Source organism: Homalodisca vitripennis, chromosome 3 (assembly GCF_021130785.1).
Source record: "Homalodisca vitripennis isolate AUS2020 chromosome 3, UT_GWSS_2.1, whole genome shotgun sequence".
Lineage (NCBI taxonomy): Eukaryota > Metazoa > Arthropoda > Insecta > Hemiptera > Cicadellidae > Homalodisca > Homalodisca vitripennis.
Window position 1 is genome coordinate 197531134 of NC_060209.1, and position 144179 is coordinate 197675312.

At 33.2% G+C, this 144179-nt stretch overlaps 1 protein-coding gene across 2 annotated transcripts; it reads left to right on the plus strand.

Moving 5' to 3' along the window:
• The first annotated feature begins 832 nt into the window (after positions 1 to 832).
• LOC124358003 (allatostatin-A) lies at positions 833 to 116112 on the plus strand. 2 transcript variants are annotated; one of them, XM_046810212.1, is made up of 5 exons: positions 833 to 905; positions 69265 to 69298; positions 111134 to 111355; positions 112614 to 112996; positions 114419 to 116112. In XM_046810212.1, exons 3-5 carry the CDS (start codon positions 111135 to 111137, stop codon positions 114559 to 114561), a joined length of 747 nt encoding a protein of 248 aa, XP_046666168.1. In that variant the 5' UTR covers positions 833 to 905; positions 69265 to 69298; position 111134; the 3' UTR covers positions 114562 to 116112. The 2 variants fall into 2 exon arrangements, with proteins under 2 accessions (XP_046666168.1, XP_046666169.1); XM_046810213.1 differs by lacking the exon at positions 114419 to 116112 and adding an exon at positions 113942 to 114058.
• The last annotated feature ends 28067 nt before the right edge of the window (positions 116113 to 144179 follow it).

Consider the following 144179-nt stretch of genomic DNA (forward strand, 5'->3'; position numbering starts at 1 on the left):
TCTGGTGGCGTTCTTCTGTACTATGACTGTGAAATGTCCCTAGTAATTATTGCTAAAAGACGCTGGCTACTAGTTGGACAGAACATATAATCACAGCTTTGCCGCCAATGTCCTGTAATTTTCTCGCACAAAGTGGATTTATTTTCTCGGTTCTTGCAATTCATTGATTATATTGATGTACGCTGCTGATTCCTATTGATTATAAGAAAATACTAATTAATCAAAACGCTGCTTTATGTGCTTAAATACAACACGGAGTTAGAGTAAAAGAAAAGAAACTGCTTATGAGTGCACATCGCATGTACCTGTGTTTAAAAATTATCACACTTTGCAAAAAAAAGAAAATAAAACAGAATTTACAGTTTTAAGCCAAGAAGTATTATAAGGCAATACGAATAATAAGATAATAGTTTTTGAGCTTGTATAATGTTTAATTACATTTTGAATAAATGTAAACCTCAAATGTGTTCTTTACTATCTGGAGTCCATTATTGATATTTTTGCTTACTCTAGTAGACCCTAGAAAGGTTGACGGATATATCCGTCTGTACTCCAGAACATGTTAAATATAATTTTTATAGTTTTGGCGGAAAGCACATACATATGAGTAGTACACCTGCCCTATCACCCATATCTAACTCTCTATAATGTCTGGATAGTGTTTGATATCAATAATATATTAGTGTATGAATAGTTTAGTTCAGTTAATCCAGATTAATATAATGCACGTGGGCCGGGGACCGGCGACTCCGCTTAACCGCGACTGAAAGGCGGGAGGCGGGCGGGGGCGGCGAGGTGACGTCACGATGCCTCTATATAGTGACTGGTAGCGCCGCGACGCCGCCTCTAGTGCGCTGTTGGAGTGCGACGCAAACACTGGGACCGCCGCCGCTCTCCGCAGCCAGGTACGCGCTCTCTATGTACAAGCTAAGAACTAAGAACTATGTTACAAACAGTATCTTAGATCTCTAATGCTTTCTTATAATGCCTTAAAATGGTAAAAAATTAAGTTACGAAGTATATGCGAATATAAGATAAGAATACATTTATTTCATGGAAATTAACTTTTATAAGGGCAAAGTAAGAACTCTTCGTTGGTTAATATTACATATTTATTACGATTTATATTTATGTTTTAGTCTTATATGTATAGTCTGTTGATATTTCGACAATCCGTACTTAAATCACAACATCATTATTGTTTTAATTTTTAAAATATGACAAATTTTTACGCTAATATCGGCAGTGAAGGGCCCAGCAAGAAGACAACATTTATGTATAAATGATGTATTATTCATATTTATTTTTGTAAATGAAAACTAAAAATTATAAAATAATTTTGTTCAATTTAGATTTTTCCAGTTACTTGGTTTTTCTAAGTAAGGAATTAAATGAAAACTATGCTTTCATATGACAGAAAAGTATCTGCCTAAGAGTTAACAAGACGATGTTGTTTCCACGTAAAACATCTAGTGTAATACTTGAAAATCTATAAAAAAATAGAGTCGTTTATATAAACTCAAAAACGGTATATTACTTCATAAACTAAAATCTTTTATGTTTATGTCTAAACTAGTACATATTTTTACTAGTAAATTGAAAATAAAAATAAAATAATTTTGTTGAGTTCAGGTTTTTTAGTAAGGGTTTAAATGAAAACTCTGCTTTCAAACGACAGAAAAGCATGTGCCTAAAAGTTAACAAGGTGATGTTGTTTCCACATAAAGCATCTGGTGTAATACTTGAAAATCTATAAAAAAATAAAGTCGTTGATTTGTACGACTCGAAAACGATATATTAATTAATAAACTCAAATCTTATATCAATACTAGTACACATTTGTACTAGTAAATTGAAAATAGAAATTATAAAATAATTTTTTTGAGTTCAGGTTTTTTAGTAAGGGATGAGAAAACTCTGCTTTCAAACGACAGAAAAGCATGTGCCTAAAAGTTAACAAGGTGATGTTGTTTCCACATAAAAAATCTGGTGTAATACTTGAAAATCTATAAAAAAATAAAGTCGTTGATTTGTACGACTCAAAAAACGATGTATTACTTAATAAACTCAAATCTTATATTTATACTAGTGCATATTTGTACTAGTAAATTGAAACTAAAAATTATAACATAATTCTGTTGAATTTAGATTTTTCAGTAACTTGGTCTTTCTTAGTAAGGGATGAAATGAAAACTCTGCTTTCATACGACAGAAAAGTATCCAACCAACAATTTAAACAAGGTGATATTTTTTCCACATGAAACGTTTCCACACAGTAAACTAAACCATTACAGCATTTGGTGTAATTCTTGAAAATCTATTTTAAAAAAATAGAGTACAACTCAAAAACGATACATTACTTAATAAACTCAAATCTTTAAAATTAAAAAGCCCCTTTTAAAATTATCTGAGTACTTCTTCGTAGAAGTTTTATCTTCAGTTGAAAATAAAAATTCTAAAAAATCTTTAAAATGAAGAAATAATAAGAATCTAAAAATGTTTCAACATTATATGTTCATATTTGTGTATTCATATTTAAATATTCAAATTTGATATTCGCCATCACTACTTTGTATATTCTATTGTATATTGTACCATTCTGGGCAATCTTGAGTGCTGGTACAAGATCCTAAGATTGTGGCTGCGGCCCATAAACCTCCCTTCAGAGAGAAATTAAGATTATCTCGACATGAGAGGGTGGAATGGGAATAGAGTGTAGGATTTTAGACATCATGAAGGTAGAGAAGCAGCAGATCAAGGTTCAGGAACGAAGGTCTATTGTTTAAAGCCGGGCAGAACTGCCGTGCAAGCCCCGCGGCCGCTACATTGCAGGTCTGTACGAGATTTGAACGGTGTTCAACAGAACTTTCTTGAATAAAATATTTTATAATTTGTCTTTCTTTGGACCATTCTATACTGAAAGAGACATCATTTTGCTTCCGTTATAATGGTTACTGAATATGAAACTTGAGGAATCTACTCGTATTTTAACTTTTTATACTTTTATTTATAAAGAAAGATCTTCTTTCATATTTTTCAGTATGAATAAACTGGCGCTTACGGATAACCAGTAAATCCAAAAAAGGCGTCTGGAATAACCAGACGATGTTAGAAATTATATTAAAATCCATTATATACATACATTCTTAACTAGTTGTGATAATACTTTAGTTAAATCGATTTATGAATACTTTGGACTGGTAATGTTCCACATATACTAATAAAATTGGGAGGTAATATTAATAATGTGAACACTACTTAAACGGATAAATACTATTATGTAAACGAAGAGTTTTAAACGCATCATAAATCTTAAAACGCTAACGCTTAGGCCGAATTGAGTTACATACAGAATTTACCGAATCAAAGAATATCTGGAAAATTCTTAAACGAACATGTACGACTTTGATGGAGTTATTTTGTATTTATGTAAAATATTTTCTAATGACTCTTACATTATATTTTTTAGAAATTAATGAAATGAAGCAAACACATTTTTTTAAATATTTAATTACGAATAAGAGTATAAACCTGGTATTACCTACTGCACACTAACGATATGGTGAACTTTTATGGTGTCTAAGGTTCATATCATTATCTCTGTTGGTATTGTTGAGGTTTTCTTCTGCTGCAGTTGCAAAACTGGTTTTATAATCTACGCATTAACGATTTGGCGAACTGTCATGGTGTCTGAGGTTCATATCATCATCTCTGTTGGTATTGTTGAGATTTTCTTCTGCTGCAGATGCAAAACTGGTTTTATAATCTACGCATTAACGATGTGGCGAACTGTTATGATGTCTGAGGTTCATATCATCATCTCTGTTGGTATTGTTGAGATTTTCTTCTGCTGCAGATGCAAAACTGGTTTTATAATTTACGTACTAACGATGTGGCGAACTGTTATGGTGTCTGAGGTTCATATCATCATCTCTGTTGGTATTGTTGAGATTTTCTTCTGCTGCAGATGCAAAACTGGTTTTATAATTTATGCATTAACGATATGGCGAATTTGGAATTTATAAAAATGCAGTACAATAGTAAATTTCAATCGCGTTTGGATTATCTAAAAGAATGAATATATAATTTAAAATCTTGTTACTTTCACAGACTAGTGTGGAAAACTAAGGAGGCATATATTTATATTTTAAAGTACCATGTGAGTGTTGTTGATGTACATTAATGTATATTAAGTCAAACATGAGTTTACGTTGACCTTTATAATCCGATTGGGCTCGAGAGGAAATCTTACAATATCAATTCAAACCATGAGGACCTCTCAAGTAATTCTAGTATTTATAACTTGTTATATCTTTGGATACTTATTATTTATTATCAAATTTTTGTATACCTATTTTGTTACTTTATGTAGATTTTTCATCTGATTGTATTAATTTTATTTTCCGCTGTATTCTACCATCTATGTTTGTCTTTGTAAATTGGCTGCTGCCGTTGGAAATAAATAAATAAATAAATATACTAGTTTCCAGTAAAAATTGGAACTTAGCATTTTATATTCAACTCTTGAAGGAAATTTGGTACCGTGCCTAAATATATGAAATCTTCTAGACCAATCTTATTATGTGAGTGTACAGTAACATACAGTACTTAACCGTAACGGTTTATCAATTTCAATTTCTGCTAGTTCGAAACATTATGAAAATAAAAATACGTTATTCCCGAGTTTCTTATATACGACAATTTATTTTTTATCAGAGTATACTCTTTGTTAAAAGTCTGTTATTGACAACGGTAGGTTTTAAAGGATAATAGAATGTACAAGATGATAAATGTCTGAAATTGTATTATCCGGTCAGAGTATAGTTCGATCTAAAATATCTGTAATTTCGAAGATACAAGACTGATTGATAACAATTCAATCTGTGGGGCGAAACACGGGTTATGATGGTCGTTAAGTACATATGGTTCTAATCTTTCTCCATTTCTAATGACGTAGTTCCACATTTCATAAGAAACGTTATAGACGTTGTAAAATTATAACGCCACTTCGGCTCACATGTTTCCAATCATCAGCTGTTAGAGCGTATCAGATATCCTCGTTATAAATATACTGATATCGTGTTATAAGATATTTAGTGTTATAATGATAGTTTAGACTTTATACTACCTTATAGAACTCAAGCAGGCGATCCCCTGGACCTTGTGTCCCTGGTCTTAAAACTCTGCAGTAAAATATGATGGCTTAGTTATGGCTCAATATCAAATTTTATATGAAACAGTTATGGTATATTCCATTATTATCGAGAAGATTAGATATTATTTCAGTATTATCTGTAGTTCGTTGACAATTTGTTTAGTTAGAATTTTGTAGTTAAAGATGGAGGCTCAATCACAACTTACTATAACATTTTATGTGAAACAGTTAAGTGCTATTCCATTATCATTGAGAAGATTATATATATTATTTTATTATTATCTGTAGTTCGTCGATATTGTTTGGTTAGGATTCTGTAGTTAAACATGGAGGCTCAATCACAACTTACTATAACATTTTATGTGAAACAGTTAAGTGCTATTCCATTATCATTGAGAAGATTATATATATTATTTTATTATTATCTGTAGTTCGTCGATATTGTTTGGTTAGGATTCTGTAGTTAAACATGGAGGCTCAATCACAACTTACTATAACATTTTATGTGAAACAGTTAAGTGCTATTCCATTATCATTGAGAAGATTATATATATTATTTTATTATTATCTGTAGTTCGTCGATATTGTTTGGTTAGGATTCTGTAGTTAAACATGGAGGCTCAATCACAACTTACTATAACATTTTATGTGAAACAGTTAAGTGCTATTCCATTATCATTGAGAAGATTATAGATATTATTTTATTATTATCTGTAGTTCGTCGATATTGTTTGGTTAGGATTCTGTAGTTAAACATGGAGGCTCAATCACAACTTACTATAACATTTTATGTGAAACAGTTAAGTTTTATTCCATTATCATTGAGAAGATTATAGATATTATTTTATTATTATCTGTAGTTCGTCGATATTGTTTGGTTAGGATTCTGTAGTTAAAGATGGTGGCTCAATAATAACTTACTGTAACATTTTATATGTAACAGCTATGATTTATTCCATTATCATCGAGAAGGTTAGATATTATTTAATTATTATCTTTAGTTCTTGACACTTCGTTTCCTTAGGATTCTTTAGTTAAAGATGGTGGTGGCTCAATCATAACATACTGTAACATTTTATGTTTAACATAAATGTTTTATTTTATTCCATTATTTATATTATTTAAGAAACTATTAATTAGTTATATTGTTTGCCAATACTCAATATTGTTAGGATTTTACAAGGTCCAAGTCTTCATTTTATAACTTGATATAAAGTTTTATCCGTAACAATAGCAAGATATATTAAATATGTTAATTTAAACTTTAATTCCAGTATTAAACAGTCTATTTTATTTATTTCAGTGTGATCAGAATGTATGTTGTTCACAGTACACTACTTCGTTAAAATGCCGTATTTAAAGTTCATAACTTCATTATACTTGAAAACATTTTATATGTAACGTATATTTAATTAAACACTATCTAGTAAATATCAGTTATGGTCGTTTAATATTTCGTCCTAAATATGGAAAGATAATAAATAGTTTGGTTACATCTGTAGTTATAAGGAACAACTCACTCTTCCTACAATTTTAATGTAATAATAGAGTGTGATCACTACATATAAAAATAAAAAAGTATTACATTGAATACTCAAGAAAACATTGAAATAGAGTTTTAAAACTGTTTTCTCAAATAAAATTAAACACTATTAATAAAACAAACATTTTATTGATATGATTTGTAATTAGTTTTGAATTTTATGTATTCTGGGATGTTGTTATAAAATCTGACTCCTGCTTGAGACGGAAGTTTTCTGAATAAATGTTGTCTGTGTTGATGAGCTCTGGGAGATTTGGTCCTTTCGTGTGTTGCGATTGAGTAATCCCTTTTCTCAAATGAATTTTGAATGCATTATTGCTTCTAAAATATAAAAACAAGGCAAGAAGATCATAAGATCTTTGAAAGCAGATTTAGACGAGTCTCTCAACTGTAATGCTTTTAATGATTCGTGTAGACTTTGTCTGTGAGACGAACAGTCTTTGAAACTCATTTACAATACAACATTCCCAAACAGTAATACCGTATAGTAGGTCAGGATATATAACGCCATAATAATGAGGCACTGGTAAATGGATAAACAATTTTCCAATATTGTTTATTATTGCAAATAGGTTGAAGAGTTTATGTTTGACACTATGGACCGTATTCCATTCCCAAGTTTATGTATTTTTGAAAGGCGATATAATTTCGAAATTGTAGAATTGGGAACTGTAAGTTTTCTGTATAATTGGTGGTTAATAACATTGTTGCAGTTTGTTAAGGTTTCCGAAACAGATTTAGTCAACTTTAGTATAGGATTTTGAAGCATTTGTTGTATTTTCCATTACAGTGTGTTCCACTCTTTTAAAACATTCGTCTGTCCATAATAGCAATAGTATTACTTTTGCCAGCTTTCAAATAAAATACATATTTTTGTTTTAAACTCTACAGTGTAACCGTATCTATCTACCCAATCCAGCGGTTGGGTAGTGACGTTCAACCAATCGTGTACTGAGTTGTTCCAGTGCACCATCTTGCTGCCAAATGAAGTTCTGTGGTTCATCTTGTTCTGTATTGTATTGTAAGAATCGTGTACTGAGTTATTCCAGTGAAGCGGTGAACCATCTTGCTGCCAAATGAAGTTCTGTGGTTCATCTTGTTCACTATTGTATTGGAAGATTTGGCTTCATTTATACTTTTAGCAGTAGAATACATATCAGATCTAATTGCAATTTTCTTACTCTCATCTAAATTTTGAATGTTACTTTCTACATCTACTATCATATTTCATTATCATTCTTCCTTTTTAGATTAAAATTTAACCTTCATACAAAAGATTAATTTCTTTTTTGGAAAAGCTTTCTGATGACAAGTTACATGCAAGTTGTAATAATAATGATTGTACCGGAGTATAGTATATTACAGTATAACGATCTCAACTAAACCAGTAACTGAGTTTTTCCGGTACAAATTTGGTGGTATCAGTCAAACTATTCCGTCTTAGCCACAAGCCAAATTCCCGCGAGCTGTATCCTCAAGTATTAATATTGCGTTATACAGTAGTCATTATGCCGAGAACCTATTGTTAACATTAATATTAACATTTTGTACAATAATAATCGAAGTAACTGAGTTCTTACCTTTTTGTCTCGATTGTGTAAAGTTCAGTAATGAACTTGAAAAATCCTTGGTTTTATTTTATTCATTAGTGTCCCGGCTTAAAGCTAACATTTTTGGGGTTGTTTTAGGCGGGTTCGTGTTGAACATTGATCGCAGCATCATTTCGTGGTCGTCAAAATTCATGGGACTCATCCTTACTTCGCTGAGCCAAGAATCCCGAGCATCCGATTGTATGAAATTATTTTTGTTATGAAAAATATTTGGAACTTCGTTATTGATATAGAGTAAGTGTTCAGGGATATAGGACTTTTTTTAGGGGGTTGTGTAGTCTTTTAGTCATTCAAGTCATTCAGTGTGTAAGTAAGATGTTGAAAGTTACTACAAAAATGTCATTTCAGGCACTAGTATTCAAAGTGTAAAATAATAATGTTTCAAAATTATAATTTTGTTTACACCAATGTTTGTTGATTCTTCTCACAAAATATAAAACATAAAAAGTGCCTTTGTTTGTTTATTGTTCTTTCACGCGTAAAATATTCAACGGGTTTTACTGATATTGTGTATGGACATGCTTAGGGGCCTTGGTATGAATATAGGCATATTCTGATTTCGAAAATCCCACCCGGCTACACCCCTCTAGTCTTTAACATAGCACAAAATCCCATACAATGTATTGTACATTTGGGTACTTATGTATCCAACTCACTGTATATGTATCCCAAAGTCTCTAAGTTGTAAAATATAAATTGAAAGAGCCTATCGTGTTTAATTAACAGTCCTGTAAACATTGTTATAACAGCGCATATGTTTAATTAATTTAATAACTATTTTCAATTTCTTTACATTATAGTGTATCTAAGGAGAGGAATCCAATCATAATAGGAATAACAGCCACAGTAACCAAAAACAAGCCAACATAGCCAAGAGGTGAGGCTTAAAAGAGAGAGAAAAATCATTAGTGTTCGCGTCTTGGATTTTAGCGACTACATAAGTACTTATCTATCTTAGAAAATATCCTAAAACATAAGGTGATCAGAATTTGACACTGAAGACTCCTTTTGAAGTACTAGGCAAGGACTATGCTAGATAAAAGTTCGCTGGACTGTGCTTTTGAATTAATGCAACAATTCCAGCTGTAAATGTTGTAACACATTAAAAATATTGTTCAGTATATAAAATAACAAGCATGTAAATAGTGTCATTGTTAATGTACATTTAACTGTACATTGTTAGCAAGTATTAAGTATTAGTTCCTATATAACTTTTGTTATAAATTTAAAGACTGTTATAAAACCGATCTTAGATGTCTCTTGACAGAAGTAGGCTTCTCTGATCTGTGATATACATTTTCTTGATCGGCCAAGAAGTTAAAATCAACTACAGAACAACAAATATTAGAAATAAGTCAATTACGATAAATTTACACTTTTTGCCGTATTTTCTTGATCGTAGCAAGAAGGCGAACTCAACATTGGCGTCGGAAATATAATTCACTCAAACCAGAACTGATCACATAGGTCCAAAACCTACAAATTTGCCGCGGGTAACTGCTAGTAACATACAAATAAAAGTACTTATGGAAGTTTGAGATAACATCGAACCCTTGCAAGTAAATATGGTGTTCATCATTACTCTATTTGGTTACAATTCTATTGTAAAGTATGAGTTTTAATCGTAAAATAACAAACTGACTGCAAGTTAACATTTTATAGATGTTTGTATAAGGTAAAAACTAGTTATATCTTCAAATATTTCGAGATCATAGTTGTAATAGCTGGGATAACGAGCAGTTTAGATTTGTAATTTACATAATGCTTATTCTGAAAACTTATTTTATAAACTTGGTGGAGGTTATGTTTTAATAACAAGACTCAGCCAGGTTTGTAGCAGAGTGAGTTCACCGTGTCTCAGGTAGAAACAGACGGCTCAGTGACATGTCGTTATAAGCATATCAATCGCTATACGAGATTTGCTTCTTGTTACGTCGGATTGAACTGGTATCATGAGGATTTTAGATTTATTGTTTCGCAAAGTAATTCTACAAACATATCCAGAGGGGATGTCTAGTGACATGATGGTGTCTGCGAGATTTAGAGGAATAATTAACATAATAAACTGTTTCAGTTTTCGTCTCAAAATATGAGTAATGTAGTATAAAATTAGTGCTTTTAAATCATAATATAAATTCTGGTAACGTATTTAGTTATAATAATATATAACTCATTACATATATATAGAATAGAGAATAGAATAGAAAAGTGCTTTATTAAACCATTTGTTGTCTTTGGAACATGGTAAACATATTTACAAATATGAACTTTAATACTTAAATTAAACGCAGAAAATGTCTCTTGTTCCACAATGAGGTACCGCACATAAGCCATGGTCAATGACCGTCTGCTGGTTGGCTTAAGAAACAGTACCACGAATTATATACAGTATTCAACTTAAACTCAAAATCTATATGTATAAAATATTGTATATAACATAATAAACTTAACATAAATAATAACAATAAGCAAATAACATAAATTAGTGCCGTGATGAAAATAACAAATAAAAGTATACTTTACGTCTTATTATTTAAAGCTAATTATGAAAATTAATCAGAGATAGATAAATTCAAGCAACATATAAAATATACAATTTTACACAAACACATAATATTCACTTGCTTATACTTCTCGTAAACATCTATATACTATAATAAATTATGCAATAAAATGCAAATTTTTCCGTTTATTAACTATTTATTTTAGAAATTAAAAGTTAAATTCGTACATTAAACCCCAACGGTTTACATATATATTGAATAAACCAATATGTACATTTAAAAATACAGTCATGTTTGTATACTTTGAAACGACACTTTAAATTAATTCTTTAACCTTCATGAAGAGTATATTATTAAATTTATGACAATTTACTTCATTGAGTGAAAAGAAATCATCATCCTACATCATTTCTAACCCGATTACCTTATTAACAAACAATTACCTCGTTCCAGACACAAGCTTAAAAATTAAGACATTCTCGTAAATAAATGTTATTGCTATAATTTTAATCTCATGTTATATAAGATTAAGTTTGTATTTGAATCAGTCTATTGCGGAAAAGGTTTGATTATACAGTTTAATGTGCAAGAATTGAAGAGTCTGTTTGGGCGAATGTTGAGTTTAGCTCCTCTTATGTGCAGGATCTGAAATCTGATGCTGTCGCAGACTTGACTCCTGATATCTGGAGTCATGTTCGTCTGAAGGGATCCAAAAATAGTCGGCGACGAAGAAGTTTGCATCGTTTCGACATCAGATATACCTGAATTGATCAGACAATGAGAATAACCTCACCTCATAACCTGGATTGCACTACATTTTAGTCTAGCTGTGTCTGATGTCAAAAAGATGCAAGCTTCTTCGTCGTCGACTATTTTTGGATCCCTTCAGACGAACATGACTCCAGATATCAGGAGTCAAGTCTGCGATAGCATCAGATTTTAGATTTTGCACATTAGAGTAAGGTGAACTGGAGCTGAACTTAACATTCGCATTGAATCAAACCTTCCCACTACAGCTGCGTTATGTGCAGTTTATATTTTTTTTAATGCTATAAGAAATTCTATATAGTATATAATAATTTAATAAAGTATTTTGTTCTGGCTTTTATCAAGCATTACCTAATAAAACCTAGCATAAATACTCGTAATTTACCAAATGTAATGGAAAACTTGAATAATCCAGTTTGTCGACGCGACGCGACGGGTGTTTGTAGCTAGCTATTAAAGCTAAACTGATATTTACAATGAAACAATTATATTGTAAGTAATAAAACTAAAACATTACTTTTTAAGTCGAAATTTTCCTGAAAACTATAGAGGTTTTATTATTTATTGATAATTTTCCCGAGAGTTTTTAGTTTACACTGTTTCTCAGGACCAAGAAGTTAGAATGGATAAATACTGAGAATACACGGTTTAGCCACTCAATAGTACCTGTTAAGTAAAAGCTAATACTAAGCAGTGCTGTAGGTTTAGTTGTGCCATCATGAAACTCGCGTTGAAGGAAAGGGTCTCTCAAGTAAATGTCTTCTATAAATCTGGTAAACTACTTTGGTAACCAACAATTGTTATGTACAAGATAATCATTATATTCCTCGATCTTTATAAATCATTCAACTGCGTGGACCTAGCGACAGTGTTGCAGTGGAGAAATGTACCATTCGTGGAAGGACCTCATCATGGCTACAGGAAAGGATCAAAGAGTGCATATCTTTTGTCAGCAAATTAAAAAAAGATTTACGGAGTCCCTCAGGGATCTATCATGGAACCAAAGTTTACTCTATTTTCAAAAATGTGAACTCGTCTATTCAATTTAATTCAACATATGGATTCACTATGTATAACTGTGCGGCTCCGTAAAAGTAGAAATTAACTTCTTTGTTACAGTAGATTCTTACATTCAGTTATTTTCATTAATCAATCTGAACATAAAAAAATCAAAATGAATTAGAATCCTTGGCTAATGTATAATAAGCGGCCACCAACTTAATCGGATGATGATTATCGATTTTAAATATCGTTATTATCGAATACGGCATTTGACCTATAGATGTTCATAATTATCATTCCTAGCTTTATTTAGACTAGTGACGTCATTACCAGCAGGTGTTATTTCGTTTATATTGAAGAAGGCTAGTGACAACGACAAGATGGCTATTAGTATGCAAATATTAGCTCAAACTGTTTTAATTAGTACTAAACAGTGTTTTAAATGGTTGCAAGAAAAGGAGCTCGCTCCTTGAAATCCGCGGTGTCCAGTTTGTTATGACAAGATGAAAACCAAGATTAAAGGTGAGAATCAGATAGTGTTTCGCTGGAAGAAAAGTCAGAACAAACATGATGTGGCTATAATTCGCTAGAGAAAACTTGTTTTGAACATTCAAAGTTTGGTATTGTTAGCATAATACAAATCATTTACTATTTTAGGTGGAAACAAACAACTTATGACTTTTTGGTAAATGAGTATAGTTTTAAACGGTATAACTACATGCAGAAAGACAATTCTAGATTGGCTCTCTTGTTGTAGAGAGGTATTTTTGTTTGATTGGGCGAAAAATTTGAAAAAGAAGAATTATTGGATGGCGAAGGAGTGGTAGTTGAAATTGACGAAGCAAAGATTGGAAAAAGAAAATATAATCGTGGAAGACTGGTAGAAGGTAAATTGGTAATAGGCATGATGGAAATAAACACGGACGTAGACATTTATAAAAGGGAGAGAAGAGGTGTAGATTCCGTTTAGAGATTTTCCCAGAAAATAAACGCCATCCTGAATCACTAATCCCATTAATTGTTAAGCATGTTAAACCTTAAACAACAATCGTTACTGATTTATGGAAGGCTTATTTTGGACTGAAACACAAGGTTATGATCATTTTACTGTTGACCGCAGTGCAAACTTTATAGATCCTTTGACTTCTGCAAACACGCAATCAATTGAATCAAATTGGAGAGCCACTAAGAAATTTTTAAAAACTGGTCCCAGAAGTGAGTGCATTGTTGATCATCGTGCAGAATTTATGTATAGACGTGAAATGATGATTATTGGAGGTGATCCCATTCGAGTATTTTTAAATGCTATAAAACATGCGTTTCCTGTTAAGTAATAATACTACGTGGTTCAAGAGTACTTTTAATACTGTTCAGTTATTTCATACAGAACCCAAATTAATTTCTTTTACTTATACAAATACAGTTTCTTTATATTAACGTTTTTAAAACCTAAAACTTCGTTTAATTTGGCATAATCGTTTCAAATTTTATTCAAAGTAAAATCGTGTATTATAATAAATTCCAAATTAAAATCATGTTTTTCGTAATTGACTAATGGCGGCAAGTGAGGTAAGTGCCTTGTTTATTTCTCAACCAGCGGCGTTTATCCCTAAATGAAATATTTAAGGTAAGTAAATGTAATTGTTCAATTGTAATTATATTCATTGTATATTATATTTTAATTTGTAAAGTATATATATATACAATAATGTAAATTGTAGATTATATTAATTAATATTTATACAGTCATGTCTAATATTGAAAACTAGAAAAACCATATGGTTCTTTGAAACGTCTATTACGTCATTTGGTCGGACATCTTGCTTTCAGTCCTTTAGATGGCCATGTAAATCGATGATTGCAATATGCAGTATTTCATCATCTGATTGTGTTGGTGGCTGCTTATTATACTGCAGTGGAATCCTTTTTTTTATTCGAACGTATTCGAGGACCTGGTGGATTATAGATGACCTCCTGGATGAGAGCGATTCTACCAATTTCGTAGACACGAACCTTGACCTATGTGTTACAAAAGACAATCATGCTAAAAGTGTTTGTGTGAGATTTGCTTCCAGAATGTTTGCCATTCCCAGTCTAGTTGGTCATTGATCGCCCGAAATCCTTACAATAGCTTATTGTGGCCTTGTGTACCCATACAAGGCTTACGGAATAAGTCTTTGTGGTAGTAATAAATCGAAAAAACTGAACAAATCTTTTGTCTTCGAAAAAAAGGTAGCGATCACTATTGCAAAATAAAATAGAGAGGAGCCGTGCAGGGAAGCCTTTGTACAGCTCTTGGCCTGAGGTGGTAGTTTTCTGTTGATCAAAGTGTCATTTGACTCAAAGGACACAAATGTCTGTCAATACGACACTAGAGGCGGGGACAATTACGGTGGCCAATCACTCAGAACGGTAGCATTAAGCATTTGAGCATTGAAGCATATCTCAGATGTTCAGCTACGTTCAATGATAGTGGTAAAAAAGTACCAATATAAATTAACTCTACGCTTCTCTAAAACATTTACTGTTGTCAAACATGTACACTTCTCTCGGGAAGTGTATGGGGAGTGGTTGGGATAGTGAGTAGTTGTCAGACCTATACGAGTTGAAAGAGTTGAAAAATATTCATGGAGAGTTTACGAGAACGAATGAACGAGTATTATTGTAAGTTTAATTGATGATGTACGGCCAATTAGGTTGTCGCTTTTAGTGAGAATTTAGGCTAATATGACGCGACGTTCGCTTTCAAAATTATCGTCGAACGGTTATAAAGCAATAACGCCTGGTTTTATATTACTCGATTTTAATCATATTTTAAGTTTACTCTTCATTCGACTCGACATTTTATGTCCCAGTTTCTGTTCATATCTGAATACAGTTGATATTTACGGTTAAGATCGATTTGGTTGGTATTTAAATAGTTTGAACATACCTTTAGTCAGTAATCCAATACACATAAGTCATCACATAAGTATCTCATATGTTTCTTTTTAACTTACATTAAAAACAAAAAAAACCAATATTTTTATTGTTTTGTGAGGCCTTTCGATAGCGAGGCTATCTTCTTCAGACACATCACAAAAGTTTTTTTATGTTTTTAATGTAAGTTAAAAAAGTAACCAATATAAGTTCCATCTACAGAATCTCATATGTTATTTATTATTCTAAGTTTAGATGTTGCTTTATATTCAATATTCACACGCACAACTGTATTGTTATTTTTAGACTTTATTGTTATTATTGCCATCAGCTTTTGCACAAATTTGTGTAAAATGGTGTTCACCCTGTAATAATTAAACAATAATAATAACACAGTTTGCTTTTGCCTTTTCCGACCTTAAAACATTGTGATTTTGAAAGCAGTACAAAATTATTCAAATAATTTATCTTTGGGTGTTTTCCTAATCTAAATAAAAACAAAAGGGGGAACATATACTACAGACACATACGCGAATAAACGGACACGGACACATTTGAAAAAAAAAAAAACGTTCCGAAGAACCTAGCAGTCTACCGATACAGCTCGATGGAATAAAAGCTAAAAAAAGCCAGTACGTTCGCGCAACATCTTGTAGACTGTGCCCACGCAGTATGAATACGGACTGCAAATGTTACGCGTACGTTTGAAGCGTAAGGAAATTAGACGCACTGGAAACATTTGAAATATGCAGCCTGAGATATAAAAGCGATAAAACAACAAAATATGAGCTGAATGTGAAACTCAGTCTTGGTCTCTGTATACAAGGGAAGAAAGACGAATCTCAATCAACTAACCCTTACTTAGCTGATGATGAGTCACACTGCATAGGCTGACTATCCAGAAGTTAATATTCTAAAGTTTTGTTGGGATTGTGCCAATACTCATCAGTGGCTTTAACGCTCGAGAGCTCTTATAAACTCGGGAAACTTTTATAACTTTCTCACAAAGATTCCTATTTCAACCATGAATCTTGATTATTACATACAAACATGTTCTATTAAGTAGGTTTTAATTAATTCAGTTACAAATTTCGTTTATTAGATACAAACATTTTCTGCTTGATTAATTCAATCACGAATTTCGTTTATTATATACAAACATGTTCATTTTTATTAGGTTTAATTAATTTCATCACGAATCTTGATCATTAGATACAAACATGTTCTGTTTAAGTCGGTTTAATTAATTTCGTCATGAATCTTGATCATTAAATACAAACATGTTCAGTTTAAGTAGGTTGAATTAATTTCGTCACGACTTGATCATTAAATACAAACTTGTTCTGTTTAAGTAGGTTGAATTAATTCAGTTATGAATGTTGATCATTAGATACTAAAATGATTATATAAATATTATTAGAGTGTATAAACATTTGAATAAATAACATTTAGTGAATATTAGTGTTGTTGTAAAACACTAACAATAACACTAGAATCCTTAATTTTCAAGGAGTCTAGGATTATTAAGAGCATTATAGTTTACGGTTAAAGAATTATTAATTGTATTTCCCACATGAAAATGGGATTTTGTAGTACCAGCGACTGAGATTAAATAAAATACAAGATTTTATTTAAATTCATCCACTTAAACAATTAATAGGATACTTTTTCAATGTGTAAATGTAATCCGTATCTCAGGAACTGAAATAAACTGTACAGATGATATATCAGATACCATACTAAACTTGACAATGCAGTGTAATTGTCCTCGTTTAGTTTTGTACGGATAAAAATAACTTACAATTGTAATTTTTAATTTTATTCAACAGATTTGCATGGATCTTATCTTATAAACACGGATAAGATACGTATAGTGAAATGGGTTAATAAGTAAATCTCTATGGCCGGTCCCCAGGCACTGCGCTTGGACCGTACCTGCTGTTAACAGTTTCATCTCAAATATAAATAATACAATATATAATAAATACAATAAAATACAAGATTTTATTTCAATTCATCCACTTAAAAAAGTACTAGGATACTTTTCCAATGTGAGTAAATGTAATCCGTATATCAGGAACTGAAATAAACTGTATAGAGGAAACATCGGAAATCATACTAAACTTGATAATACAGTATAATAAATTGTTCTCCTTTTGTACGGATAAAAATAACTTATAATTGTAAATTTTTAATTTTATTTAAAAGATATGCATGGATTTATCTTGGCAGCAATAGACGTAAAAGATTATTGGCTGAGCGTTAGCGAAGCATATCACTCGAGAATCAGAAAAAATTTAATTTCTGTCTGTCTATCAATATCTCAAAAACGAATTGACCTCTACACTTGAAATTGTGCATGAAGCTTAATTTCCACAAAACCACTTGATGATGGTGCATGTCACTCCATGCGATTTGGCTGAGCGTTAGTGAACATTTTTACATTGAAATTATGGTAACCATGATGGCAACGGGAATATAGTAAATTTCTAAACCAACAAAGTAAATTCAATGAGATTTTAACATGTGAATCGTAGCCTTAATATTTCAACATGTGCACTTCATTTGATGCAGAATGGTTTTGTATAATTTTATTAGATGAACACTAATATGATACCCAATTTAATGAAACAAATGTTAAGGTATCATGTGGCAAGACATCTGGAGCAAATTTTATTTTTAGACTTAAAAGTTTTCTTGAACCTTCATTTCTAGATGAACAATAGTCTTCAGTTGTGATGGATTTCCAACCATGGAATTTAGCTGAGCGTTGTCCGGGGATGTACAAAATGTCAACGATGAAATAAGTTACAGACTTGAAATTTTCCATTCAACTTCACTGAAGCCTGTTACGCAAAATTGAATGTAGAGTACTTCTACCTTGTTTTTAATGCGATTGAATATCGATTTACATCGGATAAGGTTTATTGAATTATTTTTATACGTAAAGACTATAATTAGTATATTGAAATAAGTTAGTAAGTGTTAATCTCCATGGCCGGTCCCCAGGCACTGCGCTAGGACGGTCCCTGCTGTTAACAGTTTCATCTCAAATATAAACTCACTGATTGGTTCTTTTTGGACAAAAATTGCCAATCATTTTTGTAGAGGTTTAATCCTGATGTACGAATTGAAGTTGATGTCGCAAGTGGAAAGCTGTTCCCACTCGACACTGGACAGGATGTTACCATCGTTTATTGCTTATTGACGCACTATAAAAATGTAACCTTTAGTAATACATTGATTATTAGTAAATGTTATAATATTAATGTTAAATAATATTTTTAACTTAAGGAAAGTCATTACCTGAAGTCTTGTTTTTCAACTTATAAAGTTGTAATTTATTTGTGAAAGAAAATAATATTACGATTCCCTTAATAATTTAACCTTTTACTTATTTCAATAATTTTATTAATTATATCTTATAGATGCACTCTATTATATTACATATTTAATTTACAGTTATACATCGAAAATCCATGTAAAAAAACAACATTTTTATCCGCGTCATGTTTATTCAACTTCTAGTTATCATTTTCTTAAATTATATATGCAATATCTTCTGAAATCTTAGCCATACACAGACAGTATCATAACGAACACCAGTCATTCGGTTCACAACTAGTCATTGCTAGTTCGGTTCACAATTAGTTATTATTAATTCGGTTCACAACTAGTCATTTGTTAATCAGGTTCACAACTAGTCATTGTTATACAGGTTCACAACTAGCCATTGTTAATCAGGTTCACAACTAGTCATTGTTATACAGGTTCACAACTAGTCATTATTAATTCGGTTGACAACTAGTCATTATTAATCAGGTTCACAACTAGTCATTATAATTTCGGTTCACAACTAGTCATTGTTAATTCAATTAACTTCTTGTGATATTTCACCCTCGCTGTGGAGAGCAATCTTCAGTCAACAGATGTTAAACATAAATTGCCAATAATAATCATACATCTGTACAGAGGAGTTGAAGGGGAGGAGCTTTGTAGTGATTGGCTGAAGCTTAACCAACAACCGACCAGTTATGATCAATAAGCGTTCCATATTACAGGTTATTAATTTTTAGACAATATCATGCTGCATTCTTTGTTGAAGTTATTTTCGTTCTTGATTATTTCTAGTGCCTCTAATTTAACTTGGATACAAGTGTAGGATTTTCGCAAGTACTTTTGCTTTGTCATAAAACTGTTCTTTCTGGAGTAGCCACGCTCGTTTCGCCTGTGTTTAATTTGTTCACTCACTGGTGTGGATATTAACATTTGGTCTCATCAATGTCTGAACGACAGCTGCATAATATTTCGTTTACTCCCGGCATACACAATGGAATTTTAGCCTTCACTGATCTCAAACATCTCTGAAACTTTTGTGTTGACTTGAATACTGGTTTGATATTGTGTATCTTCAATGTCTAAGCCAAAGCTACATGGGATTTCATTGACTCCCATTGACACATTGGAATCTTGTTCTTCATTGACCTCAAACATGACCTTAAATTTTTTGCTGACTTGAATGTTACTCTGATATTGTGTATATTCAATATCATCCCTACTTTATCGGTCATCGCTTAGATGTAAGAAATAGAAGCTATTTTTGTACGTTCTTCGTTTTGACTTTTTTAATGTGGCAAATGTTTCTATTCTATTATTCTGTCCATCTTATTTGTGAATCGCTTTTATTGAGCAATGTTTTTAATACTCGAACTTCTGTGCTGATTGATGATGGGAAACGGAGTTCAGATATCTCTTAGTTTGTGTTGGGTTTTCTTACAAGGAAAAGAATAAATAGTTTCCTACTTCAGCAAAGATAAACTGACAAGAAAGCATCGGACATCTTCCAATTCATAAAAACAAAGGAATCCTTTCCAAAATGACGTTATAAGAGTATCGGTGAAGAATGTTTATTATTAACTGAACGACAAGGTTTACAAGCTATCTTCATCCACCAATCACAATCATTTTACTCTTTCGATTATAGATTGTTTATTTTATACAGCTGATTTTTCTCATGTAGGGTGATTAAAATGTTTATGTCAATGATGTTAACGTGTTGGAATTCTGACCATCGTATTGAATCTTTACAACACTCCCTTTAAATGACCTTATTAATAATTATAATTATAGTTACACGTTTTAATGTAAAATCAAACTACCTTAGGCAAACATAGCTTTTTCAACTGACATGTGCACCTGCTTACAGCGGTAATACAATGAACTGTATAAGTGTATGCTAAACATTATAGTCCACGAACACAATAAGGTCTTTAAAAGTTAAGTAACAGTCATAAACAATGCTGTAGCCAATTATCTGTAACGTGTGCGACGGCAAAACGACAGTACCACAAGTTAACCTAATCAGGGAAAGTTCATACACTAATAACTCAACATTACATAACAAACTTCAGGCTAGAACCTTTTTGGCATTTTTTTACAAATTGTCAAATATACTGGTAAACTCATTTTACTCTTTATGTGCTTCCTTAACCATATGCCGCATCGAAAATTTCATTAACACTTTTTCAATCTTTTAATTTTATGTAGATTAAGTTTTTATTCTGTAATGTATGCTATAAACCTTATGTAACCTAGCAAGGAGAGTTTATTCAATGTAAATGTTGAGTTTAGCTCCAGTTCACCTTCCTCTTAGTGAATGCACTCGATTGTGCTTCTAATTTCATTTTATTTTGCATTTTGACAACAATAAGTTGTATCGCAACACCAGGTATTAAGAGTTGAAATTATAATTTCATAGTTACAAGCACACATACGATCATTCAGTTAGATACACCAGATCCGTAATTTGGCTGATTTTAGACCAATATCAATTAGTTACCCAGCAACTATCCATAACCTCATCTACCGAGTAAAACGCACTCGCTACCAGATGGCGCTTCAATCGAACTAGATGTGATTTTGAATACATATTACAAATGTATATATCGTTCTCTGATGACTCAATGAGAATACTTATTCACCTGGATTTTGTAGTCTGGGTGTCTCTTATGTCGAAAAGAGTTCGCTTTGAAGTTCTTTGTCACCGACTTTCTCTGGATATCTTCAGACGAACATGGCTCCAGATTATAGGACGCAAGTCTGTGATGGCGTCAGATTCGTCAGAAGCTGATTGAGGGGAACTCAAAATTCACATTAAATCCCATGGAGAAATTTGTAAACAATTGTTTAAACTTACCCTTGTAACCTTCTTACAGTCCCTCTTACAAAAACTGAACACTTTTAATGTAGTGCTAAGTTTATTTCTGCTTTCAAGTTAAGCAATAAAATAATAAGACCTAAAGAAGCGGCCATAACGAGTAATACATTCTCAGAATTCAGAAAGATAACCACCAGTATTTAAAATTAACTAATATATATGACTATTTCATTGTATAACTGTATATATATATATATATTTATATATATATATATATATATATATATATATATATATATATAGAATAAATATATATATATACAGTTATACAATGAAATAGTCATGTACAATACTTTATTCAATGCATCGGAACCACACGTTTCGCTTCACAATCCGTTTTGAACCAGGTTCAGTAGGGATGAGTCTCTATAATCGGTTAGATATAACGTACTATACTATTGTAGAAATATACAGTTATACATTGACTATTGTGTAAGGGGGTTTTAGGCTACTATTGAATTTACAGCACCGCTTGCATGTTGGCATTAAGCATGGCTTTTCCATTGTGTTAAATATAAACTCAACCGACGATTTACCTCTTAACTTTCTCATATTGAAGGATTTACAGGAGAGAGCTCAGGCTCTACAGGGCACAACAAAAACTATTCAAAAGATCCTCAGACTCATCTCAGCCAGTCACCTTTGTTTTTAAGTTTATTCCTTACTTGTTTACTCCTGATTTAGCCATGCATGCTAATGTGTCTCAAGTAACTTAAGTGTCCCATTCTTATTCCTAAATTCAACGACGTACAAGGCCTCGTTGCTAAATTGTAAAAGACAGCAACGAAGCATGAAAGCAACAATATAGTATGTCTCTATTCAATTAAAACTCGGTGGATTACATTGTTTGTAGCACTAAAACTATTAGAGTATGTCTGTATTCAATCAAAACCCAGTGTATTACAAAGTTTTAAACACTAACATTAGAGTATGTGACTGTTAAATCATAACTCGCAAGATTAAACAGTTTGAAGTGTTGGAGCTATCCGATTATTTCTATGTTCAATCAAAACTCGTTGGATTACATCGTTTATAGCACTAAATCTATTAGAGTATGTCTCTGTTCAATCAAAACACGGAAGATTACACTGTTTCAAGTACTGCAGATATCAGATTATGTCTCTGTTCAATCAAAACTCGGACGATTACACTGTGTCAAGTACTGCAGATATCAGATTATGTCTCTGTTCAATCAAAACTCGGACGATTACACTGTGTCAAGTACTGCAGATATCAGATTATGTCTCTGTTCAATCAAAACTCGGACGATTACACTGTGTCAAGTACTGCAGATATCAGATTATGTCTCTGTTCAATCAAAACTCGGACGATTACACTGTGTCAAGTACTGCAGATATCAGATTATGTCTCTGTTCAATCAAAACTCGGACGATTACACAGTTTCAAGTACTGCAGATATCAGATTATGTCTCTGTTCAATCAAAACACGGAGGATTACACTGTTTCAAGTACTGCAGATATCAGATTATGTCTCTGTTCAATCAAAACTCGGAAGATTACACTGTTTCAAGTACTGCAGATATCAGATTATGTCTCTGTTCAATCAAAACACGGAAGATTACACTGTTTCAAGTACTGCAGATATCAGATTATGTCTCTGTTCAATCAAAACTCGGACGATTACACTGTGTCAAGTACTGCAGATATCAGATTATGTCTCTGTTCAATCAAAACTCGGACGATTACACTGTGTCAAGTACTGCAGATATCAGATTATGTCTCTGTTCAATCAAAACTCGGACGATTACACTGTGTCAAGTACTGCAGATATCAGATTATGTCTCTGTTCAATCAAAACTCGGACGATTACACTGTGTCAAGTACTGCAGATATCAGATTATGTCTCTGTTCAATCAAAACTCGGACGATTACACTGTTTCAAGTACTGCAGATATCAGATTATGTCTCTGTTCAATCAAAACACGGACGATTACACTGTTTCAAGTACTGCAGATATCAGATTATGTCTCTGTTCAATCAAAACACGGAGGATTACACCGTTGTCTCTGTTCAATCAAACTCGGAGGATTACACTGTTTCAAGTACTGCAGATATCAGATTATGTCTCTGTTCAATCAAAACACGGAGGATTACACTGTTTCAAGTACTGCAGATATCAGATTATGTCTCTGTTCAATCAAAACTCGGAGGATTACACTGTGTCAAGTACTGCAGATATCAGATTATGTCTCTGTTCAATCAAAACTCGGACGATTACACTGTTTCAAGTACTGCAGATATCAGATTATGTCTCTGTTCAATCAAAACTCGGACGATTACACTGTTTCAAGTACTGCAGAAATCAGATTATGTCTCTGTTCAATCAAAACTCGGAGGATTACACTGTGTCAAGTACTGCAGATATCAGATTATGTCTCTGTTCAATCAAAACACGGAGGATTACACTGTTTCAAGTACTGCAGATATCAGATTATGTCTCTGTTCAATCAAAACTCGGAGGATTACACTGTGTCAAGTACTGCAGATATCAGATTATGTCTCTGTTCAATCAAAACACGGAGGATTACACCGTTGTCTCTGTTCAATCAAACTCGGAGGATTACACTGTGTCAAGTACTGCAGATATCAGATTATGTCTCTGTTCAATCAAAAAAACACGGAGGATTACACCGTTGTCTCTGTTCAATCAAACTCGGAGGATTACACTGTGTCAAGTACTGCAGATATCAGATTATGTCTCTGTTCAATCAAAACTCGGACGATTACACTGTGTCAAGTACTGCAGATATCAGATTATGTCTCTGTTCAATCAAAACACGGACGATTACACTGTTTCAAGTACTGCAGATATCAGATTATGTCTCTGTTCAATCAAAACTCGGACGATTACACTGTGTCAAGTACTGCAGATATCAGATTATGTCTCTGTTCAATCAAAACACGGAGGATTACACCGTTGTCTCTGTTCAATCAAACTCGGACGATTACACTGTTTCAAGTACTGCAGATATCAGATTATGTCTCTGTTCAATCAAAACTCGGACGATTACACTGTTTCAAGTACTGCAGATATCAGATTATGTCTCTATTCAATCAAAACACGGAGGATTACACCGTTGTCTCTGTTCAATCAAACTCGGAGGATTACACTGTGTCAAGTACTGCAGATATCAGATTATGTCTCTGTTCAATCAAAACTCGGAGGATTACATTGTTTCAAGTATTGCAGCTATCAGATTATTTCTACTTTTTCAATCAAAACCCGGGGGATTACACAGTTTCAAGTACTGCAGATATCAGATTATGTCTCTGTTCAATCAAAACTCGGAGGATTACACAGTTTCAAGTACTGCAGATATCAAATTATTTTTCCTTTCAATCAAAACTCGGAGGATTACACCGTTTCAAGTACTGCAGCTATCAGATTATTTCTACTTTTTCAATCAAAACCCGGGGGATTACACAGTTTCAAGTACTGCAGATATCAGATTATATCTATCTTCAATCAAGGAGGATTACACCGTTTCAAGTACTGCAGATATCACATTATTTCTCCGTTCAATCAAAACACGAAGGATTACACAGTTTCAAGTACTGCAGATATCAGATTATTTCTACTATTTCAGCCAAAACCCGGGGGATTACACAATGTTAAGTACTGCAGTTATCAGATTATTTCTCCGTTCAATCAAAACTCGGAGGATTACACAGTTTCAAGTACTGCAGATATCAGATTATATCTATCTTCAATCAAGGAGGATTACACCGTTTCAAGTACTGCAGATATCACATTATTTCTCTGTTCAATCAAAACTCGGTGGATTACACTATTTCAAGTACTACAGCTATATCAATATTTTTCTGTTCAATCATTTCCTATGTGTTGCACATTTAATACTTTCATTAATACTTTATCGCCATGTTAAAAGCTGAGCCTCACATACACGGCTGGCAGAATTACGTGTTCAATCATGGCCAAATCATCTACCGGTATATATATATATATATATATATATATATACTTACTTTTTACGATTCAATTATTTTGTACTTGGCCGTATCTGTCACATATGGGTTTAAATAAGTAAACTAACATATGATCGGAAGTTATTATATATATATATATATATATATATATATATATATATATATATATATTATATATATATAAATGTATATTATAAACATTGTAGTCAGATTATTATCAACCTGATAGACATCACGAAAAAAGTACAAATATCCAATATAAATGAATAAATAAGTACTAGGTTACGTATATAAAATGTATATATTTTCTAGATCGGAGCAACAATGCAAACTCAACTGTAGCACTTAAAACATTCAACCGGAAGTTGATTACAATGGCTTAAAATGGACGCACTTTGACCGAAGTGGCTTGTGAGACCTGTTTATGTGATTGTCGACTTCAGCTCCATTTGTGTAAAATATCAATGCGATAGGTGTAGAATACCCTACCTACGTAATATATTTCCATGGTCGGCATCAAGACCAACTCACCTATAGCGTCGAAATTATAATTCATTTGCACGAGACGTGCTTCTACTCGCTAAAACCAGAAATATGAACTTAATACAGTTTCGCTTGACATGGATATAAGTACTGAGATTAATATGAATGTAAAATATGCTTTCTTTCGTTTCAAATTTACGTAGCCCCATCATATTACATCATAAGTAATTTTTCTAAAAAGCTTTAACTTTGAACTAAGTGTGTTATACACTAACCAATTTTAACAATTTAAATATTAATCAAATTGTTGGAGCTACTTATCAAAATAAAATGAAAATTTGCTGAAAAATTCGAGTTTTTCATGGATTCTTAAAAAACCGTTTTCTTTTTAGCTTCAAGCTTCAAACACTACTCTTTAAATTCATTTACCTAAAACTTATCGGGAGATTTGTATATTTTTCAGTAACCATAACTTATCTCAGGATGCCATTTATATTCTGACGGTATCTCTAATATTTAAGAAGAACCTGCATCCAAAAACGTGGATGGCTGATATTTAAAATAACAATTTCTGTTGTATTTAAATTATTGATAACTTAAATTGTTTGTATTTCCTACAAGTATAAATATTCACCATGTGTCTGTGTAAGCTATTCTTATTTAAAAAGCGTTACTTTATGGAGTTTCGCCTATCTTACTATTCTACGACTAATTTCACTTTGTTTCCAATAGAAATCTCACACAAACGATTAATATGTATGAGCGACGATGTATTCCTTAGCAGTTATGACCGTTAATAGAAATATACATCTCAGCAACTTATTCTGTCTTGTTGCTCCGTGTAATGAATCAAAGGATTCTTAGAGTGACGTCATTTGAAATCCTGAGAGACTTCCTAAAACATCTCTAAGGTATCAAGTTCTGATTAGATAACTTAATATCTCAGCAATCAACTCTCTCCCATTGCTCCAAATGGATTTTACGTTCACTCAAACAGGTACGAGATTCGGACTGTCACTCTGAACAAAGATATGTTACCTAGCAAACACGTACGAGATTCGGACTGTCACTCTGAGCGAAGATAAGTTCCTTAGAAAACAGGTACGAGATTCGGACTGTCCATCTGAGCGAAGATAAGTTCCGTAGCAAACATCTACGAGATTCGGACTGTCACTCTGAGCGAAGATAAGTTCCTTAGAAAACAGGTACGAGATTCGGACTGTCGCTCTGAGCGAAGATAAGTTCCGTAGCAAACATCTACGAGATTCGGACTGTCACTCTGAGCGAATATAGGTTCCCTAGCAAACAGGTACGAGATTCGGACTGTCGCTCTGAGCGAAGATAGGTTCCCTAGCAAACAGGTACGAGATTCGGACTGTCACTCTGAGCGAAAATAGGTTCCCTAACAAACAGGTACGAGATTCGGACTGTCACTATGAGCGAAGATAGGTTCCCTAGCAAACAGATACGAGATTCTGACCGTCACTCTGAACGAAGATAGGTTCCCTAGCAAACAGGTACGAGATTCGGACTGTCACTCTGAGCGAAGATAAGTTCCTTAGAAAACAGGTACGAGATTCGGACTGTCCATCTGAGCGAAGATAAGTTCCGTAGCAAACATCTACGAGATTCGGACTGTCACTCTGAGCGAAGATAAGTTCCTTAGAAAACAGGTACGAGATTCGGACTGTCGCTCTGAGCGAAGATAAGTTCCGTAGCAAACATCTACGAGATTCGGACTGTCACTCTGAGCGAATATAGGTTCCCTAGCAAACAGGTACGAGATTCGGACTGTCGCTCTGAGCGAAGATAGGTTCCCTAGCAAACAGGTACGAGATTCGGACTGTCACTCTGAGCGAAAATAGGTTCCCTAACAAACAGGTACGAGATTCGGACTGTCACTATGAGCGAAGATAGGTTCCCTAGCAAACAGATACGAGATTCTGACCGTCACTCTGAACGAAGATAGGTTCCCTAGCAAACAGGTACGAGATTCGGACTGTCACTCTGAGCGAAGATAAGTTCCTTAGAAAACAGGTACGAGATTCGGACTGTCCATCTGAGCGAAGATAAGTTCCGTAGCAAACATCTACGAGATTCGGACTGTCACTCTGAGCGAAGATAAGTTCCTTAGAAAACAGGTACGAGATTCGGACTGTCGCTCTGAGCGAAGATAAGTTCCGTAGCAAACATCTACGAGATTCGGACTGTCACTCTGAGCGAATATAGGTTCCCTAGCAAACAGGTACGAGATTCGGACTGTCGCTCTGAGCGAAGATAGGTTCCCTAGCAAACAGGTACGAGATTCGGACTGTCACTCTGAGCGAAAATAGGTTCCCTAACAAACAGGTACGAGATTCGGACTGTCACTATGAGCGAAGATAGGTTCCCTAGCAAACAGATACGAGATTCTGACCGTCACTCTGAACGAAGATAGGTTCCCTAGCAAACAGGTACGAGATTCGGACTTTCACTCTGAGCGAAGATAGGTTCACTAGTAAACAGATAAGAGATTTGGACTGTCACTCAGAACGAAGATAGATTCCCTAGCAAACAGATACGAGATACGATATGTTCCTTATCATCTGTGAGGTAAGTTATGGTCATTAGAAGATCACTACATCACGGTATCTCATTGCATAATGATGCTCCAAGTCGTGATTGAAAGGACTCATACAGGAGTTTTTAAACTGTGATGTGGACTAGGAAACTTCCCACAGCAATTCCTAGGTAACTTTTAGTGATGTCAAAAATCCTAACTTCCATATTTAATCCTGCCCCGTTACTCCATGGTGGACTTTTGGTAGTATTGATACCATTCGAACTGTTAACATGAGCAACGATTTGTTTATCAGGATCTGTGACAAAAATTAGGGTCATTCGAAGAAAACCACATCTTGGTATCTTATTCTCTCTCGTGCTTCCATTTCATGCTTTAACGTACTCCTATAGGAGCATTTTCTGGAATCCTGATGTAGACTAGGAAACTTCTTACAGTAACTGTGAGGTAACTTGTAGTGAGTTGGTTAACTTATATCTCCGCAACAAGTCCTATGCAAAATAAGATTCAATGATGATTGGTAGTGATACCTGAAGAAAGGAAGGCCAACGTAATATGTCATTTGAAATTGCAGCGTAAATTTTGCACTACTTTGTTTCGATACGAAGATCGACTATGTATTTAACATAGTCAAGAACGTTGTTGTTTGCATATTTATACTTTAAATAAGTGTAAAACAGATGGAATGACAGACTAAAGGGTGTAAGGCAAAATATTGACTATTTAATAATAATTTTGGCGATTCCGAAACGATAATTAAATACATGAGTGGAATTTGGGCGCATTTAATGGATGCCTAATGGATGTCGGGCGCGCATTAAATATTGAATATACGACAGTAATTTGTGGCAATTCAAAACGATAATTGAATACGTGAGTGCAACTTGGACTTATGTAATGGCGACTTAAATATTAACTACGATATGTAAAGAAGTATAGTTAGCTGAACAGTGAATCGTAAATAGCTGCCAACTGCTGCACTATAGCGAATCAGTTGACCAGACTTCAGAGAATTCCTGTTTCCTTCATGTCAACTCGTTTTTGCTAGTTATCTGATCCATGAAGTAACCAAGAGCAAATTATAATTAATTATTCTTTCCATAAAAAAAATGCTATCACCGGGTGATTCTGATGAAAGTGAACATTTTTTCAGGGTTGATAGAGGATGTGAATAGAAACACTTTTTGTCCAATACACATGCGCTCGCAAAATCTAAGTTTCCAAGAAAACTTAGAATTTCTAAAATGCCTACTTGACGTCCTACGTAATGTTCCTTTTGAGATTCGGCCAGAAAAAACGCAAAGCTGCTGAAACTAAATGTCGGTTTCTTTTTAATTACAAATAAAAGAACCACTTCATGTAAACAAGAATGTAAAAAATATTATTACGCTGCAGAAGTGGGAGAAAACCCCCAATCATTCAAAATGTAAGAAAGTCGATGTTACAAGGAGCTCAGATTTGTATCGACACAAACAGGAAAAATTTTAAACATTTGCTGTAATAATAGTCTTTTACATTCTCGTCCACATTATCCGATTCTTTTATGTGTTATTACGAAGGAAAGAAAGTAGAACTTCAGCAGCTTTGCCTACGTGTTGCCACAGAGAGGCGTTTCACAAATTCTCAATTTTTTCGAAAATGAAACAAATGAAACCCAATGTGTATTGCACAAAAATTTTGTATTCACGTCCTGTAGCAACCCTAAAACAATTCAAACTTGTATCGAAATCTTCCTATATATTTAAAATATTAAATTATTCCGTATTATGTTATTTTTCTCCCCTTTTCAGGTAAATTTGAAATATATTATACCATTAAACTAATTTTATAATTTATATACTGCATTCAATTATATATTGCTTGTGTACTATTATAAGATTTTGTATGCCACTTCAGCGGGCTTGTACCATTTATAGACGTATTCGTTGATAAAAGTTTCATTTAGAAAAACACACGTTACCCGTTTACCCACCGTGACTGTAAAATTTTATCGTAATCACTATATATACTAGAAATATTAAATTATTCCATATTGTTTAATTTTCTCTTCTTTCTTAGGTAAATTTAAAATGTATTAAATTAATTTTATAATTTAATTTTCACATCCAATTAAATATTGTTTGTGTATTTTAATATTACGTGTAGAAGTTTTACAAGATTTCAACGGGTTTGCACAATTTATAGACGTACTCACTTAGAAAAACTTTCATTCACAAAAACACACGTACTCGTTTACCAACCGTGACTGTAAAATTTTATCGGAATCACTATATATACTAGAAATATTAAATTATTTAATATTTTTTAATTTTATCTTCTTTCTTAACTAAATTTAAATTGTATTAAATTAATTTTATAATTTAATTTTCACATCCAATTAAATATTGTTTCTGTATTGTAATATTACGTGTAAGGTTTTATAAGATTTCAACGGGTTTGCACAATTTATAGACGTACTCACTTAGAAAAACTTTCATTTATAAAAGCACACGTTACTCGTTTACCAACCGTGACTGTAAAATTACCCTTATTTATGAAAGGCATCAAACGTGGATAATGAAAACGTAACGAGTGCCTACTTTGCCCTTAACAAGCATCCAAATTATAATTACAGGCAGTCGACCTCCCAGAGACTCTCGTGTACTTGTCCGTAAGTAGGAACCGTATCTCGACCCGTGTAATGAGCGAGATTGTGTAACTTTGGGTAAAGTTCGGTTGTCGTTACCTCGTATTGAATTCTTTGCACATGACAAATTAGGCACTGGTCTATTCTTATAAAAAATATCGTGAAATATTTATGTGCTTGGTTATAAAAGGTATTCTTTACATACGTTTTGTGTACATGACTAACACGTTGATGCTATACATATAGATAACAACCGTGGATGATAAGGAATGGTAAATTTTTTACACAGTTTTTCCGATGTCCGTCTGTGAACGAAGAATTGCACTAAGGCCTGTCCGTGGTCATGGTCTCCGAAAGTTGGTAGTTTTGTCCTTTTAACGATAATTTCCATTCACTTACCTCATTAAAATAATTACTCGCGTTAATTTTATTTTTCATTTCTTTAAGAAGTGTATTTTGACTTTATTTTGTTTTTTTTTACACAATTTCCTGTAAGACATACTAAAATTTTTACGGTTTGAAATACCAACTGAGTACTATGTGGTGACTCGTTCTCACGCACAGGCTTTAGTAGCCACTGTGAAATAATTAAATAAAAAATATAAATTTATTTTACATATTACACTTTAAAAACCAAATATTTAATTTAGTTATATTTTTAAGAAAATTAATATATTAATATGAATTTTTTGTAAATCTTTCTGAGAATAAACGATTTTTTTTATTTGATTCTTTTATTCAATCCTTACCATTCCGTCTTGTTTTTGATAACATGTTATTCAGTACATTTATATTGTACTACATTAAAAATTAAATTATATTCAAAACAATTCTACAGAAAATGTGTAAAAAATTATTTATGTATTAATGTATTTATTAATCATCTTTTAAAATAGCAAATCTACAATTACATTGTATTATACAACTAAATAATATTAAAATTAACTAAAAGTCAACATTAAATGTACTACTTAAAACGTTAACTCACAGACACACGACCAGTAATGGTTCAGGTGCCCGGAGAAACATCAACAACCTATGACAAGTGCTCTAGGTAACTTACAGGGCAGAAACAAGGTCTGTCCTAATCCACTGCACTTCAGTATGTGAGGTCTGCGTGTGTATTGGTGTGAAACTTCCTGGTGCCAACGACAGTCCATATTTGCTAATACTATACCTGATGGAACGGAACAATTATCGTCAATCTGTCAAAGTCTGATTTCGATTGGTTCTCTTGAAATGATTGATGGTTACATTATTAAACATGGTTACAGCTATTATTAAATCAGTGGAAGTACACGATACAATTACACATACACAGTTAGATACACTGATATATTGCATTGATGTATAGTAGTGTTGTTTTGTTACAGAATATGTCCATGTCTTTGTTGTAAAAGCTATTATTGAATCAGTGGAAGTACATGGTGCAATTATACATACATCATCAGATACATTGATCAATTCATTGACGTATAGTAGTGTTGTTTTGTTACAGAATATGTCCATGTCTTTGTTGTAAAAGCTATTATTGAATCAGTGGAAGTACACGATGCAATTACACATACACAGTTAGATACACTGATATATTGCATTGATGTATAACAGTGTTGTTTTTTTTTTTACAGAATATGTCCATGTCTTTGTTGTAAAAGCTATTATTGAATCAGTGGAAGTACACGATGCAATTACACATACACAGTTAGATACACTGATATATTGCATTGATGTATGACAGTGTTGTTTTGTTACAGAATATGTCCATGTCTTTGTTGTAAAAGCTATTATTGAATCAGTGGAAGTACATGATACAACACATACATTGGTAGATACACCGATCAATTCATTGATTGCTAGCCGTAATTTGTATTACAGACACTCACTGTGTAGTTTCTTTTTTCATTTTTTCTTTTATTAGGATATATATTAGATTTTATTTCAATAAAATGATAAGTTTGCAATTTTAAGAATTTGACATCCAACAACATTATGTTAATAATTTTGTACTATGTATAATGTGCTTTGATTCTTTTTGAAGCGATAATACAATAATAAACAACACTATTTCTCTACGAGAATGTGGGCGGCCCGTCGTTCAGTAGCAGTTATTCTACTTCATGGGTCGTTGCGTTGTACATTAGCCTCGTAAACATGCTTAGCAGCTGATGTAAGAACATTCTCTGAAACATTATCATTACCACATTGTTACCTTGTCCTAAGTTCTTACGAACGATTTGAATGGTTGCGTTTTGTGAATTTTGGGTTAAAAAAGGCATTTAATGAATAATAAAAACACTAAGATTTTCTTATGAGTCAATATACAGTCCCAATATTTATATAAAACTAAGATTGAAGTGCAAGCGTTACAGTTCAAGTATGTTTTTTCTGATAAAAACTGATGATACTGTGAAAAGTATCAGTTACATAAAATAATGAATCCACGAATCACATTGTACAATTATTTTAGTACCTATATTTCTGAAACCTAAATATTGTTTTGTGTATTCATGTAAACCAACACCTCGTATACCTCTATCCCTTTTAATCTCGACCATTCCGTATACGGTTCACGTTTTGGAACAACTTTTGTAGCTCATTAAGATTGTGAGTTCTTATTAAGAAACACATTCCACGTTATGGGAACAATTTGTATTCTTCTCCCGTAAGGTAGTACAGGTTTTGGTAACAAAAACGGAGATTCAGATAGTCTCAAATCATCCTATCAAGCCCACCAATACTTGATAGTTTTCTCAGCGTGAACAAAGCAGACTACAGTATATTAGTAGTAATTTAATTCATAACATACATAAATTATCACACATTGATTATAACCTGACAGTTCAACACTCGTTTGATTCACATACTTGACATCTAACACTTCACCATCAGCAGTGGCACTGTGTTATACAAACAAAGGCTGCACCGACCACACTAACCAAATGTATTCGTACTGGTAAACTTATAATAGTGACAACAATATTATTTGATTGTTATGAAACAGACACAATTATTTAGAGAGGTCTACAATAGCAGTTGATACAACGCCAACTGAGATTAAGCTTCATTTGTGTCAATACCATCGTTCTCACCACCACGTGAATATAAGAAATGGACGTATAATTACCTTCAACTGTTGTGGATCTTCAGTGTAATGGAATAATGCCAAAGACCAAAGCTCTAACCCTCTTCGTATTATAATGACTGGTTATAATTTTAGTATTGTTCATGGCGATGACAAGCCCTTCGTTGTAGATTCCATAGAACACAATCAGGTACAAATTAATAATTTTAACAAATTAAAAGGTATTAATAATGTAGCATTACACCTTAACGAAAATATCAATATATTTTATTTTGAAGGATCAAACTGCTCATCAATTTATATTAAAATTTAATTTTCCACTTGTGTCGAGCCTTCGCTTCTATAATTGATTAAAGAATTGTATTTTAACTCTTTGGCATTTCTGATGAAAGATCAGATGTGAAGATGGTTTACTATTTATTGTTAAGCCAGTTAGAGTTATTTTTCTAGTTAGTTTAATGATTATATATTTGTAAATATTGATACACAATTTTTGTATGAAGAAGTACGCAAAGAGTACTATCAGTTATAAATAGTTTACCATTATTCGATTTTAAATTTTTGTTCGAATAATATTTGTTTAATATTTGTTTTAATTTTTGTTTTGTTATATATATAAACAAATGATTGATGGTTATATTATTAAACATATTAACTATTTTGTACAGAAGAAAAAGAAGAAAGATCGTCTATATATTTCGGGCTTGATTTCAATGGACTTGTCATGAAAGGATTGATGGTTAGACTACGAAAAAACTATATTTTACCGAAGAAAATGAAAAAGATCTTCTATAGATTTCGGGGTTGACTTCATGGGCCTGTCATGAAATGATTGATGGTTAGGCTACGAAAAAATATTAACTGTATTGTTCCGAAGAAAAAGAAGAAAGATCGTCTTTATATGCCGGGTTTGATTTCAATTGGCTTGCATGAAATGAAATGTATTCATATATATATATATATATATATATATATATATATATATATAATATATATATAAATGGCAATAGCCTTATTTTAATTTCAATAAACGTTGAATGATAAAAAGTACTTGCTCCGCCGGGAGTCGAACCCGGATCTCTCACTTGCCGGGTGAATGTGCTACCATTACACCACAGAGCGCTTTCTTTTTCCGATTCAATTATTTTGTATTTGGCCGTATCTGTCACATATGTGTTTAAATAAGCTAACATATAATATATAAGGGTTCGACTCCCGTTTGTTTATTGAAATTAAAATTTCATGTATATATATATATTTGAATACATTTCATTTCATGCAAGCCAACATATAAAGAATCAAACCCGTCATATAAAGACGATCTTTCTTCTATTTCTTCGGAACAATACAGTTAATATTTTTTCGTAGCCTAACCATCAATCATTTTATGACAGTCCCATGAAGTCAACCCCGAAATCTATAGAAGATCTTTTTCATTTTCTTCGGTAAAATATAGTTTTTTCGTAGTCTAACCATCAATCCTTTCATGACAAGTCCATTGAAATCAAACCCGAAATATATAGACGATCTTTCTTCTTTTTCTTCTGTACAAAATAGTTAATATGTTTAATAATATAACCATCAATCATTTGTTTATATATATAACAAAACAAAAATTAAAACAAATATTAAACAAATATTATTCGAACAAAAATTAAAAATCGAATAATGGTAAACTATTTATAACTGATAGTACTCTATGCGTACTTCTTCATACAAAAATTGTGTATCAATATTTACAAATATATAATCATTAAACTAACTAGAAAAATAACTCTAACTGGCTTAACAATAAATAGTAAACCATCTTCACATCTGATCTTTCATCAGAAATGCCAAAGAGTTAAAATACAATTCTTTAATCAATTATAGAAGCGAAGGCTCGACACAAGTGGAAAATTAAATTTTAATATAAATTGATGAGCAGTTTGATCCTTCAAAATAAAATATATTGATATTTTCGTTAAGGTGTAATGCTACATTATTAATACCTTTTAATTTGTTAAAATTATTAATTTGTCCCTGATTGTGTTCTATGGAATCTACAACGAAGGGCTTGTCATCGCCATGAACAATACTAAAATTATAACCAGTCATTATAATACGAAGAGGGTTAGAGCTTTGGTATTTGGCATTATTCCATTACACTGAAGATCCACAACAGTTGAAGGTAATTATACGTCCATTTCTTATATTCACGTGGTGGTGAGAACGATGGTATTGACACAAATGAAGCTTAATCTCAGTTGGCGTTGTATCAACTGCTATTGTAGACCTCTCTAAATAATTGTGTCTGTTTCATAACAATCAAATAATATTGTTGTCACTATTATAAGTTTACCAGTACGAATACATTTGGTTAGTGTGGTCGGTGCAGCCTTTGTTTGTATAACACAGTGCCACTGCTGATGGTGAAGTGTTAGATGTCAAGTATGTGAATCAAACGAGTGTTGAACTGTCAGGTTATAATCAATGTGTGATAATTTATGTATGTTATGAATTAAATTACTACTAATATACTGTAGTCTGCTTTGTTCACGCTGAGAAAACTATCAAGTATTGGTGGGCTTGATAGGATGATTTGAGACTATCTGAATCTCCGTTTTTGTTACCAAAACCTGTACTACCTTACGGGAGAAGAATACAAATTGTTCCCATAACGTGGAATGTGTTTCTTAATAAGAACTCACAATCTTAATGAGCTACAAAAGTTGTTCCAAAACGTGAACCGTATACGGAATGGTCGAGATTAAAAGGGATAGAGGTATAGGAGGTGTTGGTTTACATGAATACACAAAACAATATTTAGGTTTCAGAAATATAGGTACTAAAATAATTGTACAATGTGATTCGTGGATTCATTATTTTATGTAACTGATACTTTTCACAGTATCATCAGTTTTTATCAGAAAAACATACTTGAACTGTAACGCTTGCACTTCAATCTTAGTTTTATATAAATATTGGGACTGTATATTGACTCATAAGAAAATCTTAGTGTTTTTATTATTCATTAAATGCCTTTTTTAACCCAAAATTCACAAAACGCAACCATTCAAATCGTTCGTAAGAACTTAGGACAAGGTAACAATGTGGTAATGATAATGTTTCAGAGAATGTTCTTACATCAGCTGCTAAGCATGTTTACGAGGCTAATGTACAACGCAACGACCCATGAAGTAGAATAACTGCTACTGAACGACGGGCCGCCCACATTCTCGTAGAGAAATAGTGTTGTTTATTATTGTATTATCGCTTCAAAAAGAATCAAAGCACATTATACATAGTACAAAATTATTAACATAATGTTGTTGGATGTCAAATTCTTAAAATTGCAAACTTATCATTTTATTGAAATAAAATCTAATATATATCCTAATAAAAGAAAAAATGAAAAAAGAAACTACACAGTGAGTGTCTGTAATACAAATTACGGCTAGCAATCAATGAATTGATCGGTGTATCTACCAATGTATGTGTTGTATCATGTACTTCCACTGATTCAATAATAGCTTTTACAACAAAGACATGGACATATTCTGTAAAAAAACAACACTGTTATACATCAATGCAATATATCAGTGTATCTAACTGTGTATGTGTAATTGCATCGTGTACTTCCACTGATTCAATAATAGCTTTTACAACAAAGACATGGACATATTCTGTAAAAAAAAAACAACACTGTTATACATCAATGCAATATATCAGTGTATCTAACTGTGTATGTGTAATTGCATCGTGTACTTCCACTGATTCAATAATAGCTTTTACAACAAAGACATGGACATATTCTGTAACAAAACAACACTACTATACGTCAATGAATTGATCAATGTATCTGATGATGTATGTATAATTGCACCATGTACTTCCACTGATTCAATAATAGCTTTTACAACAAAGACATGGACATATTCTGTAACAAAACAACACTACTATACATCAATGCAATATATCAGTGTATCTAACTGTGTATGTGTAATTGTATCGTGTACTTCCACTGATTTAATAATAGCTTTTACAACAACGACACGGACATTCTCTGTAAAAAAAACAACACTGCTATACATCAATGCAATACATCAGTGTATCTAACTGATGTATGTGTAATTGTATCGTGTACTTCCACTGATTCAATAATAGCTTTTACAACAAAGACATGGACATATTCTGTAACAAAACAACACTGTTATACATCAATGCAATATATCAGTGTATCTAACTGTGTATGTGTAATTGCACCGTGTACTTCCACTGATTCAATAATAGCTTTTACAACAAAGACATGGACATATTCTGTAACAAAACAACACTGTTATACATCAATGCAATATATCAGTGTATCTAACTGTGTATGTGTAATTGCATCGTGTACTTCCACTGATTCAATAATAGCTTTTACAACAAAGACATGGACATATTCTGTAACAAAACAACACTACTATACGTCAATGAATTGATCAATGTATCTGATGATGTATGTATAATTGCACCGTGTACTTCCACTGATTCAATAATAGCTTTTACAACAAAGACATGGACATATTCTGTAACAAAACAACACTACTATACATCAATGCAATATATCAGTGTATCTAACTGTGTATGTGTAATTGTATCGTGTACTTCCACTGATTCAATAATAGCTTTTACAACAACGACACGGACATTCTCTGTAAAAAAAAACAACACTGCTATACATCAATGCAATACATCAGTGTATCTAACTGTGTATGTGTAATTGCACCGTGTACTTCCACTGATTCAATAATAGCTTTTACAACAAAGACATGGACATATTCTGTAACAAAACAACACTGTTATACATCAATGCAATATATCAGTGTATCTAACTGTGTATGTGTAATTGCACCGTGTACTTCCACTGATTCAATAATAGCTTTTACAACAAAGACATGGACATATTCTGTAACAAAACAACACTACTATACATCAATGCAATACATCAGTGTATCTAACTGTGTATGTGTAATTGTATCGTGTACTTCCACTGATTCAATAATAGCTTTTACAACAAAGACATGGACATATTCTGTAACAAAACAACACTACTATACATCAATGCAATATATCAGTGTATCTAACTGTGTATGTGTAATTGTATCGTGTACTTCCACTGATTCAATAATAGCTTTTACAACAACGACACGGACATTCTCTGTAAAAAAAACAACACTACTATACGTCAATGAATTGATCAATGTATCTGATGATGTATGTATAATTGCACCGTGTACTTCCACTGATTCAATAATAGCTTTTACAACAAAGACATGGACATATTCTGTAACAAAACAACACTACTATACATCAATGCAATATATCAGTGTATCTAACTGTGTATGTGTAATTGTATCGTGTACTTCCACTGATTCAATAATAGCTTTTACAACAACGACACGGACATTCTCTGTAAAAAAAAACAACACTGCTATACATCAATGCAATACATCAGTGTATCTAATTGTGTATGTGTAATTGTATCGTGTACTTCCACTGATTCAATAATAGCTTTTACAACAAAGACATGGACATATTCTGTAACAAAACAACACTACTATACGTCAATGAATTGATCAATGTATCTGATGATGTATGTAAAATTGCACCGTGTACTTCCACTGATTTAATAATAGCTTTTACAACAACGACACCAACATTCTCTGTAACAAAACAACACTGCTATACATCAATGAATTGATCAATGTATCTGATGATGTATGTGTAATTGCACCGTGTACTTCCACTGATTCAATAATAGCTTTTACAACAACGACACCAACATTCTCTGTAACAAAACAACACTGCTATACATCAATGAATTGATCAATGTATCTGATGATGTATGTGTAATTGCACCGTGTACTTCCACTGATTTAATAATAGCTTTTACAACAACGACACCAACATTCTCTGTAACAAAACAACACTACTATACGTCAATGAATTGATCAATGTATCTGATGATGTATGTGTAATTGCACCGTGTACTTCCACTGATTCAATAATAGCTTTTACAACAACGACACCAACATTCTCTGTAACAAAACAATACTGCTACACATCAATGAATTGATCAATGTATCTGCTGATGTATGTATAATTGTACCGTGTACTTCCACTGATTCAATAATAGGTTTTACAACAACGACACCAACATTCTCTGTAACAAAACAATACTGCTACACATCAATGAATTGATCAATGTATCTGCTGATGTATGGTTAACTGCATATACTTATTTTGAATTGGCGGTTGTTTGTTCAATAAAATGGTCAATATCTATAATGATACAGTTAGTTTTAAGTATTTTACTAATTTAGCACAAGAATAGAAGTTTTTATAAAACTCGTTAAATTAACATATAAGGAGTACCTTCGCTCGTAGATAGCACTCAAGTTACATTATGAAGGCGCTTTGCCAAGAATTAGGCTTCCATTTAGGTATTAAAATGCGTTTTATGATGAACCTGGGCTTATTAAGAATTTTCATCAGTTAAAATCTATATACTAACGGATTTATTTCTTATCGCTTACTTAGCAGCAGTAATCTGATCAGTTATTATCTTTTTTTATGTAAGTCACTTGCAAATATTTTATGCATAGGGTAGCGAAAGTATATCACGCCTATAAATGGAGTACATTTGACCAATTAAAACTTGTTTAGAATGTATAAACTAACTTGCCTGGAAGTATATGTCAGTGATGCAGAGTAGAGTAGAAAAGTATTTTAGATCGTTCAAGTCATTTACAGTAATGTTTGTTTCGGCGTGTTTCTTTTACCTTGTAAAATCTGTAGACAGTATGTTTACAGACGTTTAGAGTATTATTCAACACAGCTGAAATAAATGTGGAATCGATAACTGCAGTAATTTTCGGTGGATTCAGATTAGACTTTGTACAGATACAGTATGTAAAAATGCCTTGGGTGAGTTTATTTAGTTAGTATTAACAAATAAACCTTTCAAAATAGCGGCTTTTCATAATTTGTGCAACCTTTTTAATTCGAATAATTCCAACAACAAACCCTAAAGGATAAATATTTTAAAATATTAGGTAGTTTTAAGAAAAGATTATTCTTGAAATTGTTGTAATATCCCTTAAGATGGCAAGATGGTTCACAGTATGGACAAAATGTGATTATATTAGTTATTTCCAGTAATGTTTGATTTTACGGTTTTATATATTTTGCAAGACTTCTAGATAGTAACCGTACAAAGTTTGGAGTTTTATTCAGTGATATTGTGGAAATAATGATGAATACTTAATTAATTTAATTTCTAACCGATTCAAACTAAACTTGGTAGTAAGACAATACATATTCATTTACTTGAATGAGTTCGTTAGCTAGTCTGAAATAATGAAAGTTTCAAGATGGCGGTTATTGTCTCAATAATAGCTTTTATAACAACGACGCGTACATTCTTTGTAACAATAAAACACGACTAGATATCAATGCAGCCAAAAATACAATTATAAATTACTTTACAGAGGAATGGGTATTTATTATTTATATTCTTTTCTCTCTCGTTGTTTCTGATTGCATTAAACAAAAAGCTCATTATCTTTCATTTTTAGATAAGCAGCAGATTGTTAAATTTATTTTGTCTCTAATTCCTTCTGAAAAACAATTGATAACTTGTGCCTTTCCAAAGATAAAACCAATACTTTGGAAAATAATTTCAGAACTAAAGAAACGTTTTAAAGGATATTTGTAATCTTTCCTTTGTCAATTCAATTGTTTTCTAAATCAATGCAAAAGTAGCTGAAAATCATTTCCTCGCGATGAACGATGAAATCTCATATTTTATTGGGAGAGTAACTTGAAATGGCAGCAAATGTTTCTGACAGTTGAATTATATTGATACTTTGTAGCAATCCATACCGTGACATTATAGTTTCAACTAAGTTTGTATTCGATTACATAAACAAGACTTTTCTGAATTAATTAAACAATTAAATATTAATAATTATATTTTAAGGTAATATTCCGAACTACCTACGACTTTATTTTAACGTGCTTTGTATATTTTCAGTTATCTTGAGACCCTCAGTTAATTTATTTTGCCGTAAGAACTGATAAGTACATTAATAAATCATATTAACCTCATATATACAGATCGTTATAATAATACCGAGTGTGTCTCAGATAGTCCGTCCACTATTTATTTAAGGAACGCTGTATGGGCTAGGACGAAGAATTGAATGTTTAAAATACTGAATAACCAAATTGGTTATCTGATAAAATTAGTTTCAACAGTTTCAATTAGAGTGTTGTCATAAAATAGGGGTCAGGAGTTCGAATCTCTAATAGTTGAAATGTAAACATAGATCGAGTGATATCCTTGCCTAATTTGAAGGAAACATTTTAAAATTTGTTTTATGTCTTTAACTAAGAGTTTCAAAATTGAATAGTAGTAAAAATATCTAAAATTATAAATTTTACATTCTTGTTTCTCTAAAATTAGTAGCTGTTATGAATTTTCATTTAGTATAATATTCTACATAAAATACCTTTCAAACGGTATAATTCAAAGTAGTATTATGAAGTTTTTCAACCTATACTCCAAATTTTACTAATTAACTAGAACACCAATGCCGTGTTATATCATAAAGATATTTTCAAACTGAATAACTTTTATTTTTAACGTTTTTTATCATTATTAAATGTTGCGTAACTATTCCATTGCTGCTAGATTGTATAAGGTGCGTTATCCATATATGGTTCATCAATCTAGACAAGTGATGATAGTGATGGTATCATTAGAGATAAGGCAATCTCCAACCCGAATATAGCAAAAATAAACCGTTAAATCATCCAGTTAGAGATTTCTTATCTGCTGTCTACAGAAATCTGTACGACTTGTTCGTACTAGTCAGCTTGGTAGTCGTATGTTAATTTTAAAGATTGAAAAATTGCATCTCTACTAAATGTCATAGCACCAAAGGTTTCGTTTAAGAAATGCCTTTAGTTTAAGTTATAACGATACTTTTTTCAAAATCTGGAGTAACAGGTTGTACCCAACTATTCCAACCCCTTGTGTGGTAATGTTTAGGGTATTTTTGTGTAAGTATTAAACTAAACCGAATCGAATGATGAGAGCAACTAATTTAAGGATAGAAAATACAAACATTATAATTTTGTATATTTTTGCTCACCATTTTGAAATGATGTGAAACAAATGTTAAAATGGTTGGTTTAAAACGAGCCTTCTCTACGCTTATATTTTAACTTTTCAAAATTTGCACCTATGGCTATATATTTTAGTATCACTCTGGTTGTTGTAATGTTATATATTAAAAAAATATACAACATAACATAAATCTGCTCTAAATCAGTGATTTATTATTCGATTTAAATAATTTTAGTGTCATTAGATTTGCAAAAAAATCTAAAATATTTTATTCTTTCAATTCTTGAGGAAAAATGCTATTTTTTAAGATATTCAAAGTTCAACAGCTTTAATTTTGCAAATAGTAAATATAATTTCATTATATTTTTTCAGTAACTGGCCTTGTTTATTATAAATATTCGAGTCAAATCTGGTACAATTTAATTTATTAGTTTTAAGATATTAATTTTGTTATATAAAACAAACACATACAGACAGACAGATGGGAAACTAAGCATCGGAGACCCATGCTCATATGGTGAAATATGTTTGTCTTGACCTGAGCAATAACATGTTATACCTTTTTCCAGAGAGTTAAGGGACACCCTGTATAATAGGTTGTATTATATTTTCACTATAATACATTTTATTCTATATAAGTGTACGACGATCCCATGATTGTCAGGAAAATTGGCACGCGTTTCGGCTTGTAGACGCTTGTTTGTAGAATCTGGTTGCCATTCTGTGGAGTTAATGATCGATGCTAGTGGTCGAGCAACTTTAGAACTAAGAGAGGAGAGTTGTTCGTCAAAAGTAATTTCCTTCACGACTATAGAAGATGCGATAGTTTTCGTGGCCTATGTATCAAACATTTCTCACAACCTGACACAGTGTATGCTTGGATTCATTTGGAAAAGAATCGGCAAAGCGATAATGTGAAACAAATTATTGCTTAGAAAATTTAATGTTCACCTTTGAAATAGAGGTGGTTGGAGCCCCAATACCAACACAGTTTTACACAAAACTTGTTTTGGACTTTTTTGTGGATTTTAATAACATTTGCATGTTTTATTTTCGAAATGATTTTCATAAATAGAAATGAAATTTAATGTAAAATTTAAATATATAGGCCAGTACGTTCTCCAGATATCGTGCGGGCTGACAGACAGACAGACATAAATTATATGTACACAGCTCTTTCGCTGCTTCCTAGTCAGTAAAAGAAGTTATTTTTATTTTTAATCCTAGATTCCATCCAAACAATAGAACCGTAAACACACATTTATTAAAATAAATAATTTTTTGAAACAATTACAAAACAACAGCAAAAATAAAATTAACAGTTGGAATGTAACATCAGTTGTTTGGAATTAAAAAGAATGAACTGATTTGTTATTCAATCGCAGCACATCAATAAAACAATTAGTTTAATACAAGCTGTCACTTGGGGCTTCGTACGCAATTACTACTGAAAAACAGGGACATATTTGTGGCCATATGTTTTTAAAATGCCGTGTATGGATTGGTCTGCTCTTCCGTTCCTTAGATGTTACGTACCTGTTACTTGGAAAATAAGAACGAAAATGTGCCTTAAGAAGGGCAGTACATTTTTCTGGCGTACCTCACCAATTCAGTTTTGTGCAAAGTTGAAAATTAAGTCAACACTTCACCTTATGCAGGAAATCACACTTTTATACCGCTTCGTACTCACTTAGTCAATTCCTTTAGAAAATCCTGGCCTTATTTTGAACCCTGGTCTTTTCTTGAATTTTGTAGTTCTTTTTTATAATTTAGTTGATTGAGTTCTTTTCGGTTTACTACAAGGAGGTATACTAAACAATTCTTTGTCTTACATGCGACATGTGTCATCCCATTTGTGACAAGTTAAACTGCTTGTAACTCAATTAAAACAAACAATTATATCAATTAAAACAGCTTTACATGTGATATCAGCCTTTATTTTAATAGTCTTTAGCAGAATTCATTATAAGACACAAAATTATTATAATAAACTTACCGCATAAGGAAAAGCAGCCTTTAGTTCGATTTATTAAATAAAAATTTCTTTGTAATTTTAGCCAAAAAACAATTATTTTATGAACATTTAACGTGAGTTGTAAGGAATTAAATATAGTAAATAGTTATATTTTTTATTCGACTTTAATTATATAAATAAAATTACTAGTTTAATATTAGCAGTTACCTACGGATTTTCACGCATTTCTTACTGAAAAACAGGGACAAATTTGTGGTCATATTTTTAATGACATTCTAAGCACCCTTGAGTGTTTAAAAATGTGTTTATGGATCTTCTGATCCATTTTAGATTTAAGTTTAAAGAGCTGTTTTTTAGGGCCTACATGTTGGAGTGTGAAACAGTTTTCATAAGTACCCTGAAATGAATAAAAAGTTTCTCCAATATTTCATCATAAACAATTGCATTATTTTAGACCAGCGTGGAGGAAACCTAAAGTAGAATTATGTAATAAATAATGGGACTTCGTATCATTTTGAAATGGAAGTTGATTTCGCGTTAATATCCCATCAAGATATACACGTAAGCAAGTCTGAGAAGCATATACCCGTCAAAACGTGTATCCCATTGTAGTTTATTTCGGCCTATGGTATGTCTGGTGCCGGCGTTGAGTTTGTCTAAAAGGAATTTTACTTCAGTCAGAAAACAACTAAGATGTGTTTTATAACAGTATTTAAAATGTAGTAAAAGTTGGATTGTAACTTTACTTTAAATCTGAATTACACTAATGATCAAGAACTGCATACTCAATATTTGCTAAAATTTACAGTTAAAAGTACATTTTTACAAAAACTTCCTATTTTATTATTATTTGGATAACCGCTTCGATCATCAGTGGTTACAGAGAAAGCTATAAATTAAACATATACTCGTATTGTCACATTATAATGTTTACAAAGAGCTATGTTTTACAAAAATGCGTGTATTGCCTACTGGTTAAGCACAAAAGGGTGTTTTCAAAATCAGTTGGACGAAGCCCTGAGGATCAATACAATCGTATTGAGTTTTTACCTGATTGAGTAACACTCATAAGAACACACAGATACACAATATTACATTTTGTTATAATTGTATAGATTGATATTTACGAAGTTGGTAAATACAATAAAATAGTGTTTCAAATGCCTAGCAGGATGTATTCAGGCTGTGATTAATCATTATTTTAATTGTATTATAAACTAAAAGAAACAATATATAATATTTCCTTAGAGACGAAATTATAATTACGATTATACATTTACCATAATTGTGATAATTAGTTGATATTAAACGCATTGCCATTTATTATTTAAGGTGTTATTATAGTTATATAACTTTACTCTGTGTTATAACCACACACATAAAAAGAACTTTCCTCGTCCGAAGAATAGTTCGTTTAGTACAGTCACCAAAAATGAATCATTTATGATCGATCATTTAAGATAAGGTTTATTTTACTTTTTTAAACTATGTTTAAATAATATTTAATCGTAATTATGTTTAGTCGAGCCTAATCTAAATTTGTTTGTTAGTTTTCTGAGGTTAACCTCATGGTTCTACCTTCGCCCCTATTTTCTTATTTAGTTTCTGGTTTTGTTGGATCAGTACCAAGATGAACCGAAGCGATGCTCGATGTTTATAAAATTGATATGAATCACGAGGGAATTCGCCATAATTCTTTTACCTATGAGCAAAATGGTCTTTGTATCTCACATATTATACAATTTAATATACATGTTTGTATTGAAAATTCACTTATTTTCTAGTGTGTACCACCAAACTAGACACACTACGGTTGTTCCCGATCATAGATGTTTATTAAATTTATTCTATGAAATTGAATTGAAATTTTTTTAGACAAATCTATTTCAAAATTATTACTCTATGGAGTAACAGATTTTGTTTTACGTATTAAAAGTGAACGAATTTGTTTCGACTTCAATAGAGTACACATGTGTTATGAAGTCAAAATCAACGCTTTATTACGTCACATTTCACTGCTGTGTACCTGACGTGTAGATCATAGGCTGCTTTACCAGTCAGGAGACAGCTGCCCAATATTAACCGTTACCAATCGATATGACCCGCTTCAAACAACAGCTGATTATCGGGAATCATAGAAGTGGTAATTTTAATTTTAGAGTATACGAGAAAATGTCATATCGAGATTGTGCTATACTTAACTTCATTCAGTGAGATTGATACATCGTAAATTGAAAATTGTATGAACTGTGACCTACTTTTAAAGGTTTACTGGAAATATTGACATAGTTAATGCACGGCCTAGTATAGAAGGTTCCAGCTCAGTTCTGTGCATGTTGGTTGAGGCAACTAACAAACAACAGTTTAAGTCCCTTTCCAAATAAAAATGAAGAAATATTTGGAAAGAAATCATTATAAGATCGTTGAAATAACAAATATTGAAACTGTTTGTGCTTTAAATGTCTCAAAGAAGAAACAGTTCTACTTAAAATTTTACTTTATGAATATCTTTAGTAGGAATATCAGGAATAAAAAATCATTCATTTTTATCTAAAGTTTAACTATAGTGATACAGCGATATACTTTTTCGGTGCGAAGTGATTTCCTTAGATTTATCCTAAGACTATGGAACACAGAAAGACTGTCGTGCAGGAATAGGTTATCGTTTACAGAGGAATCGATGTACAACAAGTGCCGTAGCTTTCCACAAGCAGGATGTGAGTACTTCATGGCGTTATGTTTTCACCTCATGCAACGTTGAGGAGAACCGTGGTAGGTACGGACTCTTTGATATGCGTGTCAACGCAACTATTTTCCTCCTCTAGAACTAGATCATGCAGACAATCTTTATAGTTACAGATTTGTGTAGGTAAAAGTGAATGGTTTCACCTTCAATGACATCTACAGATGGTAGATTGGTATGGTTACAGTTGTATAGTACGTGGCACTAATTAGAGAATGCTAGAGATCTGTGTGAGAGGTGAAATTAATGGTTTAATCTTTAGTGGTAAGTCAATGGGAGATTGAAGGGTAGTTGTTGCTAGAGAATGCTAGAGATCTGTGCAGGTGAAATTAATGGTTTAATCTTTAGTGGTAAGTCAATGGGAGATTGAAGGGTAGTTGTTGCTAGAGAATGCTAGAGATCTGTGCAGGTGAAATAATTGCTTTAATCTTTAGTGGTAAGTCAATGGGAGAATAAAGGGTAGTTATGACTAGAGAATGCTAGAGATCTGTGTAGGTGAAATTAATGGTTTAATCTTTAGTGGTAAGCCAATGGGAGATTGAAGGGTAGTTTTGTCTAGAGAGTGCTAGAGATCTGTGTAGGTAAATTTAATAGTTTAATCTCTAGTGGTAAGTGAATGGGAGATTGAAGGTTAGTTGACTAGAGAATGCTAGAGATCTGTGTAGGTGAAATTAATGGTTTAATCTTTAGTGGCAAGCCAACACAAATACTATTGTCAGAAACTAGTTACAACTATCCTTAAATCTCTCCGGTATATTGCATATTGAGTAGCACTTGTCTGTGCCTCTCAATGTGCAACTTGCCTTAATAGTCACCAAACTAATCTTTCATCTATTATATACAATAGTATTGATATTAAACTTGCCACTGAAAATGTAAACATTCACTTTAACCCAAACACACGCCTTCATACGCACTTTAATTTAACATTGCGTATACGCGTAAGTCCAGGTGAATTCAGTTGATGGTCTTGGAAAGCTTTGAAAGATGTTTGAAGTTTATTACGTAATATACGTAATTCTCTAAATTAATATTCTAGCTAGTATTCATGCGTAGATTTCCGTGTTCCTAGTTTCTCACATACGAGAATGTATGTGATAACCAGTGCGTGGAATCAAAAATGTTTACTTTATCAAATTAAACAGGATTTAAATCAAATATGAAACGTTACTCAAACAAGTATTATAACTAAACATAAGTTCTCTTTCTACTGTTATATTTTATTTAACCAATATATAGAGACTTCAATAAAGAACCTTGTTTGATACAATGTGTTCTGTTACGATGAATACACAGCAACATACTTTGGACTGTAATCCAGCTGTACACAACTCTTTGATAAATGGATAAAGTAATAATGCTCGGCTTTCGGCGCTTCAGGGTCTCAACTTCGACTGTGGACTTGAGTGAGACGGGGTCAGTTATTGACATACGGCAAACATGAGAGTAACTTCTGTCAGAAGGGATTTAGGCAGTATCGAATGGTTACTTTGAGTTACAGCAGAAACGATACATGTGTGATAAAACTTTCATCATTTTCCTCCAGGCTCATTTGAAACGTCGCCCTTCTATCATTTATTAAAACGGCACCACTTTCAACGCATACTTCGATCAATATGCATTTTCATTTATGATAGTATGAAATTTCTTTTTTAATAACTTAGATGTAACTGGATAATACCTACCATACTAATGATAGTAAGTACTATTATTGCTAGTACACGTAATGGTATAAATACCATTATAAGGCCATTAAGGCATTATGTGAGGCTTGAGGCGTGAGACTTGTAATATTTTGAGTTAGAGATAGTGCAGGTCAAAAGCGAGTATGTGCTTTATAATTTTCTCCAGTACTAGTGCAGAAAAGTACTCTCTCCCCTAACCCTGCGTGATAGAAACTCTGCACAGGCCGAAATGAAGTGACATGAGAACGTTTTGTTTTGACGTAATAGTGGTTGATCTCTGCTTTTTAATAGAGTGTGTGTCTTAAAGTACTACTGTCATAGACGAACGACAATATCATAACGTGTGGAACTGTACACATATTTTAATTATACATATACAGGGTGTTCACAAAAGGGTGTCACACACATTTGTAACTTATAGTACTCATTATTTAAAACAAAGTATATACTCGTAATAGGTCGAGAAATATCTCGTTTAACTGCTAGCCGCCATTTTTTATTAAAAAAAATATATATATATCTCTGAGACTAGTTAAGCTAAAGAAACCAAATTTGGCACATAGGTTTGAATAAATAGTAGTGCAATAATCAGAGCTATATGGGAGATGAGGCAGTAGAGTCCTCGGCCCGGTACTGCCACAGTCAGGTATTGGTTGCTGCATATTATGGGCTAATTCACTTTCACCTTTCCTATGGATTGGTAATGTTGGAGGCCTGTGCAGACACAAATTTCTTGAGGGTGTTCAAATTGCAAAAAAGCGATTCGCAAAGTTGAATTTCAGAGAGTCGTGCAGGTCAGCATTCAAAGATTTGCAACTGTTGAATTTGCCCAGTCTCTACATTTTAGAAACATCTTTGTTCTGTTTGTCTAAATGTGCCCTAACCAGAGGACGTGACATACATGGGTATGAGACTAGAGGCAGAGATAACTACCGTACTGGAAGACACAGAACGGTGGTTAATGAGCACTTGCTTTCGCAGGCAGGTGTTCATTACATCAGCAGAAGGTCAAATTCTATGAAAAACTCCCAAACGACCAAGGCGGCAAAAGCTCGTTTTATACTCTTCCTGGTGTCAAATTCATTCTACAGGGTTAACGAGTTTCTGGCGTTTAACTGGGAGACCGCCCAATTCGAGTGGAAAGACAGCAACTTCGCTCTTGTGAGTGTCGGTAGATATATACTCCTCATAACATTCCCGGATTTGTCTCGTACACATGACCTGAGTGGAAAGACAGCAGTTTTTTTTTCTTGTGAGTGTCGGTAGATATATCATCCTCATAACATTCCCGGATTTCCCGGATTTGTCTCGTACACATGACCTGGGTGGAAAGACAACAGTTTTGTTCTTGTGGGTGTCGGTAGATATATGTTCCTCACAACATTCCCGGATATGTCTCTTACACATGACCTGAGTGGAAAGAGCATATGTCGGTAGATATATGCTCCTCATATTATTCCCGTATATGTCTCGTACACATGACCTGAGTGGAAAGGCTGCAGTTTGTGAGGTCTGGATATATATCCCCCTTTCTTGTCACCACCTTCATGGAGACGATAATGTTCAGTTCGCTACAGTAAATCTTCTTCTTTTCAGTGACGCGTCTGAAATCTATATGAGCACATCTGTGAAAAATATCCTAAATGTGACTAGACATCTGTGAAATTGGTGCATATACGGTCACAAGATGATTTTTTCTGATTATATTATACCTCATACAACAATATACGTATTGTTTTGATGGTAATGATACCTGTAGAAGCTGGAAACTTTGTGTCTAGTCGGTAATGGCTGCATGTGTCTAGAGTAGGTATTTTCATTTCACTTTTCCTCTTTGAACAATTAGGTTTGTAAAAATTTTGTTTTTGAATTACAGTTGGTCCTTATTGCTATGATTTTTCGTGTTTTATAACTATTTTCTTTTCCTAATTTCATTATTTTACCATTTGTTTTTATATTTATCGAACAAAATTAAACAGTTGTGTCTGTTTATTAAAAATGTAACTGTAATTGTTGTAACCGAAGTTTTATCCGTGTTACGTTGTACTTCAGAGATTTATCTGTTTTTCACACAAGCCCAAATTTCAGTGTAGGGTCCTTTGACCAGGATCCGTAGGGAAAATAACAACTCAGTGACGTAGAAAGATCAAACTGTAATTGAAGACTACGATCACCAGGGTTCTCCTCTCTGCCCTTTCATTTACAATCATTATCTCTGCTTGTTAAAACTTGATATTACAGCTTTATCTTCGATTTATAGCCCCACTTTGTGTTGTCGTCCTAAATTTACAGAATGGTTCTTTGTAATAGTCATATAAAACGTGTTTGTTAAGCAAACTGACAGCATTTCCAGAATAATAGTAACAATTATAAAGGTTTTAAATCGTACATTTTTAATCAATAAATTTAACTTAGCTTGTACAGGACTATTTTACTGCATTTCTGAGTAGTTGATTCTGTGCTAATTTTAAGAACCAAAGTGTCAAATAAATATTTAATTAGTGAATCCTACTTCACAAGACTTCTAATTTTAACAAAAGAGACGTGTGTCTAGATTTTGTTATCAAACAGTTAATACATAATACATACATTACTTGCATATAGGGTGTTCCATAAGTCTCTGGACAACGTTACAACGTATGCAACGTTATTGCTCAGGTCAAAACAAATATATTTCACCATATGAACATCGGTCTCTGAAGCTTAGTTTTTCATATGTCCGTCTGTATGTGTTTTTTTTTATAAAACATTAATATCTTAAAACCAAACAGTTCAGTTAAACCAAATTTGGCTCAAATGTTTATGATAACAAGACCAATCACCAAAAATTTATCATGAAATTATCTTTACTATTTTTTAAAATGGCAGCCATTAAAACTTTTAAACTTTAAATATCTTAAAAACCAGCAGTTTTTCTCAAGAATTACGTCAATAACAGTTTTTAGAGGATTTTATCACAAATACAGTATAATGACCAACATTATTTAAATCAAACAATAAATAACTGATTTAGGGAAAATTCACTGTGATATGCCCCACATTGAGATTCTCAGCGAATAGCCAATAATACAAAAACTGAATAAACGGCAACTCTCAATATGGGCCATGGCTTGTCTCAGTAAATATGTTCTAAATCAATGAGTTATCATTAGATTTAAATAGTTTTGGTGTCATTAGATCTTACTTATTGCTACAACCTCAGAGATGTGTCAGAGATCCATGTGTTTCGTCCATTCGGTACCAAGTTTCACATTATATTTCAACCCTCTAATGTAACTCTTTCTAATGTAATCGTATATAAAGTCGAACAATACAAAGACACTTTTATTTAGTCATCAACTGGTGAGAAAGACTCCGTTAAACGCTCAAACAGTTAAACTTTTTAGCGGTTAATTTTAAAGTTTATAAAGAGCAAACTCGTACATTCTACAATGAATACATTTATTCTACATCTCCTTATACATCTTCTCTTCATCACAGTTCATTAGCGTCTGCAAAACTTCAAGAGTTAATTTACTGCGCTACCGAGTGACAAACATCTATCGACTGCAAAGGAGCATAAGACACAATGTATTCGCTCACTATCCTAGTATCAGTTTATGCGAACATTTATTGTAAACTGTATTGTCGTATGGTAGTAAATTGCATATTATTGTACTATTTTTCAGTTACAGTTCTTTGTCAAGACACTAGGTCTGCAAAACCTTAGTTTTAAATCAACAGTGGAACTTAACACATATACAAGAAAATGATTAAATAGAATGTTCCAACTACCATTCATGAGATCCATGATTCGTCCATTCGTGAGATCAATGTTTCGTCCATTCGTGAGATCCATGTTTCGTCCATTCGTGAGTTCCAAGTTTCGTCCATACATGAGATCCATGTTTCGTCCATTCGTGAGATCAATGTTTCGTCCATTCGTGAGATCCATGTTTCGTCAATTCGTGAGTTCCAAGTTTCGTCCATACATGAGATCCATGTTTTCGTCCATACATGAGATTAATGTTTCTTCCATTCGTGAGATCAAAGTTTCATCCATACATGAGATCCAAGTTTCGTCCATTCGTGAGATCCATGTTTCGTCCATTCGTGAGATCCAAGTTTTCTCCACTCGTGAGATCCATGGTTCCTCCATTCGTGAGATTCATGTTTCGTCTATCCCATCATTCATAAGTAATCCCAATCAACATAACACGGAATAGAAATCCCTGTACTCTTTAGCTTTCTACGGTGCTTTCAATGCTTAGCGTTCTATTGAGCTAAAATTTTTGAACTTCATTGTAAAGTACAAATATAATTCATCTTAACAAGAATTAAATAATATGTACCTTAAATTCGCTTACTGTCTTAGGGGTCCATTACGCACACCAATAAAATATTATGTATAATACAATGTATGTTACGACTCCTTCATACAGGTCTTTGTTCAGTGGTTACTGAGTTACTGTTGAAGATATTCAGTCAAATATCATGGAATGTTGCAGAGAAATTTGAGTTATTTTATTGGTACTTGTATAACCTGCTTCGCTCTCCGAATTCAGGAATCGGAATATCTTCCAGTGAACATCGCTTATCCGAGGAATGTTACCAGGCCGTTTAAAAAAGAGATGTCTACTCTGACGCGAGTAGGAAGTAAGCAATAAATATACAAACATGCAGTAGTAGTCAGTAGTAGTATGTATAAAAAACTAACTTTTTTATTTTAATCCAAATGTTACAAATGGACGTCTTTGACAAGTTTTGCCAAATTTTGCGAAACCAAGACTTAATTTGTTGATTATTAAAACTATTGTTTGATTTGTATCGATAATCTGACACGAAATAAAAAAAAAATGGAAAAACAGTCGCGGGGCTGTCCGACAGAACTGACTACTTCTTATAACAGGCTGTGAATACATATTCAAAAAAGTACGTTTTCTAATTATTGAATCGTCATTTCTTATATATTAAAACCATATGAGACACTCAATTCTTTTTTTAACATAAACAAAATTTTCTATTTTCTAATAATTTTATTGATATTTGTGTAATATTTTTTTTACATTTCCTATATTACAATGATCACTGACTTCTAAATATTAAATTAATAAATTATAACTATGGATTGTACGTTATTGTGGTTTATGTTTCCAGTCTAATCTCTCCTAACAGATTTCCATCAATGTCAAATTTTGTTAGTTCAGATCAGATGTTTATATAATGGTTTGTTAACGTTTCGGTAAAGCATGTGCAAAACATACATACACAGCCCGCCAAAAGTAGTCACTTGAACAAAGAACGACGGTAACCTGGCACGCCTGGAGTCACTGAACGAAGAGCGAAATGCCTTGACATCAAAATGGCCGCGATAATACCACCTCTAGCGGCTACAGAGCGAACAAGCGTGACGCGACGTTCCGTGACGCAAAACGAAAGTATTTCCCCCGTGAAAAACATACATCCGCCAATTGAAGTAGTCACTTAAATACAACCGTCTTACCCCCTCTCATATAAATATTTCTTAGAATTATTGAATCCAATTGCGCAGCACATATGATTTGATTGGCTTAATTTTAGCTTTTCAACTATAGAACGGAGCTCCCAGATAGCAGTGGTCTTATTAAACACATTTGACGGCATATAAACAAGCTGGTCCAGAAAGTCACCGAATTAGGTTTACTAAATTGTTTGTGTACACAATCCTATTTATACAGATTATGCAATCTGTGGGCTATAATTCGTTATAGCTTAGAGGGTTTTAACACATCGAGGAGTGGATAGATTTCAATACTCTAAAAGGATTGCTTTATTTTTCTAACATAAGAGTACATTGGCAAATGTCATTTTAACAAAATCCGTTCTTGTGGTAACATCCGTGTGGTAAGGAGAGGCATGGATTGGACACTCGTTCCAGGTCCTAATTTAATGTAGAGTCCGACACTATGGTAACCTTTGAATTAGATCTAATTACAATGTGGAGTATGGGCGGATAATAGAGTTTCTTTAAAAGTGTAGTATTTTATTAACTATAAAAATGTCCTATCATGATTGTAAAAGTGAAAATACGATGTAATAAAATAAAATATTACCTATTTATTGAAATTTGATGAAAAACATATATCTTACTAATTGGAAAAGCCCGTCCTAAAAGTATATGACCGATTTAATTACATGATCATAACTAATTTCTCTGGACAAATTCTGAAGGATCATCCGTAAGACATGGTTGCTCCTGTTATCCCTCAATCTCCTCATTTCCTCAAATCGCCAAACCGCAAGCTCTTTATACGTATGTAACACAATCTGATTAATAACCAAGCCTTTACATGCTCCCGTATGCAGCAACACGTCCCAGTCATGTACATATATTTCAGTACTGCAATTTTACTTCATTGAATATTTTATCCTATACATTTACCTTTAATTATAAAGGTTACACTACGAGTACAAGATGCTTCTGGGTTGGCTATCAGGGCAAAAAGAACATGATTCAAATAATTATAGAACTTTAAATATTTCTTCAATTAGGTCCACAACAAGTCAGTTCCTCTGTACTATATAAAGTGTATATTAAATTCCGAGTATTGTTTCTAGGGTTGATTTATTTTTAAAATTTTAAGACGTTCTACAAAAGATAGTTTTAAAAATATATAATTTTACTATGAATTAGTTTACTTAAAAATCCGTTCTTGTCAGAACATCTAAAAGGTAACACGGGATAGACGATGGACTGGGCTTAGTGATTCTAAATGAAATGGTCTCGGACAAGAACCAATACTCCGTGAACGTCTGTCAGGAAAGTTGAGCAAGATTTTAGCGTATTCGGAAACAGTGATTTAGGTTAAAAACAGCTAATGTGGGGAAGGTTTGATGCAGTGGGAATCTATACATTGGCTCCATCTCACGTTCTACTTACTTCAGCGTCTGTATTGTGTATGTTATATTGGTTCTTTTTATATTACACAAAACTATTACTTGTTTATATGTGGACTCTACTATATCTATAGCAAATACACACTTTAACACTTGTTCCTGTCCACCATTGAGTAGCTAACATGTTATATGAAAACACATCCATAGCTGTAGTGCAAAATTTTATATGTGGAATCTACTGTAGCTATAGTATTCATTGTTAAATGTGGACACATCTATAGCTATAGTACACAATTTTATATGTAAAAACTATTGCCATAATATACGTTATATGTGGAAAAATACTATAGTTGTATTATACTAGTAATAAAATGTAACATTTTATATGTGGAATCTACTGTAGCTATAGTATTCATTGTTAAATGTGGACACATCTATAGCTATAGTACACAATTTTATATGTAAAAAACTATTGCCATAATATACGTTAAATGTGGAAAATACTATAGTTGTATTATTACTAGTAATAAAATGTAACATTTTATATGTGGAATCTACTGTAGCTATAGTATTCAATGTTAAATGTGGACACATCTATAGCTGTAGTACACAATTTTATATGTAAAAACTATTGCCATAATATACGTTGTATGTGGTAAAATACTATAGTTGTATTATACTAGTAATAAAATGTAACATTTTATATGTGGAATCTACTGTTACTGTAGCTATAGTATTCAATGTTAAATGTGGACACATCTATAGCTGTAGTACACAATTTTATATGTAAAAAAACTATTGCCATAATATACGTTATATGTGGAAAATACTATAGTTGTATTATACTAGTAATAAAATGTAACATTTTATATGTGGAATCTACTGTAGCTATAGTATTCAATGTTAAATGTGGGACACATCTATAGCTGTAGTACACAATTTTATATGTAAAAACTATTGCCATAATATACGTTATATGTGGAAAGTACTGTTAGTTGTATTATACTAGTAATGAAATGTAACATTTTATATGTGGAATCTACTGTAGCTATAGTATTCAATGTTAAATGTGGACACATCTATAGCTGTAGTACACAATTTTATATGTAAAAACTATTGCCATAATATACGTTATATGTGTGGAAAATACTATAGTTGTATTATACTAGTAATAAAATGTAACATTTTATATGTGGAATCTACTGTAGCTATAGTATTCAATGTTAAATGTGGACACATCTATAGCCTATAGTGCACAATTTTATATGTGGAATCTACTGTAAGCTATAGTATTCAATGTTAAATGTGGACACATCTATAGCTATAGTACACAATTTTATATGTGGAATCTACTGTAGCTATAGTATTTCAATGTTTAAATGTGGACACATCTATAGCTATAGTGCACAATTTTTATATGTGGAAACTATTGCCAAGATATATGTTATATGTGGAAAGTACTATAGTTGTATTATACTAGTAATAAAATGTAACATTTTACATGTGGAATCTACTGTAGCTATAGTAATTCATTGTTAAATGTGGACACTACTATATCTATAGTACATGATTTTAAACACTTGTGCGTATTCTATTTTATTATTGTGATTCGGTGAAACGCTAATTTCGTTATGTGAACGCTAATATTCGCTATAGTAAACAATATTACATGTAACTTCTATAGCTATAGTATAATTATTGACTGACTGTGCTGTAGTGGTTGCGATTTCATTCATAATATCAAGATCTGCTTCTTAACTGATTAAAATGAAAAAGCCTCTGAAAGTGTGGTAATGAGGAGATGAGTGATGATTGGGAAGATAAGTATACTGACTGTGCTATAGTGGTTGCGATTGCATTCATAATATCAAGATCTGCTTGTTAACTGATTAAAATGAAAATGCCTCTGAAAGTGTGGTAATGAGGAGATGAGTGATGATTGGGAAGATAAGTATACTGACTGTGCTGTAGTCGTTGCGATTTCATTCATGATATAAATATGGGCTTGTTAATTGATTAAGATAAACAACACTCTGGAGGTGTGGTAATGAGGAGGTGGGTGTTGATTGGGAAGATAAGTGTACTGACTGTGCTGTGCTGTAGTCATTGCGATTTCATTCATGATATAAATATGGGCTTGTTAATTGATTAAGATAAACAACACTCTGGAGGTGTGGTAATGAGGAGGTGGGTGTTGATTGGGAAGATAAGTGTACTGACTGTGCTGTGCTGTAGTCGTTGCGATTTCATTCATGATATAAATATGGGCTTGTTAATTGATTAAGATAAACAACACTCTGGAGGTGTGGTAATGAGGAGGTGGGTGTTGATTGGGAAGATAAGTGTACTGACTGTGCTGTGCTGTAGTCATTGCGATTTCATTCATGATATAAATATGGGCTTGTTAATTGATTAAGATAAACAACACTCTGGAGGTGTGGTAATGAGGAGGTGGGTGTTGATTGGGAAGATAAGTGTACTGACTGTGCTGTGCTGTAGTCATTGCGATTTCATTCATGATATAAATATGGGCTTGTTAATTGATTAAGATAAACAACACTCTGGAGGTGTGGTAATGAGGAGGTGGGTGTTGATTGGGAAGATAAGTGTACTGACTGTGCTGTGCTGTAGTCGTTGCGATTTCATTCATGATATAAATATGGGCTTGTTAATTGATTAAGATAAACAACACTCTGGAGGTGTGGTAATGAGGAGGTGGGTGTTGATTGGGAAGATAAGTGTACTGACTGTGCTGTGCTGTAGTCGTTGCGATTTCATTCATGATATAAATATGGGCTTGTTAATTGATTAAGATAAACAACACTCTGGAGGTGTGGTAATGAGGAGGTGGGTGTTGATTGGGAAGATAAGTGTACTGACTGTGCTGTGCTGTAGTCATTGCGATTTCATTCATGATATAAATATGGGCTTGTTAATTGATTAAGATAAACAACACTCTGGAGGTGTGGTAATGAGGAGGTGGGTGTTGATTGGGAAGATAAGTGTACTGACTGTGCTGTGCTGTAGTCATTGCGATTTCATTCATGATATAAAGATGGGCTTGTTAATTGATTAAGATAAACAACACTCTGGAGGTGTGGTAATGAGGAGGTGGGTGTTGATTGGGAAGATAAGTGTACTGACTGTGCTGTGCTGTAGTCATTGCGATTTCATTCATGATATAAATATGGGCTTGTTAATTGATTAAGATAAACAACACTCTGGAGGTGTGGTAATGAGGAGGTGGGTGTTGATTGGGAAGATAAGTGTACTGACTGTGCTGTGCTGTAGTCGTTGCGATTTCATTCATGATATAAATATGGGCTTGTTAATTGATTAAGATAAACAACACTCTGGAGGTGTGGTAATGAGGAGGTGGGTGTTGATTGGGAAGATAAGTGTACTGACTGTGCTGTGCTGTAGTCATTGCGATTTCATTCATGATATAAATATGGGCTTGTTAATTGATTAAGATAAACAACACTCTGGAGGTGTGGTAATGAGGAGGTGGGTGTTGATTGGGAAGATAAGTGTACTGACTGTGCTGTGCTGTAGTCGTTGCGATTTCATTCATGATATAAATATGGGCTTGTTAATTGATTAAGATAAACAACACTCTGGAGGTGTGGTAATGAGGAGGTGGGTGTTGATTGGGAAGATAAGTGTACTGACTGTGCTGTGCTGTAGTCGTTGCGATTTCATTCATGATATAAATATGGGCTTGTTAATTGATTAAGATAAACAACACTCTGGAGGTGTGGTAATGAGGAGGTGGGTGTTGATTGGGAAGATAAGTGTACTGACTGTGCTGTGCTGTAGTCGTTGCGATTTCATTCATGATATCAAGATGGGCTTGTTAATTGATTAAGATAAACAACACTCTGGAGGTGTGGTAATGAGGAGGTGGGTGTTGATTGGGAAGATAAGTGTACTGACTGTGCTGTGCTGTAGTCGTTGCGATTTCATTCATGATATCAATATGGGCTTGTTAATTGATTAAGATAAACAACACTCTGGAGGTGTGGTAATGAGGAGGTGGGTGTTGATTGGGAAGATAAGTGTACTGACTGTGCTGTGCTGTAGTCATTGCGATTTCATTCATGATATAAATATGGGCTTGTTAATTGATTAAGATTAAACAACACTCTGGAGGTGTGGTAATGAGGAGGTGAGTGTTGATTGGGAAGATAAGTATACTGACTGTGCTGTAGTCGTTGCGATTTCATTCATGATATCAAGATGGGCTTGTTAATTGATTAAGATAAACAACACTCTGGAGGTGTGGTAATGAGGAGGTGGGTGTTGATTGGGAAGATAAGTGTACTGACTCTACTGTGCTGTGCTGTAGTGGTTGCGACTGCTTTCATGATATCAAGATGCGCTTGTTAACAAGCGTGGTTAGTCACAATCACGAGTGGATTCGTATTGATTATCGATACAAGATAGTAGGTTCCCGGTTCGCCGTAAAAAATGAATATTGGCCGGTCATACAATTATATAACTACGACACACAAATACTAAATATTTAGTAGTGTTAGAAGCAAAAATGGTTAAGTATTAGTTAATTTATCAAGTAATCATTGGTGCAATATTGCTGTTTTATATTTGACAAATGTTTTCTAATACTTTGAAGATTACATCACATTTTTCAATTAATACAACACGTATGCATATTCTAAGTGACACGTTTGTTAATTAAGTACTAAGTCTAAAAGAGATTAAGCACACAGTCGGCTAACATGATGTTAATTAGATTATTTTTCTCAACTTTAACATAACACCCACATTTAAAATTATATACTTTAACTATAGTAATGTCAATATTTAAAGTAGTATCATATTGCTATAGTAATGAGCTCATTTAATAAGTATACTATACCTACAGTAGTTTCTACATGTAATATTGTTTACTATAGCGATATTAGCGTTCATCGCGTATAACACGTCCGGTTAAAATGGTTACGCACAAGTGTTGAAATCATGTACTATAGCTACAGTAGTGTCCACATTTAACAATGAATACTATAGTTACAGTATATTCCACGTATAAAATGTTACATTTTATTACTAGTATACTACGGCTATAGTAGCTTCCACATATAACGTATATTATGGCAATAGTTTCCACATATAAATTGTGTACTACAGCTATAGATGTGTCCTGAACATTAAATACTACAGCTACAGTAGATTCCACATATAAAATGTTACATTTTATTACTAGTATACTACGGCTATAGTAGCTTCCACATATAACGTATATTATGGCAATAGTTTCCACACATAAAATTGTGTACTACAGCTATAGATGTGTCCACATTTAACATTGAATACTATAGCTACAGTAGATTCCACATATAAAATTGTGTACTATAACTATAGATGTGTCCACATTTAACATTGAATACTATAGCTACAGTAGATTCCACATATAAAATGTTAAATTTTATTACTAGTATAATACAACTATAGTACTTTCCACATATAATGTATATTATGGCAATAGTTTCCACACATAAAATTGTGTACTACAGCTATAGATGTGTCCACATTTAACATTGAATACTATAGCTACAGTAGATTCCACATATAAAATTGTGTACTATAGCTATAGATGTGTCCACATTTAACATTGAATACTATAGCTACAGTAGATTCCACATATAAAATTGTGTACTATAACTATAGATGTGTCCACATTTAACATTGAATACTATAGCTACAGTAGATTCCACATATAAAATGTTACATTTTATTACTAGTATAATACAACTATAGTACTTTCCACATATAATGTATATTATGGCAATAGTTTTTACATATAAAATTGTGTACTACAGCTATAGATGTGTCCACATTTAACATTGAATACTATAGCTACAGTAGATTCCACATATAAAATGTTACATTTTATTACTAGTATAATACAACTATAGTACTTTCCACATATAATGTATATTATGGCAATAGTTTTTACATATAAAATTGTGTACTATAGCTATAGATGTGTCCACATTTAACAATGAATACTATAGCTACAGTAGATTCCACATATAAAATATTACATTTTATTACTAGTATAATACAACTATAGTATTTTCCACATATAACGTATATTATGGCAATAGTTTTTACATATAAAATTGTGTACTATAGCTATAGATGTGTCCACATTTAACAATGAATACTATAGCTACAGTAGATTCCACATATAAAATTTTGCACTACAGCTATGGATGTGTTTTCATATAACATGTTAGCTACCAATGGTGGACAGGAACAAGTGTTATAGTGTATTTGCTATAGATATAGTAGAGTCCACATATAAACAAGTAATAGTTTTGTGTAATATGAAAGGAACCAGTATAACATACACAATACAGAGGTTGAAGTAAGTAGAACGTGAGATGGAGCCGATGTATAGATTCCCACTGCATCAAACCTTCCCCACATAGCTGTGTTTAACCTAAATAACAGTTCCGAATCCGCTAAAATCTTGCTCAACTTTCCTGACAGACGTTCACGGATTATTGGTTCTTGTCCGAGACCATTTCATTTAGAATCACTAAGCCCAGTCCAACGTCTATCTCGTGTTACCTTTTAGATGTTCTGACAAGAACGGATTTTTAAATAAACTAATTCATAGTAAATTATATATTTTTAAAACTATCTTTTGTAGAACGTCTTAAAATTTTAAAAACGAATCAACCCTAGAAACAATACTCAGAATTCAATATACAGTTTATATAGTACAGAGGAACTGACTTGTTGTGGACGTAATGGAAGAAACATTTATAGTTATAGAATTATTTGAATCATGTTCTTTTTGCCCTGATAGCCAACCCAGAAGCATCTTGTACTCGTAGTGTAACCTTTATAATTAAAGGTAAGTGTATAGTATAAAATATTCAATGAAGTAAAATTGCAGTACTGAAATATATGTATAACTATATGCCTGGGACGTGTTGTAATACGGGAGCTTGTAAGGCTTGGTTATTAATCAGATTTTGTTACATATAAAGAGCTGGTCATCTCCTCATTACCACACTTCCAGAGGCTTTTTCATCTTAATCAGTTAACAAGCAGATCTTGATATCATGAATGCAATCGGAAACACTATAGTACATTCAGTACACTTATCTTCCCAATCATCAATCATCTCCTCATTACCACACTTCCAAAGGCTTTTTCATCTTAATCAGTTAACAAGCAGATCTTGATATTATGAATGAAATCGCAACCACTACAGCACAGTCAGTACACTTATCTTCCTAATCATCACTCATCTCCTCATTACCACACTTCCAAAGGCTTTTTCATCTTAATCAGTTCAAGCAGATCTTGATATTATGAATGAAATCGCAACCACTAAAGCACAGTCAGTACACTTATCTTCCCAATCATCACTAATCTCCTCATTACCACACTTCCAGAGGCTTTTTCATCTTAATCAGTTAACAAGCAGATCTTGATATTATGAATGAAATCGCAACCACTACAGCACAGTCAGTACACTTATCTTCCCAATCATCATGTATATCCTCATTATCACACTTCCAGAGGCTTTTCATCTTAATCAGTTAACAAGTTAAGACATTAGTAGTTAAAATTTTAAAATTACTGACTTTGCCATTTCTCTACATCTTTGAAGCGACCTTGTTTTGTTTGTCTAAATGTGCCTTAACCAGAGGACGAGACAAATTAATATGTGACATTATGAAAAGGTAAAAACCGTTTGGGAATGTCCAGAACTGTGGTTTATGAACATTTCCCAGGCAGTTGATCATTTTATAAATAGATTGCCTAACTCAATCAAAAATCCTTCAACGCCCAAGGGGTTAAATACTCGAATCAAACCCTGGCGTCAAACGCTCTTTACAGTGTTGATGAGTTTCTAGCATTTAACTGGGAGACCATGAGATGGGGAAAATGACTCCATCGCTGGCAGTGGGTGTAATTGGCATGGGATGAATGAGGGGTGAATGTTTGAATATTATAAGTTTAATTTTGGCTTTATTAATTGGAAATTTGCTATGCAATTTATATTGTTGACTTCAATTTAACGATTTGATTTGGTTTTTACTTGCTCTGATGGTTGAAGTTCTATACCAGTACTATGCCAGTAAACCTTTAAAGCATAAGAATATTCGTAGACAACCAGACCTATGACAAGTAATACCTGTACATTTGTTTTGTGTTTATTTGCAAATTATTTAAGACGCTGCATTGGGTCACGGCCGGTGCAAAATTGCTGAACGCAAAATTTGCATTGAATCAACCCTTCCCAAAAACCTACGTCACGCGTAGAAAACACGGTTGCTCCGATGTGCTGTGGGATCGTTTATAAAACAATTGTGCACCTGATGAGACAATGAGAACACCTCTTCAAACAATTTTACATGTTGATGATTTTTATCTTGTAGAGTTTTTAAAACGATGTAGTTTCTGAACATTTCAGTTATACAAGCATATCAAAGTGCCAACCTGAAGAATTTTCTTTTTATGAGATTTGTGCAATTCAAACGTCTAAATTATTAATGCATCTTAAGTTTGATATTTCACGATAGTAGCCAAATATGAAAGCAATCCTTATGAGATGGACCTATATGCAATAAATTAAATAACATACGTGATATCTCATGTACATTTTATTATCTACCGATGAGATAAAAACATATAACATATTCTCAACAAACCTAACCACACAAGGGACTGTTGTATCAATCATGGTAATAATACTCTCCATAATAATAATAAAAAACATTTTTACACAGCAATATTTTTATATTCGTGTATTATTATCCACATAAAATGTAATTATGTTCTAAATAATAATAGTTATAAGTATATAATAAAACTGTACCTTATTTAAGGAAATGAGGTGAAATTGTATCCCTTTGTCTTAACTTCGTTTAGCAGATTATTTGGCAGTAACCACTGAAGGGCATCCTCTCCGACAGCATCTCTCCACCCTGAGGTGTCCGCATATATCACTCTGGCCCAGACTCTTCTTAGAAGCTCCATATGTCCGCTTATGACACAGTCCACATTTGTCAGCACACCGAATATCTGACCTCACTTTTTGATGTACTGAAGCACTTCCTCCACAGCTCGCAATTACTTTTTTAAAATATGTATTAATCAGTGTTTTGTTTTACCCATTCCCCTGTAACAAATCATGTCATGACCCGATCTGAATGTGCTAGCTATCCTTATCAGAAAATAAATTACTTTGACCCAAAGGGGTTGGAATTTGATAAACAGAATAACTCAATAGATTATAGATAATGTTTATAAACTTGACACACACAAAAATCGAAAAAAAACTCGGCTGTTGAACCCGTACTATGAAAATCAAAACCACTTGAATGCGTGCTTCGAAATAAGATGAGTCTAGATAGTTATATGGATATAAACTTATAAGGAGGAAATCAATATACGGTATTTTAAAGGATGGCCCTTACAAAGTAGTTAAACATCCTACCAAGCGGTCCACTCCATAGTAAATAAATCTGTTGGATCTAAGACATAAGTACAAAGTACGATAAAGAGAACATTGATTAACTCTGATCCAAAACACAACTGATGCATGGTTTGCCTGTGCGAAAAATATGCATTCCAATGAGACCTGTACTTCAGCTCTTCACTGACGCTAGGCCAACTTGTAGCTTTACGTCAGAGCTAACTTGTAAGTATATACTTGCTGGGAACATATTTAAAAGTTTAACATAAAAACATTTGCAATAGAAACAGAATGGCGGCTGCTGACACTAATGCGTTGTGTAAACGGCAGCGCCAGATGCCACTGAACTTAATATCATAAGAGCTTTACATATTTAAATTGCTTGCTTTGTCAAAATAAATATACATCTTCATACTTATAGTATACGTCATAAAATACCCTATAGCTTTCTTCATACATGGAGATTTTATATCCCATAGTATGAACTTGATCACCTCCAATACAGTTACTATAGAAATTACAGTAAGACATTAAGGTAATAGTAATGAACCTATGAAATACGCTTAAGAGATTCCTGAAAATTCTTCTATCACCTATTTTACGTAATTTTAATTTGTAAAATAGGAGTTGACAAGTAGCCTTCATATTTTAATTTTATAATTTGAAAATGTCGTCCATTTGTGTATAAAAAATATTTTGTATTAGTTATAGTAAACCGAATGAACAAATCAAATGAGTTGGAGATCTCTGAGTTCGTAGTAATAAATATTCGATATTGAAAATTTATTTATCAGTTTAATAATTGCAAATAAAACCTACAAGCGCCACTTTTAATCATTGAAATAAATATATGACTTGCCATGTTGCTGTCAAAATAGAGTAATAATTACCTAAAACAATATATTCGTAATTTTCACAATGTTCTTTGGAATTTTTAACTGTAATTTCTATAGTAACTGTACTGGAGGTGATCCAGTTCATACTATGGGATATAAAATCTCCATGTATGAAGAAAACTATATTGTATTTTATGACGTATACTATAAGTATGAAAATATATATTTATTTTGACAAAGCAAGCTATTTAAATATGTAAAGCTCTTATAATATTAAGTACAGTGGCATCTGGTGCTGCCGTTTACACAACTCATTAGTGTCAGCAGCCGCCATTCTGTTTCTATTGCAAATGTTTTTATGTTAAACTTTTAAATATGTTCCCAGCAAGTATATACTTACAAGTTAGCTCTGACGTAAAGCTACAAGTTGGCCTAGCGTCAGTGAAGAGCTGAAGTACAGGTATTATTGGAATGCATATTTTTCGCACACGTAAACCATGCATCAGTTGTGTTTTGGATCAGAGTTAATCAATGTTCTGTTTATCGTACTTTGTACTTATGTCTTAGATCCAACAGATTTATTTACTATGGAGTGGACTGCTTGGTAGGATGTTTAACTACTTTGTAAGGACCATCCTGTATACTGATTTCCAGTAAGTTTATATCCATATAACTATTGATACATTTCCTTTTTACCGCAAGCAGAAGTAATCTAGATTCATACCGACATGGCATAAAAATACCACTAACCATTTATGGTTGCGAATATATATATATATATATATATATATATATATTTATTTATATATTTATACTCGTATAATATACTTGTATAGTGCAACTAAATGTAAAATTTGCAATAACCTATGTCGTTATTAGCTGCCACTGTTCGTATTCAACAAGCAAGAATAACACATATGTTATTCGTATTAATTGCGAAGAATCCCGTGAGGAAGTAGACAAGCAACGTTCTTAACCAATTAAATAGAATCACAGCTGGGGTTTATCGCACTTTTGTGTGTTTTTAATTAGTGAGGAATTTTATCACGTTTGTGAGTTTAAGGGAATTATATGAGGACATGGAGCAAAACATTTTTTTTCTATTTAATGACGGTTAAATAACTACAGTGTCTTCGACGCACGAAACTGCTTGCAAACACAGCAGACGTTTCAATTTTAGGATACAATTTCAACATAGGCAAGATAGGAACAATATGCATATTGAATTTTAGTAATAATAATGTGTCTTTTAACCCTCAAAGAGCACACCGGGGAGTTTGTCGCGGGAATTTTGGTATACATGTAATTTTATTTGGCATCACTTATTTAGAAGATATAATTAACACTTGTGTAAGAAAATTATGTGCTTCAAGCCCCACCACTGGCCTCCTTACTTACCAGCTGTCAGCTGAGTAATAATCAGTTTTATTTGTCTTAGGGTCCAGTGGTCTCCTGTGTGCCATTTACGATTGTGTTTTCCTCATTGCCTATATATGATTATATTGGTTATAATGTATTTTTGTTGTTATTATAAAATAATTTACATAATTTTTCTCATTAACCAAAGACAATTTTTAATCAATAGCCGATAAAAAATTATGCAATATTATGAAACCAGTGTTTTGAATTATATAGCCTGTAGTTTGATGGTCAAATTTGCCTATGTTTGTGATTTTATGTAAGATAGGTCATAATTACGATGGAATGAATGCATTCATACATTGTTTCTAGACATAATAAATTATTAGCTACTATATAACTTGCATCTACAAAACTCATAAACATGTTTTTTTTAGATTTTAATATTTATTATCATAATTACACCATTTGCGAGTACAACTTATAATTACAAATATTTATATAAATAGAATTTATTATATTTATTTTCAACATGTTTTTAAAATGAAGTCTACTAGATCCCTGTGTGCCAGTTGAAGGACAAAAATATATGTGCGCCTTTTGAAGGTTAATACGTTATATCAAAATCAGAGTCACGCGTTAAATATCCGGCCCGTTGTTTTGAAAGACATGTACTACACGTTGCTTATCACATATTAGTTTTGCGTTGGTGATTTGACTGTATAACAAGTAATGTTTTTGTTCTTTTTGCAGATTGACTTTCTGAAAAACTTCTGACGCTACAAAGGTAAATTAGTGTCTATTCTAAGTATCATAGCTGTAAGCTAATTGTATACAGGGTGTGCGATAACGGTGATATGTCACAAGTTAATTATCGCGTGTGAGGAAGTTCTTTTGCTGGCGGAAATGTGTTGTGTTAAGTTTGGCAAAGAAAGACCCGTGTTAATTAATATTTGAGCTGTGAATTACAAACAGAGCTGTACTCAAACACATGCCAGTTGCTATAAAAGCTAATGATATCACCGGCAGAAACCCTGTACGTTTCATATTTGCTTAGTAACGTCGGAAGAGAACCTCACTAATATTTTGTTGTAAAAGTCAAAATTAATGTTTGTTGTCAACAACACTTCCATTGCTTTAGAGATTTCGGTTTAATTTAGTAATATAGTCGCAGAAACGTACTCTTTTAGGCAGTTATAAAAAAAAGAAAGGATAACAGCTGCAATGGATACTTTACAACTAGTTCCTCGTGAATGTTGAGTTTAGGTCCAGTTCACCTTCCTCTTAGTGCAGCGTTTGAAATTTAACACTGTCACAGACTTGACTCCTGGAATCTGGAGTCACGTTCTTTTGCAGAGATCCACAAGAATTCAGTGACGAAGAAGCTCAAAATAAACTCTACGTAATTTCGTCATCAGAGACACCTATACAGGGATTAACAAAAAGGTTTGGGCTGGCTATGCATTTTCAAATTTTATGTGTGATTTTAAGCTAAAAGTGAAGAATAACTTTTTCCAATTTCTACTTATTTTAACTGCCAGTCACCATTTTGAACTTTATTAACAAGTTATTATCTCTCATACTAGTAAAGCGAAACCAAATTCTGCCTAGATTTGAATAGGTAAGAGGAAAATAAAAAAATAATTGTGTTATTTTCTTTAATATTAACAAAATGGCGTCTGTTTAAACATCTTTAAAGTCAAATAACAAATACACCAATACAGTTATAATAAATCGTAGACACCAACTACTAGAAGAATATTATTGAAATTCCAACGGTACTAGTTTCAACGAAATCCGTCAAGGCGTAAGCGATCACAACCACTTTAAAGCTACGCCTGCACAAGCCAGAAACAACAATCATTTCGTCTTCTGATAGGGATCAGATGTATTACATCAGACGCGATCTCAGACACGGAGGAGCAACCGGATTTACAAGACATAACCTAGCTATGGTTGGAAGGGTTGATTCATTTCCTTTTATACCCTCGATTCGAATGTAATTAAACTTCATTCGCCTCAATGAACATATTTCGCCACAGGCAATAGGCTGATTATTGTGATGTTTATCTAGTCTAACAGAAAAGCATAATTTATAATAGGTAACAACAACAACAACCAATAATGGAGAAAGTAAAAATGATTGTGCTATACGAGTATGTCCTGTATACTACAATTCACCTCAAAATACATGCTTATAAATGGTCTGACATGCTTTCAATTAATATTTCAAAACTTTAGAGACCAATACGGGATATTTGCTACTTTAAAGACCAGTGGGGCGTAGCCCGGAGAGATTTTCAAAATAAGAGTAGACATACCAGAGATCTTAAGAATGTCCTTTTAAAATTTCAGTACAATCGGTTGAATAGTTTACGCGTGGAAACAAAACAAAAATAAGAGCCCTTTAGTATTCTTAATATTTTTACAATGAAGGATTTTTAATGGTTATTTAATAAATAATTTTTGTTTAACTAAGCATTATACGGATCTTAATTATTGGATTGCGCCGTCAAATTTAAAGTATTTTTAGCACATACGGTTTGAATTTGGAGCTTTAACGCCGCAGTGCCGTTGCTGTGTTGCTAGGGTACTCGTATATAGTACCTTGTAGTTATTAACTAGATGATATTGCTCACAGGTAATCCATAACCTTTAGCCTCCTGGGGAACAACTTGAGTTTCCATAGTTTGAGTGCATTTAAAACACATTTATTTTTGCTGAAGGTTATAAATAATTGGTTTATAAGTATTTATTGAAATTTTACGTGTATCTCCACTATTGTCCAAATTGCTGAAATAAAACAATGTAAATTAAAATAATATTTCTGATGCAGGGAATAGGATGGAATCTACCGAATTATATCGTGCCGTAAACAATTTACGATTTAAAGAGAGTGTAATAAAAGAGTATATTGTAGCTAGAAACACACATCCCATTCACTACAATACCACTAAAGATACTTTTATTTATTGAAATGTTACGTGTATCTCCACTATTGTCCAAATTGCTGAAATAAAACAATGTAAATTAAAATAATATTTCTGATGCAGGGAATAGGACGGAATCTACCGAATTATATCGTGCCGTAAACAATTTAAGATTTAAAGAGATGTATAATAAAAGAGTATATTGTAGCTAGAAACACATCCCATTCACTACAATACCACTAAAGATACTTTTATTTATTGAAATTTTACGTGTATCTCCACTATTGTCCAAATTGCTGAAATAAAACAATGTAAATTAAAATAATATTTCTGATGAAGGGAATAGGACGGAATCTACCGAATTATATCGTGCCGTAAACAATTTAAGATTTAAAGAGATGTGTAATAAAAGAGTATATTGTAGCTAGAAACACATCCCATTCACTACAATACCACTAAAGATACTTTTATTTATTGAAATTTTACGTGTATCTCCACTATTGTCCAAATTGCTGAAATAAAACAATGTAAATTAAAATAATATTTCTGATGCAGGGAATAGGACGGAATCTACCGAATTATATCGTGCCGTAAACAATTTAAGATTTAAAGAGATGTGTAATAAAAGAGTATATTGTAGCTAGAAACACATCCCATTCACTACAATACTACTAAAGATACTTTTATTTATTGAAATGTTACGTGTATCTCCACTATTGTCCAAATTGCTGAAATAAAACAATGTAAGTTAAAATAATATTTCTGATGCAGGGAATAGGATGGAATCTACCGAATTATATCGTGCCGTAAACAATTTAAGATTTAAAGAGATGTATAATAAAAGAGTATATTGTAGCTAGAAACTCAACCCATTCACTACAACACCACTAAAGATACTTTTAACTCACGAAACGCTGAAATTGATACACTCCCGCAAGAACACTTACACAGAGCTATTAAATTGGGTACCACTGAAAAACTGACATAGCAGAGTGTGTCTCTGTGTAATAAAACCTTGGTATAGAACAGCGTTTAAGGTACTAAGACTATCAGAGTAGTTCTTTGTTCATTCGTTTCAAAGTAATACAATACCAACAGCCACACCACAATTTGTGTGGTGCACCTGGTTGCTAAACTGAATGAAAGAAACATTTGTAATAACCATACATAGAGAACAGTATGTCTCTATTTAATATAATCTCGGTATAGTACACCATTTCACTGTTTGGAAACATTAACGATAAAATTGCGTTGTTGATTAACAGTAAGGCATATCTACGAGGCGCAAAAGTCCATTTAGGACTAATTGTGGGGACACTAAGTGGAGTCTCTTTCCCTCAGGAATCCCAGCATAGACAAAACTGAACCTTTTATTTCCAATCAGGAAAGTTTAGACATCTTGCTGTCAAAACAATGTATGCTACTGCTGATTAAGATAAGGTATGTTTAGAGATATCTAATAACAATGTCTTTTATTGCATTTTTTCAATAAGACATTGCATTGCAAAAGTCAGGTTTATGTTATTAGTTAAAATCCCTACTATACACATTCATACTTACAATACTCATTCAAACATACATCTCTTGCCCATTCACGCCAACATTCATTCAACATGAGACTCGGGGCTCTAACTAATTAATTTTGATTAAAATTTTGATTCTAATTCTCCGAGTAGCCAGCCATGAACTCTTCGACAGAGTAAAACGCATTCGACACCAGTATGCGCTTCAGAAGAGCTTTAACTGGTTTAAATTATCCGACTGTATCCCTTAAGGGAGCCGATTGAGAAATTTGACTCCAGCCTGTGACGGCAAGCGTTCGAAAGCCACCGCTCTATGCTGTTGTACACGGTAACTCTCCCTCCCTCTAGTTTTGTAGGAGTGACTGTCACTACCCCGAATAAGAACACCCTTTGATCGACAATACAGGGCAACCTCCAATATATAGAGGCAGGTCAGAGTCAGCAATTCAAGCTCCCTGAAAGCATCCCCACACGACTCTCTGGTTTAATTGGGAAATTATTCTGACAGCTTTTTTGTAGTCTGAATACTCTTATTAGATTGTATTTAGCACAAATGCCCCAAAGTCTTAAACCATATGTCAGATATGGATAAATAAGGCCAAAATAAGCCATTATTAAAACTTTTTGTGAGCAATAGTTGGAAAGGTTACGCAAGGCCTAGATGTCTGAAGTAAGTAAGAGCACAGATATAGTCCACATGATTGTTCCAGGTTAGAACTTTGTCGAGGTACATCCCTAGGAACTTGGTGGAGTTAGTATTCTGACTAAAAATGCGCGATGGCTTACATCTTGATTTTGTCGGATTCAAAAGTTGATGACATTAGATTTTGTACTGTTTGTGTTTAAGTTGATCTAAGACAAATTTTGAATGCAGCAATTGACAGCAATGAAGGATTCAATTTCAAGATTTTCTTTCGAAGTTTATTTTATGCAGAGAGTTGTATCATCGGCATATTGAATTATCTTTCCATTTTGGATCGATGAATTTATTCGATTTACATATAAAAGAAAAAGAACCGGCCCAAGAATAGATCCCTGTGGGACTCCATGAACCAGTTTATTTCTCCTCGATATGACACCTGAGATCTGCACACACTGGTATCTGTCCCTGAGATAAGACGAGATCCATTTATGAGGAAGATCCCGAATGCCACAAAGGTCTAACTGGCGCATCAGTGTCTCATGATGCACGCAGTCAAACGCCTTGGAAAGGTCGAGAAATACGCTGAGCACATGTTCTCGCCTCTCCAACCCATCGACAACATTATTCAGAAAATGAGAATTTGCTTAGATTTTGGATTTTTTTCCTGAATCCAAACTGATTTGGACTCAAAATCTCAAAACGCTCCAGAAATGCATTTAACCGAATCAGGAAGGCATTTAACCATATCTCGCCGTCGACAAGACAATACAATTTATTAACAATTAAATATGTTTAGAGACACTCTGCTATCGAAAACACTGTACTGCTGATTAACAATAAGCCATGCTTTTGGTAGATTATAACCTAGATAGAATAAATAATGTTTTATTACAAATGTTTAAAGGAGAAGACCATTTCTATAATTCTCTGAAATATATAATATTGAAACATGTTCACCCAGCAGACCTGTATCTCCACCTGATCACAAGTCTAAAAGTAAATATACAGGAAATAATAATTGTATACCCATTACCTGCCTAATATAATAATAATAATTTCAGAGTGCTTCAAGTATATAACCACGGCCGATCCAAGTTTGACTTAAGGTATTTACAAAATACTGTTTATTTTGGTATAGATATTCTTAGTAGTGTCCATGATACATAAAGGCTTCAAAAATAATTGTATTAATGTTTCCCTTTTTTATATTGATTATATTTTTTTATACTCATATATTTATATTGAAAAATGTACCATATATTTTTTTACCTCAATAGTGTTATCAAACAGCCAGCATTTATTCCATTAATTGAATCAAACTATACAGCCATCTCAATCTTGGTTTTAAAGTAGAAATTGAATTAACCTGAATATATGATCACTGGAGAATACCTAATTCATCGATAATGTAACGTGTAAATAATTTGAGATAAACACGATCTCGGAAACAGACATTATCTGGATTTTATGAGGTGCTCTTTGTGTTTTCCGCCCACTCTAACACTCATTTATTCAATGTAGCTGTCATCTATCTTAACTCTATTACGCATGAGTTAAAAGCTGTTGTTGACAGCTCATGTGGGGCTCTTAAAGCATACGGGTGGCTTTGACATAATGGAAATTAGAGTTTACTCTTAATTCTAATGTACAATAGTGTATACATATGACATTATTGTTATTAAATAAGTTCAGTGTAATATTAAATAAATTCGTTAACTTATTTTTAATTTATTTTTATGTTTTTCAGGCCAAATGGCACAATACCTATGAAACGATTAATAAATTAGAAAGAGAATGTAATGTTGTGCATTTACTGAAACAAAAGATTTCCACGTACAATAAAAAAACTAAATTACAATGAAGAGAAAAGAGCATTATCGAAGCATTGCAACGCAGCATTGGATTGAATGATATGTACGGACTTATTACTTACTTACATTAAAACATAAAACCAATATTTAATACTTTTATTATTTTGTGAGGTCTTTCGATATCAAGGATATCTTCTTCAGACACATTAAAAAAGTTTTGTGATATGATATATACTTTTGTGATGTGTCTGAAGAAGATATCCTTGATATCGAAAGGCCTCATAAAATAATAAAAGTATTAAATATTGGTTTTATGTTTTAATGTAAGTAAGTTATCAGTACCAATATAAGCTCCATCTACAACGGACTTATTAGTTTATTATTGTATATAGCTTTTTATTTTAGCTTCTTAAAGCATGAGATTTTCCAGTGATCACAACCTTTAGAGACTGTAACCCTATGAATGCCAGGATTGAGTATCATGATAAAAAAAATTAAAGTTATCTTTATTTTTCAGGTGAAATTAGGACTACAGTACATAGACCTTTCTTACACTTAACCTGACGTACAAGTATAAGTACAAACCATTCGTAATCTTCTGAAGCCGTTCTATTATGAGGAATTCGCAACGTCTACAAACCAGTGCTGGTGTTCATCACGCCTCCTTTCGTTAGCAATCAACTCAAAATTGTTTCCAAAGTATTTTGGAATCCCGGTTTTTAGGATAGAAAAAAGTAAAATTAAGACTCGACAAGCTCTTAGACCGTGTAATTTTAACGCTGGCATTTGAACATAGCATTGTGAGATATGCTTATCTTGCCTTAAGCTAAACAATAAAAGTAAACAATAATTTTGGGTTTACTATATTATATTATTAAAACAACAGTTATATCATTAAACACGGCACAACAATAAAGGAACTGAGAAAATACGAGTATATAATCAGTGGAAGCTTTATGTGTTGTGGTAGATATCGCGCTGAAAGGTCTCCGTAACCAGCTGCTCGTCGAAATTCCATTTGCAGTAATGCATAGTGATGTTTAGTCCTTCCAAAGGACCTGAAAATCCCTCAGTACCACGATGAGATCTAAGAGGATGAGTGGTCAGTGACCAACTGCTTATTCAAATTCCACTTGTAGTAATACATAGTGATGGTTAGCATTACCCAAAGACCTCAAACTCATTCAGTACCATGATAAGATCTAAGGGGATGAAGTGGTCTCCGTGACCAGCTTCTCATTAACATTCAACCTGTAGTAATGCATAGTGATGGTGGTGATTTAGACGTTCCCAAAGACCTGAAACTCCATCAGTATCACGATAAGATGTAGTAGGATGAGTGGTCAGTGACCAGCTGCTCACTCAAATTCCACTTGTAGTAATGCATAGTGATGGTTGGCATTTCCCAAAGTCCTGAAACTCCTTCAATACCACGATGAGATCTAAGAGGATGAATGGTCAGTGACCACCAGTTCATTAACATTCCACTTGTAGTAATGCATAGTGATGGTTGGCAGTTTCCCAAAGACCTAAAACTCCGTCAGTACCACGATGAGATCCAAGAGGTTGAGTGGTCAGTGACCACCTGTTCATTAACATTCCACTTGTAGTAATGCATAGTGGCAGTTTCCAATGACCTAAAACTCCCTCAGTACCATGATGAAGAGGATGAGTCACGATGAAGAGGATGAGTGGTCTCAGTGGCCAGTTGCTCATTAATATTCTACTTGTAGTAATGCGTAATGGCGGTTTCCAAAGACCTACAGAACCTTCAGTACTATGATGAGATTCATGAAGATGAATGGTCTAATACCCATAAATCATTAAATAATGAACTGTGTTGGCTGCACTGCAAACAAATGTTCCTCAGTATTTTTAAAAGTGAATTGAATGTGAAATATCTAATGTTTTCTGTAATTAAAATAAGTTAAACGGCTTAAACAATTTTCGCCATTATGTTAGAGTTTGCAAAATGTTATGTTAATATATACAAATAGTCGCCATTTAACATACTAATAATGTTATATATATATATATATATATATATATATATATATATATATATATTAATAGTGTTAGTACTTGAGAACTAATATTCAGAAGTGTGTAAGCAGATTTATTCTGTAGTATTCCAAAGAGTTCCTTAATTGATGTAAAAAGATAAGTGCAATGCAGTTCCTTGGAATTGGTTTTGAAGGTTCATATTGAGATATACGTCTCCTGCCTTGCAGGATGTACAGTGTCAAGTTATCTCCGGAAGGTTTTCACTGTCGGTGTCCTGAATGTAAAAGCATACGTGTTCGATACTCTGCATGGACAGAATATAAACGTTTCCCACTTTCCGTATAAACCGATATTACGCCGATAAACGGGTTTCAAACAAGAGATTAGTTTTCCTTTCTATGTAAAATTTATCCGATTATTTATAATTTTTTACGACATTGAAAAAGCGTTTGAATTAATCTGCATGAATACAATTTTTTATAAGTGGAATTACTGTATCTGAAGTCAATGCATTGTATGTAGCAATATGTGAAATTTCTGAAAACTTTGATGTAATAATAAACTAATCACACTCCAATCAGACTTTGTTTATTCTTGTTAGTGTATCCATAGCTGAAAGAATCTACTACAGATAGAGATTTTTAAATAGGAAAAGCTGAAACTTATCCAATTGTACAATAACCACGTGACACAAAGTGTGCGTGAAGTGATCTAGTAGAAAATTGTGTTAACTAGATTATTTTTAATTTTTAACAATTTAAAGACACTGAGTCACACACACACACACACACACACACACACACACACACACACACACACACACACACACACACACACACACACACACACACACACACTCACACACACACACACACACACACACACACACACACACACACACACACACAGTATGACTAACAAGCTTTGCTGATGTTGCATCCAAACAAATCGACTTGATAAATCATTTCATTAGGCTACATGTATTTCTCTATGGCACGAGTTACTGTCCATAGATGTCCTATGACTGTTTACAAACTCATTTATCGAAAGATTTTCTTGTTCCTGACATTTTTGTCAAGGGCAGAAAATATGGAAATCTTTTCGTTAACCCTCAGCCCAATTCCCATGGAGTGAAATTCACCTACATTGAACTATGCTGATTTTATCAACACGAAGCTTCTTGTAAAATTTCTAGTCTATAGGTCATTTCTTTCTTGAGGTATCGTGCGGACAGACAGCCACTAACGCTCAGCCAATTAATTGTTCAATATCCTACGTACACAAAAAGTACTGTACAACGTCGAGTTAGTCACATGATTTTATTACAATATCGTAAATTTCACAGGGAAAACCAGGTAATTAGAAAAATGAAACAAATATACATGGAACACCTGTCAAACTTTAGTTCAGTTTAGTTCTTGTTTGTTGCTAGAAACCTTACCAGGCACAATAATTTTGCCACTGTGACGTTTAGAAAGAATTACAGCAAATAAATTATATTAATTGAAAGATCTCGTTAAATGTTATCAACTGTTCTGAGTAAACATTATTAAATGACAGCACAACCATTTCTTCAATTAATGTACCTATTATTATAAAATGGTTTCCATTGATAGTCTTGAAAGCAAAGAGTAAGCTTCATGGTAGCAAATCTTCTTAACCCAGCAGGGATCACTTCTGGCTGGTTTATACCTACCAGTTGAACCCACCACTGGGCACAGCAAAAACCGATGTGCCACTTCAATCTGGGCAACCTTATGGATGTGCAGTAGCGGCACATCACTAACCGCAAATGTTGAGATTCTGGGGTTCATGGGCAATTCGATAGGTCTAGTCTACTGTGGAAGATGACTATTGGAGTTGGTGGGGTTTGTTCCCTAATCTCAGAGGTTCTTGTTAACCTCAACAAGGCTGTGCCACCCCCTGCCTGCTTTGACTGGAGAGGCTGGTTCAGAGCTGGCCTCTCCAACTTCCGGGGAGACATGACTTTGAGATGTAGTGCCCTAATTCTTCCTCATGGATCTCGATAGGAGGCGGTCCCTACTCCCTAACCTTACCCATCCTGAATATCCTGTCACTCCGGAAGCAGCGCTTAGTCCAGTCTTACAGGACTAAGTGCAATTTATAAGCTTCTTGTCCTAAGAGAAAAAAATACAAAAACAAATCTTCTTATTTAAATTATTTCAGGATTCGCTGTTGAACACATAGTTAATCGAGATAAGAAAATTATAAATTTTATGTAAAGTATAGTTATAAATGTTAACAATATATTAAGTATGTAGGACTTAGTACTATAATGCAGATATAAAAACAAAGTTACTATTTAACTTTTACTATACATTTAAATACTGTTTTATAACCCATCTTACTTGTATTTTGACTGGATTAGGCTTCCTAGTCCTATGCATCTATATACAGGCACGAGTAGATTTTCCTGATGGGGGAAACATTATGTAATCTGTCATTCATTATCCAATGTTACCGAGGAATTTAGTCATGTAAGTACATTACAGTTACCAATTTCAGAGTTATCAGTTCTTTGTTGTTTGTGTGTGATTACGTAAGTTAATAATAGTTACCATTTTTGTTAAATATGTGATCAGTCATAGATTATACAATGGTAAGGAAGAAGTCAGTCATGTTAAGTACATCAGGGATTCGTACTTTGTTGGTTGTGGCCCACTACTACCGGTACAGAACTCCCTTACTATTATAGTCAAGTATAGGATGAATATAGAATATCCAAAGTGGACGAAGGAGAGACTCAAGTTTGCAATACCGTAATGGGCATTGATTTCTGCCTTATATATTCTGCTCTTTGTTGGCCGATACGTAATTGGGAAAGCTTCGGCCAATATTTATCGTATATGTCACTGTCAAGGTGCTTGACAAGTTGTTCAGGTTTTTCAATATCCAGAGTATGATTTTTAAAGAACTATCGGTTGAATTTAAATTACATTTTTTATTAATATTTGTTCGGGTCTAATTTTACAGAGAGAGAGTAAAGTGTGCAATATATTTTCCGCTCAGATATTGTTATAGCCTGAACACATGACTCAGTAGTTATTGTTGTTATTATGAAATATGAGATATATTAGCCAGAGGTAAAGAGTAAGTGAGTCAAGTATGCAATACATCATCTACTCTTAGTTATTTTTAAAGGCCTGAACACATGACTCAGTAGTTATTGTTGTTATCATTATGAAATATGTGTGATTATTAGCCAGTGGTAAGGAGTAAGTGAGTCAAGTATGCAATACATCATCTACTCTTAGTTATTTTTATAGCCTGAACACATGACTCAGTAGTTATTGTTGTTATTATGAAATATGTGATATATTAGCCAGTGGTAAGGAGTAAGTGAGTCAAGTATGCAATACATCATCTACTCTTAGTTATTTTTATAGCCTGAACACATGACTCAGTAGTTATTGTTGTTTTATGAAATATGAGATATATTAGCCAGAGGTAAAGAGTAAGTGAGTCAAGTATGCAATACATCATCTACTCTTAGTTATTTTATAGCCTGAACACAGATTCAGTAGTTATTGTTGTTATCATGAATTGTGTGATTGATTAGCCAGTGGTAAGGAGTAAGTGAGTCAAGTATGCAATACATCATCTACTCTTACTTATTTTTATAGCCTGAGCACATGACTCAGTAGTTATTGTTGTTATCATGAATTGTGTGATTGATTAGCCAGTGGTAAGGAGTAAGTGAGTCAAGTATGCAATACATCATCTACTCTTACTTATTTTTATAGCCTGAGCACATGACTCAGTAGTTATTGTTGTTATCATGAAATGTGTGATAGATTAGCCAGTGGTAAGGAGTAAGTTAGTCAAGTATGCAATACATCATCTACTCTTACTTATTTTTATAGCCTGAGCACATGACTCAGTAGTTATTGTTGTTATCATGAAATGTGTGATAGATTAGCCAGTGGTAAGGAGTAAGTGAGTCAAGTATGCAATACATCATCTACTCTTAGTTATTTTTATAGCCTGAACACATGACTCAGTAGTTATTGTTGTTATCATGAAATGTGTGATAGATTAGCCAGTGGTAAGGAGTAAGTGAGTCAAGTATGCAATACATCATCTACTCTTAGTTATTTTTATAGCCTGAACACATGACTCAGTAGTTATTGTTGTTATCATGAATTGTGTGATAGATTAGCCAGTGGTAAGGAGTAAGTGAGTCAAGTATGCAATACATCATCTACTCTTAGTTATTTTTATAGCCTGAACACAGACTCAGTAGTTATTGTTGTTATCATGAATTGTGTGATAGATTAGCCAGTGGTAAGGAGTAAGTTAGTCAAGTATGCAATACATCATCTACTCTTACTTATTTTTATAGCCTGAACACATGACTCAGTAGTTATTGTTGTTATCATGAAATGTGTGATAGATTAGCCAGTGGTAAGGAGTAAGTGAGTCAAGTATGCAATACATCATCTACTCTTAGTTATTTTTATAGCCTGAACACATGACTCAGTAGTTATTGTTGTTATCATGAAATGTGTGATAGATTAGCTAGTGGTAAGGAGTAAGTGAGTCAAGTATGCAATACATCATCTACTCTTAGTTATTTTTATAGCCTGAACACATGACTCAGTAGTTATTGTTGTTATCATGAATTGTGTGATAGATTAGCTAGTGGTAAGGAGTAAGTGAGTCAAGTATGCAATACATCATCTACTCTTACTTATTTTTATAGCCTGAACACAGACTCAGTAGTTATTGTTGTTATCATGAAATGTGTGATAGATTAGCCAGTGGTAAGGAGTAAGTGAGTCAGTCAAGTATGCAATATATTAGTGGATATGTAGTTTTTAGTGGTTATATCGAATTAAGGAAGAAGATAGTGACTCTATATTTTTTTTGCATTACCCTCCCAAATGTTATGAAATTTAATTTGATTGGCTGGCTTGTCCAGGTGTCTCTGATTATAATTATGTAGTTTGTTCAAATGGATAACAAATGAACACCATTACAGATTACTGTCCACGCGGATGAATTGAGGAAGAAAGATTTGCCTGTTTCTAATGCATAGAAAATAAATTGGGCACAAATTATAGAAGCTTTAACTCTATATGCGGTTGATCGAATTGTGATATAACCGTTTTATAAGTGTTATATATAAATATATAGGTATGAAACAATTTCATGAATGAATTATGAGATAAGAGTATTCTTCAAAAAATCTATATAGGGTCTAGAAAATATATAGTATTTATTCATTTTGATCCGCCCATTCAGTTACAGATACACAACGTTCATTCGAAGTGAACTGACAATTAAATTAGCCGAGTTAGATTCGATTGCACTACATGTCCCAATACCTGCAAGCGTCATAGAAAACATTTTACAATCAGTTGTAACTGCCAATTCCTTTGTTCGAAAATTACATGTTGTATAACCCCAACCCTGTTTATAATACATGCGGTTACGGTGGTCGTTGACACTGTAAAACTTTTAATTGATTTTGATATTTAACTGTTTACAGTTGTCTACAATTCAAACAATCTATTTTGTAAAATTGGAGATATGTATTTGAAAAGCAATAAACGTAGATTAATGTTTACGTACTCAGCGTTGTCCATACAAATCTTACTAATGCGACAAACGGATTTCTATTGCCGTCTTTAAAATTCCATAGAGTACAAGCATTAAATATATTGGGAACTACTCCTCCTCCTTACTCGATAGCGGAAAGTAAGATGGACACATTTTAGACATTGTATCATTGCCTTGTTATTTTCTGTCATACATTCCTGTTTACATTCCGTTGTAATTGCATTGACGAGTAAATAAATCCAAGAATATTGTTCCAATATGACATATATTAGTTCATACATTAACTTTTAGTTTTCCCTCTAAATCCAGCCAGACGATTAGATATTCACGTTCATTGGTTTATTTATTGTTCAGTTTAAAGTGACTACTTCTTTTGGCTGACCATGGGTGTATGTTTTGCACGGGGGAAAACTTTCGTTTCGCGTTACGGAACGAAGCGTCACGTTTGTTCGCTCTGTAGCCGCTAGGGGCGGGACCATCGTGACCATTTTTATGTCAGGCGGGGCGTTTCTCCGTGCAGTGGGTATCTAGGCGTGACAGTCAGAGGTTACTGTCGCTCCTTATTGAAGTGACTACTTCTTTGGCGGGATATTGATTGGTTTGAATAAATCTACGACCTACTAATCTACTTATAACTTAATCCAATGTAAAATTGTTTAATTACTAATAGCAATATGAAATAACATCGGATTATAAATTGAATTTAAACACGGTTAACATTAATTTCTTATTCAAGTTCACTACTAGTTTCGTCCTGACGAGATTTAAAAAAAGATAAACAACAAATTAATTATCTTTTCTTGCTAACAAAGCCGTAGTGTAATTTCATCCAGGAAACAAATTAGTCTGTTGATTATAATTATAACCTTTACTCAATTACTGTGGGCCTTGTCTTACATTCACTTAAAAAATAAATTACGTAAAAATAGATTTAAAATACATTTTTAAAGATACGTCAAAATTGTATTGTCTCTTTAATAAATAAATACATTTTAACTAAGTCAAACAATGAAAACAAAAGCACAAGATATGGAAAAACAGTAGATGCTTTGTTTACAAGATATTTAGCAAGTTTTTTCCAGAATTGTTATTTCTTATTTTAGTGATTATAAACCCACAATCTCTTTTTTAGAACATAGTGACAATGAAAATGGAGTAACTATTTAGGAAATACGAGATTGTAGTGGTAATTATACTGACCAAATTATAGAAACTAATAGAGTCGGTAATTAAAAAATGTTTAAATACTTATTTCTTCGATATTTAGAAGTCATTGATCATTTTAATATATGAATTGGTAAAAAAATATCACAAACAGGTTTATAAAATGTGAGAAATAACCATTTAATGAGCAACATTCACTCTTTAAACAGCAGCGTTCAACAAGGAGTGAGTGTGGTAATTAGCAAACGTACTTTTTAAGATACATTTTTTCACAACCCGTTATAAGAAGTAGTCACTACCGCCTTTCCATTTTTTTATTTCCTGTATTTTCCTGAAGTACAAGTTGGAGAAAATAAATTGTTGTTTTGTGGACAGAAATAATATTCTTGTATTCATTTAAAGTTTAATAATAGCAGAGCAGCACGCTTGAGGCTGGGTAGAAGACATTGACCCCACATAAAGAAGTGCTTTCATTCTGCTTTTACTGTGCACTGAATGCGGTATTAAAATGTAAGATCTGACATCATCGGAGAAGAGACCCATTTCTCAGAACATAAACCGCAGAAAAGCGAAGAGAGGTTCAGATATGAAATGATGCCTGAGATACGATGAGATGTTCTGCTCGAGATACAACAGAGGAATATGACAATAAAGTAACTGTTTTGCATCAAGAATGTAACAATTCTTACATACAGGCATATTTGTGCTGTATTGTTCTGTGATCCCAGGGAGAATTATGTATACTACGATAAATCAGGAAGAAATAATTATTAATATTGTTTTATTCTTTATAATTGGTAATGTTTGAAAGTTTGAGTAACACGATTGACTAATTTATCGAAACTGTTATTTTTTATAATTTATTTATTCAACTCAAGCCAATCATATTTTAATCCTCGAGTTTGTTTGGAGTTTAAGTATTAAATACATGAATTTTTGCTTAAAAGGATTTCTATTATTATAACTTGGAATGCCTATATATTGGATTTGTATATATCACATATATAAAAATACATATTAGTTATACAGTAGTATATGGAGTATTAATGATATTGTTATAATTCTTTTTAATTTCAATAAAGTTATGATAATTAATTAACGTTTGACGAGTTATATATACGTTTATATGTTCATATGCTACTTTAATAATATGTATTATTATTTGTGTTTCTTCTTAAATAATGTTTAACCTTAACTCGATACGGGTTTTCAAAATGTACTCAATCTTTAATGTAATATATTACGATTGAATACTTATTATTGTTCTCCTTTCACTTCTTCCTAAACCACAAAAAATGATAGAATATGGACACAAACAATCTTTACTAATACACGATTAACAATTTATTTTTCCTCCTTCCACTCTTTTGTCAATCATAACAATATAAAATATAGATAGTCGTCCTTTTCCTGACAACACTAATTTAACTTCACCGTGATTCATTAAAACACAGGGGGTTGAGACTTTGTAACGTTACATGAATTGACTTTATTCGAGAATATTTTGACTGAATACCCGAATAATTTTTTTATCTTCTGCAGAGCATGCCTGCAGTGGCTCAATACCATTTAGGGGCTTAGCTGCGGCAGATATTACCTACTCTGATATGACAGGGGTTTCATTAATCCTGTAATTTAGCAACTGCTAGCCCACATTCCTTCCTCTTAATCTGGAGCTTTATCGAGTGAACCTTGGAGAAGTGTTTGATTGAATATTGGAATAAATATTGTATCTTCTGCAGAGCATGCCTGCAGTGGCTCAATACCATTTAGGGGCTTAGCTGCGGCAGATATTACCTACTCTGATATGACAGGGGTTTCATTAATCCTGTAATTTAGCAACTGCTAGCCCACATTCCTTCCTCTTAATCTGGAGCTTTATCGAGTGAACCTTGGAGAAGTTTTTGATTGAATATTGGAATAAATATTGTATCTTCTGCAGAGCATACTTGCAGTGCCTCAATACCATTTAGGGGCTTAGCTGCGGCAGATATTACCTACTCTGATATGACAGGGGGTTTCATTAATACTGTAATTTAGCAACTGTTAGCCAACATTCCTTGCTCTTAATCTGGAGCTTTATCGAGTGAACCTTGGAGAAGTTTTTGATTGAATATTGGAATAAATATTGTATCTTCTGCAGAGCATACTTGCAGTGCCTCAATACCATTTAGGGGCTTAGCTGCGGCAGATATTACCTACTCTGATATGACAGGGGGTTTCATTAATACTGTAATTTAGCAACTGCTAGCCAACATTCCTTGCTCGTAATCTGGAGCTTTATCGAGTGAACCTTGGAGAAGTTTTTGATTGAATATTGGAATAAATATTGTATCTTCTGCAGAGCATACTTGCAGTGCCTCAATACCATTTAGGGGCTTAGCTGCGGCAGATATTACCTACTCTGATATGACAGGGGTTTCATGAATCTTGCAATGTAGCAACTGCTAGCCAACATTCCTTCCTCTTAATCGACTTAACTTTATCGAGTGAACCGTCGACTCTGCCTGTTGGAATTCAGAACAAAAACTTATCTGAGATTTTTGTGATAGACCATATTTTAGTTGAAGCTTAAGTTGTGTGCAGAACATAGTATGTCAACCCTCTACCTCGTTGAGGATATGTACATTTTCATGTGAAGAGGAAAGGCTGACTTTCAAATTTATAGATTTGCTAACTATTTTACTTCCTTACTTTCATAGCTGTGTACGATTTATGAACTATATGTGTTCTTGTATTCATCAAGAGTTTTGATCTAACATAAAGACAGTCTTGTAGATGATGATTGAGGATACTCAAGATTTTAATCAATCGTGTTGCTTCAAGAAAAGGTTCAGCAAAAGATCATAAATTACTTCCTTAGCGGCCAGAAACATATAAACCGGGTTATGCTCCCCTTTGACACGATTATGAATTTTACGTTGAAGACTGAAATTATAATTGGAGACTGGAATACTAGTCGTATTTCTCAGCAGAGCTCGTAACCCATGAGTGAGCTGACCGATTTCAAACCAAGGCCTAACCAGAAAAATATCCACTGCAGAATCAAATAATTTTGACGTGCCGAGCCCTCCTTAGTTCTCCCACCCGTTGTAAAAATGCTCCTACGCTTAGTCCTGGTACACCATAAAAATGAAGACCCCATTTTTATACTGTTACCGATAAAGTTTTAGATGTAGTGACTTCTAAACCCTGAGGAACTAGATTAGAAGAACTAGTTCCCATGACAGTTCTCTACTACCCTTTCTCGCACTCTCAGCTGCTTGACCACCCTCATAGTTGTCTGTCTTCAAGTCTTGTTGCTCCTTTCCCGATAAACTACGGGATCAGAAGCTGCTCCAGTAAACCTGACCTTGGTCTTCTTAAACAGGACTTCTTTTACGACTTCCTGCCCACTATCCCATGAAGTTGCAGTAGGCATCCTCTCTATTCTTAAAGAAAGATGATGAAGTTTTGCTGTAATCCACTGGTCGTCAGTGTCCTCATATTTTCCTCATAATTCTGAACCAACGAATCCCTCTTCTAACTTCTCTATAACTCCATCTCAGACTCCAGCGAGTTTACCACAGCTAGGTTTATTGGAACGTTATCAGCAAAATACTGGGAAAGTCACTTCCTTAATTTATTAGTAGTCTTTTCTAACAAGTGCAATTACATCTTTGTTATTGAGAGGTTCAATAACTCAATATAACGATAATTATTAAACAAGTAATAACAAGTAAAATGACCTTTTCTAATATTGAGAGGTTTAATAACTCAATAGAACGATAATTATTAAACAAGTAATAACAAGTAAATGACAGCTTTTCTAATATTGAGAGGTTCAATAACTCAATAGAACGATAATTATCAAACAAGTAATAACAAGTGAATGACAGCTTTACTGCTATTGAGAGATTCAATAACTATGAAACAGTTTAATTAGTCCACGCACTGTGTAGGCAGAGAAAAGGAGAAGGCGTAATTTTGTCAAACTTCGTCGTGTCATAATCAAAGCATTGGATGATGAATTCGTATTTTTTACTAGTCTTTGCTTTCCTTATCCTCTTGTCATCTCAAATATTTATTTATTTACTCTAATATCAAAAAATAAAATAATATTATGTCATTCCTAAGTCCCAAAAATGAATTTGTTTACATATATTCACAAGTCAACATCATCTATGTAATTCAAAGCGCAACGACGATTTCATTTCATTTAACGTCAAACAAAAAAAACGTATGAGAATCAAACAAAGTTACCAGGAAAACCTATTTTATAAATTTATATAAGTAGTGCTGTAATAAATGTTGAAAATTATTAAAAGCATTTCATATGTTCAATAAGTAGGAAAGTTCGCTCTGTCGGTTCCACATAACGATATGAAGACGGAACATTGTATGGGGAGACATCATGAGATAAAGAACGGCCGGAGAACAAAGGAAGACAAATTGATACTTCTGTGTGTTGGTCAGATTTCATCCCCGCCGGGATCCAGTTTTCTCACTCTGTCTGCACATTTTCCCATTTCTGCTCCTTTATACCCATTGCATCCGAATAAACGGTTTACGTTGCAAGTCAGTGTTTTAGAGAATAGAGTTAGATCCTATCCGAATACTTATACTTTAATACTTCTGTTAGTACTCACGTGTTAAATACAAGGTTCCCTAATTGATTATCTGGGTCCAAATTGGAGAAATTATAAATTATGAGGAAAGTTCACCAAACAGAACTTAATGCAATGAGAGAGTACCTCTCTGGAAGCTAACGTTGATGTCTGGGGTGCAAAAGTCCTTGGAGAGATAATGTAACGAAAAGATTTATCCTTGGCTAAAAACCATGTAAGTGCATTTACAAATACACGGTAGAAGTAAGCCAGAGAACGTGTCGTGTAGCTAAAGTTGCATTCAGTATTTATAGCTATTTTATTATTGATGAATCCTCCGGACAGACAGATAGCGTATTCTGGTCTGTACATTTAGACTCTAGTATCTGTACTATCTGGTCTTTACATTTAAGCTGTAGAATCTGTACGTAATCTGGTCTGTACATTTAGGCTTTAGTATATGTTCGTAATCTGGTTTGTACATATTAAGTCTGTATAAATGTAAGATACCACTGTCATAAATGTAAAACGTAAATTCTTCACTAAGTGTCAGCCAAATCCCACAATGGATGTGCACTAACATTGAACATGATCTTGTCTATGTAGAAGTGAATGTTGAAGCATATAGACAATTATATATCAAAACATTATTTACTAATTCTAAGCCAAATCCCAGAAAAGGATATGTACTACCGTTGAACATGATCTTGCCTATGTAAAAGTGAATCTTCAAGTCTACAGCTGAAATAATTTTCGAAATAACCTGAAGAGAGTTAGGCTTCACTAACGCTCAGTTAATTTCTTTAAACGACAAGAACCATAACCAAACTCATTGCATTTTTTTATGTTCAAAAGCTTCGTACAAAGTTTCAAGGAAAATGTATGGAAAATGTTTTCGACAAATCTTGCGGAAGACGGGCTGAGAGAAAAAGAATTTTGCCATCCCACTGAAGCGTAGCAAAATATACAAAATTCCAAGTTTATATCATAGTCCCTTTTGAGATTCTTCTGAGAAATAGGATTTGCTAACGTTCAGCCAAACACGTTTGAGAAACATTCCACATCTTTGCACTCTATTTTGCCTATAAAAAAGTAACCCATCGTGCAAAATTTCTTGTCTATACCTCAATCAGTTTTCGAGATACCGTGCGAAAGAACATACAGACAGAGAGGGATGAAAACTTAACAGCCGAGAGATTAATCGATATAAATAACATTTTCTTTTGGAAAATATTTTACAAATTAAAAATGATTTTATAATTCTGTAATTAGATCTTATCAAAATGTATTGGAATGTTGATGTTATTTATATTAATAAATCTTGAATATATTTAGTACTTCTACAACCTAATACATTTTTAAATATACTGTATTAAAGTTTCTCGCAAAATAACCTCCATTTTTTGATAATTTGCTTGCTAGAGTTATAGAATGTTCTAAATTAAATAGATTTATACAATGTAATTTTTTATTTTAATTAGATTTTTTAAATTTGCGCATTGTAGCTGAAAATTGATTTTTTATAACCTTGTATTTTAAATATATTATTGTATATTAATGTAATGAAAATAACTAAAACCCATTAAATTAAAACTTTTTATTACATACACGTGTTTCGGTTTTTAACCATCTTCAGTGTACATTAACCTCTAAATAAATAAATAAATAATAAACAATGAGATATACACATATGGACCTTTTAAACATACGTTAAATTTAAATGACACAGTTGTAATTTTCTTATTAGTAATCTGTATTTAATATTTTAATTTTTTTCAAAAATTGGATTTGTCATTATTTTTCAGATTACTATTTAAAATGTTATGAGGATCTTTATTATAATTTAGATAAATGTGTAATTCTTCTTTTGTGTTTAACTTCTCTCCTTTCCTTTCGATATCTAAAATTTTCCATGTTCTTTTCAATATTTGTGTAGTTATGGTCAGTCTCCAATAGGTGTTCAGCAAAAATTTGATTTTATTGTAGACATGTTATTTGTTTTTTAAAGCTTGTATGTGTTCTTTAAACCTTTTATTAAAATTTCTTCCAGTTTGTCCACTATATAATAGCTTTCACAGTCACTACAGTTAATTTTGTATACTCCAGATTGTTTGTATAATTCCTGTTTTGTCATCATTTTGGTTGACTTTGTTTTCAATAAGTTTAAATGTATTATTTCTTGTTTGGTGACTGATGGAGAATTTTTGAATTTTGAAAGGTTTTTTCGAACAGCTTTGTTTAATTTAGTATTGAATGGTACACATATATATTTTTTGAATTTCTGTAGTATTATGATTAGGTAGTATTTTTGTTGGTTTTATTAATTTTTTCTTGTTTTCTTCTTAATCATTTTTGTCTACAATTTGGGGTTGATATCCATTTTTGACAGCTAGGTATTTTATTATTTTTATTTCTTTATTTTTATTTCATCACTCATTGGTATATTTAACATTCTGTTTTACCATTGAGTGAAATGCTGCTAATTTGTATTTCCAAGGATGGTTAGGAGGATGATGGTATTAGAAGATCTGTTTGGGTTGTTTTTCTATAAATTTCAAATGAGTGCTTTCCATTAAGATTAGAAATACTTTATATCAAGAAAGTTAATTTTGACTTTTTGGATTTCTTTATAAAAACTTAATTGTTGGTGATATAGAATTGAGAAATGTTAAAAAGTGTTCTGCCTGGTTCTCATCTCCATTGAAAAGACATAATATATCATCCACATATCTAAACCAATAAATTATTTTGTCTTTAAATGGATTAGTGTCACTCATTATTTTGTTTTTTTCTAAATGTTGCATATATATATATTTGCAAGAAGGCCTGAAAGAGGAGATCCCATTGCCAACCCATCTTCTTGTTTGTAAAAGTCCTTATTGTATTGAAAATAATTTTGATTAACAGTTGCTTTTGTCAATTATAAGATATCGTCAATTTCATTCATATCTAGTTTTACTGTATTTTATTAGATTATCTTTTAGGATTTGAATTGTTTCTTGTTTTGGAATGTTTGAGTACATGTTTGTTAACATCAAAAGAAATGAAGAAAGAGTTTAATGGAATTTGAATATCTCGAATTTGATTTGCCAGATTACTTGAATTTGATATACTGTAATTATTTTTCAAAATGTATGTGGGTTTTTATTTTGTTATTTAAAAAATTTACATACCTTGTAAGTAGGAGAGTTACGAAAGTTTACTAACTTGGTCTAATTGGAATATCTGGTTTATGTGTCTTTGGTTGACCTTTTAGAGTAGGAGCTTTTGGATTTGTCATTTTGAGTTGGTAATTGTTCTGCTTTGATAAATTTTTTGCATTTACTTATTGTGGCATTTTATAAGTTTTGTGTATTCTTGAGTTGGATCCTTTTTTAAATTTTAATTTTGTTGCTGTCAATGAATGTTTCAACTCTTTTTCTTGATATGTTTGACTGTCGATAACTACTACAGTATTCCCTTTGTCAGCCTTTGATATTATACAATTATTTTCTTTTAGTTTTCTTGATATGGATGTTACTAAAACTTCATATCATTGTTTGACGTTTTTATTGATTTAGGATTTTGTTACTTTTAAATTACTTTTGTTTAGTTCATGGATAAGATTGTATCGGAAAGGTTCTTGGAGTTCTGTTCTGTTTTCCTTTTATGGCTGTTTCTAAATTGATTAGATCATCTTTGATTTGTTTTGAATTTTATGGTCCAGATTAATATTATATTTGAGTGATTTGTCCAATAGGGGCCAACTCCTCAGCATTAAATTGGATAGATGATAAGTTTTTTATTCTTGGGTAGAAATCTTCATTATCATCAAATGTATAGTTTTTTGAATTATTTTCTTCCTGTGAGTTAATCAATTTATTAATTTTAATTAAGATGGACCTGTTTTTTTCTTTAAAATAATAGGTTTGATCCATTGCTGTGTATTAATATCAATTTCTTCAATGGTCTCTTGGTGAAATGTTAATTTGATTTCTGTTCTAATATCTTCAATTGATCTGACTATTATATTCATTTTTGCATATAAACTGTTAATTTCTTCTTTTATCCATATTATTTTCCCTCTTTTTAATGCTTTTAGCGCAGCTCTTGATGTAGATTTAGTTTTTTAATTGAACATAAATTTGGAATAATATTTTCACTCAGGCATAACTTAATTAAACTGTATATCTTCTCTTACCTTTGCCAACTTAAAGTGAGAGGTATTTGTATTTGTGGACAATGGATTGGTTGTTAGTCATAACAAAAGTGGAGTTAATAACATAATATTATTGTATATAAAATAAAATAAAATGTGTTATTTTAAGTATATTCTAAATATTTTGTATTAAATTAAAAAATTATCATTATTATAATTATTTTCTTTTAGTAGTCAATTAGCTATGGCGTATTGGCTGTAATTAGTTTTATAGCTGTTCTTGATTACACTAAAGTCAGTTTATTGTTACCCATCTTCTTATTAAGGAAAATCGGTATTTTTGTAATAAGGTTTATAAAATCTTCACAATGATATCAAGAATTCCAAATTTTAATACAGACATTTGTTTAATTTGAATTATTTTTCTTAAATTTAAACTTTCAATTGAGTTCTTTTTGAATATTTAAAGGGTAAAAAGTTTTAAACTTTCTATTCACAGACAAAAAGTTAAATTCATTTTTGGTTGGATACACTATAAATATTGTAAAGTAACATAGCGTTTGCAACGGCAACCCAATCGTTTGAGCGCTTCAGACAGAGAGTACGAGTCTAGTACAATAGATCGTCAGCTCTGAGGTACAAAAAACATTTCCTGATTGAAACGAGGAAGCGCTGTAGACGGCAGAGACTAGCGCAGTGTTTGTGTTGTGACGAGAGGGGTATTCCGCCTTTTGTTACTGTTTCATACATACGCACACAATAGCACCGAGTCGGGGAAGTAGCACCCGACCGTGCTTCAAACAGTTCTTAAATTTTAATATTAACTGTTTAAAACACGACTGAAATGGTTGCTTAATGAATATTAAACTCAGAGAAACGGAGTTTTTCTCACTTAGCTTACTTATAAACGTACTTAGGTAATATATTTTAATATTTATTTACACTTTTTAGAACAAGAATGAAATTATTGTTTAATGAATATTAAACCTAGAGAATTTAATGTTATTCATACCGGCTTACTTAATGACGTACTTAGATAATACATTTTTATATTAACTATTTAAAATATGACTGAAATGGTTGCTTATTGAATATTAAACTCAGAGAATCGATTATTCTTAACAGCTTACTTAATAACGTACTTAAATCATCAATTTTTATATTAACTTCTAGAACATGAATGAAATTATTGTTTAATGAATATTAAACTCAGAGGATTTGATGCTATTCTTACTAGCTTACTTATAAGGTATGTAGGTAATCTAGTTTAATATTAACTTTTATAAAATGAATATAATTATTGCTTAGTGAATATTAAACGCAGATAAACGGTTTTATTCTTACTAAGCTTACTTTAATAACATAATTAGGAAATCAGTTTTAATATTAACTGTTTAAAATATGACTGAAATGGTTGCTTATTGAATATTAAGCGCAGAGAAACATTGTTAATTCTTACTTAGCTTACTCAATAACGAAGTTATAAAATTCATTTTTTATATTAGCTGTTTTATTCCTGACTGAAACCATTTGCTACTGAATATTAAATAGACAGAAACAGTGTCATTTTTCTTAGCTCATTTAATAACGTACTTAGATTATCCACTATAATATGAACTGTTTAAAACGTGACTGAAATGATTGCTCAATGAATATTAAACTCAGAGGAACAGTTTATTTTTACTTAGCTTACTTGATAATGTACTTAAGTAATCTACCTTAGTATTAACTTTTTAAAGTATGTCTAAAATCATTGCTTAATGAATATTAAGACCCATAGAAACAATGTTATTCTTCCTTATCTTAATTAATAACAAACTTAGGTAATCCAGTTTTGATATTAACTGTTTAAAACATGATGGAAATGATTTTTCAAAATTAAACTCTGAGAAACAATGTTATTCTTACTAGCTTACGTAATAACGTGCTTGGGCAACTACTTTTAATATTAACTTTAAATCATGAATGAAATTATTGTTTGATAAATATTAAACCCAGTGAATCAATGTTATTCTTACTAGCTTACTTAATAACGTACTTACCTAATCCAGTTTTAGTATTAACCGTTTAAAACATGATAGAAATAATTTTGTAATGAATATTAAAATCAGAGAAACAATGTTATTCTTACTTAGCTTAGTTAATAACTTATAACATCCAGTTTTAATATTAACTGTTTAGAATATAACTATTTTTAAGTGAATAATAAACTTAGAGAAACAATGTTATTCTTACTTAGCTTACTTTATAACATACTTTGGTAATCCATTTTAACTTTATCGATCCACTTTAAAGCGTTATTCTGCCCTTCTTCGTCTCGCTGGGCTCTGCGAGGTCCTTATCAAACCGAATGAAGGGGGGAGTCGATAAAGTACAAGATTGATGACTACAGACAGCACTTGAACTTGCGATAATTACCACAACAATCATTAATTGACCAGTATTGACAATTGCTTCGACATATACATACAAATATTAGCTAATCAAACACTACATTAGTCATTGACAGTTTAAATTTTTAGCCGTCCCAGGCGTAATATCGTTAAATGTAGTAGCACTCTGACAATGTTCTTTTAAAAACAGCATGACCTTCTTTATCTCTTGGAAAATAAAACACGAGTGTTATTCTTAGATGTCCAAGTCGTATATCGTCATATTGTACGAGACCCCTGTTCTTATCCTTGGAACAGTGATATGTCTTTACCAATCTCTCATAATAGAGATTACAAGTGGTACTTATATACAGTCCCTAGTGTAATATCCTATAATTGTACGAGCCCTATGTCCTTGGTCTTGGAACAGTGGTATGCCTTTATCAATCTCTCTCAATAGAGATTACAAGTGGTACTTATATACAGTCCCTGGTGTAATATCCTGTAATTGTACGAGCCCTATGTCCTTCTTCTTGGAACGGTGATGTGTCTTTATAAAATTCTCTCAATAGAGATTACAAGTGGTACTTATATACAGTCCCTGGTGTAATATCCTATAATTGTACGAGCCCTATGTCCTTCTTCTTGGAACGGTGATGTGTCTTTATAAAATTCTCTCAATAGAGATTACAAGTGGTACTTATATACAGTCCCTGGTGTAATATCCTATAATTGTACGAGCCCTATGTCCTTCTTCTTGGAACGGTGATGTGTCTTTATAAAATTCTCTCAATAGAGATTACAAGTGGTACTTATATACAGTCCCTGGTGTAATATCCTATAATTGTACGAGCCCTATGTCCTTCTTCTTGGAACGGTGATGTGTCTTTATAAAATTCTCTCAATAGAGATTACAAGTGGTACTTATATACAGTCCCTGGTGTAATATCCTATAATTGTACGAGCCCTATGTCCTTCTTCTTGGAACGGTGATGTGTCTTTATAAAATTCTCTCAATAGAGATTACAAGTGGTACTTATATACAGTCCCTGGTGTAATATCCTATAATTGTACGAGCCCTATGTCCTTCTTCTTGGAACGGTGATGTGTCTTTATAAAATTCTCTCAATAGAGATTACAAGTGGTACTTATATACAGTCCCTGGTGTAATATCCTATAATTGTACGAGCCCTATGTCCTTCTTCTTGGAACGGTGATGTGTCTTTATAAAATTCTCTCAATAGAGATTACAAGTGGTACTTATATACAGTCCCTAGTGTAATATCCTATAATTGTACGAGCCCTATGTCCTTCTTCTTGGAACGGTGATGTGTCTTTATAAAATTCTCTCAATAGAGATTACAAGTGGTACTTATATACAGTCCCTGGTGTAATATCCTATAATTGTACGAGCCCTATGTCCTTCTTCTTGGAACGGTGATGTGTCTTTATAAAATTCTCTCAATAGAGATTACAAGTGGTACTTATATACAGTCCCTGGTGTAATATCCTATAATTGTACGAGCCCTATGTCCTTCTTCTTGGAACGGTGATGTGTCTTTATAAAATTCTCTCAATAGAGATTACAAGTGGTACTTATATACAGTCCCTGGTGTAATATCCTATAATTGTACGAGCCCTATGTCCTTCTTCTTGGAACGGTGATGTGTCTTTATAAAATTCTCTCAATAGAGATTACAAGTGGTACTTATATACAGTCCCTGGTGTAATATCCTATAATTGTACGAGCCCTATGTCCTTCTTCTTGGAACGGTGATGTGTCTTTATAAAATTCTCTCAATAGAGATTACAAGTGGTACTTATATACAGTCCCTGGTGTAATATCCTATAATTGTACGAGCCCTATGTCCTTCTTCTTGGAACGGTGATGTGTCTTTATAAAATTCTCTCAATAGAGATTACAAGTGGTACTTATATACAGTCCCTGGTGTAATATCCTATAATTGTACGAGCCCTATGTCCTTCTTCTTGGAACGGTGATGTGTCTTTATAAAATTCTCTCAATAGAGATTACAAGTGGTACTTATATACAGTCCCTAGTGTAATATCCTGTAATTGTACGAGCCCTATGTCCTTCTTCTTGGAACGGTGATGTGTCTTTATAAAATTCTCTCAATAGAGATTATAAGTGGCACTTATATACAGTCTCCAGTATAATATCCTGTAATTGTACGAGTCCTATGTCCTTCTTCTTGGAACGGTGATGTGTCTTTATAAAATTCTCTCAATAGAGATTACAAGTGGTACTTATATACAGTCCCTAGTGTAATATCCTGTAATTGTACGAGCCCTATGTCCTTCTTCTTGGAACGGTGATGTGTCTTTATAAAATTCTCTCAATAGAGATTATAAGTGGCACTTATATACAGTCTCCTCCAGTATAATATCCTGTAATTGTACGAGTCCTATGTCCTTCTTCTTGGAACGGTGATGTGTCTTTATAAAATTCTCTCATTAGAGATTACAAGTGGTACTTATATACAGTCCCTAGTGTAATATCCTGTAATTGTACGAGCCCTATGTCCTTCTTCTTGGAACGGTGATGTGTCTTTATAAAATTCTCTCATTAGAGATTACAAGTGGTACTTATATACAGTCCCTAGTGTAATATCCTGTAATTGTACGAGCCCTATGTCCTTCTTCTTGGAACGGTGATGATGTGTCTTTATAAAATTCTCTCAATAGAGATTATAAGTGGCACTTATATACAGTCTCCAGTATAATATCCTGTAAATTGTACGAGCCCTATGTTCAATTACAATTCTTGGAACAGTGATATACGAGTACCTTTTATCAATCTCTCGTAAAAGAGATTATAAGTGATACTTATATACAATTCCTAGTGTGTTTTATCCTATAATTGTACGAGCCCTATGTTCTTGTTCTTGGAACAGTGATATGGTCTTATCAATCACTCATAATGGAGATTAAAAGTGCAAACTCCTAAACAGTTCCTAGAGTAATATCCTCTAATTTTTTCGAGTACTCCCTTAATGTCCTTGTTACAGTAATATGCTCTTATCCCATCACTCACAATACAGATTAAAAGTGCTACTTCTTAATAGTCCTTAAGAAGTAGCAATTTTATAGCAATTCCTTTAACTATATAGAGCATTGGTTCCTATTTCTTGTTACAGTGATAGGATCTTATTATCTCTCGCTCATAGAGTTTATAATTTCCATTTCTAAACAGGACCTTAAAGTGATGATATCTACATTCGCTATTCATGTTTTTCCTATATCTTAATTCCCAATGCTTTCAGTAGAAGATGATAAATGATAAGAAGTAGTCACTACCGCCTTTCCATTTTTTTATTTCCTGTATTTTCCTGAAGTACAAGTTGGGGAAAAATAAATCGTTGTTTTGTGGAAAAGTAATAATATTCTTGTATTTCATTTAAAGTTTTAATAGCAGAGCAGCCACGCTTGAGGCTGGGTATAAGACATTGACCCCACATAAAGAAGTGCTTTCATTCTGCTTTTACTGTGCACTGAATGCGGTATTAAAATGTAAGATCTGACATCATCGGAGAAGAGACCCCATTTCTTCAGAACATAAACCGCAGAGAAAAGCGAAGAGAGGTTCAGATATGAAATGATGCCTGAGATACGATGAGATGTTGTTCTGCTCGAGATACAACAGAGGAATATGACAATAAAGTAACTGTTTTGCATCAAGAATGTAACAATTCTTACATACAGGCATATTTTGCTGTATTGTTCTGTGATCCAGGGAGTATTATGTACACTATGATAATCAGGAAGAAATAATTATTAATATTTATTTTATTCTTTATAATTGGTAATGTTTGAAAGTTTTGAGTAACACGATTGACTAATTTATCGAAACTGTTATTTTTTTATAATTTATTTATTCAACTCAAGCCAATCATATTTTAATCCTCGAGTTTGTTTGGAGTATTAAAATACATGAATTTTTTGCTTAAAAGGATTTCTATTATTATAACTTGGAATGATTATATATTGAATTTGTATATATCACATATATAAAAATTACATATTAGTTATACAGTTAGTATATGGAGTATTAATGATATTGTTTATTAATTCTTTTTATAATTCAATAAAGTTATGATAATTAACGTTTGACGAGTTTTATATTACGTTTATATGTTCATATGCTACTTTATAATATGTATTATTATTATTTGTGTTTCTCCTTAAATAATGTTTAACCTTAATTCGATACGGGTTTTCAAAATGTACTTAATCTGTAATGTGATATATTAAGATTGAATACTTATTATTGTTCTCCTTTCACTTCTTCCTAAACACACAAAAAAGAATATGGACACAAACAATCTTTATTTAATACACGATTAACAATTTATTTTTCCTCCTTCCACTCTTTTATCAATCATAACAATATAAAATATAGATTAGTCGTCCTTTTCCTGACAACACTAATTTACCTTCACCGTGCTTCATTAAAACACAGGGGGTTGGGACACTTTTGTAACCGTTACATGAATTGACTTTATTCGAGAATATTTTGACTGAATACTCGAATAATTTTTTTATCTTCTGCAGAGCATGCCTTGCAGTGGCTCGATATGACAGGGGGTTTCATTAATACTGTAATTTAGCAACTGATAGCCAACATTCCTTGCTCTTAATCTGGAGCTTTATCGAGTGAACCTTGGAGAAGTTTTTGATTGAATATTGGAATAAATATTGTATCTTCTGCAGAGCCATGCCTGCAGTGGCTCAATACCATTTAGGGGCTTTAGCTGCGGCAGATATTACCTACTCTGATATGACAGGGGTGTCATTAATCCTGTAATTTAGCGACTGCTAGCCCACATTCCTTCCTCTTAATCTGGAGCTTTATCGAGTGAACCTTGGAGAAGTTTTTTGATTGAATATTGGAATAAATATTGTATCTTCTGCAGAGCATACTTGCAGTGCCTCAATACCATTTAGGGGCTTAGCTGCGGCAGATATTACCTACTCTGATATGACAGGGGGTTTCATTAATACTGTAATTTTTAGCAACTGCTAGCCAACATTCCTTGCTCTTAATCTGGAGCTTTATCGAGTGAACCTTGGAGAAGTTTTTGATTGAATATTGGAATAAATATTGTATCTTCTGCAGAGCATACTTGCAGTGCCTCAATACCATTTAGGGGCTTAGCTGCGGCAGATATTACATACTCTGATATGACAGGGGGTTTCATTAATACTGTAATTTAGCAACTGCTAGCCAAACATTCCTTGCTCTTAATCTGGAGCTTTATCGAGTGAACCTTGGAGAAGTTTTTGATTGAATATTGGAATAAATATTGTATTCTTCTGCAGAGCATACTTGCAGTGCCTCAGTACCATTTAGGGGCTTAGCTGCGGCAGATATTACCTACTCTGATATGACAGGGGTTTCATGAATCTTGCAATGTAGCAACTGCTAGCCAACCATTCCTTCCTCTTAATAATCGACTTAACTTTATCGAGTGAACCGTCGACTCTGCCTGTTGGAATTCCAGAACAAAAACTTATCTGAGATTTTTGTGATAGACCATATTTTAGTTGAAGCTTATAAGTTGTGTGCAGAAACATAGTATGTCAACCCTCTACCTCGTTGAGGATATGTACATTTTCATGTAAAGAGAAAAGGCTGACTTTCAAATTTATAGATTTGCTAACTATTTTACTTCCTTACTTTCATAGCTGTGTACGATTTATGAACTATATGTGTTCTTGTATTCATCAAGAGTTTTTGATCTAACATAAAGACAGTCTTGTAGATGAATGATTGAGGATACTCAAGATTTTAATCAATCGTGTTGCTTCAAAAAAAAAGGTTCAGCAAAAGATCATAAATTACTTCCTTAGCGGCCAGAAACATATAAACCGGGTTATGCTCCCCTTTGACACGATTATGAATTTTACGTTAAAGACTGAAATTATAATTGGAGACTGGAATTACTAGTCGTATTTCTCAGCAGAGCTCGTAACCCATGAGTGAGCTGACCGATTTCAAACCAAGGCCTAACCAGAAAAAATATCCAACTGCAGAATCAAATAATTTTGACGTGCCGATCCCTCCTTAGTTCTCCCACCCGTTGTAAAAATGCTCCTACGCTTATGTCCTGGTACACCATAAAAATGAAGACCCCATTTTTATACTGTTACCGATAAAGTTTTAGATGTAGTGACTTCTAAACCCTGAGGAAACTAGATTAGAAGAACTAGTTTCCCATGACAGTTCTCTACTACCCTTTCTCTCCCTCAGCTGCTTGACCACCCTCATAGTTGTCTGTCTTCAAGTCTTGTTGCACCTTTCCAGATAAACTACGGGATCAGAAGCTGCTCCAGTAAACCTGACCCAGGACTTCTTTTTTACGACTTTCCTGCCCACTATCCATGAAGTTGCAGTAGGCATCCTCTCTATTCTTAAAGAAAGATGATGAAGTTTTGCTGTAATCCACTGGTCGTCAGTGTCCTCATATTTTCCTCATAATTCTGAACCACCGAATCCTCTTCTACCTTCTCTATAACTCCATCTCAGACTCCAGCGAGTTTACCACAGCTAGGTTTATTGGAAACGTTATCAGCAAAACACTGGAAAGTCACTTCCCTTATTTATTAGTAGTCTTTTCTAACAAGTGCAATTACATCTTTGTTATTGAGAGGTTCAATAAACTCAATATAACGATAATTATTAAACAAGTAACAACAAGTAAAATGACCTTTTCTAATATTGAGAGGTTCAATAACTCAATAGAACGATAATTATTAAACAAGTAATAACAAGTGAATGGCAGCTTTACTGCTATTGAGAGATTCAATAACTATGAAACAGTTTAATTAGTCCACGCACTGTGGTGTAGGCAGAGAAAAGGAGGGAAAGGGCGTAATTTTGTCAACCTTCGTCGTGTCATAATCAAAGCACTGGATGATGAATTCGTATTTTTTACTAGTCTTTGCTTTCCTTATCCTCTTGTCCATCTCAAATATTTATTTATTTACTCTAATATTAAAAAATAAAATAATATCTATGTCATTCCTAAGTCCCAAAAATGGAATTTGTTTACATATATATTCACAAGTCAACATCATCTATGTAATTCAAAGCGCAACGACGATTTCATTTCATTTAACGTCAAAAAAAAAAAAAAGTATGAGAATCAAACAAAGTTACCAGTAAACCCTATTTTATAAATTCATATCGGTAGTGCTATAAATTTAATGTTGAAAATTATTAAAAGCATTTCATATGTTCAATAAGTAGGGAAAGTTCGCTCTGTCGGTTCCACATAACGATATGAAGACGGAACATTGTATGGGGAGACATCATGAGATAAAGAACGGCCGGAGAACAAAGGAAGACAAATTGATACTTCTGTGTGTTGGTCAGATTTCATCCCCGCCGGGATCCAGTTTTCTCACTCTGTCTGCACATTTTCCCATTTCTGCTCCTTTATACCCATTGCATCCGAATAAACGGTTTTACGTTGCAAGTCAGTGTTTTTAGAGAATAGAGTTAGACCCTAGATCCGAATACTTATACTTTAAAACTTTCTGTTAGTACTCACGTATTAAATACAAGGTTCCCTAAATTGATTATCTGGGTCCAAATTGGAGAAAAATTATAAATTATGAGGAAAGTTCACCAAACAGAACTTAATGCAATGAGAGAGTACCTCTCTGGAAGCTAACGTTGATGTATGGGGTGCAAAAGTCCTTGGAGAGATAATGTAACGAAAAGATTTATCCTTGGCTAAAAACCATGTAAGTGCATTTACAAATAAACGGCAGAAGTAAGCCAGAGAAACGTGTCGTGTAGCTAAAGTTGCATTCAGTATTTATAGCTATTTTATTATTGATGAATCCTCCGGACAGACAGATAGCGTATTCTGGTCTGTACATTTAGGCTTTAGTATATGTTTGTAATCTGGTTGTACATATTAAGTCTGTATAAATGTAAGATGCCACTGTCAGAAATGTAAAACGTAAATTCTTCACTAAGTGTCAGCCAAATCCCAAAATGGATGTGCACTAACATTGAACTTGATCTTTGCCTATGTAGAAGTGAATGTTGAAAGCATATAGACAATTATATATCAAAACATTATTTACTAATTCTAAGCCAAATCCAGAAAAGGATATGTATGTACTACCGTTGAACATGATCTTGTCTATGTAGAAGTGAATGTTGAAGCATATAGACAATTATATATCAAAACATTATTTACTAATTCTAAGCCAAATCCCAGAAAAGGATATGTATGTACTACCGTTGAACTTGATCTTGCCTATGTAGAAGTGAATGTTGAAGCATATAGACAATTATATATCAAAACATTATTTACTAATTCTAAGCCAAATCCCAGAAAAGGATATGTATGTACTACCGTTGAACTTGATCTTGCCTATGTAGAAGTGAATGTTGAAGCATATAGACAATTATATATCAAAACATTATTTACTAATTCTAAGCCAAAATCCAAGAAAAGGATATGTATGTACTACCGTTGAAACTTGATCTTGCCTATGTAGAAGTGAATGTTGAAGCATATAGACAATTATATATCAAAACATTATTTACTAATTCTAAGCCAAATCCCAGAAAAGGATATGTATGTACTACTACCGTTGAACTTGATCTTGCCTATGTAGAAGTGAATGATTGAAGCATATTAGACAATTATATATCAAAACATTATTTACTAATTCTAAGCCAAATCCCAGAGAAAAGGATATGTATGTACTACCGTTGAACTTGATCTTGCCTATGTAGAAGTGAATGTTGTGGAAGCATATAGACAATTATATATCAAAACATTATTTACTAATTCTAAGCCAAATCCCAGAAAAGGATATGTATGTACTACCGTTGAACTTGATCTTGCCTATGTAGAAGTGAATGTTGAAGCATATAGACAATTATATATCAAAACATTTATTTACTAATTCTAAGCCAAATCCCAGAAAAGGATATGTATGTACTACCGTTGAACTTGATCTTGCCTATGTAGAAGTGAATGTTGAAGCATATAGACAATTATATATCAAAAACATTATTTACTAATTCTAAGCCAAATCCCAGAAAAAGGATATGTATGTTTACTACCGTTGAACTTGATCTTGCCTATGTAGAAGTGAATGTTGAAGCATATAGACAATTATATATCAAAACATTATTTACTAATTCTAAGCCAAATCCCAGAAAAGGATATGTATGTACTACCGTTGAACTTGATCTTGCCTATGTAGAAGTGAATGTTGAAGCATATAGACAATTATATATCAAAACATTATTTACTAATTCACTAAGCCAAATCCCAGAAAAGGATATGTATGTACTACCGTTGAACTTGATCTTGCCTATGTAGAAGTGAATGTTGAAGCATATAGACAATTATATATCAAAACATTATTTACTAATCTAAGCCAAATCCCAGAAAAGGATATGTATGTACTACCGTTGAACTTGATCTTGCCTATGTAGAAGTGAATGTTGAAGCATATAGACAATTATATATCAAAACATTATTTACTAATTCTAAGCCAAATCCCAGAAAAAGGATATGTATGTACTAACATTGAACTTGATCTTGCCTATGTAGAAGGTGAATGTTGAAGCATATAGACAATTATATATCAAAACATTATTTACTAATTCTAAGCCAAATCCCAGAAAAGGATATGTATGTACTACCGTTTGAACTTGATCTTGCCTATGTAGAAGTGAATGTTGAAGCATATAGACAATTATATATCAAAACATTATTTACTAATTCTTAAGCCAAATCCCAGGAAAAGGATATGTATGTACTACCGTTGAACTTGATCTTGCCTATGTAGAAGTGAATGTTTAAACATATAGACAATTATATATCAAAACATTATTTACTAATTCTAAGCCAAAATCCCAGAAAAGGATATGTATGTACTAACATTGAACTTGATCTTGCCTTATGTAGAAGTGAATGTTGAGAAGCATATAGACAATTATATATCAAAACATTATTTACTAATTCTAAGCCAAATCCCAGAAAAGGATTATGTATGTACTAACCGTTGAACTTGATCTTGCCTATGTAGAAGTGAATGTTTAAACATATAGACAATTATATATCAAAAAACATTATTTACTAATTCTAAGCCAAATCCCAGAAAGGATATGTGATTGTACTACCGTTGAACTTGATCTTGCCTATGTAGAAGTGAATGTTGAAGCATATAGACAATTATATATCAAAACATTATTTACTAATTCTAAGCCCAAATCCCAGAAAAGGATATGTATGTACTACCGTTGAACTTGATCTTGCCTATGTAGAAGTGAATGTTGAAGCATATAGACAATTATATATCAAAACATTATTTACTAATTCTAAGCCAAATCCCAGAAAAGGGTACGTACTACCGTTTGAACATGATCTTGCCTATGTAAAAGTGAATCTTCAAATCTACAGCTGAAATCATTTTTCGAAATAACCCTAATAGAGTTAGGCTTCACTAACGCTCAGTTAATTTCTTCAGACGATAAGAACCATAACCAAACTCATTGCATATTTTTTTATGTTCAAAAGCTTCGTACAAAGTTTCAAGGAAAATGTATGGAAAATGTTTTCGACAAATCTTGCGGAAGACGGGCTGAGAGAAAAAGAATTTTGCCATCCCACTGAAGCGTAGCAAAATATACAAAATTCCAAGTTTATATCATAGTCCCTTTTGAGATTCTGCTGAGAACTAGGATTTGCTAACCTTCAGCCAAAAACAACGTTTGAGATAACATTCCGCATCTTTGCACTCTATTTTGCCTATAATAAATTAACCATCGTGCAAAATGTTGTGTCTATAACCTCAAATCAGTTTTCGAGATACCGTGCGAAAGAACATACAGACAGAGGAGTGATGAAAACTTAACAGCCGAGAGATTAATCGATATAAATAACATTTTCTTTTGGAAAATATTTTACAAATTAAAAATGATTTATAATTCTGTAATTAGATCTTATAAAAATGTATTGGGTATGTTGATGTTATTTATATTAATAAATCTTGAATATATTTAGTAATTCTACAACCTAATACATTATTTAAATATACTGTATTAAAGTTTCTCGCAAAAATAACCTCCATGTTTTGTTAATTTGCTTGCTAGAGTTATAGAATGTTCTAAATAAAATAGAATTTATACAATGTAATTTTTTTTTATTTTAATTTAGATTTTTTTAAATTTGCGCATTGTAGCTGAAAATTGATTTTTTTTATAACCTTGTATTTTTAAATATAATTACCGGTATTGTATATAAAATAAATAAAATGTGTTATATGAGTATATTCTAAATATTTTGTATTAAATTAAAAAAAATTATCATTATTATAATTATTTTCTTTTAGTAGTCAATTAGCTATCGCGGTATTGGCTGTAATTAGTTTTTTATACCTGTTCTTGATTAAACTAAAGTCAATTTATTGTTACCCCATCTTCTAATTAAGGAAAATCGGTATTTTTTGTAATAAGGTTTATACAATTTCACAATGATATCAAGAATTCCAAATTTTAATACAGACATTTGTTTAATTTGAATTATTTTTCTTAAATTTAAACTTTCAGTTGAGTTCTTTTTGAATATTTAAAGGGTTAAAAAAGTTTTAAAACTCTCTATTCATAGACAAAAAGTTAAATTGATTTTTTGGTTGGATACACTATAAATATGGTAAAGTAACATAGCGTTTTTGCAACGGCAACCCAATCGTTTGAGCGCTTCAAACAGAGACTACGAGTCTAGTACAAATGGATCGTCAGCTCTAAGGTACAAAAAACATTTCCTGATTGAAACGAGGAAGCGCTGTAGACAGCAGAGAGTAGCGCAGTGTTTGTGTTGTGGACGAGAGGGGTTATTCCGCCTTTTGTTACTGTTTTCATACATACGCACACAATAGCACCGAGTCGGGGAAGTAGCACCCGACCGTGCTTCAAACAGTTCTTAAATTTTAATATTAACTGTTTAAAAACACGACTGAAATGGTTGCTTAATGATTATTAAAACTCAGAGAAACGGAGTTTTTCTCACTTAGCTTACTAAAAACGTAAACTTTTTAGAACGTGAATGAAATTATTGTTTAATGAATATTAAACCTAGGGAATTTAATGTTATTCTTACTAGCTTACGTACTTAGGCAATTACTTTTAATATTAACTTTAAATCATGAATGAAATTATTGTTTGATAAATATTAAATCCAGTGAATTAGTGTTATTCTTAACAGCTCACATTATAACGTACTTTAAAATCATAAATTTTTTATATTAACATCTTAGAACATGAATAAAAAATTATTGTTTAATGAATATTAAACCTAGAGAAATTTAATGTTATTCTTTACCGGCTTACTTAATGACGTACTTAGATAATCAATTTTTTATATTAACTAATTAATATATGACTGAAATTGTTGCTTATTGAATATTAAACTCAGAGAATCGATTATTCTTTACAGCTTACTTAATAAACGTACTTAAATCATCAATTTTTATATTAACTTCTAGAACATGAATGAAATTATTGTTTAATGAATATTAAACTCAGAGGATTTGATGCTATTCTTAATAGCTTACTTATAAGGTATGTAGGTAATCTAGTTTTAATATTAACTTTTATAAAATGAATATAATTATTGCTTAGTGAATATTAAACGCAGATAAACGGTTTTATTCTTACTAAGCTTACTTTAATAACATAATTAGAAATATTAACTGTTTAAAATATGACTGAAATGGTTGCTTATTGAATATTAAGCGCAGAGAAACATTGTTAATTCTTACTTAGCTTACTCAATAACGTAGTTATAAAATTCATTTTTTATATTAGCTGTTTTATTCCTGACTGAAACCATTTGCTACTGAATATTAAATAGACAGAAGCAGTGTCATTTTTCTTAGCTCATTTAATAACGTACTTAGATTATCCACTATAATATGAACTGTTTAAAAACGTGACTGAAATGATTGCTCAATGAATATTAAACTCAGAGGAACAGTTTATTTTTACTTAGCTTACTTGATAATGTACTTAAGTAATCTACCTTAGTATTAACTTTTTTAAAGTATGTATCTAAAATCATTGCTTAATGAATATTAAGACCCATAGAAACAATGTTATTCTTCCTTATCTTAATTAATAACAAACTTAGGTAATCCAGTTTTGATATTAACTGTTTAAAAACATGATGGAAATGATTTTTCAAAATTAAACTCTGAGAAACAATGTTATTCTTACTAGCTTACGTACTTAGGCAACTACTTTTAATATTAACTTTAAATTATGAATGAAATTATTGTTTGATAAATATTAAACCCAGTGAATCAATGTTATTCTTACTAGCTTACTTAATAACGTACTTACCTAATCCAGTTTTAGTATTAACCGTTTAAAACATGATAGAAATAATTGTGTAATGAATATTAAAATCAGAGAAACAATGTTATTCTTACTTAGCTTAGTTAATAACTTATAACATCCAGTTTTAATATTAACTGTTTAGAATATAACTATTTTTAAGTGAATAATAAACTTAGAGAAACAATGTTATTCTTACTTTAGCTTACTTTATAACATACTTTGGTAATCCATTTTAACTTTATCGATCCACTTTTAAAGCGTTATTCTGCCCTTCTTTGTCTCGCTGGGCTCTGCGAGGTCCTTATCAAACCGAATGAAGGGGGGGAGTCGATAAAGTACAAGATTGATGACTTACAGACAGCACTTGATGAACTTGCGATAATTACCCACAACAATCATTAATTGACCAGGATTGACAATTGGTTCGACATATACATACAAATATTAGCTAATCAAACACTACATTAGTCATTGACAGTTTAAATTTTTAGCCGTCCCAGGCGTAATATCGTTAAATGTAGTAGCACTCTGACAATGTTCTTTTAAAAAACAACATGTCCTTATTTATCTCTTGGAAAATTAAAACACGATTCTTAGATGTCCAAGTCGTATATCGTCTAATTGTACGAGACCCCTGTTCTTATCCTTGGAACAGTGATATGTCTTTACGAATCTCTTAAAATAGAGATTACAAGTGGGTACTTATATACAGTCCCTAGTGTAATATCCTGTAGGAGCCCTATGTCCTTGGTCTTGGAACAGTGGTATGCCTTTATCAATCTCTCTCAATAGAGATTACAAGTGGGTACTTATATACCAGTCCCTGGTGTAATATCCTATAATTGTACGAGCCCTATGTCCTTCTTCTTGGAACGGTGATGTGTCTTTATAAAATTCTCTCAATAGAGATTACAAGTGGTACTTTATTTACAGTCCCTAGTGTAATATCCTGTAGGAGAGCCCTATGTCCTTGGTCTTGGAACAGTGGTATGCCTTTATCATCTCTCTCAATAGAGATTACAAGTGGTACTTATATACAGTCCCTAGTGTAATATCCTGTAGGAGCCCTATGTCCTTGGTCTTGGAACAGTGGTTATGCCTTTATCAATCTCTCTCAATAGAGATTACAAGTTGGTACTTATATACAGTCCCTGGTGTAAATATCCTATAATTGTACGAGCCCTATGTCCTTCTTCTTGGAAACGGTGATGTGTCTTTATAAAATTCTCTCAATAGAGATTATCAAGTGGTACTTATATACAGTTACTGGTGTAATATCCTATAATTGTACGAGCCCTATGTCCTTCTTCTTGGAACGGTGATGTGTCTTTATAAAATTCTCTCAATAGAGATTACAAGTGGTACTTATTTACAGTCCCTGGTGTAATATCCTATAATTGTTACGAGCCCTATGTCCTTGGTCTTGGAACAGTGGTATGCCTTTATCAATCTCTCTCTCAATAGAGATTACAAGTGGTACTTATATACAGTCCCTAGTGTAATATCCTGTAGGAGCCCTATGTCCTTGGTCTTGGAACAGTGGTATGCCTTTATCAATCTCTCTCAATAGAGATTACAAGTGGTACTTATATACAGTCCCTGGTGTTAATATCCTATAATTGTACGAGCCCTATGTCCTTCTTCTTGGAACGGTGATGTGTCTTTATAAAATTCTCTCAATAGAGATTACAAGTGGTACTTATATACAGTCCCTGGTGTAATATCCTATAATTGTACGAGCCCTATGTCCTTCTTCTTGGAACGGTGATGTGTCTTTATAAAATTCTCTCAATAGAGATTACAAGTGGTACTTATTTACAGTCCCTAGTGTAATATCCTGTAATTGTACGAGCACTACGTTGCCATTTCTAAACAGTCCCTTAAGTGATATCTACATTCGCTATTCATGTTATTCTAAATCTTAATTCTCAATACTTTCAGTAAAAAATAAATAATGACTGTAACTCTAGGCAATGGGTCTGTTGTGAGAGAATTGGAGTTTTAAGTTTGTTATTTTAGATAGGCTATAAATGGTATAGTTTTAATGTAGAATCGTAAAGAAATTGTTTGTATGATAACTAAAAGGTAACTTGATCTCACGTTAAAACGATTGACAAAGAATTCAGACATTTGAATATCGTAGCGACTACAGCGAAAGGGTTTTATCTTGTGAGATCGGTAAAGGAAGTGTAAATATACAAAGTGGTACTTGTTCTAAATATTCCCGCACTTCCCGGTAAAACGTTCAGATTCGCATTTGTGGCAACGGAACTATGTTGTGATTCTTCTTAAATACTGTTCTGTGATGCCACGTATAAAGTGGGTTAATAGAACAAAGCGTCACGTGCAACGCATGTGTTTTTACTACTTGCAGTACTGTAATAATACTGAAAATACATAAATTTTTAAATCTATGTGTTAATATTGAATATGTAGACCAGGTGAGATGAAATGGTTCTGGTTGTGTTGCAGGATGATGATCTCGTCTCTGCTGGCAGTAGCTCTGCTGTGTCCCTCGTGGCGGGTGTTTGCCTCTGAGGTAGACGACAAACGCATGTACGACTTCGGGCTCGGAAAGCGCGCTGCCTACAGCTACGTGTCAGAATACAAGCGACTACCTGTGTACAACTTCGGCCTGGGCAAGCGGGACGCTCCCCACAGGATGTACTCCTTCGGCCTCGGCAAGAGAGAAAGGTGAATTGGTCAATCATTGCTTATTCTGTCTATAATAATCCCCCTTCTAGGCAAATAAGCCCCCTATTTACTGAGTATTCTATTTCTCAATGAGAGTTTAAATTATTTTTCCAATAAGTTATACATTATTTCTTTGTGAAAAGTATTTAGTCATACGTATTTAATGAAACAGATATTCTTAATTTTGAAGGAAACAGTGAAACTTATCTAATTTTTTTTATATATATATATATATATATATATATATATATATATATATTACTGATTGTATTGTAACACTGAACTATGGTAAATGTACAGAAAATTCCTCTTTCCGTCACAATCAATTTCATCGTCCAAAACAAACTTCAAACCACAATTTTGTATTTATTGTTTTGATTCTGGTATGTTATAAGTCTTAGCAGATCACATTTTTATTTTCAACCGGTTTCAAAAATGAGGAAATAATATATGATTGTATTGTATCACGGAACGACTGTTTCCTTCACAATCATTTCATCGTCCAAAACAAACTACAAACCTTAATTTTGTATTTATTTTTTTTATCCTGGTATGTTTTAAGCCTTAACGGGTGATATTTTTTTCTTTACAACCCGCTTCAAAAATGAGGGACTAATATATTCGGCCTATTGCTATATCTAACACCCGGTTCACCGTCAAGTGTAAAGTTTACACAATTACATTATTTAAAATTTTTTCTTCAAACAACTAATTGTTCAACTGAAACAAATATAACCTGGAAAGGCAGGTTTAGTACATTGAACAAATGAGGGTTTCTTAAGATTGCTGAAAAAACTTACGTACCCATCTCGGTTCTGCAACCAAACATTAGTTTCCGTGCAAGTTTTGGGTTTAAATCTTTTTCACCTTTCACTTACATAGTGCAGCGTCTGAGATCTGACACTGTCATAAACGTCACCTTTGGAATCTGGAGTCTACGTCCGTCTGAAAAAATCCAGAAAGACCGGTATCATACATTCATTACCTTGGCAATTGTGAGGGTGACTTGTATAATAATGGTCTCATAATGTAATAAAACACATTTTCCATCTTCTTTTTCTTATTCTTGCATGCTGTGTGCTATTAAGAAATAAAAATAATTGTGAAATCACTTTATAATAAATATAGGGAGTCACTGTTATAGTGACAGTTATAATAGGTGTTGTTTATTACCTTGATAAGCAAACAGATATTACTATGTGTAGGGGAAGGTTTGTTAATAGTGTTGTTAATAGAGATTTTGTGGTGTAATTTGTAGATATGACCAAGAGGAAGACAACGACCTTGATTACGACCTCAAAAGAGCGGCGCCGTCACCGTACAACTTCGGCTTGGGGAAACGAGAAGGCCGAATGTACTCCTTCGGTCTAGGCAAGAGAAACGCTTACTACGACGATGATGACGTGGATTACGATTCGGACTTCAAGTACAGGATGGGAAAACGGGCGTCGCCTTCACCTTATAATTTTGGCCTTGGAAAGCGAGAAGGCCGGCTGTACTCGTTCGGTCTGGGAAAGCGAGACTTCGATACCGATGACGAGTTGGGCGAGGAAGACATGAGGAACGGCGGCAAGAGAGCAGCTCCATCCCCCTACAACTTTGGTCTTGGCAAAAAAAGCAAACTGTACTCTTTCGGGCTTGGTGAGTAAATATTCGAAGAGTACACTAGAAAATTAAAATAGTTTTTCTCTGCTTGTGACACTTGCTTACTATTATGACATGTATGAAGATATGTAAAATATAAAAATACTTATTTTTATGACACTAAAATACATGAAACTGAACAAAAAAGAAAAACTGTTGATGAAATTGTTTGAATAAATGTTGTCCCAATTTTGTAGAATATTTCGTGAAAGTCGAGAGGTTTCCTCGTATAAAAAAAATCATATCGTATGTAAAAGTGAATAAGACAGCCTTGGTGTCGGAAAATCAGGCACCTTAGGTAAATCTCAAAATTTGCTTAAATATTTTTCTAGAAACCGGAATAATTTAAGGTGTTAAAACAGAGTGCAACAGTTTTTTCCGGAATAGTTTCAGAATGGATAAAAATGACTTCTTTTTAGTATGGTTAGTATGACGAATGGTTGTAGAAAAATGTACTAGGATGTTGCAAAAAATGTAGGATGATTTATAAATCAAGTTGAATAAATTAAAAATTCAATATTAATATTCAGTCAGGGGATAAGATAGTTAATATTAATCATTTAATTTATGAATATTATATCAACTTTAAGATCAAATGAGTTGGATCATAAAGATCAATTGTTTCTTTGAATTTTTCATTCAGTGTCAATAGAAAGATTTAGTATCACAAAAATAGCCTCGCCTCCTCCCTAGTATATATGTTTGACAATGTAAATTTACCATATAAAATTTAAAATATCGACAACGGTGTATGTGTTTGGTTTTGAACTCTTTTCAGTGGCTTTAAAACCGTAATCTCACCGCTAGCAAATTCTCACACAATAGTTAAATCTCGTATAATTTGCTGACACCAGTACAGTTTCTGCCAGGGAAATAATATCTCACAGGAAGCGAACCGCAGCACCACCTGTTACTGTGGTTCACTCTTTACTCTGATTGCAGGCAAGAGGGATGTGAGCAGTGATCTATTAAGAGATGATGCGCAGTGAAGAGGAGAACGACAGGCCTGTGCGCAGTCCCCAGTACAGCTTCGGACTGGGCAAGCGTGACTCACAGCAAGAGAACCGCAGCGCCACCTGTTACTGTGGTTCACTCTTCACTCTGATTTCAGGCAAGAGGGATGTGAGCAGTGATCTATTAGAGATGATGCGCAGTGAAGAGGAGAACGACTAGCCTGTGCGCAGTCTCCAGTACAGCTTCGGTCTGGGCAAGCGAACCGCAGCACCACCTGTTACTGTGGTTCACTCTTCACTCTGATTTCAGGCAAGAGGGATGTGAGCAGTGATCTATTAGAGATGATGCGCAGTGAAGAGGAGAACGAACGACTAGCCTGTGCGCAGTCTCCAGTACAGCTTCGGTCTGGGCAAGCGAACCGCAGCACCACCTGTTACTGTGGTTCACTCTTCACTCTGATTTCAGGCAAGAGGGATGTGAGCAGTGATCTATTAGAGATGATGCGCAGTGAAGAGGAGAACGACAGGCCTGTGCGCAGTCCCCAGTACAGCTTCGGTCTGGGCAAGCGTGACGCTGAACAAACCGCACCCTCGACACAACACCACTGAATCTCCCCTACCCACAACCAGATCCGTTGTAACATTATATACGTCTATTCGTACAGTATCTGTGATTGCTTTCTGTGTGGACGAATGGTGCCACCATATTATTTGTTTGGTTAGAAACCTCATGTGTTTAAACTTGTAATCTTCTCATCATTTGGAGGAATTTTGCCTGCAATGTAATCCATACTGAGAATGCTTTACCTTCAGAAATAATTTAATTGTTTGAAATTTTAATAAAGTAGTAAAACCATATATTTTTGTAAAAAAGCTTTTTTCTAATAAATTTTTGTAATCCTGTTGTTTTGGTCATTATTTATAAAGTTAGTTCGTGGTTGTATTTTGTCAAAGAGACTTTCGCATATGAATGTTGTGTTCTGGATCATGGACACCCATACTTATTTATTTATATAAATATATTTATATGTTTACGAATTTTTAAGACTCTCTAGAAACATGTGTTTATGTTGTATATATATTTTTAAATAAAATCTAACACTGAAATTTGTTTGAAAATTACAATTTACTGTATAGTACGTACCTTTCACTGATTGTCCAGGAATCATTAGTGTAATATTTCTTACAATTATGAAAAAAGTTTGGATTAGTACAGTTTTGATCCAACAACAGATGTTTTAGACCTTGTCAAAAATGTTTGTACGGTTAATGTAACAAAATACTGTCTCATTTCGTGTAAGTCCTTAAATTTTGAAAATAAACTCCCGTCAATTATGCAACTGGTACTGTTTTAAACCATCCATACTCTGGGGTAACGACCATTCTCAAGACTTACCTCTATTCTAGTATTATAACTTGAGGTACAGGAGTGTGGTAGTTTTGTGCGACCTATAGTAGCAACATCTACCAGAGTCCAGGGTTCCGATGCTCCTGTATATTACTAAAAGCAAGGAATGATTTATTCGTTGGTAGTGCCACAATTGATAAATGGTAAAAAGCTATATATTTCTCAAACATATATTTTTCACACCATGCAATAAGAAGAACATTTTTTGTATTTATTTTATTAATAGGATAAATATAAGACGTGCTATTTTCCCATCAAATTTAATTAAAAAAGATCGATATTGTCATCGATAAAAATGTCTGGATGATATTCAAGCAGTTAATATAGTATTATTAACAAACGTTACTTTAAATACATATTAGTTGAAAACTAAGAAAAGCTTGTTTCTAAATCTAGTTGAGTATGAATGAATTTCACTATGCGTATCTTTTAAGTAGTGCCATATAATGAATATTAATTTTTCTAATGTTTGGAAAAGTTAATAATACAGTAATTTAAAATACTGAAAATAGTTGTGAGCCCGTTTAAAAATATCGTCATAGGACAGTTTTTGTGAACAATTTATTCCCGTTTACATGATCTGCTATCCCACCTCGAATGGATGTATTGTATTGAATAATGTTACAATAACTTGTATATATTTTCATATTGTTGGTCCATAAAGAGTTTATCCCGAAACAGTTGTTTCCTATACGACATTAAAATGGGATGTTCCTTCTAAATTTTAATTTCAAATACATTTTTGAAAGTTATATGTGTGTTTTAATTCACCCTTTGCGAAAATTGGATACCTTCAGGATACGATAGAATGATAAGTAAGTCAGAAGGTGTTAGGTTAAAGAATGGCACAATATGGGTGTCGTGTCTTTCAGCCAAACTCTTTTAATTTCGGTCTGGCTGGTTATCAGTTTGTGTGTGCACCAATGATTAGTCAAACATCATGTCAAGGAAGCCTGCAAGTTCAACAGCAGGAAAAGGAACTAATCTTCACTCAGAACCGGCGAAGTCGCCTTGTCTAGATCAACCAATCAATAACTTTTTATTGTTCGTAGACAGCAATGTTGCATGGAATTTAGTCAAGTCTAGAAATACAGTCAATTTGATTTCCAAGATATAAAGATGGCAGGCGTTATATAGAGACAACAATCGCGTGATGTACATTGATATATGTGCGGTTGTTTTTACGCCAGTAAAAGCGTAGTTTGAACCCAATCAACACATTGAGTAACTTCTTTCCTAACATGTGGAAAGTTATTTCCAAGGAAGATAATATTTGCTACACAGGATATCAACGTCACTTATCAGTACAGTCAGTTCTGAATAAAATACTAAAAGCTTTGTTTATAGACTCATAAAAACGCGATTTATCTCACAGAGCCACCATGGGAGTCCCCCAGAGGTCTATTCTAGGCCCTGTATTGTTTATTATACGTAAAAAGAACTTACCACGTTTTTTAAAAGGGGAAAATATTTTAATCTGCTGACGATACGACTCTCTGCGTCAAAGCAAAAAAACGAGTGTTAAAAGACTGGATCGTACATACAAAAATGAGTAACTATTACCAGTTTGTCAGTGCTATTAACATAAAACAAATAATTCTAAAACGAATGGCATAAACTAATGTTTACGACAGGTAAAGTGATGATCTACGACGACATTTCCTCAAAATCATTTTTCCATCATGAGTTCTTTGAGACTATTGCAGCTAATGAAGAATCAAAACGATGGAGCCATGTGCTATGTGAATAGGTCGATAATTCGGTGGATGAAATAAAGTTACGTAGCGCAACGTGTCTTGAGCTGAACGTGGAAGCCGTGTGTAATTCGCAATCCTGGAAGTTACCGTAGTAGTCCATCAAATGATGGAAACTTTGACTTGTTTATCAATGACTTAGTGTGTATCAATGTACGGTATTATAGGGGACATCAATTGTAAACTGGACAGCGCAAGAAAGCTGGGTGTGATTGAATCTGCACTGATGTTTTAAAACTGGAATCCCCAGGTTTGACCGACGCGACGATCAGTCACAAAATTGTGGAATGTTATAACAGACTAGAGCATATTATTGTTTGACCTTAATCTCGATTGTAGGTGGTATGAACCCCAGCTGCAGGTAGTATGGACCTCTCTTGGAAACGATGGAATCTGCACTGATGTTTTAAAACTGGACTGGGGAGGTTTGACCGACGCGACGATCAGTCATTACAATTGTGGAATGTTATAACAGACTAGAGCATATTGTTGTTTGACCTTAATCTCGATTGTAGGTGGTATGAACCCCAGCTGCAGGTAGTATGGACCTCTCTTGGAAACGATGGAATCTGCACTGATGTTTTAAAACTGGACTGGGGAGGTTTGACCGACGCGACGATCAGTCATACAATTGTGGAATGTTATAACAGACTAGAGCATATTGTTGTTTGGCCTTAACATCAACTGTGGGTAGTATGAACCCCAGCTGCAGGTAGTATGGACCTCTCTTGGAAACGATGGAATCTGCACTGATGTTTTAAAACTGGACTGGGGAGGTTTGACCGACGCGACGATCAGTCATACAATTGTGGAATGTTTTAACAGACTAGAGCATATTGTTGTTTGGCCTTAACATCAACTGTGGGTAGTATGAACCTCAGCTGCAGGTGGTATGGACCTCTCTTGGAGACGATCGAATCTGCACTGATGTTTAAAACTGGACTGGGGAGGTTTGACCGAAGCGACGATCAGTTATACTATTGTGGAATGTTATAATAGACTCGAGCATCTTGTTCTTTGGTTTTCACATTGTAAGTAAATTTGGACAGAATTGGTTATTTTTAAGTTCACTGTACTTAAGCTCTTTCTTCAGTTATTGAATATTACTTTTCAATATTACTTACAATAAATATACTCTTATTTATAAATTTTCATTATCATTAAGATCAGGTGAATGGCAAGAACGGCTATATGATATACATAAAAGATTTTTCAGCTATTGAAACTTTGGTATCTTTTGTGTAAGGGAAGCTCTTGAAAGAGCGTCATTCAACCCACATCTCGTGTATGGCAACAATATGTATTGTTGCTAGAAGGTGGTGGGGGAGGGAGGAATGGCAGTTTGAGGCTCAGTTTATCTTGAGATCATTGTAAGGGCTCTCGTGTGACGCGTACATAAAGGTCTTACAGCAAAGTGACCAATGTCTCTATTATGTTTCTATTTCCAAGTAAATATGGAATAGTTTTCTTTACAATCTTAATTTAAAATAGATAACATTTTAGGCAACTTTATGCCTTTTTCGAATATTTATAAAATGATCCACATCTGTGTAGGTGTGAGAAAAAAACCTTTAACTTGTGACTCAGAAATGACTTCACTGGCGTGATCGAAGTGAAATTTTAAATAATAGCAATTGTTATAACAAAACTCCTTATCGTATTACTAATATTATATTTCTTCGTTAGAAACCTATTATTTGTGGATAAATGCTTTCTTTAATGAGGGTAGGCCCTGCGTACTGCTGGATTGTAGAAGATAATATGAATTGTTAATGCAAACATATTGTCGTTTGCTCAGATTTCCTATAAGTATAAAAATACCAAATAATCCTTTTCGACTTGTATAAAACAAATGGTTTCTTAACTCAAAACAAACAGAACTTTTATAATCACAAAGTAAGATATATTACTTCCATAAATAGGGGTTTGTAAAACAGGCACTCTATATATTTATTTATATAACTTAACATTTTTAGTTATTATAAATTAAAATACTTTTTATATAACTACATAAATTTGGGAAACAATACGAGTGAGAGATTTTGCAGGTGACCGAGGCAGAATAGGTTGCAGAAAAGATTTTCATTGTTTTCAAATTGTCATCACTTCCCTCAAATACACTATGTGTATCATTCGCTGTCCATGAGTTTCGAATGAAACCGAGTTATTATTAATATGCAATCTATCAAGGAGCTGTGACACAGCAAAGAATGTAGACATTGAGTGATAAGAATTTATGCAGTGATTAGTATTTCGCAAAATATGTGAAGCGGTAATATGTAGAAAACTGCAGAATCTTTGCAATAAAATAATATAATTATAAAAAATAAATGCCGGTTTTAAAAGGTAAATCATCATCAAGAGCAGAATTTGATTTCATCAATTCTATACTTAGAGCATCTGATAAACGACTCTGCCATAAGAATTTCTCGCTTTCTCCGAAAGGGATCCAACTGCGTCGTGTATGATGTCCATCTAGCAAAACCTAAAACATATGATGTTAGTGGTCTTCTATTATCGTTATTTGAATAGTATTTGAGAAATAGATCTCGAATCGTTAAAATTGTCAAAGTTATTGTAAAAGTTCAAAAGCATTTAAATATCAAACACGAATACCAATATGTGGCATTCCCCAAGGTTCAACCTTAGGCCCAATTTTATTTGTCATTTACACAAAAGACCTTCACTAAAACATATCACAAGACAATATTGTAATGTTTTCTGACTAATGCTTCTTACTACTACGAAATTCCTCTTGGACCTACGTTACTGAAATCCTCTAGCAAAAGTCTTAATGGTGCCAAAAATCGGTTCTCTTTAAATTATTAGGTTTAATAATAAATGTAGATAAAACTTGCTTTATATCTTTAATTATCCTAAAAAATAAGTTTTACGTTTAGTAAAAAGATGCTTGTTGATAATAAACAAGTTAAATCAAGTTTCTTGGACTTTAAGCTCATCTTACATCGAGCATATAGAGGGAGTCTCTAAAAGTATCCGTTCGATGTGCTGCGTACTTGATTGACTCTCTCAAACATGTATTACAGAGACCTTTATAGCGTTTACTTTTCCAATGATGAGCCTATTTTAGGTACAACAAGAGTTTTAGGCTTCTAATTTGTTTGAGGTCTATACTAAAACTAAATATTAAAAATCTTATATAAGCAGCTTCTTACGATATAAGCTTCATGGCGTTGTGGGACTGGTTGCCTATTGTTGGCTCCGTGTTCGCAGGAAATAATATCAGTTTGTTTAATGCTAACAACGCTTACCAGTCGTTTCCTTTAGGCAGCAGTTGGCACTGACCAAACACATTACTGCAATATTTTCAGAGTGATTCTATAAAAAAAACCATAACGTATGGGATCCTAAGGGGTAGCCTACTGCGAGCCATAGGCAGGTATAACCTAGGACCATTTAGTAGTGATTATGTAAAAGATACTAAACATTTACTGTGCTTAAAATACTTCCAAAGGTTACAACTATGACCAATAAATATTATTGCGCCATGACGTTGAATATATGTAAGTATTTTCAAAACTTTTATGCAGAAATCACATTGCCTATTAGTTTAGAAGCAACAATAATCCACAAGCTTTTTATGTCTACTTATTTAAAGTTTATTATTGTAATCAACTGCCTAAGACCATCTTTAATGTTATGAAAACTACCATTCATTATTAAAGACCACGCTCAATACTTTATATTCTGTACTTTAATGACGGCAAACGTAAGAAGGCTTAGCGACCATTATGAAAGTAGTAAGCAGCGTGTAATAACGCTTAATGTACTGACACAGATCAGTATTTTAGTGGTCTACTTAAACACAAAGTAATGTTACTTTACGAGCTGCGAGCTCAGCATCTTGTTATCGATGTTTCTTCATCAAAGAACACATTCAATACTTTTCATTCCCTACCTTAATGACAGTTCACGTGAGAAGGCTTAGCGACCATTATGAAAGTAGTAAGCAGCGTGTAATAACGCTTAATGTACTGACACAGATCAGAGTTTTAGTGGTCTACTTAAACACAAAGTAATGTTACTTTACGAGCTGCGAGATCAGCATCTTGTTATCGATGTTTCTTCATCAAAGAACACATTCAATACTTTTCATTCCCTACCTTAATGACAGTTCACGTGAGAAGGCTTAGCGACCATTATGAAAGTAGTAAGAGGCGTGTAATAACGCTTAATGTACTGACACAGATCAGAGTTTTAGTGGTCTACTTAAACACAAAGTAATGTTACTTTACGAGCTGCGAGCTCAGCATCTTGTTATCGATGTTTCTTCATCAAAGAACACATTCAATACTTTTCATTCCTTACCTTAATGACAGTTCGCGTGAGAAGGCTAGCGACCATTATGAAGGTAGTAAGCAGCGTGTAATAACGCTTAATGTACTGACACAGATCAGAGTTTTAATGGTCTACTTAAACACTAAATAATGTTACAATACGAGCGGTGATCTCAGCATATTTTTATCAATGTTCCTTCATCCATTGATTATCAAACGTCCGATACTTTTCATTCTATTCCTTAAGCACAGTTCGCGTGAGAAGGCTTAGCGACCATTATGAAGGTAGTAAGCACCGTGTAATAACGCTTAATGTACTGACACAGATCAGTATTTTAGTGGTCTACTTAAACACGAAGTAATGTTACTTTACGAGCTGCGAGCTCAGCATCTTGTTATCGATGTTTCTTCATCAAAGAACACATTCAGTACTTTTCATTCCCTACCTTAATGACAGTTCACGTGAGAAGGCTTAGCGACCATTATGAAGGTAGTAAGCAGCGTGTAATAACGCTTAATGTACTGACACAGATCAGTATTTTAGTGGTCTACTTAAACACGAAGTAATGTTACTTTACGAGCTGCGAGCTCAGCATCTTGTTATCGATGTTTCTTCATCAAAGAAACACATTCAATACTTTTCATTCCCTACCTTAATGACAGTTCACGTGAGAAGGCTTAGCGACCATTATGAAGGTAGTAAGCAGCGTGTAATAACGCTTAATGTACTGACACAGATCAGAGTTTTAATGGTCTACTTAAACTCGAAGTAATGTTACTTTACGAGCAGCGAACACAGCAGCTTGTTATCATGGTTGATCAAAAAGCACGTCTATACTTTACTTTAGCTAACAATACGTTTATATAACAAGATAGCCATACATTATGAATTTATGATCTGGCATTGACCAATTCAAGAAATGCGCATCCCAGTTCTCGCTTGTTAGTAGTGTCTACTACCAGCGCATCTGAATGAACACAAATTTACAATGATTGCAATAGGACTTCTTTTATTTCACAAATAAATGTTTAAGTTAAATAATTTCCGTTCCATATTTTTTTAGATCAATTTTATTTCTAATAAATATTTTAATAACTAAATACTTTCCAAAAATAAATGCAATTTTCCATTAATTTTAAATTTAGTTCACGAGGCCTTGCGACATGAAAGATGTTATCGTCAGGTGATTTTACCAATAAGAATTGCTCCTTCTACAATACAACTGTATGAATTATTTACCATCCTGGTCCATTCCGGTGTTTTATTGTTGGCAATACAGTGGTAATGTTGTTTAAATTGGCTCTAAATTATAACAATGCATTGAGATCTATGACTCCGCTGCAAGTATGTTCTGGCGTTTCCTTGCTGATACATGTTGGTATAATGTATGAATTGGTTCTCAATTATAAAATCCCATTGAGATCTATGTCTCCACCGCGAGTATATATTCTAAACGTGAAATATTGTGAAAGGAAATATATTCTAAATTTTCGGTGGTATATTATTTAGAAACGAAATGATTTTATTTTAAAGTAACATTAAATATACCATGTGTTTTTCATGTTTAGTAAATATTAAGCAGTAATTGTAAAATTTAAACATGACAATAATTACGTACCAATATAGTAGCCAGTGCTTCCTCTTCTATGTTATTGTTATAGTAGAATTCAAGACAAGTTTTTAAAATGAGTAATTTTTCCAAACCCCATTTTTATAGCCCAGTGCTTGTTAAGACATTAAACTCATAATATTATTCAGATCGCATTTAGTTAAATTGTTTTGTTCTACCTATTTTATTCCTAATTTGAACGCCAAGAAGAGTAGTGATCAGATTTGATCTCACACTTAAATAACATAGAGTACAACATTTTAATAAATCTTGTTGTTTTCGGGACATTTTTCTCATGGTTGTTTCTGGACAGAAGATTTAAATTTCCTTCATGCAGATACCCAAGTAGTGAAAGAAAATACAAAGCTAATTTTTTATAGAGTGAAGGAACTCCATATATAATTCATTGTACAAAAAAAAAATAAAGGGAAATAAAAGACAAAATACCCCTATTTAAAAGTATGTATCAATACTTCATTGCATGAGTTTTTTACTAGCATCTTTATTATTATCCTACAAACTTATCATCGACCACCTGTCATAAAAGACTAATGGCATAGTATCAAGTTTTAAACCGAATTTGTGAGTAAAACTCGAGATTAAAACTACGGTAATCTCTTCTTCAGTGTTTTATAAAGTATAAATTCCAAAATTGGCTCAGTTTTGTAATCGGTAGAAGCTTGTTCTTGTGACTCTATATAGGATTTACTTATGAAGTGACGCAGTGTATTTTGTGTGTGTTTTGTTATTGAATTTGATTATGAGATCACTATTCAGTTGAACGTGTCTTTAGGGATGCTGTATTCTATTTAAAATATGAAATTCAATACTGTATACAAAGCTAACAAATAAACCAAAATTTTATATGGAATGATGGAGTCTCTCCGTAATATTTAGTATTTTGTGAGTTATTTAAAATAAACACAGCGCAGTAACGAAGAGCCATGCCTAGTTTTATAGACACCATTAAGTTTCCTTTAAATATTATTTTCAGTTCGTAGATTTTTTTTTAACTATTTTTTAAGGTTTTCTGTTCAAACCAAAGCAAAAGGTGTGAACACAATCACCATCTTGAAATATTCCAGACTCGCTCTTAATATTGTATTATACTTAACAATAGCCTATATCAGTAAGGTATTAAAATCAAAGTAACAGTTACTGTAAACATCGTATCTTTCTCATGAGTGAATTTTACAAAGCATTCTTTGTGTAAACTTGTATGTGCGCAAAAACATACATAGTAATTTGAATTGCATTGTCTAATGAAGTATCATATACAGTTTTCGAGAAGAAGTGGATTTTTAAAAATAATGGACGTAAGATTCGAAAATAATAATTGCGTTGCCATTATGGTACAATATAATGGGTAACGGTAGGTTCTGATTAAATTTAAAAACAATATTATATTTTATTATAGTTTAAATTCGTCTTCTTCCATTGCAAGTTATGTGGGATATATTTAAACACCTTTGTACTGTTTTCTGCAAGAACTAGTGAATGGAGAGTAATAGAAGTTACGATACAGATGTTACGTTCATCTTTTCAGTACGTTGAAAGAATACCTCAAAATAAGACAATTGGATCATCCAAATAAGTTTTATGAAAATCTTACGTTGGGCAATACATTTTAAATTTAAATTATACAGGTCATTTATTTGTGTGCTAATCAGAACGAAAGTCTGTACACTGAATTGATTCACGCATCTTTCTAATTGCACACTGGACTATTATGTACATATATACAATGTTCTCCTCATAATAGCAATTAGAATTGGGGAACATTTTAACCACAGATTTGTTTTAAGATTTAACTGATTGTATCCACATAAAAAGTTATTTAAAGTGTTCTATTTAAAAAAAAAAAAAAAAAAAAAAAAAAAAAAAAAAAAAAAAAAAAAAAAAAAAAAAAAAAAAAAACACTAGCGCTCTACGTGTATACGAGAAAGAAAGTACTAAAGAGAATTTACTATAAAAAAGAAATTATTACATTGTAACTTGTTTAGAAGTAAATTTAAAAAACCACTCTTTATACGAGTACAGAGTTATATTAAGCAGATTGTTTACGTGTCACCAGGGAAGGGACTCCCTCTTCCGCCTGCCTCTGTCCGTTCCTGAGATGACTGCTAATGTATTTCTGGCCTAGACTCTTCTCGTGTCGTTTCGATGCCAACCTTTTTAAAAGTTCCCGTGTTTCCGAGCAAAAAAACTGCAATCTTTGATACCCCCCCCCCCCCCCACCCCCCCCCCCCCCCACCCCCCCCCCCCCCCACCCCCCCCCCCCCCCACCCCCCCCCCCCCCCACCCCCCCCCCCCCCCACCACACAAACAATATTTATATCACCGTCAGACACACACCCATTAGTTATATCACCGTCATACACACAAACATTAGTTATATCACCGTCAGACACACAAACATTAGTTATATCACCATCAGACCCACAAACAATAGTTATATCACCGTCAGACACACACCCATTAGTTATATCACCATCAGACACAAACAAACAGGTATATCACCGTCAGACACACACCCATTAGTTATATCACCGTCAGACACACAAACATTAGTTATATCACCGTCAGACACACAAACAATATTTATATCACCATCAGACACACAAACATTAGTTATATCACCATCAGACACACAAACAATAGTTATATCACCATCAGACACACACCCATTAGTTATATCACCGTCAGACAAACAAACATTAGTTATATCACCATCAGACACACACCCATTAGTTATATCACCGTCAGACACACAAACGTTAATTATATCACCACCAGACACACAAACATTAGTTATATCACCATCAGACCCACAAACAATAGTTATATCACCGTCAGACACACACCCATTAGTTATATCACCGTCAGACACACAAACATTAGTTATATCACCGTCAGACACACAAACATTAGTTATATCACCGTCAGACACACACACATAGTAATATTATCACCATCAGACACACAAACAATATTTATATCACCGTCAGACACACAAACAATATTTATATCACCATCAGACACACACCCATTAGTTATATCACCGTCAGACACACAAACATTAGTTATATCACCGTCAGACACACAAACAATAGTTATATCACCATCAGACACACAAACAATAGTTATATCACCGTCAGACACACACCCATTAGTTATATCACCGTCAGACACACAAACATTAGTTATATCACCGTCAGACACACAAAACAATAGTTATACAGTATCACCATCAGACACACACCCATTAGTTATATCACCGTCAGACACACAAACATTAGTTATATCACCATCAGACACACACCCATTAGTTATATCACCGTCAGACACACAAACATTAGTTATATCACCGTCAGACACACAAACATTAGTTATATCACCATCAGACACACAAACAATAGTTGTATCACCATCAGACCCACAAACAATAGTTATATCAGCGTCAGACACACACCCATTAGTTATATCACCGTCAGACACAAACAACAGCTATATCACCGTCAGACACACACCCATTAATTATATCACCATCAGACACACAAACATTAGTTATATCACCATCAGACACACACCCATTAGTTATATCACCGTCAGACACACAAACGTTAATTATATCACCACCAGACACACAAAACATTAGTTATATCACCATCAGACCCACAAACAATAGTTATATCACCATCAGACCCACAAACATTAATTATATCACCATCAGACACACAAACAATAGTTATATCACCGTCAGACAAACAAACATTAGTTATATCACCATCAGACCCACAAACAATAGTTATATCAGCGTCAGACACACACCCGTTAGTTATATTACCGTCAGACACACAAACAATAGTTATACAGTATCACCATCAGACACACACCCATTAGTTATATCACCGTCAGACACACAAACATTAATTATATCACCATCAGACACACAAACAATAGTTATATCACCGTCAGACAAACAAACATTAGTTATATCACCATCAGACACACACCCATTAGTTATATTACCGTCAGACACACAAACGTTAATTATATCACCACCAGACACACAAACATTAGTTATATCACCATCAGACCCACAAACAATAGTTATATCAGCGTCAGACACACACCCATTAGTTATATCACCGTCAGACACAAACAACAGCTATATCACCGTCAGACACACACCCAATAATTATATCACCATCAGACACACAAACATTAGTTATATCCCCATCAGACACACAAACAATAGTTATATCACCGTCAGACACACACCCATTAGTTATATCACTGTCAGACACAAACAACAGGTTATATCACCGTCAGACACATACCCATTAGTTATATCACCGTCAGACACACAAACAATATTTATATCACCGTCAGACCCACACATTATTTATATCAACGTCAGACACACAAAACATATTTATATCCTTCAGACAATTAGACAGAGAGAGCGAAAAATCGCGACTTAATGTTTGTAGGTGAAACTGATTTAAAATTTATTTACGTGTCTGGCTATTGGTTTAAATTGTGTCAAGCTAATAAAAATTTGATGATATGAAAAAATATCCTTATAAATATTCCATATTTTTAATATTTTTGATACTCTTTTTTCGATATCCACAAACAATATCGGCTGCTGACAATAGATTTGTTTCTTAAGGGAATTGCTCTATCGGTTCCACGAAACCAGTTAGTCCTTATACAATGATAATTGGGTCTTGGACTTGGGCTATAAACGCAATATCTAGTTCGATGATGGTGCATGTTAGCCTATGGCCGTTGGCTGAACATTTGTGAACATTTTTACATTTGTCTTATGGGCAACCGCGATGACAATGAGAAAATCGCAGAATCAATATTATTTGGAAATATAGTGAGTATAATCATATGACATGTTATACAGTAAGTAACACATGTAAACTAACTATCAGCATAACATAACATACAAACTTAAAACTTTTCAACCTTGTTAAATATATTGCATTGATTAAACACAGATAAACTCTAAAATGTGGCCCGCAACACACGTAATGTAAACCCTTTCTGTTCTATTTCTGGTGGCTTAAAATGTAAATAAAAAAATGAATGATTGAACATGCTACGGTGCAACCTTGGTATAACCTTGTAACTATATATTTATTGTCATAGTTACGAGCACTTGTTTTAAAATACAGCAATGTGATTGTTACACATGAATAGCAACATTTAAATGTGTTTTAGGTACGCGTAGTAAAACAATTAAAATGTCAATTTTATAGCAGCTACTACAATTTTCAGCATTGAAATAGATTTTAAATTTTCCCTTATTAGTCATTAACAACGAAATTCAGTAACTCGTGAATAATAAACACAGAATGTTCCCCCTGTACATGTCGGATGACAATGAAAAGAAATCAATTTCATTCAGAGAGTTAGCTGTCATTAAACTCCAGGGCAAAGGTAAATTGCTGAAATAAAAATGGTCTTTAATACTACGATAACAAATACTGTCCTTTTATGTATGGTACTATAAAAAGTACTGTCCTTTTATGTATGGTACTATAAAAAATCTTGGTCATCAGTACAATTTAAATGTTTAGAACGAATGCTATGAGAACTGGTAGAGTGCCAAGTTAGAGGTAACGTTTGAGTAAGAGCAGCAGAGAGAGTACAAAGAAGTTTATAAGGCCATTACACCACCCCCCTCCCCGGTATTGTTTGTGTTCTCAGTTTCAACCTGACGTCTACTCATATTACGTCACCGTAACACATTTTTGTTTATTAGGATAAATGCTATGACAAATGCCTGAGTGCTATGCTAGAAAATGTTTGAGTAACAGGAGTAGAGATGATAAGTAAACGGTTATACGGCTATTCCACCCCACCCTGGTATTGTTTATCATTTCAGTTTTATCGTAACGTCTACTCATATTATGTCACTGTAACACATTTGAATTTATTAGAATATCTGCTACAACAACTGCCATAGTGCTGAGGTAGAGGCAATTCTTGAGTAAGAGGACTAGAGATAACATGAAAACTGTTAAGGCTATTTCACCCCCGACCTTGTATTGTTTATCATTTCAGTTTCATCCTAACGTCTATTCATATTATGTAACTGTAACACATTTTAGTTTATTACAAAAACTGCTACGACAAATGTTAAACTGATATTCTAGAAGTAATTTTTGAGTAAGAGGAGTAGAGGTAATGCTAAGAAGTTTAAAAGGCCATTCCACTACTGCCTCGGTATTGTGTATCAGCACCATTTCATACTAACGTATATTCATATATTTGTAACTGTAACACATTTTAGTTTATTACAACAACTGCAACGACAATTGTCAAACTACTATGCCAAAAGTGATGTTTGAGTAAGAGGAGTAGACATGAAAAAAAAACTGTTATAAAGGCCATTCCACCTCGCCCCGGCATTGTTTATCACCTCAGTTTTATCGTAACGTCTATTCATATTATCTAACTGTAACACATTTTAGTTTATTACAACAACTGCTACGACAAATGCCAAAGTGCTAAGCTAGAAGTAATGTTTGAGTAAGAGAAGTAGTGGTAACACTAAGAAGTTGAAAAGGTCACTCCACCACCGCCTCGGTGTTGTGTATCACCTCAGTTTTATAGTAACATCCCCTGTGTGTTAATGTGATACATTTCATGTCACTGTATCACATTTTAGACTATTAGTATAACTTCGGCGACAACTGCAGGAGTGTTAATCTAGAGTTAATGTTCCAGTTAGGGGAGTAGAGGTGACACTAAGAAGTTTAAAAAGCCATTCCACCACCACCCCGGTATTGTTTACCACCTTAGTTTTATCGTAACGTATATTCATATTATGTCACTGTAACACATTTTAGTTTATTAGAATAACTGCTACGACATCTCCCAGAGTAATAAGCTTGAGGTAGTATTAGTATAAGAGGAGCAGATATGAAAGAAAACACCATCACACCCCCGCTACGGTATTGTTTATCGTCTCACTTTTATCGTAACGTCTATGCGTATTATGTTACTGTAACACATTTTGATGTGACTACTCCTTTTGGAGGCCTCTGGATGTACGGGCGAAAAACATTCATATCGCGTCACGCAACACGCTTGTTCGCTCTGTAGCCGCTAGGAGCAGGACTGTAGCGGCCATTTTTATGTCTAGGCGTTTCTCCATTCAGTGGCTATCCAGCTACGCTAATGAGAGGTTACTGTCGCTCCTTGTTGAAGTGACTACTTATTTTGGTCGGCTATGGACGTATGTTTTAAAGATTAAAAATAAATTGATTAGATCCTTTCTAGCTAACAAAGCCGTAGTGTAATTTAATTCTGGAAGAAAATTGGTCTTTCTGTTGATTATAGTTATTACCTTTACTCAATTAAATTGAGCCTTACCCTACTTTACATTCACTTAACAAATAAATTACGTAAAACAGATTTTATTACAAATTTTCTTAAGAAAAGTCAAAACCAGTAATGGAATTTTTAAAAGATAAATTAAATTTAACAATTTCAAACAATAAAATCAAAATAACAACGAGATATAATAATTAAATATTTCGAAAGACTTTATTCCAGAATTGTTATTTTTTATTTCAGCTATCACAAACCCATAATTTAATTTTAGAATATAATGACAATGATAATGAAGATTACTTCATATTTCGGAAATCCAACATAGTAAAAAATTAGCCAATTAGTAAAAAACATAGTTACATTGATCCTGAACAAATTATAGAAACCTAAAAGGAGTAATAATCATAATATATGGTTTATAAAAATAAATACATTTTAATTTTTAGTACATCAATTTCAACTACGGAACTCATTTTCGGTAGAAATGCCATACGAATCCTTAATAGTTATTTCCAAACAGACGTTTTGAAAAGGGTGATTATGGGCTGATATACTCTCTACGGGCTAATATAGAATATTTCTAAAGGAATATAGGACTTTAAACGAATTTAAAGAAAATTTTCTTTATAAAGCTATTAGAATGATGAAGGCCAAAGATAAGATGGTGCGATCAAGTGGTCGAAGATGTGACCCGGTGTGGAGGGTCTGTGGATCTGGCGGAAGACAGGGTGGCGTGGAAGAGGCTCATAGACGAGGCAAAGAATCGACCGAGATTTGTTACGCCCCGGCAGTAAGTAAGTAAGTAGAATGATGAAGACATTATAACTAAAATACGGTCAGATGTAAATCCTTTCAAGGAGTTACCGTACTGATAATTGACCTTACTTAGTTTTGTTTATTTTAAATATATTATACTTTCTCGCAAATAATAAATATTTTTCGTAGGAAATAAAATTGATAATTATAATATAATATCCTAGAATCAATAGAACATTTAGTGTAATTAAACATCTTCAATTTCCAGGTGTGGTCAAATTATTAAACTTTTCTCAAAAGCGACAATAATAATAATTAAAAAAATTATTATAAAATGTCATACGTATCAAATTAGAAACTAAACGCTATTACAGAAACGAGTAGGTTATTTTCAAATTTAGGTTTATTAATAATTAATTGGAAAAAGTATACCATTAACTATACCACAACAAATTTATGAACAAAGCTATTATTAGTTTAACATATTTGTTCTTCGATAATAATAGTTAAATCTAAATTGTTGTGCATGCAATAATTCATAATACAACATTCATGGCTCCATGAGTAAACATATTATGTTGCATTGTGTTTATACCAAGTTTTGAGAACACTTCAGTTCCAGAACAATTACTATGAGATCTGGCGGGGTGCCAAGATGGCGGATGTTTTAGTAAGAACAGCGATGACATAAAACATCGTTATAGGGGCATTCCACTTTTGGCTTATTAACAAATTGTTCCTACGAACCTTTTTAGTTCATAAGATCACTGTTATACATCGTGTCAGAGGTCCAAATTAGCCAGCAGGATTAAGAAAGTGAAGCTATGTAATACAAATTTTACTCGTGTGTAAAAACTTTGGTGTTCAATTCGTGGAAGCACAACACGTATATCACTTGAAGACGAGACTTTGCAAGGGATGGGGAGTACTGTAATCGAAAGGCTGTCTCGTTACGGTCGCTGTTTGTGGCCGGTACTCCAGAATGGGGAGTTAACATTCCTGGTGGTCTGGCTGTAGCAGACCCGAGGACCTGGACCTTTTAGTCCCGAGGCTAGAGCAGTGGTCACGACTCATGCAGGTAGAGTCTCGAGGCTAGGACGGTGGCCACGACTCATGCAGGTAGAGTCCCGAGGCTAGGACGGTGGCCACGACTCATGCAGGTAGAGTCTCGAGGCTAGGACGGTGGCCACGACTCATGCAGGTAGAGTCTCGAGGCTAGGACGGTGGCCACGACTCATGCAGGTAGAGTCCCGAGGCTAGGACGGTGGCCACGACTCATACAGGTAGAGTACCGAGGCTAGGACGGTGGCCACGACTCATGCAGGTAGAGTCTCGAGGCTAGGACGGTGGCCAAGACTCATACAGATAAAGTCCTGGGGCTAGGACGGTGGCCACAACTCATGCAGGTAGAGTCCCGAGGCTAGGACGGTGGCCACGACTCATGGAGGTAGAGTATCGAGGCTTGGACGGTGGCCACGACTCATGCAGGTAGAGTCTCGAGGCTAGGACGGTGGCCAAGACTCATACAGGTAGAGTCTCGAGGCTAGGACGGTGGCCACGACTCATGCAGGTAGAGTAGGGTCCCGAGGCTTAGGACGGACGGTGGCCACGACTCATGCAGGTAGAGTCCCGAGGCTAGGACGGTGGCCACGACTCATGCAGGTAGAGTCCAAAGTAAATAACACTTATTATAAAATATTAGTATTAAAATAGAACGTGAGGAATGATGTTGAATGACTAAACATATTTTTCATTTAGCAAATGATAGTGCTGAAAAAATATTATTGTTGTTACACATCTTTGTTTTGTATTGACACTTTTTTCAAATTAAGATAAAATTACTTAAAAATATGAATTCTTACAATTTTTTTACATTAGCAGAAACAATTCTTTTATTATGTATTCAACAATTAAAATGCATTTTGAAATATGGTTGATAACGCCATATTAACATTACAGAGGTTTTTAAGAGAAAGAATTAAAATTTTTGAGTTTTAAAGAACTTCTTTAGGACGTACACATGAGAATTTGCGCTAAGTCAGAAGGACGCTCGCCATCGTATACAATACTGCCAATACCGATCCTATAGGAGCTATTCAAAATCACTGTATTCGAATTAGTCTACGAACACTTAGACAAGAAAGTTCCCTTTCCATTCCAAATGTTGTACCAATCATGTTGTACCATACCTTTTCATTTTCAAAGCATTAAGAACATTTATACAAGAAGCTAAAATACCGGAGCAAAATCTGGTTTATAATGCTAGGTGGCTAATTCGTAATATATTTCTCAAACATAAAATTAAGAATTCCATTTAGACGATCTTCTAATTACGTTGAACTTAAAAACTTCAATCAAACTGCCTTTTGAAATAAGTTTAAGTTATTTTTTATAATGGTAAAAGTGTGATTTCGTTTTAAAATGAAAGTGTAGAGGTTTAGATAGCGTAAATATATTTAAATTAAACACTTTTACAAAGTAATTTGAAAGTTTAGTAGTAATTGTAAAACCTTTAAGATAAATAATTGAAAATAAATATCTTAGGAAGGGAAAGAGAGGATTTTGTTTTATTTTATTACTTTTATTTTATTGTACCGTTATTATAGCACATATATTAAATTTATATGGAGCTAATACTTCGTGAATCAAAACAACTTTTCGGAAATACTTGATTTATTCCGAGATTAAAGTTTACTCAAAATTTGACAAAGTTTACAAACTTTAGATTCGATTTTCTTCAAAATTTCACACACAATTGAACAAATCTAATTAAGAGTCTGATTAAAAATGAATTAAAATTAAAATGAAACTAAAAATGTATACTTCTCAAAAAATGGTTTAAATTAACAAAATAAAATAAAAAGTTCTCTTCTCAAAATATTCAAAATCAAAATAACACAAAACTTGATACTAACTTTATGACCAAAATTTAATTCACAATACTTCAAAATTTGACTTAATTCTCAGACTCTGAAAGATGGGAAACTTTAGACATTTTAATTACAACAGTATAAAAAATCAAAGATATTAACTAAACGCTGGTACGGGACTTACTACTTTGAAGATTACGGAGGCTGATAGGGATTTAATACGAACTGAAAAAAAAACTTAAAAACTTGAATTAAATTTACACGCGATAAAAGGAATTACTCTAAATCCCAAACTATGGGGTTAGAGGAAGAGCTGCGATTCTCAACAGGACGTCTGCACCTTCTCGTCGTGGCTTCAAGACTCGACTGATCCCCCTCTCTCTCCAGCGAGCCGGGTCGGAACGTATCGCCGTAGTCATCTCGATCAGCTGATGTACCGGTCTAACTAAACAAACAATGTCCACGCACCGCGTCTAGTTAATAAGAGAGCCTACTTCCTACCGCAATTCAGCATAAATAATTACGACTACGGTACATTATTATACTTTAATGTGAAGGTTAAAATACCCCATGACGGCTCAGACAGAATGTGACCTTATGTTAAGGACTGGACTCAATTAAAATATTGTTGTTACCTGTACTTGTAAATACGTGGCAGTGTCCTTTCCGAATTGCTCTGAAATTGTACTTGTGCTTCTTCTTGTGGAATAAATCTAATATCTCACTAAATGAAAGATGTACCAAATTAAGAGTAAGAATGCACGTATTGTGTGAAACCTGAATGAGTACAATAATTGCAATTTTAAAGTGTAATTTAAGTGAAGGGGACAGATTCTTAAATTATCTTTTGATATGAGGATACTTCCGCCTTTTGTCGCTTTTATTCCATACTAGTTTGGATTACTCAAATCTCTCTCATAGTATTTAATTACCTAACTTAATATGTTTCCTCAATGTTCAGTGTATTCTGCGGTCTAGAAGAGACTTAAAGTATAAAAAATTAAATTGTGTTGTAATAAGATTTATTTGTGAAACCTTTACCATTAAAGCACTACCAACTGTATTACCAATGATACCAACGAGATCGTTGTCGTGTTTAGGTTTACATTAGTGTATTTATTCGCTTGTTTTATTCTTTCTAATATAGTTGGCACAAACTCACATCACAACGCCTACTTCCCCAATATCTAGATACTCTTATCCTGTAACCTTAATATTTATATTTTTAATAAGAGTATGCGCGTATTTTATGAGTATTGGTGTCGATGATTGAGGGTGTTTTACACCTCTTGTAATAACTAAAATAATCGTGAACGTTAAGAAATTTCTGATCTTTAGAAAATTACTGCATAATGTTTACAGTAAGCTACACATTCAAAGTTTATATAATCTATTCTTCAGACTTTACACATACAATTTTTTTGTTTATACTTGGCCTAAATCTGACATTTTGAATACATACTATTTCGGTACAACGTTTGAAGTAATAAAGACTTTGCTGAGTGAATCCCTAACAATCGAGTGAATTGCTACTGAGTGATAAATGTTGATGAACTGGTGAATAATAATGAGCTGATTGTTACATTCAACAGTTAAAATTACTGGCTCTTTGTTGCCATGTTGACCACTTAAAACACTATGACGTTTGTTTGTTCTATTACATTTATTTTACAGAATAGTTATACATTTTACTATATTTGTTTAGGCAATGTAACCAAATACCAGTTATTAAACATAAAATTACTTGGTTTAAACAAATTTATTTATTTATTATATTCTCTCTTACCTTGAATGAGTTGATTTGCTCAATAAGACCATTTTAAAGAAAGGAAAATAATAAAAAGTTTATTCCTTACATTTTTAGCTTATACCACATTTAATTACTGACATTCTTTGCTAATTGTTGTTGATATTATTTTATAAATAAACTTATTTAAAAGTAGAAAAAATAAAAAATAAAATTATGTAAACCAATTCATTTTATGTCTAATTAGTGGTGTTCTACTACACTACACTAGCAATTAAAACAAAATTCTAAAAACAATCCAAAAACACTACATGTAAACCTAATGAATCCAAAAATATGTATGGTCTCCAAAATAACTGCAACGAGTTGAAATTTCAGCCTATGTAGCAATAAACTCAGTCAGTTTATTGTAAGTGAGTGACTGCCCTATATTATATTACTATTTACATGTGGGCCAAAATATTTTCTTTTAGGTAAATATATAAATGAATAAAGTAGTGTCCAAATGGCCCAAAATCACTGAAAAGTTTAAAGCCAATCCTCATATCATTTTCTTGTTGAATGTAGATCCATCACTTATACCTAATTAGATAATCTTGAACAATCAGTTCCAAATTTTTTAAGTTTTGCCTACATATAAAAATATTTTTTATTAAGATTTTGATACAATATGATACATGGATAGTAACAATATGATACATGCATAGTAACAATATGATACGTGCATAGTAACAATATGATACATGCATAGTAACAATATGATACATGCATAGTAACAATATGATACGTGCATAGTAACAATATGATACGTGCATAGTAACAATATGGTACATGCATAGTAACAATATGATACATGCATAGTAACAATATGATACATGCATAGTAACAATATGATACATGCATAGTAACAATATGATACATGCATAGTAACAATATGATACATGCATAGTAACTAAAGAAACTGATTTATTTTCCGTTTAATGTAACTAAATAACAAAGCATGTCATGTGCAATGTTATTTAGCATACCATGTACTATGCTCATAAAACACTACAGCCCAGCAAACAGAAACTTACATAGCTCAATGAACTGGCAAGTAACAAAGCAGATGTATAGGGAGAAAGTTTCTACTCCAATGAAAGTTTCGTCGTCATTTAAATCTGTTGAAGTATCTTATTGAAAAGTTTTCTCAAATCCACAAAAAGAATATTTGAATTCTTGGAAAATATTAAAACTCTGAGATTAGTTTTGGTTTATTTTGCTGCCACTGTTGAAATGTGAATGGAATTGCTTCTATAAATAACTGCAGGATAATATTATATAAATCCACAAGGTGACATTGTTTAATCAATGTAAGTTCAGGTAGTTTTAATTTCTAAACATAAAAAAATAATAAGACAGTGTATTGTACTTGTCATATGCTAGATATATTTTAATTTTAGACGGAATTCGTCACTCGGAACTATGCCATATAAGCACTAGTGTTGGTTAGTCTTTACCGCGATCTAAGGAGACAGTGTATTGTACATGTCATATGCTAGATATATTTTAATTTTTGACGGAATTCGTCACTCGGAACTATGACATATAAGCACTAGTGTTGGTAAGTCTTTACCGCGATCTAAGGAGACAGTGTATTGTAACATGTCCATATGCTAGATATATTTTAATTTTAGACGGTATTCGTCACTCAGAACTATGACATATAAGCACTAGTGTTGGTTAGTCTTTACCCGCGATCTAAGGAGACAGTGTATTGTACATGTTATATGCTAGATATATTTTAATTTTAGACGGAATTCGTCACTCGGAACTATGACATATAAGCACTAGTGTTGGTAAGTCTCTTTACCGCGATCTAAGGAGACAGTGTATTGTACATGTCATATGCTAGATATAATTTTAATTTTAGACGGAATTCGTCACTCGGGACTGTGACATATAAGCACTAGTGTTGGTTAGTCTTTACCGCGATCTAAGAAGACAGTGTATATTGTACATGTCATATGCTAGATATATTTTTAATTTTAGACGGAATTCGTCACTCGGACTGTGACATATAAGCACTAGTGTTGGTTAGTCTTTACCGCGATTAAGGAGACAGTGTATTGCAATGTCATATGCTAGATATATTTTAATTTTTAGACGGAATTCGTCACTCGGAACTATGACATATAAGCACTAGTGTTGGTTAGTCTTTACCGCGATCTAAGAAGACAGTGTATTGTACATGTCATATGCTAGATATATTTTAATTTTAGACGGAATTCGTCACTCGGACTATGACATATAAGCACTAGTGTTGGTTAGTCTTTACCGCGATCTAAGAAGACAGTGTATTGTACATGTCATATGCTAGATATATTTTAATTTTTAGACGGAATTCGTCACTCGGAACTATGACATATAAGCACTAGTGTTGGTTAGTCTTTAACCGCGATCTAAGAAGACAGTGTATTGTACATGTCATATGCTAGATATATTTCAATTTTAGACGGAATTCGTCACTCGGAACTATGACATATAAGCACTAGTGTTGGTTAGTCTTTACCGCGATCTAAGAAGACAGTGTATTGTACATGTCATATGCTAGATATATTTTAATTTTAGACGGAATTCATCACTCGGAACTATGACATATAAGCACTAGTGTTGGTTAGTCTTTACCGCGATCTAAGAAGACAGTGTATTGTACATGTCTATGCTAGATATATTTTAATTTTAGACGGAATTTCGTCACTCGGAACTATGACATATAAGCACTAGTGTTGGTTAGTCTTTACCGCGATCTAAGGAGACAGTGTATAGTACAATGTCATATGCTAGATTATATTTTAATTTTAGACGGAATTCGTAACTCGGAACTATGACATATAAGCACTAGTGTTGGTTAGTCTTTACCGCGATCTAAGGAGACAGTGTATTGTACATGTCATATGCAAGCAATATATTTAATTTTAGACGGAATTCGTCACTCGGAACTATGACATATAAGCACTAGTGTTGGTTAGTCCTTTACCGCGATCTAAGAAGACAGTGTATTGTACATGTCATATGCTAGATATATTTTAATTTTAGACGGAATTCGTCACTCGGAACTATGACATATAAGCACTAGTGTTGGTTAGTCTTTACCGCGATCTAAGAAGACAGTGTATTGTACATGTCATATGCTAGATATATCTTAATTTTAGACGGAATTCGTCACTCGGAACTATGACATATAAGCACTAGTGTTGGTTAGTCTTTACCGCGATCTAAGGAGACAGTGTATTGTACATGTCATATGCTAATATATATTTTAATTTTAAACGGAATTCGTCACTCGGAACTATGACATATAAGCACTAGTGTTGGTTAGTCTTTACCGCGATCTAAGAAGACAGTGTATATGTACATGTCATATGCTAGATATATTTTAATTTTAGACGGAATTCGTCACTCGGAACTATGACATATAAGCACTAGTGTTGGTTAGTCTTTACCGCGAATCTAAGAAGACAGTGTATTGTACATGTCATATCAGATATATTTTAATTTTAAGACATATAAGCACTATGTTGGTTAGTCTTTACCGCGATCTAAGGAGACAGTGTATAGACTGTCATATGCTAGATATATTTTAATTTTCGGAATTCGTAACTCGGAACTATGACATATAAGCACTAGTGTTGGTTAGTCTTTACCGCGATCTAAGAGACAGTGTATTGTACATGTCATATGCTAGATATATTTTATTTTTCGTCACTCGGAACTATGACATATAAGCACTAGTGTTGGTAGTCTTTACGCGACTGACAGTGTATTGTACATGTCATATGCTAGATATAATTTAATTTTAGACGGAATTTTGGTTAGATCTAAGAAGACAGTGTATGTACATGTCACCGCGATATAAGCACTAGTGGAGTCTTTACCGCGATCTACAGGACAGTGTATTGTACATGTCATATGCTAGATATATTTTAATTTTAGACGGAATTCGTCACTCGGAACTATGACATATAAGCACTAGTGTTGGTTAGTCTTTACCGCGATCTAAGAAGACAGTGTATTGTACATGTCATATGCTAGATATATTTTAATTTTAGACGGAATTCGTCACTCGGAACTATGACATATAAGCACTAGTGTTGGTTAGTCTTTACCGCGATCTAAGAAGACAGTGTATTGTACATGTCATATGCTAGATATATTTTAATTTTAGACGGAATTCGTCACTCGGAACTATGACATATAAGCACTAGTGTTGGTTAGTCTTTACCGCGATCTAAGAAGACAGTGTATTGTACATGTCATATGCTAGATATATTTTAATTTTAGACGGAATTCGTCACTCGGAACTATGACATATAAGCACTAGTGTTGGTTAGTCTTTACTGCGATCTAAGAAGACAGTGTATTGTACATGTCATATGCTAGATATATTTTAATTTTAGACGGAATTCGTCACTCGGAACTATGACATATAAGCACTAGTGTTGGTTAGTCTTTACCGCGATCTAAGAAAGACAGTGTATTGTACATGTCATATGCTAGATATATTTTAATTTTAGACGGAATTCGTCACTCGGAACTATGACATATAAGCATTAGTGTTGGTTAGTCTTTACCGCGATCTAAGAAGACAGTGTATTGTACATGTCATATGCTAGATATATTTTAATTTTAGACGGAATTCGTCACTCGGAACTATGACATATAAGCACTAGTGTTGGTTAGTCTTTACCGCGATCTAAGGAGACAGTGTATTGTACATGTCATATGCTAGATATATTTTAATTTTAGACGGAATTCGTCACTCGGAACTATGACATATAAGCACTAGTGTTGGTTAGTCTTTACCGCGATCTAAGAAGACAGTGTATTGTACATGTCATATGCTAGATATATTTTAATTTTAGACGGAATTCGTCACTCGGAACTATGACATATAAGCACTAGTGTTGGTTAGTCTTTACCGCGATCTAAGGAGACAGTGTATTGTACATGTCATATGCTAGATATATTTTAATTTTAGACGGAATTCGTCACTCGGAACTATGACATTTAAGCACTAGTGTTGGTTAGTCTTTACCGCGATCTAAGGAGACAGTGTATTGTACATGTCATATGCTAGATATATTTTAATTTTAGACGGAATTCGTCACTCGGAACTATGACATATAAGCACTAGTGTTGGTTAGTCTTTACCGCGATCTAAGGAGACAGTGTATTGTACATGTCATATGCTAGATATATTTTAATTTTAGACGGAATTCGTCACTCGGAACTATGACATATAAGCACTAGTGTTGGTTAGTCTTTACCGCGATCTAAGGAGACAGTGTATTGTACATGTCATATGCTAGATATATTTTAATTTTAGACGGTATTCGTCACTCAGAACTATGACATATAAGCACTAGTGTTGGTTAGTCTTTACCGCGATCTAAGGAGACAGTGTAGTTTATATACTTCACGTGATTTGCGTATATGCAAGAATTCGTGACGTTTGAAGCTGGAGATAATCTGACAATGTATATGTAATATTATCTCATAAATAAAAACTAATCACAAGATGTGCTACTAAGCGTTTATCTGAAATACCGCTGGATCAATTCGGCTAGTTCTTTTTGTAAAATAATAAAATTGTAATTTGAGAAAAGTTTATATAAAATGAATGGTTTAGAAAAGTTACCTGGAACATTTTAGAATTAAGTAAAATGTTACTATATATTTTTAATTATCTAAATGTTACTGACCATAAACAGCTGTTGACACTTTCAGCTAATGTTATACAAATTGGATAAATACATATACATATGTATAAATAAGGCGTTTCTAGCGTACTTTTGGGACAGACAGAAAAGCAGTGCAAAATCTCTGCCCAAAGCATCATGTATAATATACCATTTCAAACACAAAATCTCTAAATATTGTTTAGTTGTCCTTCCATCACACGGGGGTGCACAATTTGTCGAGAATAAAATGCGAAGACCGTGTAGTTGCTTATGTAAATACAAGTTATTTGGTATTTTGCGTATTGCATTGTAAGGTTCTGTTGCGCATTCAACTTGTTGCTTTCAGGTTTTCAAACCTTCAATATTTGCCATTATATTATAATAGATATTACAACTGTATGATTAGGTAACGTTGGATAACACTATAAAATGTACGTTACGGAATACATGTCATATCAAGAAAGTTGCAAGTCACAGAAGAATTATATTTTAATTGATGTTTATTTTTCAATGGCTTATAATTTAATAAACTATTTTCAAAGCTACAATATATTAATTTTTTTGGACATTATAAGTGTACGAATAATCTGGATATATTGAACGACTTAATTAATTTTAATTTAGTTAAATGTGTAAGAATTACATTAATGGACAATGTTTTAAATTTTCATGCTAAAAGTAGCAAAATTAAAACGATTCCTTGAGTAAAGTACCTAAGTAAACAAACTTTCCTATCTTAAAATTTTCATATTAAATTTGAATGAAAAAGAAGTTATTTATCTATTTTTGAAACCCCTATTTATAGAAAATCATGGCTTTGTAATCAATTGGTTGATAGATACACACTTAAAGAGAATAAATGTTTGGTGAACGGTTTAATATAACCTAATTTTAATTTAACAACTAAATTGAATAAAGAGTCTTTTGATTTAAATTGTGCTAATACAGTATATCCAATTTTACTCAACCATAGTGGTAAATACATTATCAAATGGAACCACTTATCAAGTAGCCAATAAAAAGATTAAAACTAGAGGTTCCTTATCTAGAGATACTAAGTACTCAACCGACCCAGAGAGATGGCAAGCACGTCTCCAGGCGTCTTCACAATGTCAGCAACGACTAGCATCTCACCTACAAGTACGTATCACTTGTTCCCTTACATGTGCTTCACACGTGGTGCTGATACATGAAGTGCGGCGTACTTATCCTCATTATGCGGGAGGCAAAGGCTGGTCGACCATTGATAACGTCTGCATCAAGATCGTATTGATTTCTGGATTGGAAAAACTCACTAATGAAGACCGTAGAATACATTGAAGCTGTAACAAATTTGCATGCATAGATTTGCTGTATACCCCACAAGTATACCCCACGATCCGCAATAGGCATCTCAAAGACGTGAGGATCTCAAATAAACTTGATATTACTGTGTATAGTACAAGTATACCCCACGATCCGCAATAGGCATCTCAAAGACGTGAGGATATCAAATAAGCTTGATATTACTGTGTATAGTACAAGTATACCCCACGATTCGCAATAGGCATCTCAAAGACGTGAGGATATCAAATAAGCTTGATATTACTGTGTATAGTACAAGTATACCCCACGATTCGCAATAGGCATCTCAAAGACGTGAGGATCTCAAATAAGCTTGATATTACTGTGTATAGTACAAGTATACCCCACGATTCGCAATAAGCATCTCAAAGACGTGAGGATCTCAAATCAGCTTGATATTACTGTGTATAGTACAAGTATACCCCACGATCCGCAATAGGCATCTCAAAGACGGGAGGATCTCAAATAAGCTTGATATTACTGTATATACAAGTATACCCGATGATCCGCAATAAGCATCTCAAAGACGTGAGGATCTCAAACAAGCTTGATATTACTGTGTATAGTACAAGTATACCCCACGATCCGCAATAAGCATCTCAAAGACGGGAGGATCTCAAATCAGCTTCATATTACTGTATAAATAAGTATACACTATATTTCATATTAACCCTCACAAAGACCTCAAAGCTCTATTCCGATATTCATAGGTGTATTTTGGATGACTAAGTAGGAAGTGGGAGTAAAACTACTAATTTTCTGTAACCCCCAGTGAACCCCATGGTCCCGTAAGGACCCCCGGTATATGTTAAACGCTAATAATATATACAATTTCAGGTTTGGCAGACGTCTGGGAGCATTTTTATTATTCTTATTATATATATTATAAAACGCCTATGACTTTAGCGAAAATTGTAACCTTTTGCAGATCGCCCTATAAAGAATATCAAGAAAACGACGCTGTATTAAATAGAATAACAGAGGCTCGGAAAATGGCTATATCTTAGGAACTGAAAGACATATCCCCCACCTTGTACCTAGAACTTATACATTCTAAAATGGGCTTCCAGGATACATATCATAGAACTGAAAAAATGAGTGTGTATTTGTATTACTTAAATAATATTTTTTAGATTTAAATAGTTTTTAGTTTCAAACCATGCCATCCCTGATAAAAAATATTGGTATAAAAATCGACATGTATTTTTATAGGGGATATGATTACTGTGTGTCTAATTACACAAATTTTGAGACATGAAATTAGTAATTGTGTTTTTTATCACCGCTAAGCGGGTGATGTCCACTGCGTGCATTGCGCATACACGGCTCACGCTCAGCGATGAACAAATACAACATAG

Bases quoted from the DNA above. Each gene is read 5' to 3' on its own strand.
- LOC124358003 (XM_046810212.1), top strand. From the start codon at position 111,135: ATGATGATCTCGTCTCTGCTGGCAGTAGCTCTGCTGTGTCCCTCGTGG. The intron at 111,356-112,613 runs GTGAATTGGTCA...TGTAATTTGTAG, and splicing joins GGCCTCGGCAAGAGAGAAAG to ATATGACCAAGAGGAAGACA. The intron at 112,997-114,418 runs GTGAGTAAATAT...CTCTGATTTCAG, and splicing joins ACTGTACTCTTTCGGGCTTG to GCAAGAGGGATGTGAGCAGT.